We start from the raw sequence: 144,179 nt of genomic DNA on the forward strand, positions 1-144,179 counted from the left end.
GTGATCTGGCGAAACGCGAAATTAAGCGACCCGGAAACGCGTCCTTCACAATTATTCCTCGTTCTTCGGTAAGTGTATCGCTCCATGGCTTATTCACTTGTATTCTGTGTCTGTCTAGTCCACAAATGTCAAAACAGATTTGTCATTGGCGGCCATTTGCAAAAATGAGAGCATCTTCCAATTGGATGATTTCTTTTGCGCCACCTTGTCATGAATTCTTACTAGAAAATTATTTATTTATATGGCAAAACAACGTTTGCCGGGTTTTCTAGTTAAACAAAAAAAAAAAAAAAACAATTGTGATTTTTCATTTGCATAACAAATTCAATTAAATCTCATTTTATTTCAGTTTTTGTTTGTTTCTTTTTTGGTTTTTTTGTTTTGTTTTTTTTTTTTTTGTATTTTTTTTTTACAATTTATTAAGCTAAAGTGTGAAAAAATTTCGCTTTTAATTTATATATATATATATGTATATATATATATACATATATACGTATATATGCATATTGTATATATGTACATATATTTATATATGTATATATATATATATATATTTGTTTTTTTTTTTTGTTGTTGTTTTGTTTTTTGTATTACATTACATAATAATTTTTGGTTGCCCGTTTTCTCTGTTTTCTTTTTTCAAATTTCGTATTTTTTTTGTCTTTTATTTTTTGGGTTTACTCTCATTTTATTTTGTTATAAATTATACATTAATTATGCAACTTGCTGAGAACTAAAAAAGCATTAATTATTTATATATAATGAAAATAAAAATGATTCTGTTTTCGTTTTTGTTTCATTTTTTTTTTTGTTTATATCTTTCTGTTTTCTGGGCTTTATGTAGTTTTTTTTTTGTTTTTTGTTTCTTTTTGGGGGTTTAATATTAAATTTGTATGTTTAGTTCTTTTGTTTTTGTTTTTTGCTATGCTTTTTCTGTTGTTAATATTAGTTAATATTTTTTACATTTAGATGTTATTGTGCAGTTTTTTGTTTGTTTATTTCTTTGTATGCTTCATCTTCGTCTTCATTCAAATAAACTAATATTATAATTTGATTACTTTAATTTTGTTTTATTCTTTTTTTGTTGTGTTTTTGTTTTGCGTAATAAACTAATTCAGGCATTTTTGTATTTGTGTGTGTGTGTGTGTATGTTTGTGTGTTTTGTTTTACATAATATATCTAATACATATCTTTATAAAAACAATTGTTGTTTGTGTTGTTTTGTGTATATCGTTTTGTTTTTATTTTTGGTTTTCGTTTTTTTGTTTTTTGTTTATTTATTTTTTTTTTTTTTTGGTAATAAAAATGAATACATACAAAATTGGGTTTGTTTTTGTTTTTATTTTTTGTATTTTGTTTTTTCATATATATATATATATATATATATATATTTTAAATATATAATTTTTTTCCTTCTTTCTTGCTTTTTATTATATATATATATATTTATATATATGTATATATATATATATAAATGGCGCTCAAACTTATTGGTAAAAAAAAAATTAAATTGTTTAACAATTACAAAAAACATTTAGATGAATTGAAGTTTTTTCTTCGTTTGTTGGTTTTTATTTGTTTGTTTGTTTGTTTGTTTTAATGAATATTGCTAATTGTAAGGAATAAAAATTTATGATAAATAAAATGCAAGTGTGTGTGTGTGTGTCTCTCTTTTTTAACTAGGTGTCCTAAAAAAATAACCAAAATGCGCAACTGTACATGGGCGCAGCTAAGCACTTGAAGTAAGGGCCTGAGGGGAGGGGAATCCATTTTGGTCGACTCTTTAGTTAGTCTTATTTGGGAGTTAACAAACTCACAAGCTAAAATTTATATACGGATGGATCCCCTTGATTTATGTATTTACCCTAAAAGTATGCTCTACTTATTTTCACTTGCAGCGCCCATGCCAATTTAATTTTCAAAAGTAGAAAACAAGCGGGTGTCATATACTTGAGGGTTTTTTCTTATTCTTCAAGTTGTTGTTGTTGTTGTTAGAAACTTTAATTTTTATCACAGTTTTTTGAACCTTTAATCATTTGTAGCCGGGGAAGTTGCTATCAAATTGAGTTGCTCATAAACTGTCCGATTGATGGATGGATGGTTGGGCATGGCATGATATACATACATAAGTATTAAAGAAAACTGAAGCATTGCAATTATAGAACGGTCAATAATAGTTTAAAGCTAACTGAACTTTTGAAGAATGTTAACACTACTAACACTGTAGTCAAACAAAAACGCCAAGTGGCTTACTTTAATCTTTCTAGGTAAGGGAAATGTCCTTCAAAGCATACTTTTGTAAGATTAAATGGAAAATTATTGAATTATTTAAAAGTGAAATTTATTTGAAAGTCTAGCAAGAGTTTTTGACCGTTTTCTTTTCACTTACAAATTTGGTTAAAGAAAATAGTTGGCAGAAAGACAGAAAATATTATGTATATATATATTTATGTGTGTGTGAGTGTAGACAAGACAGAGACATCTGTGTGTGTGTGTGTGTGTGTGTGTAGAGTCAGTTTTAGACAGCTAGGCAGATGTAGGCATATGGCAGGCATATATAAAGTCTTTACAAAGACATCAGTTTTTTTATTCATTTATATTTTTATGTTTCTTTTTAATTTATGTATTTATTTTTTTGTTTTTGTTTTTTTTTTTTTTTTGGTTTTTGTTTCGCTTATCTTTGTTGTGGCTTAAATCGTATTTCTGTTTACTCGTTTCGTTTTTGGTTTTTTGGTTGTTGTTGCTTTTTTTCGGTTTTTTGCTTTTGCTTTAGTTTTGTATAAAAAAATATGCTAACGGTGCCAGTGTCTCATTTTGAATTTGTTAAATATTTCATCTTAAGGTTCTTTTTTTCTTGTATATAATTACATACATACACACATATATATATATATATATATATATATATTTATATTTGTAGATGTCCTTTTTGGTTTTAGTTTTTAAATTTCCTTTGCTTGCTTGGTATTTGCTTTTCTTTCGGTATTTTGTTTTTGCTTTTGTAATTTCTCGTGCATTAATATATGTATGTACATATATATGTACATACATACACATACTCACCACAAGTTGTGTTATACATACATACACACATACATACGTATTTCGGATTTGGTGTGGAGTGCGTCTCATTCCATGCCATTTGCCGTTATATCCTTATGGCCTTGCACTCATGCCAGTTCACTGTGTTGAGTGTTTCTTTCCCATATGTTTCAAAGCGGGATATGCAATTATCCCTCTCTTTCTCTCTCTTTCTCGCTTGTTAGTTCTTTTCATATATGTATATATGTATATGTATGTAAGCATTTGTCTGTATGTATATAAATTTGCATTCAGTCTGTTTTATATTTTAAATTTTTATATTTGTTTTTTTTTTTTGTTTTTCGTTTGGAATGAAATGTGATTTCTCTTTTTTTTTTGTCTTTTTTGTTATTATTATTATCAATTAATCAATTGATTGTTTTTCTTCTGGCAAAACAATTTGCGTATGCGCTGGATGGCAACTTTTCATAATTTTTTTCAGTGTGGTGTCCTGTGTGTGTGTGTGTGTGTGTGTAGACATCTCTGCTGCTTGTGTGTGTGTGTGTGTGTGTTTGAGCAACAAATACATATGTATGTATGTATGTGTAAACCTCAATTTCACTATATTAACTAAAATGTTCAACACAAACAAAAATACAAAATAAAATGTTGTCAATATGCAATTATACACACACATACATATGTATATACATACATACATATAGATTTTGTTCCTTTTTTTAGCTAGATTTCTTTTGAAATGACATGAAATTTGAAATTAAATTGCCTAATTTTTGTTTAATTTTTGTGAAAATGGACTTTGAAAAGGAATCAAATGATTAGCCAAGTCCAAGCAACTTTCGAAACATTATTATTTTACATACATTAGAGATTTACTGAAGTTCTTTTCAGAAAAAAAGGCATAATTCAAGTTTTCAACTAACATACATATAAACATATGTATGTACATATTTGTATTTGGGAGAGTGACCATTTCAATTAGGTACAATGCGATTATTAACGTCGGTGTCTTTCCAAAAACTGCAGAACGTCTAACGAACACGATTTACAGGGCTCAAACTGTCATTCAACTGTCACAACTGGGCCCTCTCCCATACTAATCATCAGAATTCATTCATATTCATATGTACATCATACATACACGAGTCTCTAGTACAGGGCCCGGCACAAAAAGAGCGCTAAAAAAGTTTAGTTGTATGTGTGCACTTGCTTGTATGCGTATGAAATGCAAAGTGAAACTTTATCAAATTCTGCCTCAAACCAAGAAAACGAGAGCAGCAAATAATCTTATGCAAGAAAAAGATAGAGAAACCAAAGCAGCGATCAATTTTGTCATGTGTGTTCTCTCAATAGAGCGACAAATGTAGATCTGCTTGCATCGAAAATGCTGAGGGAAACTAAATCCACCCTCATATTCTTGTTTTTTTTTTTTGGGAGAGGACTTCGGCAGCCGTTCGGCTTACACGTGGATAAGAGGTGCCGAACGTGTTCGTCCCCCCGGGGGATATGAGTGCCGGGCTCTGCTCTAGTAATAAGTCTGAAGTTAATTTTTCTATTGAACTCATTCATGTTGTCGTTGGACAGGATCTTCTTAACATTCCTGAATCTTATGGGATTTTTTATTAATGAACAAATATTTGAAATATTTTCTATGTCGTATATATATACAATATGTATTATTTATGCATTTAGCCAAAGGGGGGGAATCCTTTTAATTTGTCTATGTATATATGTATGTATGCATGTGTGTTTGCGTATGTGTGTGTGTGTGTGTATATGTTTCTTTATGTTTGTTAATTTGAAATGTTTAGTATATGCACCCTATGCGTTTTTACTAGAGATTTTAGAATTGGTTTTGTAATGTAAGAATATCTAATTGCAATATTTGTTTTTTTTTTTGTTTTTTTTTTTATAGCATTAACTGGCTGTTTTACATTTAAATGTATTTTTTTTACAGTTCGTTTTGTTTTTTTTTATTTTTACTATTTTTTTTTTTCTGTTTTATTCTTCGAATTAATTTGCTATGCTTCGTTTGATTTTCATAATTGTATTTGCTTTTTTTTGTATTTTTTGTATTGTTTTTTTTTTGTTTTTTTTTTATTAATTTTTTGTTTGTGTGTTTAAACTATGTTTTTTTTTTTTTGGTTTTTATTATTTGTTCTTTTGGTTTTTATAATATGTTTTCTATTTTGTTGTTTCATATTTTATTTAATGTAATTAACTAGACTTATGTAAATATATTACAAATGTACGAGTATAAAGCTAAAGTTGTTGTCCATTTCATTTATGGTTTTTTTTGTTGTTTTTTTTTTTTCTTTGGTGATTTAACAAAAAAGCATTTATTATTAACTAATTTAAGTTTCACGCTTTGATTTAAGTGTACCTAAAAAAAAGTGTTTTGTTTTGTTTCTTGTTTTTTTTTGTTTTTTTTTTTTTTTTAATTTCTTTAGTTTGCATTTAAGTTTTTATACGTTCAATTTCTATAAATTGTCTGCTGGCAAACTTTTTACAGCCACTGTGGTGTGGTGTGACTGCAGCACAGTGGCGGCAAATTGTTTAGCCCACTTGTGATTTGATTTGGTGTTTTCGGTTTTTAAGTTTTTGGTTTGTCCAAAAATTGTCAGAAATTAATTTATCATGTTTTGTTTGTTTGTTTGTATGTGTGAATGGGTTTATCTTGTGTTTTGTTGTCTTGGTTTTCGGTTTTTGGTTTTTCTCTTGTTGCGTTGTGACTTTCTTCAGCAGCACAATTTGTATCTCATTTGTTTGTATCTCATATATATATATATATTTTTCATATATGTACATATATATATATATATTCTTGTAAATATGTATATAATTTTATTCTCGCTAATGGCAATGATGCGTGTTTTTTTTTGTTTTGTTTTGTTGCTGCTCGGCATTAAAAAAAATAAACATTTTACATATAGGCTAAGGAATGTGAAATAAAATGTTACATATATATATGTAAAATGCATATATACACATATTTATATATATATATATATATATACATATATGAAAAATATATATATATATATACATATATGCATATACATATCTTCGATTTTATGGGGATTTTTTTCCGGTTTAATTGCCTTTTAGCTAAAATATTGTGTGTTTGCTTGTGTTTGTGTGTGTGTGTGTGTGTGTGTGTGTGTGTGTATGTATGCGTGTGTGTGTGTGTATGTGTTTATGCATGTTTGTCAATATTTTAGTTTTTCTATTTTTTGTTTTTTCTTTTTTTGTATTTGTTATTATAGTAAATTTACAAATTTATTATAAACATTATTCTCGTTCTCGTTCATTGACGTCTTTTGTTTTTGTTTTTTCTTTTATATCCTTTTGATAGTTTTTGCATAAGCTTCATTTGTGTTGGTGATGATAACTTAGCGTTTTTATATTATTTATTAATTTTTTGTTGTTGTTGTTGTTGGGATATTGTACTAGTGGTTCTTCTTGTACTAGATACAATATCTCTTTATAGAGTATTAGCTTTAGATGTTGTTGTTTTTGTTTTGTTGTTGTTTTTGTTGTTGTTGTTTTGTTTAATCTCGCCCCGCCCCTCATTTTTTTTTTGTTAACAGTGCACTCAGTATAAGTAGATACAATTTTGTATCTTATGTATTTTTGGTTGTTTAAGTCATTTTTGTTAGTTTTTAGTTTTGTATCTTTTTTTGTTTTTTCTTTTTCGTTTGTTTGTTTTATGCGGAATTTGAGATTGAATTATCTGTCATTTTTTGTTTTTTTTTGATATTATATTTATGTCGATTTATATTATTGTTTAATATTGTTATTTCCGTTCTTTGTGTGTGTGTGTGTGTGTATGTGTTTTGTTTTTTTGTTCTTTTTTTTTTATCGTTTTGTCAAACAGCCAACAAAATGTCGAATAATGAAGCCACATCCAAGTCGTTATTAATACGAATATATATACATATACACACACACATATACATATATACATATATGTATGTATGATGTATATATACATATATATATTGAGAATGAGAAGCAAGCACAAACAAACTTAAAATCGGTGGATAGGTTGGATACGAAGAGAAAAAGAAAGCATTAAATCAAATCAGGGCGCATATTGAGGAGAATAAGTATTTACGTTTACATACACATACATACATTCGAATACTCACACACACACACACACATATGTATGTATGTATATGTATTTGAACTTTATAGATTCGATCTATATCAATTATACATATTAGATATAAGCATATGTATGTATGTATGTATGTATGTATGCAATTTGTTGTTGTTTTCAGTAATTGAAAAAGCTCGGTTAAAGCGTGCGCATAAAGGAGGAGGGGGGGAAAAAAAAAAGAAGAAGAAGAAAACTGAAAATATATATTATAGGTATATAATTCTCTGGACTTTAAGGCAACGCTCAAACTGGTCCCCATATGTAAATGTAATTACACATTTTATACAGATTTCTTTTTTTATTATTACATTTGATTCGTTTGTTGTAGTTGTTCTTGTTGTTTTCTTGTTTGTCATCATTTTTGGATTTGTATTTGGTTTTTGGGATTAATTGTTAAAAAGGTTTTCTTTTGTTTGCGATTTTTGAATATTTTCGTTGTTCTTTGTTTTTGGTTTTGTATAAGCCAGTGGGAATATGAATGTGTGTGTGTGCGTGGGTGTCAGTGTGTTTGGGGGTGTCAGTGTGTGTGTGTGTGTGTGTGTGTGTTAAGCATGAAGGAATGCCGATGTCATTTTTCGTTTACAACTTTTCTTTAAACTACAAAAAATTTCAATTACAAAGGACTTTAAGAAGGTTTCCAAAGAAACTGTTCGTAATCAAAATTTCAGCATTCCGACATAAAGCTTCTGTATATATGTATATATAATAGTTTATGGGAAAAACTGAAGAGATGCAAATTAGAGTTTTTAGCAGTAAAACAGACTGTTGAAACTCAATACTTCATGTGTGTGTGTGTGTGTGTTTGTTTGTGTTATAATGATTGCAATTTCGAATTTTTACAGTTTCATACGTTTAATTTTTATTTATTTTAACTTGTTTTAGGATTTTGATGTGTGTGCGTAGAGCAAGTTCTGCATTTGTTTTTGAATTCGAAATGAATTGCATGAAAAGCCATGATTTTGTTAAGTGTATGTATGTATTGTGGGATCCTGTATATATATGAATGTATGTATGTGTGTGTGTGAGTTAGTGATCATTAATTTGAGAGTAAGCCATATATGTATGTATGTATGTGTTAGTGTACGTGTTAATTGTTTAAACTAAAAAACTTTTGATATATGTATAAGAAATTGCGTATTGATTTTTGTCTAACCTGATTTTCCTCATTTAGCAAATTGAAAGCAAAAGCAAAGCATTTCTAGTAATATATGTTTGTATGTATGTGTATGTGTGTGTGTATGTGTGTGTGTGTGTGTGTCTGTGTGTGCGCAATGGAACCGTTTCATATAGTTTCAAGATTTCTTGTTTCATTTATCCAACTTTCGTGTTTCTTTTTCAATATTTATTTTGTATTTGTTCTTCGTTTTTGTTTGGTTTTGCTTTGTCGGCAAGAAGAAGAAATTATAATGAAAGTCTAATTTGCTTTACGTAAAAAAGGAACCAAACAAAAAAGAAGCTTTCTTACTTTACTTTTTTGGGGTTTTCCCAAGCAGCAAAAAAAAATAAAGAACAAAAACAAAAAGAAAACAGAAAACAGAAACGTAAACGAATAGGCAAAGCGAATGCCGCTGAAAAGTATGCTACTTTTTTGTTTGTTTGTTTGTCGTTGTTCTAAGGCGTAAAACTTTGTTCCTTTGTATTTATTTTGGTTTCATTTTTTTATTATTGCATTTAGAAATTTGTCACAACATTTGTTTAGTTTCTTTCGTTAATGCTGCATGTATATATATGTAATTGCATATTTTTTTTTTATATATTAATGGTTTTTTTTTTTTATTTTGTTATTTTCTATTAAATTTTTTTATTCGCTTTACTTTGTTTGTTTGTTTTTTTTTTGTTTTTGATTTTGGGGGGTTTTTAAAAAGTTAGAGATTAAGAGATTCAAGAGAAAAGAACGTAAAAAAGGAAATGTGTAATATATATACATATATATATATTACCAGTGGTTTTTCAACACTTTAATGCACAATTGTTAGTTTTGTCTTTTGTTATTTATACTTTTCTGTGTTTTACTCATCTTTGATTTGTTTTTCTCTTTATGTGATGATTGAATAGTTTTTCACATACTTCTCGTTAGTCTCGTTACATTCATGGATTTCCCTCTTCACTTGCAGCACTTTGTTAATTTTGGGGGTACATTTAAGAGTATACGTTTTTAATTTGTTTTTAATAATTGCTTTTAGCATTCTTTTCATCGTTTTTTTTTTTTCACTCATTTTCGTTCTCGCATTGGGTACACACTTTATTGTTCATAATCTTTAGTTCATTGTTGATATATTTTTGTCTTTTGAAATTATTTTTTGTTGTTCATTTTCGTTTGTTGTGTTTTTGTTTCTTTTTATTTGTCGGTCCATTTCCCTTTGCGCCCCAAACTCCAAGTTTTTAAGTTTGACTTTCTTTTTTGTTTTTGTTAAGTTTGTTCTTGTGTTTCTTTGTTTTGCTCCATTTTTCGTTTATGTTTTTCTTTGACCGAACCAAAACCTCAATTATTATATCTCATATATATATAGGTCTTTCTGTCTGTGTGTGTGTGTGTGTGTGTATATGTATGTATTGGTGTGTGTGTGTTTATGCTTTAAACTTTCTTGCTAATTGAATTGTTAATTTTTTGAACTCTATTTTTTTGTTTTGGTAATCAAAATTATGTAGCAAATTCACTTTCTCTGTTAGGTTAATCAAATCCTCTGAAAATATGTGTGTCTATGTGTGTGTGTGAGTGTGTGTATATGTTTTACTCTCTTTTTTGTGTAGGATGTTGTTGTTGTTGTTAAGTTAATTATTTTATGTTGCTTTTTATGGCAGTTCAGGCGGTTGTTGTGAAATTATAAATTTTGTTTTTTTATTATCATTTTTCTTTATAATTATTTTACTTTATTATATACTTTTTTTTTGGTTTGCTTTTCATGTAATTGTTATGCAATTAGTGACATTTTTTTTTTTTTTGTTATTTTGTTCAATTTCAATAAATGGTTAAGAATTTCGGTTTTACTTTTGGGTTTTTAAACATTTGTTATTTGTTTTTTTATAGTCGATTTGGGTTTTTTTTGTTGTTTTGTTTGTTTTGGTTGTTGTTTATTTTGTATTATTTTTGGGTAATTAATTAAGTAATTAAGTAAGTAAGTAAATCAAGCGTGTGTGGAATTTTAATAGTTGTATATACTAGAATTGATTTTTTTGGTTTTGCTTTTGTTTTTCATTATCATTTGTTATTGTTTGTTGGTTTTTTGGTTTTGTACTAACTTGCAAATACAATTTTTAGAGCTTTTGGTTTTCCCATTTTTTTGTTTTATGGTTTGGTTATGTGTGTGTATGAATGAGTGTGTGTGTGTGTGTGTGTGTGTGTGTGTGTGTATGAACTGTATTACGCTTATAAATTATTTAGACATTTCGGGCTTAGCTTAAATATGATTGATTGTTTGTTTGTTGCTTGAAACTGAAGTAACTTAGGTTTTATGTATTTCCTTTTTCTCTGTATATATATTTGTGTGTGTGTGTGTGTGTGTATGTGTGTTTTGTTGTTGTACTTCATTTTGTTGGTTTTTGTTGTTTAGCAGAATCTTATTGTTATTTGTTGTAGTTGTTTGTTGGTTGTTGTTGGTTGTTGTTTGTTGTTTGTTGTTGTTGTTTCTTCCTGTGTGCAACAGGCAGCCCACATACATTTATGAATCAGCATTTTAAGCATTCAATGAACAGTTTTTTTTTTATGAAATGATGTTCCAAATATTTCAAACTGATCACTGATCGCTTTTAGTTTCAGGTTTCTCTTCTTTCCAGTTTCCTTTTGGCTGATCCATTTGTTGTTGTTGTTGTTGTTCGTTTGATGTTGTTGTTGTTGTTGTTGTTGTGGTTGTCTTCATGTTGACTTTTGGCTGCCTCAATACTCGCCTGCTTCTTGGAGGGGGGGGCGAGGCCTGGCTCAGACATCTGCCGTGCGCGATGTTATGCTCGGCGAGCGCGAATGTATTACAACCTTATGGCCGTTTTTTGTCACAAAACCATCGCTCTCGACGAGAACGGCCGTTTGTCGGCCAGCACTGCCGGCGCTGCCAACACTCTGGCCACCGGGACTTCCAGCTGCCGCCGTTCCATCCGTGGGACTATTTACACAATGGCCATTATCGGCCGTCGGCTCTAAGCTGGCATCGCCCAGTGCCGTTGCATTATCCAAACTCTCATGTACAGGCTCCATTTGTTCCTGTTCCATTTCATTCCCCATTTTGTTTCCACCTGTTTCACCCGTTTCACCATCATTACCGCCGCCGCCGCCGCTGCCATTATCATTATGATCTCCATTACCCGATGTTGGCTCACCATCACCGCCTCCACTAGCACCATCGCCAGCACCATCATCATCGCCGCCGCCGCCATTTTGAGCACGCGTCTTATGCTTACGCCAGGCATGCTGAATGAGACGCGCACAATATTCCTCACGCTGGCGCCATAAGGTCGAGGATACTGGCTCATATCCCTCGGTATCGGGACGGGCAGCAATTTCACCAATTTCGCCCGTCTCTTCGATGGGATTGCCTTTGCGGGCGAAAAAGTCTTTGGTCAGTGCATCCAATATGTCCACACAGTACATGAGATCGCCACGACATATGGGTATGTCCATCGATATGATTTTATATTTGTTTGGCTTATGGATTTGGAGCGGCGGCTCGAGGACATCTAGAAATTCGGATAGCTGATCGTATCGTATATATTGTGTGCCCTCTGGATCGAATTGCTGCCAAATCTCATAATACATATCGTAATCGTCGTCGGTGAGGCCCTCCTGCACATCCTCGGTGGCCTGACTATAGTTCTCGAGAATGACAGCAATGTACATATTAATAACTATCAAAAAGCTTATAACTAGATATGAGAGGAGAAACGTTATGCCCACGGTAGCTGAACCACAATTGCCCGGATAGCCTTTGTCGTTGTCGGGTGGATCGCATGCTTCCTCATTGATAATGGCGTCGAGTACACCATCCCAACCGGCTGAGGTAGACATCTGCGTGGGCCGATATCGAATCGATATAGCAGAGCAGAGCAGAGCATAGGTTGGATTGGATTGGATTGGATTGGATTTATTAGTTGGTTTCGTTTGTTGATTCATTGGAGTTTTGTGGTCATGGTTAATGTTCAGAGTTTAAAGTTCGTTTCAAGTTCGTTTCAAGTCGTGTGTGGTTGTGTTTGTGTGTGTGTGGGCAGTGAAAGAGAAGTTTAAGACAGAAGATACAATAACATAAAGAGTTATTAGTCAAACGGTTAGGAATCATCACACTATATATTGGTATTTTTTTTTGTTGGTTAGTTTAAAAATTTCATGGTTTGGTTTTTATTTTTGTTTCGTTTTTGGTTTTGTTTTTTTTTTTTTTTGATATTGTTAATGGATTAAAGCAAACTGTATTAAGGCATATATGTAGTTTAGAGACGGACAGAGTTTTAGAAATATATATATAGACAGAGAGACAGAGAGACAGAGAGAGAGAGAGAGAGAGAAGGAGAGATGGAGAGATAGAGTGACAGAGAGATAGAAATATATTGAGGACAAATAGATTGAAAAAGGCGGGGGGAGGACACAAAAGTTGAAATATTGACGAAATGATTGATTGAAATTGACAGATCTACATATATACAATATATGCCATTAATTTAACACGCCTTGTTTACCGTTAACAGGGATTTCTGGGCGTGCCCCAGGTAAATAGGGAACATACATAATATCAAGGTGACAACAAACAACACACAAGATACACACACACACACACACACACACACCGCAAAAAATGAAGTAGAACCATTTCAATATTTCATTCAATATTAACTATGTAAGCATTTTCGAAAACTTTTACTGTTTGATAAATTTAATCAGCAGATAATTATTTCGATTCGAGAGATATTTAATTGAGGTATTTCTTTTTCTGCCTTATAGGCAATCTAATTTTTGATTTCAATTTTTCAATCCTTCATTTGCAATTCAATTGAATTCAATATAATATATTCAAGTCTAAAACTAATTCAGTTCTAAAGACAGTCGTTGAATTTAATATTTCAAATATCTCTCAAATAAAAGATTAACTTTGAAGTTGTTTTGTTTCTTTCTAAGGAATTGTAATTCCCAACTAGTTTTAGCGTTTTAGCATCATTCTCGTATGACTAATGATGATTTAAAGATTCTTTCTTTTGGAGGGAATATTGAAATTTGATCAGTTTCATAGCTAAAATCACTTTGTTGGGGAGGAAATTTTCCTCATTTCACCTTTTGAGTTCTATTCAGAAACTCTCGTGGACTCACGATCGAATTTAGATTCGTTTCTCTATATAAAATATTCTTTACTTTTAATATATTTTTGAATGAAATTTTCTAGTTTTTAATATAGAAAAAGAAACTTTGAATTGAAATTTTCTTTTTTTTTAAATGGAAACTTCAGATATTTATAAAGGTGTGTGTGTGTGTGTGAGTGAGTCTGTATATGGTTGTATGTCTGGGTCTGGGTGTACGTTTTCATGTGTATGTGTGTGTGGGTGTGTGAGTGTGCGATTTGGAAAGATAGAAAAACACTACACATAGTTTAGTGAATAGCGAGAGAGAGAGAGAGAGAGAGAGAGAGATATAGATTGAGAGATAGAGACAGAAGTGTAAGGAGCGTTAGGATTTGCGTTAGTTGTGTTCGCTGTTGCTTTTTGACGTTTTTGAAAAAACGTTTGAAAGTTGTTCAAAATGAATTTTCTTTTGCATATTTGATTGTTGTTCATTTTGGTTTTCAATTTCAAGGGTAACTTTTTTCTATTGTTTTTCTTTATTTATTTATTATTTTTTTGTTTGGTGTCATGAGGAAACTTTTACATTTCATTTGGTGTTTGTTGAAAGAGCTGAATTAGGTTTATCTTTTTGTTTTTGTTTCAGTTTTAAAAATAATAATAATAACAATAATGAGCTTGAGAGATGATGATACTATTATTTTGTTGGGTGATGGAAATAAAATGAAAATTCAATGAAAAATGAAACAAAATTGTACTAATTTAGCTTTTACCAACAACTACCGTAGCTTGAATCAACATTGTGATGTTGCCACTGAGAACGCCATGGAAATGAATAATGAGGAGGAAGTAGAGTGAAGTGGATGAGATTGAGATTGAGATGACCACAGATTGATTGATTGATTGAACGGTTTTCTGTGGGCTTGTGTGATGATAGACTGATGGCGGCTGTGGCGTGGCAACATCACCCAACGACAACAACAATAGACAACATAAACCGTTAACGGAATTGTGGCTGATTGACTTACCTGAAAGAGCAATATCATGCTCTGGCCGAATGTCTTGAAATTGTAGACATCGTTAATGCCGCTCTTCTCCTTCACATGCATGAAGAACGACATGCCGAATATGGCAAAGATGAACATGACCAGAAAGAGCAGCAGACAAATGTTGAAGAGCGCCGGCAAGGACATGGCCAGCGCGAACAGGAGTGTACGAATACCCTTGGCTCCCTTCACCAAACGCAGAACACGGCCAACTTTGGCCACACGCACCACTCTCAGCAGTGTGGGCGATACAAAGTATTTCTCGATAATATCGCTAAGTACAAGACCTGAAGATCGTCGTCAATTGGTGAACAGCAGCAGCAGCAGCAGCAGTTGGCAGAGGCGGCATCGAAAGAAAGTTTTATCAGGTCAGAAATGTGGTTGATCAAGAGAAACAATTTAAGGGAATTGTTTGGGGGGAATAAGGATCATTGGGATGGTGTTTTTGGGAAAAGGATTCGAGGATTATCGAGATTAAGACGTCGTAATCAAGGCTCTTTATATACACACACTCATGTCTAGCTGAAATATGGAAAGCATTACAAAAACGGAACAGGGAGCAACAAAATTATGAAAGAGAGAGAGCACAGTACATCCTCTTCTTTATCTCCTTTTTTTTTTTTTGTGTTTTTAGCTTAGGTCAGCTCAGCTCGATCATTACATTAAGACTTACAGCACATAGATAAATATATATATATATATATTTTATACACAACAAAATAAAATGTAGAAATTAAATCACACCAAATACGTTTACAATTTTACATACATACAATACATATGTAAATGTGTATGGTACAGTTGGTTACAAAACAAAAACGAAATTAAAAAAGAAACGAAATTGATTGAAAAATGATGTAGGACATCAAGTCAAATGTAAAATTTACTTTCACGATATATCGCAAAACATATAAGAAACTTGATCCGACAAAAAAGTGCCAAGTGCTAAGATTGATTTATTACCATCAACCACATTGACAATGTTATCGACAATCGAAATGAAGGATCGATAAGTTTGCGTTTATCGGAATCGGAATAGAGGATCATTTACTTTAACAATATCGCAAACGTATTTAAAATTGAAACACTATGATTGAAACATTACAACATTTAAACTGTTATCGACAATCGAAATTTAGGATCGATTATGTTGCGTTAAGATCGATACGAATATTAATCGGAATCGGAATTGAGGATCATTTGCATTGATATTGAAATTTAAAACACAAAGATTGAAATATTACCATCAACAACATTGACATTGTTATCGACAATCAAGTTTGCGTTTATCGGAATCGGAATAGAGGATCATTTACTTTGACAACATCGCAAAACTTATTGAAAATTTAAACACTAAAATTGAAATATTACAACATTAAAACTGTTATCGACAATCGAAATGAAGGATCGATAAGTTTGCGTTTATCGGAATCGGAATAGAGGATCATTTACTTTGACAATATCGTAAACAAAACTAAGATTGATTTATTACCATCAACAACAACATTAAAACTGTTATCGACAATCGAAACTAAAGGATCGATTAGGATGTAAAATATGCCTGGAGATCGATTAATCAATACAAATATGACCAAATGTTAGCCATAATCAGATCAAGAAGAAGAGCATATATTCACAACCCCCCGAATGCCCTTACCAAAGGGGATTATTAACTTTTCTTTCAGCAATTTATATGAAATATTTGTGAAATATTTCACAGTGTTTAGTTAATAGGTTTAATTGATCGCTCAAACTGTTCTTATATAGTGTTTTTTTGCGAAATACGTTAGTAAATCATTTGTTAATGCCAAAAAATGAGAAACACAAACGACATTATAAACATTAAATACATAAAACACATGGGGCAATCGGCTTACAGGATATAAATATATAGTACAGGATAGAAAAATACAATTGGTTATTACACAGCAGCTGGCACATTTAGAAATCAAAAAGAAAACATAAAATCTTTTTTTTTTTTTTATTAGTTGAAATAAGAAAATTGAAAAGAAAACTTTTAAAAAGAAATTTAAGAACCTCAAGTGAGATAGAAAAAAAGAATTTGAGATCGAAACAGAGTATTTTTTTTTTGTTTTTTTCAAGCAGCAGCGGCAGCAAAATATTTAGAATAAAAATATCCTTGTGGGATCTTTTGGGGCATTTTCGTTGGTTATTTTTCCATTGGTTTTTCTTTTTGTTTCTTTTTGTTTAAGCGTCACAGCATTTCGACAGCAGCAGCAATAATTAAATTATTGAAAAATTTGTCGATATTTTTTCTTTGAACCTTAAAAATGTTTGGTTTATTTCTGGTTGTTTGGTTCTTTAGCGATAATCCGCAGCATATTTTAAAAGTGCCAAATATGTATATATAGTAGTTTGATCCTGCAAAGTTCGTTCGTTAATGCAAAAGAAAAACTTAAATGAGGACTAGCATGTTCAATGATTAAAAGGCTGGAGGGGGCGGGGGTTGTGGTCGGGGTCGGTGGGAAGGTTAGGCAGGAGGAACGAACTATTGCAGGATCTTTTTAAAAGATTCACATTGAGAATTTTTAAAAAGAGGGAGAGAGATAGTGTGTGTGTGTATGTGTGTGTGTGTGTGTGAGAGAGAGAGAGAGGGGCAGCGATTCTAAAGGGCGTTATTTATTATACATACATAGCCATAGCTGCTAAGCATCAGGTAACTCTAGTTGGACCGGATATATCGGGGAACCGGGACCATATACATACATATATATATATGCGTTTTACTACGTTCATAGTAAAGTACATAATCTCCATTGTAGATTGGACCAAAACCATTAAGTAGATTCATACTACTGCCACGGTATTTTAGTTTTATATTGTGTCTCACATTCATTCATATTCATATTCTATGAGGGAGGGGAGTCGAGTCGTCTATATAGGTCTATATAGGATATGTCATCTTTCTAACATAGGATTGAATGGAGGCGGGGGGCCAGGACCAAATCAAAGCATCGACCCTGCGACAATGCAGGACTAAGGCATTGCGCACGACCAAAGCATTGAGGGGCTCCCCTTTTTGGAAAATTTTATAGACTCCGGATCAAAGATCAACCGTTTGACCGATCCATTTATCATTCATACTACACACCGGGCAGTAGCTAACAGAGTTATCCAAGAGACAATCTCACAGATACGACAGTCGATTCGTATCTTTGTGTGGAATGCCCATTGACAACTAACTCTGATTGAATCTATTTTTTATTGTGTTTTTTTTATTTTGTTATTTTTCGTTTTTTTTTTTATGCGTTTTGTGCAAGCCATTTGCAATTGTTTTTTTTTTTTGTTATTCAACTGTGTCTCTGTGTGTGTGTGTGTGTGTGTGTGTGTGTGTATGTGTGTAGTTTAGTATTTTTTATATATATATTATCTTTATCATTTATGATTGGTTTATATAGATTTTTAAAAGTATTTAATTTCTTTTGTTCTCTTTCCTTTTTTCTGGGGTTTCATTGCATTTATACAGAAGCGTAGTTTTTTTCATTTTCACTGTTAAAGTTTTCATTTTTTCGATTTTGTTACTTTTTTTATTTTGTTTTTTTTTGGTTTTTTATATATATATATTTATGAAAAAGCGTGTATTAATATATTCGTCTATAAGGATATCACTTGGGCGCAACATTTGAAGCCAAATAGTTAAGCGGCGCTTATGGTATAGTAAAAGCAATTGGATTGGTTTTTTTTTTTAATTTGTTTTTAAATTTAATTGTTTTTTTTTTTTTTTGTTTTTATGTGCTTGGCAAACATTTGTCGCGTGTCACATGGAAATATTTGGAAATATTTAGAGATAAATATGAAATTGAAGCAAAAGCAGAAACAGAAACAAAAGTTTCGAAAGAGTTTTACTTGAGGTAAGGTTGTTGTTGTTGTTGTTGTATATACCCTGTTTACCCAAAATTGTAAGGGAAGTAGTAGCAGGAGGGGGGGTAGTAGGTGGGGTAAGTCATGTAGCCTTCTCTGTCTTGGAGATTGTAAGACTAATTAGAGTCACCAGTTTGAATTGAATTTAATTGCTTATTCAATATGTGGAGAAAATTATGACATCATTACGGAAGACAAAAATGTTTTTTAGTAAGCGAGTAATAAATTTGAATTTGAAGTTATTCCAAATTTAGGTACAAGGTATATTAAAGTCGGCAGTTCGACTTTTTATGTATAGATATTTGGTTCTGGTATAGAAATAAATAACTAAAGAGGGTTTTGGAAAGAAAAAAACAATCAACTTTCTGTTGATAAGATTTTTTTTTTTGGGACTATTCGTAATGGTTTTCTTTCTTTTTGTTTGGGGGGGGGGGTTTTGTTTGTTTCTTTGTTTGTTTGTTTTTTCGGTCAGTTCGCTAGACAAAATATTTTTTTGGGCGCAATTTTTGAATTCGTTTTGAATGCAGCAGCAGCAATAATAAAAAATTTTAAGCATCCTTTTTATACTTAGGAAATTCATTCGCATACATACAAAAAAAAGGGTCCTAAGGTTGTTTTGGTGAACGGGGGAGGGGGGCGGGGAGTAGAGAGAGAGAGAGAGCGAGACAAATTGATGTATGGATAGATTGTTATTTGATAAAAAGGAAGCTCGCTGTTGCATAATGTTAATGTAGTAAAGCATATTTTAAGCCATCTTTTGTATAGTTTTTTCTTTTCGATCGATCAGGTTAGCCAAAACTGAATAGAAATTTCTTCCATTTGAAAAATGTTCTCAATTTGGAGTTTTCAAATTGTTTGTTTGTTGTTGCTTGGTTTTTCGTTTTTGTTTCTTCTCAGTGTGTGTTCACGTATGCGCAGTTTTTTTTCTTTTCTTTTTCTGTTTACCTTTTTTTTTTTTGCGAAATTTATATATATAGAATATCAAAATTAATTTATAATAAGTAATATTTTGTTGTATTCAAAAAAACATAATAATAATTAATTGATTGTTAAATGAAATTGTATTCAAAACGCCAGTAACAAACAACATTAAGTAGTTAATTATAATTAGTTAAATGGCAAAAATACTTTGGTTAGTTGTAGGCATTTTTTGTTTTTAAGAAGTGAAAGGGAGTTTGGTTAGTTAATTAACACCAATCAACATTAAACATTAAATTGTCAAAAAAAAAAAAAAAAAAACAATAAGAAAATAATAACTAGAATGTATAATTAGTTAACTAATTTTTACAACAATTTTTGACTAACATTAAGTTAAAAATTAATCAATTACATTTAGTAAAGCAAATGGAAACCCAAAAAATTCAATTAAAGAAAATACAAGAAAATTGCAATTGAGTTGATTTTAGCTGGATCAATGGAACTGTTTGGTTTATATTATAACAGAATAGATTGGCGGCAGGTATTATGGTACCTAGTATAACAGTTTCCGAGGGTGTTGAACAGTCTGAAGTAAGGCATACAAGTTGCGAGAGTATTGTTTATTGTAGTTGTATAACACTTGTATTATAACATTTAATGTATAACAGTTTGGTGGTATAGCTGCTGCAGTGCGGCAGTATAACAGTTTCTAAAAATAGAATCTCTTGTAAAACAGTCTTAAAACTTGCTGTATAACTACTGATGGAATTAAATATACTTCTAAAAAGTATGACATTTGCGAGTATAACAGTTGTTGGTTTAGCATGTGATGTATAACAGTTTGGTACTACAGTGGCAATACAACAACATCCAGCAGGATTAGCATTCGGAAAATTCTTCGAAAATCTTTAACTTGCCGAATCTTTAGCTATGTAAAATTTTAACCGATTTTCAAAATCAATACCTAATTGATGAATATATACATATATTTTACTATTTTGTCCTAAGTGCCTTCTTATGAGAATATTAAAAAACAGTGAAGTCTAACAGTTGTGAATAGAAATGACTAACTGGACAGTATTAACTGATCTGATTGATAATTATATTTCTTGTAGTATATCACAAGATACTAAGTTACATATATATGATCGAATGTATGTATATATGTATTTTACCAGCACATTTGAAACAGTTTTCAAATCAACTCAAAAAGCTTAAATCAAAAAACACTTGGAATACGTTAAGCACAACAATACGAGTATACGAGTATTATATGTAGAGTAGAGTTGCCTATATAATGTTATCTTGAGGTGCACTCGAATATTTTCAGTTTTCGATTTGTATTTTAGGCCAATTTTATTCAAATGCATTACAAAAACATTAGATAAGCCCTCAAAACTCAGTGAACAACAAGAGGTTTATTACAACGAATTGGTTACGATTAGATTTTTGTTTTGTTTAGTTGGAGGATTTGGTTTCAGATTTTTCAACATTTTAACAATTTACAATAGAATCACGCATTACGTATACATAAATACGACAGCAAATTAGTAACAATTATTATAATTATTAAGGAGATATAGAGAGAGGCAGACAAAGAGAGATAGATAGAGGAGAAAGAGTAAGAGTAAGAGAGAGAGAGAGAGAGTGAGAGTGAGTGAATCACAGACAGAAAGTAAGACTTTTTACTTTACAGAGTATATATATTTATATAGAAAGTTGCATATGTGGATATTTATATATATATATATATATATATATAGGAGATACTCGCATATAGCAAAAGAGCGTACGGTAAATTGAAGAAGAGGAATTTTTGAAAGTCTTTGTTACGAGAACCTTTAAGTTTTTTTTTTTTGGTTTTTGGGAGGATTTGAGTTTTGTTTTTTTTTTTTGGCTTTTGGTTTTGGTAAAGTTTTAGTTGTTGTTGTTTTTACTTACCTAAGATGGATAAAATGACAACTACTACATCAAATAAATTCCATGGCTCAATAAAATAGTGATATCGTAAAGCGAATATTTTTAATAGACATTCGGAACTGAAAATAACTACGAATATCGCATTGAGATAGTCAAGGACCGCGTTATACGTGTCTGACGCATCGTAACGATCGAGTGTCATGGTGAACATATTCAAACCAATGAATAACATAATTATTATATCGAATTTTTTATCGGTAACTATTTCAAAGACTATTGCTTGTGGACGCCACTGTAATGGGAGAAGAGAACAAATTGTAAACGATACCGTTGTAACGAATAACGGTAACGGTTACCCAAAATCAAAAATGATCAATCAATTTTTTAACGATTTTAAAACGAAAACGGATAAACACAAAAATTGACAAAAATATTGTCCAGAAATCATAAATTAAGTGAGAGAAGAGATATAAAAAAAAAAAGAAAATAGAAGAACAGAGTTTGGTATAAGTACATTTGTTAAACCTTCATCATCATCATCATCATCATCATCATCGTCATCATTATAATCATCGTTATAATCATAATCATTATTATTATAGTCAATTCTTTTAGTTATAGTATAAATAGTAATTCATTATCTTAAGTAAAGTTACTTTTTCTTTTATTTTATGGTGGTGAAAATATTTTATAATTTCATTTGTTTATATAATGTTATTTATTTGTTTATTATTATTTCGTATGTTTTGTTTGTTTGTTTTTTCTTGTTGTTTTTGTTTTTTTTTTGTTAATTATGTTGTTAGAGTATATACGTAGTCGAGTTGGATCTGTGCCAATTGCTTTGGTTAGGAGAGCCGGCGTACCTACATAAGTGACAGTTTGGTAGTATAACAGTATAACAGTATAACAGATTAAAGTGTTGCAAGTTAGATAACAGTGAGTCTTTGTGCTATTGGTGGTTAATGCTTATATACATACCTACACATACACATACACATTCACATACACATACATATATGACTATATGATTTGATTTATGTATGTATGTATAGTACAGTAGCGGATCTACGGGGGGTGGAATAGGGTAAATTACCCACCCCCCAAAACTCCGAGTCGTATAGACAATCAGAGGTTGGTTAAGAAATTTTACTTGTTCAAACACATTTTTGACTTCGATTTCCCCCTTCCAAAATCGAGCGCACTATCCGCTATTGGTATAGTATGTGTACATATAGAGTAGTACATATATATAGATTGTTTTGAATAGTTGAGTTTTAGTATTAAAATTGAGGAATATACATATATCTATTAAGAGAGAGAAAAGTTGTGACATCATCATCATTATCAATCATCAATCATTTAAACTATTAAACGAGCAAGTTATAAGAAACGTGCAAATTTTGCATTTGGCAAGTTTTTTCAGTCAGCCCTTTTTCTTCAGTTAGTCAGTGTTAGTTTATTTCTCCATCATGCTAGAGGCAAGTCACAAGTCACTGTCTCTAACCTCTAAGTTAGATGATCAACTAAGACATGCCCAAGGAATTTTATTTGCATTTTTGTGTGTTTAGAGATTAAAAAGTTGTAGAAAAGAAATCAGAGCTAAAACATGCATTTTCAAGGTGTATTTTTTTTTTTTTTGTATTATACATTCCATAGAATTGAATTGAAGGTTAAAGAAATTGAGTTTTGAAAATTTGTATTGCAATTTTGTAAATTCGAATTAAATATATATATTTTGGTAGACATAAAAATGTTTAAGAACAGACGAACCAAACGGACGAGAATATTTAAATATTTTGTTTTTTTTTTTTTTTTGTTTTGTTTATTAGAAAAATAGATTAGAAACATATACAGGGTATGCGGCATATGCGTTCAGGAGTCGTTCAATGGCAATAGTAGGGAGGAACGGGGGTTTCGATCATACATACACATATATCGTATATATAGTACAGATCGTATATAGTCCGCACTGTGGCTATTCCAACGACTCAACTTGAGCTACGACGTTTTTTTTTTCTTTCTTTCTTTATTTTTTTTTTCAGATCCATTTATACAACTTGTCAAAATATTGCTAGAGAGCGGGGCCTTCAATTGGGTCAATAGGGTAAAGGGTATATATATATTTTACAGTCCGTGTCTCAAATTCGAATTATCGATGTCGTCTTGTCATTCAGTAGAAAGAGAATTTGATACAAACAAAAAAAAAAGTTTTGGTTTTTAGACGATTGGCACAGATTACGCGTTTTGCAATTGTTTATTGATTAATTGATATATGATTTATTTAAATAGGGCAAATCGTTAGTGAGTAAATGGAAAATTTTCGTATTGAAAAATTCCGAAGCACTCGTTTAGATATTTGGTCTCAATTTGTTTCGAGTTTTGATATTATTATTTCATTGTCAGTTCAATTTAATAATTATTTTTTCTTTTTCTTCATTTGTTACGTTTGTTTTTTGTTTTTTTTTTTTTCTTTTTTGCTTTAATTTTTTTTGTTTTATAGGGTTTTTATTATTTGATACGATTTTCTTTTTGAATTTTTTCTTAGTTAGTATTTTTGTTTTTGTTTTTTTGTTGTTGTTGTTGTCTTACCCTTGGTCTTGGAATGGCTTTTAATGGTTTTTTAGAGCCCATCTTTTTCATAGCATTATAGTACTTTTTCTGATCTTCTGTCATGAACATTTCTAATGATCCACCTGCTTTTTTCTTTTGCTCATTAAAATTATCAATGATAACACCAATGAACAGATTGAGTGTGAAAAATGATCCAAATATGATGAAGAATACGAAATATAAATACATATAGATGTTCGTTTCACGAATCGGCTGCTTGTCCACCTGTTTTTTTTTTTTTTTGATTTTGTATTTTCGATTTTCGATTTTTGATTTTTGAAATTTGTAGCATCATCGTCATCATCATCATCATCATCATCATCATCATCATCATGAATGGTTGAGATGCAGATTTAGATTGATTTGATTTTAGATATATATATTTTTTTTTTGGAATGGATCATTTTTAGTGTTGCTCGAAGTGTTGTTGTGGTTGTTGTTGTTGTGGTTGTTGTAGTTGTTGTGGTTGTTTGTGGTGTTTATTGTGTCATTGTGGTGTTGTTGTAGTTCATATAGTTTTATTTATGTTGTTGTTGTTGTTGTTTGGTAAGTATATAAAAAGAGAAAAGTAAATATAGATAAAAATTATTGGATTAATATTAAAAATTTGTAGATGTTAGAGCTGTTTATTTTAGCGCATAACCATAAAATAAATATATGAATAAACTATATATGTATACATATATATAGATTTGTATATGTAGATGATGTAGGTTGTAGTTGTGGTTGTGTATACATATATGTATATAGTTTAATGGATTTGTGTATTAGAATGAACAGATTACCTCTCGTGAATCGATTGCATCGTTCATTATTTGTATCCAGCCTTTGAAGGTGGCCACTTGGAAAAGGCACAGATACGCGTTACCTACATGATCGAAATTCATTGCTGAATTCACCCACGTGTAGTTCTCGCTCTCGCACGCATTGCGATTGGGTATGATCTCGTGGCTGAGCTTCGTGCCGTTAGTGTCTTCGCACTGTCATCGTTATCGTTATCGGTTTGGAGATTCGATTGGATCGAATTGATGGATCGATGGTTTTTTTAGTTAATTGAAGAAATGTATGTTTATTTCAAAATTAAATAGACTATACTCAATTATAATAATAATAATAATAAGTAGATAGTAGTAGGGACTAAAAACTATGTATTTATAAGATGCTGTACTAGTTTAAAGACTAAAGACTAACCACACACATGCGTAATTTTTGTATGTGGTTAGATTGTGTATATAAGATTAAGTTAGTTAGTTAGTGTATTAGTGTGGCAGCTAATTAGCATGATTTAGCATTTTCGAAATTGTTTTTCGTTCCATTCAATTCATTTTTAGTTTACTGATATACATATAGGTATATATGGATATATAAGTTTAGATATAGTTTAGTATTCGGAATTCAGTGCAAAAGGCCATTTTACTAGAAAATACTAAAGAGTATATATACTATATAATTAATATTAACTGTTTAAGCATTTGATTTTTTGATTTTGCATATTTGTCGCGTGTTTTTTTTTTTTTTTTGCATATTTTATTTAGATTTTATTTGATTTTAATGAGATTATATATTCAAACGATTTTTGATTTTTGTATGTACAAGATAATGGCATTATAAATATTCGATTTTCTCTCATTCAACTTAATTTTGACTTTTGAATGGACACTTTTGTTTTTGGTTTTTGATTTGAAATCAACTATTTACGAAAAATAGATGCAAAGATACGCATTTGATTCATATTTTCCCTTCTTGTTTTCATATTTCGATATATATTCGATTGAATTTGCTAATTTGATAAATGCTGCAATAATTATTAAGAAAAACTAATGCCAAATACTGTTCATACCTATATATATATATAAATATATAACTCTGCAATAAAAACAAAAAAGGTTACAAAAAAAAAAAAATATTAGCAAAATTCAAAATCATTTCAAAAAAAGATCAAACGAAAATTAGTTAAAAATTTTGGATTTTGCAAAGTTATATAGAAAGTACACGGAAAGAAGCCGTATATCTAAGAATCAAAAACTATACATAGTTTTGTATTTGATTAGCATTAGTTTTTCTTTCATTTCTTTTCTGTATTTCTGTTTTCTGTTGTTTTCTTTTTTGGTTTTGTTTTGGTTTTGGTTTTTGAAAAATCATTGGCAACGTACCTTAAAATATTTTCCAGCAAAAAGCTGTACACCCATTATGGCAAAAATTAGCCAAAATATTAGACACACCAATAGCACATTGAAGATGGACGGTATAGCTTGTACCAGCGCATTAACGACGACCTGATATTTTGAAGTGTTTTTTTCAGATATTGATTTTCGGTTTTATTTTCAATTCGGTTCAATTCGGTTGGTGGTGGGATAGAATTTGGCAGATTTAATATTGAATTGGTCGTCGTTTTTTGGTTTTTTGGTTTTGGTGAAAGAAGTCGATGATTTTGTTTTTTGGTTCAATGAGTTCAATGATGATGTTGTTGTTGTTGTTGTTGTTTTAGTTTTTGTTTAAGGGATAGAATATAATACAATAAATGCAGAGAGAGAGAGATAGAGAGAGACATTTGATTGATTAGACATGTTGGCAATTGAATGTTATAAGATTTGGTGATGATTTGAATTGAATATGATTTTTGGCCCACAGTTTGTTTAGAGAGAGAGAGAGAGATAGAGATAGAGAGAGAGGCAGAGTGTGTCATTAAGATCAATGAATATGTAATGTGACTGTGACTAGTTAGTGACTAGTGCAATTGTGTCTGTGTGTGTGAGTGAAGTTATGGGAATTTGCTAGATGTGCTTAATGTGTGTTTGTAGATCATAATAAAAAGCATGCAAAAGTATTTCATTTAATAGTATTTAAAGCATTCCAAGTTAACATTAACAAATACGCAGCAGTTTAACTTTAATTATTATTTTTTTTTGACAAGACAAGAATTACAATTACAAATCGACTGACAACATTGAAAAACAAGTTAATTAAAGACTAATCAAGTAATTTAATATATGTATATAGGTATATATAAGTTATAATCTAATTGTAAACGATTTTCAAATATTTTGTAAACTTTTTTTCTTAGTGCTTTGATTATACATATACTAAGTTAGTTAGGCAGGCAAAAAAGGCATGCGAAACGGGTAAGGGAACGGGTGAAAGAGAGAGACAGAGAGAGAGGAGAAAGAGCTAGATAGCAAATGCAAAGAGAAGAATATGTGAGTGGGCATAAAAAGTATCTTAAAAATTTTCTAATTTTTTGTTTTTTTTTTTTTCATTGTATTCTTTTTTTTTATGTATGTATCTAGAAGTTTGTTATTTAGTGGACATGATTATAAATAACTAAGTGATTAAAATAAGCATGAATAATTCTAAAATTCATTGTACGATTTTCATGGAAAAATATATTTTATATTGTTTTCAGAATCTAATCGGGGGATGCAGTAAAACTTTAACAAAATCAAATTAACTGCTGCATTTTTATATATATTGTTTTTTAATAATAAATATATGTTTGATAAACTTGAATTAATATGTAAGTATTTTTTTTTTATTGTTTTGTGTTTGAATTTGACTAAAATACATAATAATAAGTTTTTTTTTAAAGGAATAAGGCTTGATGAATTGATGGTTTATGTATTTTGGAGAGAAAGTGAGAGAGAGACAGAGAGAGAGAGAGAGAGACAGAGAGATAGATAATGAGCGAAAGAGATAGTGTTTGCTCTGGTTGTTTTTGACAAAATTTTTGATTGTTGGGAATTTGTTTTTAGGCCGTTTTTGGTGAATTCGATTGATATAGTACGATAACGATTAATTGATACTGATAATTGATTACTGATTGATGTTTTGTTTGTTGTTTTGTTGTTGTTGTTGTATATATTAAATAGGGTAGGCGGGTGGGTGGGTGGTGGGTCGGAAAGGGGGGCGGTTGGAAATTTGTTTTATTTGTTTTGTTTTTGTTGGTTGTTGATTGTTGATTGTTGGTTGGTTGATTGATTTTCGATATCGATTGTTTGTTTTGGTTGTATGTATGAAAGTACGTACCCTCATGCCCTGCATACGGGACATGGCACGTAGTGGTCTCAGTGCTCTTAACGTTCGCATAGTCTTGAAGGCTTGAATACCACCAGCTCCAACAAGTGAAGCAACGAAGTTGATAAGCGATACCTAGTTTCGATATAGTTTCGAATAGTGTCAAGTTTTAGAACAACAATTTCATAGATTTTAAAAGAATATATATATATATGTATATATAGTTAGGAATATATATTATGTAGAATGGTTTTTGTTTTTTGCATATATATATTAAGTAAAATTGTTTATTTTGATAAATTTTTTTGTTTGCTTGTCTTGTGGTTCAGTCAGTTGTCCAGTCGTTTGGGTCAGTTTTTCTTTTTTTTTTTGGTTTTTTTGTGGTCAAAATGATCGAAATTAGAAAAGGAATTCATTAACGCGTTTTTGTATTTTGTTTATGTACTATATATTTTGTTGTTGTTGCTGTTGTTTTATTTGATTGTTATTATTAGTTGTATATACTGTGTGTTTTGGTTTTAGACAACAGGGCAATTACTCAAGGCCAAGGGGGCTTACGGGGGGGTGGGTGGTTTTAATTACGGGTCGGACAGATCCTAACAATATATAAAGAAACTTACATATATAATTAAATATGCAGATATCATTTGAATTCTTATGATTATAGCAAGGGTTTGTTCTTTAACACACACACACACACACACACACATACGCACACACAGACACATCAAACAGGCGCACATATATAGAAACAACAAGTTAGACGAATAAAATTTCTTATAAATTTAATCCTATATATAGAAATATATTGTTATATATAATGTATATAATATTTTAAACTCTTAATCAACATTAATAAGTTATGCCTATTTCTTCTGACCAAAAATACATACACATACATAAATAGATAGATAGATGGATATTAATATAGGAGAGGAGCTATTAGTAATAGAGATAGATAAATAAGTAGGTAGTAGTCGGGTTGGAACACACACATACACACGTAACAGAAACAGTAACAATACAAAGGAATTAGTTTAGTAGACGAGACGAGCATATTGGTAGTTGGAACATTAAACACTATCAATTACTGAGTAACATGGAGATTGAAGTAACAAGATTGGATTGGGGACCTGCCAAGCCAAGTTCGGAGAGACAGAGAGAAACAGAGAGTTTGGGTTTTGGTTAATGCTGCAAATGGGACCCTCTTCGATTCCCCCAAAGGTAGGGAACGGGAATCTGCTTCTGTATTGATGTCAAAGAGTTCCAAGTGGTCTATTGGTCATTGTTAGAGTTGTCCCAGTTACTGGCGTTAGTCATTAAATTAACTGTGTGGACTTTTGGTGAAATTTCGATTTGAAATGAGATTTGAGAGGTACACTCTGTTATACAAACACGTCCTTTATTTTTTGGGCCCTATAACTATATATGGTTATAAATGGCCGCACAGAAACTCCACAATGGACGAATCTGGCATGCATACACCAGAGATGGAATGGCGAAATGGCGAAAAATGCTTGAGAGAGAGAGAGAGAGAGAGAGAGAGAGAGGGGATCAACTAGTTTACGTTGTTTACTAGATTAATATAGTTAGTTATATATATTTTTTTTTTGGTTATTATTTACACATTTGTAATTCGTTTTCGTTTTTAGCTTTTCTTTCTTTCATTTTTGTGGTGTATGCAATACCTTTTGGTCTATTGTGTAGACGTGCGACCTTATCACTAGGTTGGTTTTCTTTTTTTTTTTGTTAGATCTTTTTGATTTGTGGATTTTGGACTTGTCTTTATATTGACACATTTTTGCTCAAACTTTGCTGCCGGACTCGATTTGAATTGGTTGGTAGATTGTTTCATGGGCGTGAGATGATATCACGCGAATATAATTCATACATTTGTTTTGTATTTCTTTGTTTTTGTTTTTGTTTTGTTTTCATTGCATTGAATCCTAACTCAGACCAAGCTATTTGCATGCGGCTTGATTTAAAGTAAAACACTGCCACCACTGCGTATGAGCAATTTGTCAAATGTTGTTTTGACAACTCCATTTTGTATGCATTAATTTGTTGTTGTTGTTGTTGTTATTGTTGTTTTTTTGGTAGATAAATAGATATAGTACACTACATCGAAGGATACAATAGTGGTGCAGAGTTCCTTTACAAAATACACATATGTATATATATATATAGAACGGTTATATGCATGTATATACATATAGTATATAGTATATAGATAGAATTTGGTGCCGCTAAGAATTAAGGGTCATGGGTTATTGCAGCAGGTCTCAACCGAAGAGGATTCGATTAATAGTTGTTGTGAATTCATATGGATTTTTGGGAGTTTGGAATTGATAAGGCTCGGTGGTTAATCTATCTATATAAGCTAAATTGATAACTAAACGGGAGGGAAAAGGGGCCACTAACGATTCGGAGTGGTGACGGGGTTAGGGAAGAAGTAAGGAGAGCACCTAGCAGCTCGCTTTTACTTTTGAAAACCAAACTACATACATTTTATTCTAATTTCAAATATGTAAATCAACTAAATATCTATAAATATGTATGTATATGTATGTATGTACGTATTCATGTTGTTATTTACTCTATACATATACTTAAACTATATAATTAACACTAAAAGTATGTAGATATATGTAGGAGTAGTAGTAGTACAACTATTAGATCTAACTTGATTCGATCACAACATGTTTTATATATCAGTTTTGAAGCGTATATGTATGTATGTATATACAATGTATATGTATATATTTATATAGATGTACATATATACTATAAAATATATATATATCTGCTGTATTACGATTAATATAAAATATACAAAGCTCAAGCGCCAGATTATAATATATATAAAAAACTTGAACCAACTTTCACTTTTAACTTTCTCTGCTTACAATATCTAAGCATTTGATATTCAACATACGTAGCACAGTTTTTGATGATTTCAATAATTAAATACATTGGAATGAAACAAAAATTGAACAAATATGTTTTGAAAACTTATCGGCATAAAATGGTTTTAGCATTTCTACAGAGTTGACCCCCCGCCCCGCTGAAATTAGCTCCATTTTGAAGCACTGCCTTATCGATGCAGATGCGGTTTTTGCTGCGAAATATTCAACATAGATACAAAATATCGATTAACACACATACACATACATACAGAGTATTGAGCGGAAATTTATTGATATATGCAATACACACATACAACAAACAATAGTGGTAGTAAAAGTAGTAGTAGTAGTAGTGGTAGTAGCAGCGGTAGAAATCGTTCCTGCCGAAGAATATTATATATCCTTGCGTTTTTTTTCATTTTTTTGATTCTCTTTCCTTAGTTGCAGTCATTGAAAAATCAGTTAAGTAGTCAAAAATGGCGAATAGATTATAAAAAAAAACCAAAACTGTTGTTCCTGGGGAAAGTAATATGATTAGATCAAGCTCAATTCGAGATATACAATGGCTGTCTTGATCTAAACAGACAGAGAGGCAATTAGACAGAATATATGTATATATCCTTTATATGGTGGGAAATCCTGTGATTTATGCGTTTATACATATACTCATTTTTGCAAGGGTATAAGTAGTAAGCAATAGCGGAAGTGGTATAGGTAGTAGTAGCAGTAGAAGTAGTAGAAGTAGTAAAACTTGTAGAAGTAGTAGAAGTCGTAAAAGTTTAAGAAGTAGTAGAAGTTTTAGAAGTAGTAGAAGTAGTAGAAGTAGTAGAAGTAGTAGAAGTAGTAGAAGTAGTAGAAGTAGTAGAAGTAGTAGAAGTAGTAGAAGTAGTAGAAGTAGTAGAAGTAGTAGAAGTAGTAGAAGTTTTAGAAGTAGTAGAAGTTGTAGAAGTTGTAGAAGTAGTTGAAGTTGTAGAAGTTTTATAAGTTGTAGAAGTCGTAGAAGTAGTAGAAGTTGTAGAAGTAGTAAAACTTGTAGAAGTAGTAGAAGTCGTAAAAGTTTAAGAAGTAGTAGAAGTTGTAGAAGTAGTTGAAGTTGTAGAAGTTGTAGAAGTAGTAATAGTAGTAGAAGTGGTAGAAGTAGTAGAAGTAGTAGAAGTTGTAGAAGTTTTATAAGTTGTAGAAGTCGTAGAAGTAGTAGAAGTTGTAGAAGTAGTTGAAGTTGTAGAAGTCGTAGACGTTGTAAAAGTAGTAGAATTAGTAATAGTAGTAGAAGTTGTAAAAGTAGTAGAAGTTTTAGAAGTATTATTAGTACTATTAGCAGTATCAGTAGTAGTAGTTGTTGTAAGTAATTAACGTAATAGTAGTATAAGAACTATTCTCCGCTGTAATCCTTGTATAACAGTTAATTTTGCAATCACTTCTAATCAGTCAATTTGAGTGAGAAGAAAGAAGAGAAAGAAAGAGAGGAAATAGAAGATCGACTCACACATACATACATACATACATATGTACATATATATGTAACCATTAGGAATAAGTTTTGCACGAATAACAGAGACTCACACACACACTCACACACATGTTTGTATGTACATTTGCATGACATGTATGTATGTATGTATGTGGGTACATATGTATGTATATAGAGTTCGTTTAGAGTTTTAGTCTATTAGTTTAACAAGAATTTATGTTACAGAGAGCTCCACATTGTTTGCTAATTGTTTTCGTAGTTTAGTTAGTATAACAAGCCACATCGAATCGCACTTGTTCCATAGATAGTTACAACATTTAACGATAATTGAAGTATGCATGTGTGCTCTCTACTGAACCACACACCCACACACACACACACACACACACACATACGTATACGCACATAGAAATTGATATGTTATAGGCACACATACAGCATATAGAAAACAACAGAGATTTATATATATATAGAGAGAGAGAGAGGAAGATATAATAGTAAACACATTCACACACACACACACACAAAGAAACAGAGAGAGAGAGAGAGAGAGATATATAGAGTGACAGAGATCGAGAAAGAAAGAGCGCACTACTTACTTTCATCCCCTCCCAACGCGAAACGGCACGCAATGGCCTCAACGCTCGCAGCGTACGCATCGAGCGGAAGGCGGGCACATCATCGGCACCGGACCAAACGGCGGCCAAATTAATTAGCGACAGCTAAACGACCAATCAGAATTCAGAATTCAGAATTTGCAACTTGATAAGGACTCACAGAACTCACAAAAAAAAAAAATAAACAAAAAACTCAAAAACAACAAAAAACAAGGCTTAATTTTCAATGGTTTTTATGGATATACATATATGTATAGGTATATGCGATTTGCAGAGTAAATAACTAGGCTTATTTATAATGCTAAACTATATATAAGATATATGTATGTATATAGGGTATATATGATATGTATATATGGGGATATAAAACTATCAATAACTATGCTATAATTGTTTATTAGCTAATGGTTTTCTATCTGCAAAATATATATGGACAATGGAGACGGACCGGATTAAATCGAATCGGAAAGGTACGGAACGTTATTGGAATCGAAGACGGATCTCTAGTGGTTGAAAAAAGATGATAAAGTTATAAACTTGTTGAAAACAATAAACACTTTTTTAGCCTGTGGCATACTTTAAGGGGCAAACTTCTCCTATTTTACAGACCAAGATCCAGCACAGCATTCAAAAAGTGTCAATTGCCAACTAAAGAGAATAAAATTTCATCAATTTTTGTACATTCTTAGATCCGTCATTGATTGAAAACTGAGATTAACCGTATTACAATGATTATGTAGCTATACAGGGGAGGTATTAGCGGATTATTTGTTGTTGTTTTTGTTTTTGTATATATATATATGTAAGTATGTATCTCAGATTACAGATATAGTACAACAGATACATTATAATACATTTGGAAACGATACAACAAATTGAAACTGAAAAAATCTCAATATAAAATTTGGTCCTTTGGTCCTTTGGCATCTTTGGTTCAAAAAGTTTGCAGTTTATAGTCAGTTAGTTAGTTAGTTAGTTAGTTAGTCAGTGTTAGTTGGTGTAATTAGTCGGTTTGGTTTCGTTAACATAAAAGTCGAATTCTATTCAAAATTCTCTACATATATTTTGTAGTATGTTAATTATATATGTATTATTTATATAAATAGTATATATATATTTTGTTTTGTGGATTTTATATGTACACATGGCTAACGGTTTAACTTACCATGACAATAACGAAATCGAGCCAGCACCATGCATTCGTGAAATACACTTTAAAGCCGAGCGCCAACCACTTGATTAACATTTCCAAGAAGAATATAACCGTGAATATTCTGTCCATATAGTATAAAATATCCTGCAGTATGGGTCTTTGTGGCAGATGTACATCTTCTAATGCCTATTATTTTTTGTTTATTTCATTTGTTTATTAAATTTTACGATGCGCCAGACAGAGAGAGAGAGAGAGAGGGCGAGCATCATCATCATCATCATCATCATAATCGTCGAGTGGAGTTGGAATGAAGTTTTGGTTATAGAAAGGTTTATAATAGAAATCGAAATACATTTTATATACATATATAATCCGTATACATATATATATATATATATATATATATATGTATAAAGATATTGTTAATAACATTATAATAATTTGTTTTTTTTTTTTGTTGTTTTGGCAAGGTGTATACGATTATTTGTAGTGTAGTGTAATATATATATATATATTAAGATATCTAGAAGCAATATAAGAAGCTAAATTTAATTATGTTGTTAGGTTTGTTTGTTTTTTTGGTTTTGTTTCCTTTTGTTTTTGTTTTTTGTTGAGCTACCGCTTTAATGGTAGTTTTCACAGTTTTTGTTGTTTCACTTAACATTAAATTATTTATTATTTTTTTGGTTATTTTTTTTTTTTTTGTTTGGTTTTGCAAGAATATAGGCAATATTTTGTGTTCATAGTTTACACTTCTCTTTTGTCACGGACAAATCAAAGTCAAACGCAATTAAAGAAAAATTTTCAAAGAAATTGAAGACAAAATTCTTGAAATGATATTACGCAACTAAATGCGTCTAACGCTAATTAGTAACAGATATAGACACACACATAATACAATACTAAAAAATGGATATACCCTAAACTAAACTGGGCCAACATACATTAGGCCCTAGACACAAATCGTTTGACTGAAATGTGCCTAGGCCTAAATGTGGCCAACAATAATCTAGCAAATGGCTAAAAATATAAACGAAACTTAAAATCAACTTTTGATATTTCAAGGAATTCTAATTCCAATGATGGCAAATTTTTGCAAAGCCAAAGCTAGTTTTGTTTTTTTTATAAGCATTAAGCAGATTTGCCATCAGTGGCTAAAATAAACAATAAAAATATGAAATAAAGAGGATATTTTTTAATCGAAACCTAGCTAAGCTAATCTAAGCTGAACTAGCCAAGTATATATATACATATATGTATGTATAAGTAAAAGAAGAAATCATAATAACTAAGGAGAAACTTAAAATCAAATTATTTATATATTAAGACCTAGAAAAATGAAGCAATCAACTTTGGTAAAGTTTAAGCAAGGCTACGTTTAATTCATAAAATTAGTTTGGTGAAATATTCAACGGTTTTTTTTTTCTTTTGTCAAATTTTAACAAAGCTTTTTGCAAGTTGCCCTTTTTGAAAAAAAATGATTTTGATTTTGATTCTGATTTGGATTTTAGCTCTCTCGACAAAAAAGGCAAATTGCAAATTACGGATTGTGTTTTTCGTTTCAATATTGTTCAAATGGTTTTTGGGTTTTTTATTTTTTTTTTTAATTTTTGAATGTTGGACTTACCAAAGCTAAGCTACTCATTAAAATCATAGTGATAACAGCTGTTTCAAAATATTTATTTTCAATTAATTGAAAAGTTTTCAGTCGTAAATTGCCCCATCCTTGCCAGAACGGCGAATCTTCGTCACCGGCTAAGATTGGAAATTTCTTATAGTATGAATCGGGGCAGCAATCAGCTGGATACTCGTCCAATATATCCTCGTCGTGTGCATGTATTATAATATCACCATCGAGGGGGCCCTCCTCGCATTCGCCCTCCTCGTCTAATTCCTCATCGAGACCTAAATCCTCTTTACTGGCATCGCGCTTCTCCTCGCCCTCCATCGTTTCGGCGCTGCCCTTGTGGCTCTCGTCCTTGAATGGTCGATTCTTATGGCTACCATATGAGTTAATGCTGGCAGTGTCGTCGTCCTGTAAGGACAAACCTCTATGGTTTAGCTCGTGTTCCAGTCTATTGTCTTGGTGGTTAATTGAGTTGCCAATCATCTGTATGGTCATTCATATATATATAGTTGATAGATACATATATATATTTTATATTTTTTTTTCGATTTTTTTTGTTTTTTTTTTTTGGAACACGATTTCAGTTCAAGAGTTTTCGGGTTCAGTTGGTTTGGTTTGGTTTGGTTGGTTGGTTAGTTGGATTGGTTAGTTGAATTTTTTTTTTTTTTGGTTTTTTTTTTGTTTTTGTTGATTGGGTGGAATACACACACACACACACACATAACAGTACATATTATAGACAGTTATATGTAATCAGAAAGAAAACAAATCAAGGAATGAAATAAAAGAAACGAATGAAACGAATGTAAATCAATTTGTTGTTGTTTGTAGAGTTGTAGTTAAGAAATTAGTTAGCAATTACAATATAAGTAGAGTAAGTAATGAGGTATATTATTCAATATTAAAAGGGGAGGGGGGTTGGTTGGATGGGTGGGGGTGGGAAAATCGAAAATCCAAACAAAAATCAAATGGGGGGGTGGGGAGGAAAACAAACCATCAAATCAAAAGTTATATCAATGTGATCATGTTTATTTTGTATGTAGTAAAGTAGTCAAAACCAATAACAGAAACAGAAACAAGTAAACGAAAACAAAAAGTTTAAACAATAAACAAAAAGGTTAATATCGAAGAAAGATATTGTGTATTGAAAATTACCGTTGCGTTTTTTAAATATTTGGATTTCTTCGGCTTATTGTTCTTCATATCGCCATGTATCGTGAACTCCATGCCATCGCCAATGGCCACCTCCAGTTGGGTTTGCTCCTTGATCCCGATGCCCTTTTTAATTAGGCCATCGGCGAGTATTTCGTCGTGGGCCAATTCCAGTTCGTTATCGCCGTGTTCTGCAGATATACAACGACAAACGCCTTTGCCTTTCGTATCCGATATTCGATATATATATATATTTTTTCATATATGTATATATAAATATATATATATATATATATATATAGATGTGTGTGTGTTGATATATTACATGAATATATATATAGATATATATATATATATATATATACATATATGCAAATGACGAATTTGATATTGGAATTTGTTTTGATATTTTTTTTGGTTGAAATTATAAAACGAAACGAGTTCATACAAAGCAGTTGCCGTTCGCATTAAAGTTGTTGTTGTTGTTATATTTGTTGTTGGTTGTTGGTTGGTTCATATTTGATATATACATATATACATATATATATAATATACAAAATTAAGGAATATATTTATATATATGTATATATATATAGTTTGGATTTTGTATGAGAATCGATAGATTCAATCGTTGGTTCGTTACGTTGGCCAATCGAATGCGATTTTGGATTTCGATTTGTTTTTTTTTTTTTTTTTCGATTTTTTTGTTTTTGTTTTTGGTTCGGATGTTTTCGATTTGTTTTGAGATTTTCAATGGAAAAAGAATACAAGATAAATAAAATATATGTATTAAAATCAATATACATATTCAGTTTCGAATTGGTTTTCGGGTTTCGATAACGACACATATACACACACACATACACACACACACACACATACACACACACACACACATAATATTTTGGGAGACACAACACAACAGCTAACAACGCATATCGCCAAATGCAATGCGAATTATTCAATATACATACTAAGTATATATATATATATATGTATATAAATATATGAATATGATTGTATGCTTGAACTAAAAAACACATCAAATAGTAACAAATCACTTCATGCAAAGACAACAAGGATGACGTCCATTAGTGATTATATTTAATACTTGTCTATCCTACACTAATTCCTATATTTGTCTACCAGAGCAAAGGATCAAATCAATAATAAAATTGATAAGTGCCTTATTACAGATTATGGGGATACAAGGCTAATAAACACTTTCTGTGTCCTTTTATTAGCATCGTAGTTGGCTCTTTCATAGTTTTTCTTTTTAGTGAGATTTATGCAATGCGAAGAACCAAAAACTAACTTTAACCATACTTATAAGAAATATATATGTACATTGGCTCTCTTTTGTCTTAAGACGCCCTAAGACTTGACTAAGACTTTAAGACTTTAAAGTTAGTTAAAATTTTCAAATGGTTTTTGTTTATACTTTTAATTCTGACCATCATGACAAAATATGTAACATCTGCTCATTTAGTTATTCACACTGGTGAATGATTTAAAGATTACGTGCAAGATTTAATGATCTATATTTGTTCGATTCTATGTCGACGGCAATTAATACAAAATCACAAAGAAATATTTGGAATTCGACCATTAAGAAGTTTTCTTTAGCCTTTATAGAAGTCTGGGAAGGTAATTTAGATCAGCCAAACCCAAAATATAAGTTTTTGGGGTCATGATGCAAATTAGAAGGTCACTTCCAATGTAAAAATTTGGTATATTTAATTCTCAAATTTTGTATTCTAGATCCATCCCTGAATACACACTCGTTAATATCAATGACAAATTTAGTCCAGATCGAGATTATGCGATATACATATAAGTTAGCACACGCGTTTCTCCACGATACGCCGACTCCTACAGAACAAGTAGAACCATGCCCTGCACACCGACCCCAACTATGATGCAACAAGACGAGACGCAATACCAGAAACTGCTGAATGAGTTCCGGGTAGTATCCCATAACTCTAGGAAGTAGTACACTATCAACTATCTTGTTCCATTAATGACTTCCTATACCTAGAGTAAGCACTTTTCTATTCACCTTTGTAACCAACCCATTTCTGTGACACATTCTCAACATCGGCCACAGTACGATCAATAGACGTTGATCAGCCCTCTTGAGGTATATTCAAGTCCCCGATCTCTGGGGTAGTTTTAGTCTTAGTACATTCTTAGTGGTCAAAGAAAGAGTCTTATGTCTCATCTCTTATGTGTATCCGAAGGATCATGGCAATGCCACACCCCGACAGGGAGACACGTATGATAGACTCATAGCTGGCTTCCGAGTAGGGACCAGACTCGCATCCATGAACCAGGCCCGTACTTAAGAGTCGTAGCTTATATGTACATACATTCCAACAATATGCCTGCTAAGGGTACAAATTTCCTTTTTTAGGTCACTGGAATCGATTTGGTGTCTTTGCATGATAAAAACAGAAAACTAAATACTGAAATTGTGAACAATGAATGAAAAAAGAAAAAGAATGCACTACAAATGTAAATTACATACATAGTTATTATTATAGTTATACAAACAGTAAATGAAAAACACAATAAACAACAGGATCAAAAGTATAAAGTCTACAATTCTATGAAGGATCTAATCCACTGTTTTACTTTCAATTTATATAAGATTTTTGATTTGTCGATTTGTCGATTATCGATTTTGTCTTTTTATAATTCGTATTTTTGGTTTTGTTAATGACAGAGCTAGACTATTATATATATATATATGTATGTATATGTATATACTTATGTATTTATATACTAAAGTTAAGGTACATATGGAAATGGAATTCGTACATCTTTTTGTTCTGAGGGTATAAATGCAATTTTTTTAAATGTAAAATGTACAAAGGGATGCTAAGTTTTTGTTTCAAAACGAAGTGGGGAAGGGGGGAGAGAGAGAGTGAAAGAGAGACAGATATAGAGAGAGAGAGACAGAGAGTTGATATGGCAAATGGAATATTGAAAGTAAATTGAATTTAAACAACGATTGGGAAAGAGATTGAGATGTGAATATAACTAGATTGTTTTTTGATTTTGATATTGTTATTAAAAAACTATAGTTTACACAACGGTAAGAGAATGTTACATACTAACTAGCTAATGCTATGTATGTATGATATGTAAGTAATATTAATGATTAAATTTGTTTTCTAATTGGAACAGGGATTGGTTGGTTTTTATTGTTATTTATTGGCACACAGTTCATAGAACAACAACAATTATGTTGAAATCGAACGGAAACCGAAAATCAGAAGAAATAGCTACAAAATCAAATTGATTGAAATTGATTGAAAAGTTTTTTTTTGGTTTCGAATAATTAATATTAATGTATTATTCAGTTTCTAAACTAACTAAGTTATATATACGAAAATATTTGTTTGCCAAATTTGTAGCTAAGAAAACGTTTTTGTTTTTTTTTTTAATCATTTCGTTTTGTTTTACATAATACGAATACGAATAGAAAATAGATTATATATATAGTATACGAACTCGGGTTTGAATTTGATTTGTTTCAAGGGAAATTTGCAAAATTGCCAATTCGTTTGAGGCCAATTCGTTAATTTTTGGTTTTGTTTTGGTATCTTTTGGGATATAATTGAAGTTAACTTTAACGTATTTATCATTATACGAGTATACGAATATATATTGAGAGTTAAATGTAATTATTTTAATATATGTATATATAATTCGAGATAAAAACAAGTGGATAAAAACCTTCGCTCCAAATCCAACTGATCTGGTTGGTCCTCTCACCTGATGGTTGATCACTTATTTGATTTGTCAATTTGTTACGTATTAACTTGAAACACCCAGCAACATTACGTTTAACCCAACTCTTAAAACGGCCAATACGATTAAAGGCCTCGGCAATTTTGTTGGTATCATTATCGGCAGTCGGTGCTGATAGACTAGATGAGCCAAAATTGGACAAAAGCAAGGCTAAGAAGAGGTTAAGTACCTGTTATATATGAAAACGACATATCAATTAGACGCATGGGGGGATCAATGAAATTGCCAATTTCAGTTAATTACTTACCACAAGATTGCCGATAACAACGGTGGCCAAAAAGAATGGAATGCATGAGACATCACCCACATACATGCAATCCCACATGGATTCAATCCATTCACCACATAGCACTCGGAACACGATCATAAAGCTGTGCATGAAATCGGTGAAATTCCATCGTGGCAGATCGCCATCCGGAAAGCGATCTTTGTGATCTAATTATATGGAATAGAGAAGTAAAATATATAGAACAATACATATACATATACATATACATTGTATTAATACAATTCAAAATAAAATATCTACAATATAGGTCGGTCTGTGTATCTGTTTGGGTTAAAGTTCGTTTAAATTAATTTCATATTCGGTGTTTTTTTTTTCTTAGTTTCTGTATCTAAAGCCACTTTTTAAAAGCAAGTGCAAAAAGTTTGTTCAGCGCAATTTTTGCATTGGCATTGGCACGATTCACAAAACAGTGTTGTAAAATGGTATATAAAACAAATTATAATCAAAAATCGAACAGTTTGCTCTCTCTTAAGCCACAAAAATGTGTAGCTAATTGTTATTGTGTTTCATAAAACAAAACAAAAAATCTAAGTTTATTAAAAAAGAGAGAGATTGAGAATAAAAATTGTTAAAATTGTTACGTAGAGTTGTGAAAGAGACACTTGCAATTATAGAGTATTATAAGTAATAATGGTAGATAATTCTGCAATCAATGACTGCAAGTACTTACAGAAACAGAAAGGACGAGAGCAATACCGAGACCGGAATCAAGTCAAATTAAGTTTTGTTTATCTTCCCTTTTTTTTGGATTTATTAAAACGGATTTAAGGGCTGTCTTAGCCATTTAATAGAATTTGAAATATATTTAGTTTCTTAATAACTTTAACAGACGCGATTTATTGATCATGTCGATGGGGGGTAGGAGGTCTGCAAAATGCTTACTAAATGGACAGGATCGCTCAAATCTCAACGGACTTTTATAGAAACCAATTTTTAAGAACTGTGACAAAATTAAACTATGACGTTTGGTGATTGAAAAACAGTGAAACATGTAATAATAAACGAAACATATAAAATTACATAGATATTAAATAGTTAGGTTCGAGATCAGAGATGATTTAGCTAACTTAACTGTAGAATTGTAAGGCCATATTACTTCTTTAAAGCCTAAACTAGTTGGGAATTGCAACTAGCTAAAGCTAGAAAAGTGAAGTGTACAGCTTACAACCCCAAAGTGCACCTTATGTTTGCACGGTCCAACAGTGATCGTAAATGTGTTCCAATTCGAGTACATACTAGAGATGCCACATCTCTAGTTTGTATATCGATAAACATTTTTATTGTTTTGGTTATCGTTAAGCACTATCAAATCTCTCGTAATGTGGGTATGTGGGTGTTTAACACAACGAACTTTTAAACAAAACATACAAATTACATTGAATATATGTAAATATCGAGAAGAAATAAATGAAAGTTAACACACATCGATTAAAGTTAATCACAATATGATAATGATTCAAAATTCACACCAAATACAAATACATATATCGAAGTATATGCGGAGTGTGCTGTCAAGAATATTGTGTTGTGAGTGAGTGAGTGAGTGTTCGAGTATATTCATTTCACTTTCTTCTTTTTGTTGTTGTTGTTGTTGCTGTTGCTGTTTGAGTTTTGAGTTTTGTTGTCGATCTCGTATTATTGAACTTACCGTGATAATTCTTTCCAAACAGTTGCATTCCCATCACGGCAAAGATGAAGATGATAATGCAAAGTACAAATGTCAGATTACCCAAAGCGCCCATTGTGCGTCCCATAATCGAAATGAGTAAATTGAGTGTTGGCCATGACTTTGCCAATTTGAATACACGCAGCTGCATTCAATTCAATTGTTTTGCAAGTTTTTGTAAATTTTTTTGTTTTTTTTTTTTGGATTTTTATAGGGTTTTTTTTTTATATTCAAAAATATCATTCAGAGGAATATTGCGTCGTTTCGAATCGTTTTGGTTTTTGGATTTGGATTTTTGTTAAGCCGGGCAAAGCGTAGGAAATATATTAAAATGACAAAAAAAAAAACGTAGATACAAATTGAAAAAGTTATGTTTTTTAAAATCAAGCAGCATTTGTTAATGGTAAAGTTAATTGGATTCTCTTGTGCCTAAGACTTAAATGATAGACTAGTTTAATGCCTAGTTATAGTTATATATATATATGTAGGTACTAAAGGTTCATATATGCAAGTCTATATTTCATTTATTGTTTAGCGATTTCTTTCAAATTTAGCCAGATAGTGTTTTCTTTTGTTGTTTTTGTTTTCTCTTTTTTTGTAGTGGTAGTAGTAGTAGAAGAAGTAGAAGAAGTTTAAGCAGCACATTCGTAATGTATATATGTATATTTATATTTGTATAAACAAAAAATCTTATGTAAAAATAACCGTGCCCAAAAGCATTTGCCATTTCTTTTAGATTTCAGTCCAAATTGGATTCTAGGCTGTAAAAGGCTAAGTATTTGAAACAGGAATATTAACAAAATATTGCATGCATACATACATATATATCAGATATCTAAATATATATATATATGTAGGTATGCACAGCTCTATTAGATTATATCATTAAAATAAAACAAAAAGTAAATCATTTCGTTAGTAGTGAAAAAAATTGTAAGGGTTGGCAAATTTTTGGAGTGGTTAAAAGTGATTAGAGATTTTTGGTTCTTGTAAGTAGTTCTGGTTATTGTTGTTGTTGTTGTTGTTCATTTTGTTGTTGTTATTGTTGTTGTTGTTATTGTTGGTCAGAGCCCGTATACCTGTATAGTTTTTGCCAAAGAGCTGCATGCCCATTACAGCAAATATGAAGATAATAATGCATAAGACGAAAGTTAGATTGCCCAGAGCGCCGACCGTTCGACCCATAATCGATATGAGTAAATTTAAAGTTGGCCATGATTTGGCTAATTTGAAAACACGCAGCTGCAAGAGGGGGGAATGCGGAGTTGATGGACAGATGGAAGTGTATTATGGAAGAAGATTGAAGGAGACATTTACATATTTCGTTATGTATACATATGTGTGGTGATTTTGATTGTTAAATTATTGAACGCGTTAGTTAGATTTGTATTAGATTAGAGGAGATATAACTTAAGGCTAGACTATAAACTTAACTAAAATCTATTAATGATGAATCTCAATGTCAATATGAGAGATGGGATACAATGTGCAGATATGACGCTCTTACCAAACGAAATGAACGCAAAACGGATAGACCTTGGACACCCTCGAGACCCAGCTCAAGCAATGAGAGGGCCACAATGATGAAATCGAATATATTCCAGCCTTCTTGGAAATAATATTTGGGACTCATTGCGCATAGTTTCATGGTGGCCTCAATGGCAAAAGTGGCCGTAAAGAACTATTGAAATGTTTTTGGAAACAATTAATCTAAGATTAATTTGTTAGACATATGAATTGTACTCACGTAGTTGCCACTCTTGAGAACACGTTCCATCTCTTTGTTCATATCATGATGATCCATGGCCATGAACATTGTATTCACCACAATGCACAATGTGATAAAGAGCTCAACGAATGGATCAAAGACGATCAGGGAGACCCATTCCTGAAATTTCAACCAAACCCAGCAACAGTCCCACACACAAAACACATCGATGCCCTTTAGTATCGCTTCGAGTGCCTTATCCTTAAATGTTGGCCCATCTTCGTCATCGTCCTCTGTTGGAAAATAGTAAACGGAGACTGAACCATACAAAAATTTGTTATTAGTTGTGATTTGACCAACTTTGACTCAGCCAGATTTTTGGTTTTACTATATTCTTTTTGCTTTTCTTTCCATTCTTTTTCTGTTTTTTCTCTTTTCTCATTATATTTATTTAATTTTCTTTTTTTTTTTTTTTTTAATTTGTCTTTACTTTTGAAACGAAGCTTGCTTTGCATTGGATATCATTCGTTAAGGTTCTTTGCTTACTGCTGATTTTTTGGTTTATTTGTTTTTTTTTGTGGCTTTTGTGTGTTTTTGGTTTTTAATTTGGAATTTTTTTCAATTTAATTGAAACAAATGTTTTCTAACTATTACTAAGTGGTGCTAACAAGATAAAAAAAAAAAAAAGAATTACAAAACAGAGAGAAGGATATATAGAGATAGAGGCTTGATTTGCATTTAATAATTAAGGTGAAAAATACAAATTGATTTATTATTTGTCTGCAATTAATCTACTGGCTCCCCTTTAATGTCTTTGACTGGTTTAATAGTTTGCATTTATTTATGTGAGTATCTACTGGCAATGAGTTGAATGAATTTCTATATAAAAATTGTCCAACATGTTTGTTTTCTCAAAAAACTTCCTTGGCAAACGTTAAAAATTTGACTTCCTAGCATAAAAGAAGGTATTAATATTGTATAACCATTATCGATATATAGTAAGAATGGACCACAACTAGAACTTGTCTGATCGAGATTAAATCGGATATGGTAATATGAATGTATGTATGTATGTATACTAATCTATTGGACTAACCAAAACTAAAGTATTGTATTCACAGGTGACCTTCTTGTTCATCGATTGTATGGTGTTTTATCAAAGGTTCGAATGTAGTTAGTTATATAGATTCGATAGAATTTTAGTATTCTTTGGTTTTGATCGAAAAAAATGGGGAGATTGACATATTAAAAGGAGATTTTTCACGTTTTAGATGGAATCATAGCAAAGGCGTAGCCAAGTTTAAAATATATGTAGCTGCCCATTCCCCGACTATAACTCATACAATTCTTAAACAAAATCATGGAAATTGCGACATAATGGCTGAATTGTGATAAATAGAATAAAGTCATTGATCTCTTGAGAGTTTTCGTTCTATGCAGCTTGCTTAATAATTTGTGTGGATCGCATTTTATTATGTCCTCGTAGAGGGTATTATAAGATTGTTCAGATATTTGCAACACAGAGAAGGTAATATTTTCGAGTCCATAAAGTCGATGCAAAGTCGATAGCTTCATGTGAATTTTGTCGAATTTCAAAAACTAGATTGTATTTGAATAACCATATTGGACTCAAAAGTCCACCTGTAGTTACAATGCTTTAGTTAACTAACTACTTGAATGTATGTAGAGATACAATATACTGCTATAAATGGATTTGGCTAACTAACTAACTGTAGTCACATTTAATTAAAGTTAATTGAAGTAAATTGGCCAAGCTATAGACTTGGTAGACGGGGGAGAAAGTACAAAAGCTTTCCAAATCGAAATGTCATCCAATACAAATGTTAAGCGTTCATTTTGAATAAATGCAAGTAGTAAATAGATTTTCATTTTAGTTATTTAAGTTATTTTGTATACTACATATGTACATACATAAAGATATATACACATATGTACATAAGTATATATGTACATACATACATACATACATATGTGTACATACATATACATATCTAGGTATATGCCATATGTCTATGTATGTATGTACTATTTCACGTGGCGATTGTTTAAATTCTAGTTAATTATAGATGAATAATAATTTAACCATATCATTGTACGTTTTTCTTTGTGTTGTCGGTGGTGGTGGTTGTAGTGGTAGTGGTAGTGGTGGTGGTGGTGGTGGTGATATGTGTGTAGTATGTATATTTTTGTGTTGTTAGACTATAGAAAAAACTTCTACAAACAATAAAGAAAACAAAGAAAAAGAAATAAAATTAAGAGTTATAGAGAGCAAATAGAATTTAAGCATGCTATTTAATTGATTTATTTATTATGAACTATATGTAGGTATAGATTAATTACAAAATTTTCTACTAATAGTAACAGAAGAGCTGAAATGCATATTTCAAAATATTTCAAACTACGACAATATTGATTAAGATTCTTAACAAAGTAATTAATTATTAATTTCTACGCAACAGACATGCTCTAAATGGGGGAGGAAAATGAAAATTCACAAGCAAATGAAAAATCCTAACAAAAAAAAAAGAATAAAAAGTATACGAAAGGCAAGAAAACTAGAGGCGATAAGTCAAAAAGTATAAGAGACTGCAAATATTTGTATTCAATTGAGCCCATTTCTGTCATCAGCTTTAACTACTATCCTTGTGTGTGTGGGTGTGTGTGTGGCTTGTGTACTGTTATTAGGCACGGCAGCAAAGTGCTGTGAGCAGCAGCAATAAATGTCTCGCTGTGTGTAATTGTGTGTGTGTGTGTTTGGGTGTAAAGCAGATCTATAGAAAAAGAAACCCGTAAGTTATACTTTTTGTTGCCTACTATTTGGGGCAAGAGAAATTGTTCGTATCTGTGAGTATGTGTGTGTGTGTGTGTGTGTGTGTTGCGTAGGCTTTTGTGTATGTGTATCTGTGAGTGAGTTAAGTGATAAACTTTCGCTTGCTGTTTTGCGTTTTGTTTTTCTTTTTTTGGAAAAAAATTATTTTTGTTTTTTTTTTTTTAAATTGTTTTTTTTGTTTCTTTTTCTTTTTTTTTTGTTTTTGGCTTTCTTCTGTTAGCATCAAATGGCAATTAAATAAAATGGACGAGTCAAAGAAGTCATTCATTTGAGTATATATAGGTATATTTATATATATATATATAAATGTTTTAAATGTATGTTTATATCAATGAAAGGACAATAAAAAACACAAACAAAAATGATATGCAAAAGTGACTAGACAACAATTGAAACAAAAATTTATTAAAGGGAAACAACTTTTTCAAGTTGCAAATTTTGTTTTGTTTATTAATTTGATGCACAGGCTCTAAATGCTCCACATGCAGCAAAACAAAATAGAAACTCAAAACCGAAATGTTAATTTATTATCAATGTTATTTATCATCATCATCATAATCATCATCACACATGGCATAATATTTACATTAAAAAATGTTCAATAGAGACGACAAAACAATAGAATTATGAAAATATGAAAATGACGGAAACGCATAAGAAATTCGAATTGACAATAAAAAAAATAATATATTTGATATATAGATATTTATGTATTTAAAAAGAGAGAGAGTTAGAGTTTGGAGTTCAGAGCAGGGGACAGACAGTTGTCTGTCATTGGCTCTATGCAAAATGTACAAAAATGAAACAGTATGCATAAACATACTTAAGTATGCAATTTTCATATGTTTATGTACTATGTATGTATATGTATAGATGCAAAATATATATCAATCAATGGTTTTTTTGTTTTTTTTTTTTCGGTTTGAACAAAATGATAGTTAGCTTTGAGTTAAGATCAAGTGACTTACCACCTCGATCGCTAGCTCGACTATGCCGACCTGCGGCTTGTTCAATTATATCATTCAGAACCATAACATCTGAAAAGTAGAAATATATCTCTAGTGAAATTCTGTAATCTGTATCACTCTACAAATGAAAGAAACTTCTGGAAGTCGATTGACTGAAAGCCGTTTGAAATCCATAACAAGTTCATCGATGAATCGTTTGTAACCTATGTATATGAATTTACCTTTCATGTCGACCACCGTTTGTGTCTGGACGGGCTCGATAAAAGGATTGTCATGATGTTTAATCTTGCCAGCTTCGTCCGTGCACTCCAGACCAATTTCCTATTTAAGATTTAATGAGTATCAATCCACACTAATTGTAAGAAGAGTATTTGGTTTCAATTTCAACTTACATAGTCTCGATGCTCGAGTTTATGATTGGTATCCATGCAGGTGGTGGCACCATTTGTGCCCCCCACTGATTGATTGCGTGAATTGCGATTACGCAATTTACTCTCTTTGGTCATTGTGCTGACGCCCATGACGGCCATGCCGCCCAAAAGATCGCCATGTGAGGTATACGATATTCTGGACTGATGCGAGGTATACGATGAGTGTCTAGAGCCTATGAGAGAGAGAGAGAGAGTGAGATGGGAATTCAACAACGATTGATTAATCAAAGCCAATCAAAGAGCTTACCTAGATTGCCATAATAGACGGGCACAATAATGGCCCCATTTTCTTCTGACATGGGCGTCACCGCATTCGAGTCATCGGCATAGGGCAAGTGTTGCTGTGCATCCTGATATGTTGATAGTACCAACGGCTTACGATCGCTCCCCGGTATACCGAAACGGCCACGTCCATTCCGTATCGTGTACTGCGATTGGGCGGGGCAGTTAATTTAAATTTGTACATTACAAAATTAACTTTTATATGTATATATATAAAATAGTTATGGACGCACACACTGCTAAAGTTAGTTAGGACTAATAAAAATTTGATTAACTTAGATGGGCTCCATTTATGATGAAATTATAAGCCCTTTGTCGATGTGATATGATCAGAAACGAAAGCGTAAAAACATTAATTTAAAGTAAACATTTAGATGACACAACAGAAATTACAAAAACAAATATAATTAAACAAATATAATCAATAATTTTCATAGATCTTTTTGTTTACATTTCGTGCACATGAAGAAGAGTGCACAGTCGTAACAGACATTTCAGACGGACATGGGACACAGTACAGTACAGTAGAGTACAAAACATTTAGCCAGAGGTTGCATAAATTTCATCGTTATTTATCTGTCTAAATGAGTGCAAGGGCACTTTGTTAAAAAACCAACAAGACGAGAGATCAGTATGAAAAGAAAAGTAAATTTAAATAAAAAGTCAAAAGAACAAAAATGACAATAGAATATGTACACATATACATATATATATATATTTTATATAGTAGTTATATATATATATGTATGTTTATTATTTATGTATGCATGTATGTATGGGTTACACAATATAATCACACGAAGCGACATGATTACATACATTTATTATCCTGGAGACAACTTAAAACTGATAAGACAAATTCAAAAATCAAATACGAAAACTACTATAAATACAAAACTTAATAAAACAAAAGCCAAATACATTGACAACATGACGGTGACAAGTGACAAGTGACAGACGCAGTTTATTATAATCAATCAGTGTGTGAGTGTGTGTCGGTGTGTGTGAGAATTATCCCATTTTTACATCATAATTATTAAATGGATAAGATGAACCATTTCAAAAATTCTCTTTGGTTCATGAAAAGCTGACTTTGAAATACTCTTTCTTTCTTTTAAAAACCAATTTAGATATCTCCTCCCTGCCTTAGAATTTGCTTACGATTTCATTCAGAAAATATAGATTTTTATGGCTTTAAACTCTTTTAATAAGAGTGAAGATCTAAGATAGATTTGAGTTCTAAAAGAAATGCTACAAGATGAAACATACATCGAAATCTCCTTTTGTGAGGATCAGTATTTTTGGTGTTTATTGTGAGTAAATGGATAGATCAGCAAGTTATATACAATATAATAGACAATTAGGTTAACAGATTATATGGTATTATAGACGATTATGATTATATGAATAGCATGAAAAATCAAAATCAAATAAAACAAGGAAAACTGTAAAAACATAGAGAAATCAATAGTTTAGTAAGACCAACATGATTATTTAGTATGAAAGATGATTATAACTAACTATGTATGTACCTACTCATTTGAGTTAAACTATAGTTAGGATATTATTGCTATTGCTTTTGTTGTTCGTAATATTGTAATGTATATATATTTGTGTGTTTATGTGTGTACAATTTCTGTCAAAGTCAAGTAGCTTACTTTAGATTACTGCCTACTAATGATCATTTGATAAAATCTAGAGACTGTGAGATCTATGTCTAGATATGTATCTAATGAGAAGGATTTAAAAAGTACATGAAAGTACAGTGTCTGTGTGTGAGTGTGAGTGTGAGTGTGTGTGTGTGTGTGTGTGTGTGTGTTGGGCGCTTACCTTGTGAGAACTACGTGATCCCCTGCGTATGTTAAACGGTGAACCAGGTAAGGATAAGGATGTCTAAGTTTTGTTGAATACATAGTTGTTTTTTTTTTTTTTACAAATAAAAGTTTTAAATAGAAGAAGAAAAAGAAAAATTGAATCAAATAACATATATATATATATATTTGTATATATATATATTCCTCATTTCAAATGTAGATTATATGTATATAAATACTTTGATTTTATGTTCTACTATTTGAAAGCAAAATATGTTGAAATATGGAGGTTTATTTACTTAAATATATGTGTGTATCTCTGTGTGTGTGTGTGTGTGTGTGTTTGTCTGTGTGTGTTTTTTAAATATTTAATTCGTGTGTGTACTTTTGTATATTTGTGTATTGTATACTACAGCTTAGCATTTCATTGATAAATAAAGGGAGGAAAAAATGTTAATTTAATTTAAATTCTTCGCTTAGATTTGTTACTAAAATGGTGGAGAGCAGGGAGATGTTATATACATATATGTATATACAGTTTACCAACCAACTATATACAAAAAAAAAAATAAGAAAATTTTAAATAAAAACCAAAAACAAAAACACAACTTAAATGAGACAAACAAATCCATCAATCAAAAGCTCCCATCAACCAGAAGAAAAAAAGGATTATTGATTTTTACTTGTTATTTTCAATTGAATTGTAATTTTCTACCGACTAAATTTCTTTTTGAACAATATATTTCAAAAATATCTAATATATATACACATATAAATTTCCATATATTTATATAGGTATATATATATGAATACGGATGCAAAGAATCTAACTTATGCTACGCTTTTCACATTAACAAAAATAAATAAAAATAACAAAAAAAAATAAACAAAAAATCACAAATAAAAAGTAGTTTACTATCTATCTATCTATCTATCTATTCCCCTTCTCAGCATTTGGCACTGTTTTTCTTATGTGTATTCTTGTTGTTTTCAGTGTATTTTTTTGAAAGGGTTATAGTTAGATTTACAGAGAGAGAGAGAGAGAGAGAGAGAGATAATGAAAGTAAAACCTACCTGAGTTTGAATTGAAATTCTGTAAATTTACTTTTGATTTGGTTTTTTTTTTGCCGAGCAAAGTATGAACAAATATAAGAACTAGCTACATAGCCAGCGAGTAGCTAGTAGCGAATAGAAAATTAGCGAGTCAGCGAGCGAGCGAGCAAGAGCCACACAGCGAGAATAATTATTGGATAAATAATATGCTATAAAGTTGAAAACTTTTTTCGTTTGTTTGTTCCTTTATAAATTAATCTTTAATTTTGAAATTAGCCTAAGCTTTGTTTTCTGGAATCTAAATCGATCTTGCAGTGATTTGACATGCACTTTCTATATATGTATATATGTATGTATAATACTCGTGCATTTGGATTCTCGTACAAGTTGTTCTTGCAGTTTTCAAAGTGTCTCTATGAAACAAACAAGTTTAAGGCCTTTGGGCGCTTAATATGTTTGATTTGTTGTTTGTATGTTTGTATACAATATTTGATCAATATTTTAAGTTTTATCCGCCAGCAAGAGAGAGAGAGCGAACAAATACAAAAACAAAACAAAAAACCCAAGAAAAAACAGGGAACACAATAATAAAAGAGTACTATATATTATATATATATATATATATATATATGTATATATTATTATGTAGATGGCGGTGAGCAATGCATTGCATTGGAAAAACGACTTGGAAAATTAGAGTGTGAGAGCAATAGCAATAATTGATTGGGTGTAGAAATACTATATATGTAAAGTTGGCACTTTTGCTAGCTACAATTATTGAATCAATCGTTTCTATGATTTCCCAGATGCCTTTGCCCAGTTGCCTTTAAGTTGGTCTCGATTTCCTCATCATTTCAATCAGAGTTTTTGCACGGCAACTTTCACGGTTCCCACACAAATTATTATTCATTTTTATTGTTTGGTTGAAAGAAGTATTCAAAATGTAAATGCGCTAAATGCTACACTTATTATTAAATACACATGCAAATAATGTTAATGCAATCAATAATATATACTAGATTAACTAAAGGTAGCACAAGCAATAGTTATAAATATATTTATTTAGAGAGCGAGCGATAGTTAGAAATAACTTGTTAATAATTAAACAAAAGATGGGGAGAGACGAAAAAAAACCAAAACAAAAAATATTATGGATTATACAAATCAAATACTGAAAGTACTTAAAGAAAGCTGTCAACTTGTTGTTGTTGTTGTTATTGTTGTTGCTATTAATAATGAAATTTTTGTTTTCTTCTCGGTTATTGTTGTTGTTGTTGTTGTTGTTGTTGTTAAGCAAAAGGCAAAAATTACTAGCCATAAAAGGCGAAGAAATCCTTAATTTGATTTTACTTTTGCTGGTGTATAATTTGCAATTTGGCAAATCATAATAGAAATGTTTTTTTATGTATGCATGTTATACATGTAGGTACATATGTATATATACATATTTATACATAAATGCGTGTATATATATGTATATAGAAGTATATACTGTAAGCATGTTTAACTAATTTGTATATATGTATGTATGTATATATAGAGAAAAAATATAAATTTAGTCACCTAAAGCATTCCGAGCAAAATGGTAATTGGAAATTGACCCGAATTCAAATCGAAACAATCGAAATGGAAATCATTAAGAAATTATTTAGAAAGCATCAAAGAAAAATGAAACTTAAGTTGTTAACTATTTTTAACCACGCACATTCATACACACACACATACATAGAAAAATACATGCACTAATCAATCATTAATAGTCATGGGCCAATCAAAATGTTTGACTCTCTCATTAAAGTTTCTACTAAAGAGAGATACAATAATCTATCATCGATCGAAAATCAATATCCAAAGAAATGATTACAAGTTAAGTTCTATATATATATATATGTGTGTGTGTATATGTATATATAAAGCCATCAAACTGAAAGAAAGTGGAACTCTTAAATGAATATACCACACACACACACCCACACACACACGCACACACAAGCACACACACAATTACACATTGAAAAACGAAAACTCAATTAGAAAAGAGGAAAAAAACAAAAAGTCTGAAGAATTCGAACCCGGAGAGTATTGCATTAGATTTAAGGCTAATTGATAACTTTGATACAAAGTCAAATGGAACGGAACAAGACCCCACACAATATTAGTATAAATACTAGTTTTGGTAGTACTATGATTGATGCAAAGCAAACTAAATGAAAATAGAAACTTATAAAACTAAAAACTCAAAATATAACACAAAACTTTTTATAAATTGAAAACGCAAATGGCTTAATTTTTGGTGGGTTTTCTCTCTCTGAATGATGCCTGGATTAATACACATGCATACACATACATACAAACATACATTTGTATATACATATATGTATGTATATATAGATATGCATGTATGTGTGTAAGTACCTACATGTAATTATGTATGTATGCGAATATAGATTATCTTTTCTTCTAAACGCTCAAATCAAACAAAAGAAATCCAAATCAAAAAGAAAACACAGAAATTGCAATTAAAAGAGAGAATTATAAGGGAAAAAACTGCAAAAACAAACTCAGAGATCAGACGGAACAAAAAATAAGGAAGGAAAACAAAACATATGCTGCGCTCGGAATACTTACCGTGCTCACTTTACGAACTTTGGTAGCTTGGTGTGCTGTAGTAGGTGCTGGTTGTCTTTGTATAACGCTCACCGACTCCGACTCCACTTCGACGCTGCGTATGGACATTTTCTCCTTGTTGTTGTCATCGTTGCCCTTCTCGCCACCCACAAACAGCTCATAGCTAATGCACGAATAGGTTGGACTCTTGGCCATTTCCGGATGAAGAGCTGCCTCCTCGGCGGCAGCAGCATCGGCAGCGGCCTGTGCCTGGGCATTGGCTCTTTCCTCTAATTTTGCTGCCTTGGCAGCTGCCGCTTCTTCTGCTTCCTATAATAATGAAATTTTGCGATTTTCGAGAGAGACACACAGAGAAAGAAAGAGAAAGAGAGAGAGAGAGAAAGAGAAAGAAAGAAAGAGAAGCAGAGAGAGAGAGAGACGGAGAGAGAAAGGGAAAGAGAAAGAAAGGGGGATATGGAGGGCGATCACATCAAATATTACATTACACCAAATATGCATGTTTAAGTAAGTATATATATATATATATATATAGGTATATATGTATGTGGATATGTAGAAAATGTATATATTTATATGGGACTTAGGATGTAGGAGTAACAATGTCAATGGTTAGTGGAAAAAGGACGAAAAGGATTTCACCAAAACACATATATTCCTTGCTATAGAACTTTCCATATGTTTCTAGAAATATCTTGTGATACCCTTCGATAAAAGATATGTTCCGAAGGCATCATCTCCGACTATATAAATAATACACATTCACAAATCGATCTATATTAGCCAACTTGAAAATCTTCTTATATGTATTACAGTCTTTATATATATCGAGTTCAGTACTAATTGTAAGTACATGGTTATAATGGTTGTGAAAATGCCAAATTTAATCAAGATTGTTTATTGCTATGTCACATAGTTTCAAGAAGTTTTACTTTGAGAAGTTCATAATAAATTTGAATTGTATTTGAAAATACTTTTTCAAAGTTCTATAAATGTGTTTCTTAGCAAAGTGCGTTAATATACTTGAGTTGTACTTGAAATATCTTTTTCATAAGCTTAAATTTGAGTTTGTAGTTTGACTCTATTTGATTCTATTTTCTACACTTGAGTCAATAAGAAAGGCTTTCTGAAAGGCTGATTATACTTTGCTTAGATTTTGATGGCAAGGCGGCAAGGATAAGGATGTTGGATAGGAGATGAATGATTAATCTACATATATATTTTTTTTTTTTTATATATGTATTTGTATTACAGATAGATATATATTATACAGTGCTGTGCAATAGAATAACTTGAGTATTTATTTGCAGATAGATTAGTGAATATAAATATTGGGTTAAAATGTTTCCCTCAATACTCAATTCTATAGATATTTTATTAAACCAACCCATTAAACCCATTAGCCAATTTTAGTCAAAACTAACTTTATGCAGAGTGAAATTTAATTTGGATATATCCTTAATACTTGCTTTAAGTAGACCTCGGACATATAGTGACTGATTTACCCAAAGGCCATGGGTAAGACAAAGAGAAGGCCAAAATATCTTAAATCGTCTTCTTCAAACTCTCAAGATTACAAAAACATAGTCTTAGAAATATTACGAGTGTATTAGAAGAGTTTATGAATCTTGAGTTATCAAAATGTTCGGAGACTGTTTTTTTTACGGAAAATTTGAGTTTAATTTACCATTTAAGGTAGAAAGCTCAATTAACTCTAAAGTGAATATTTATTTGAATCCAATAAACAATAAATTTCAAACATTTTAGCTGGCATACTGTGCGTATACGTTATTATTAGATGGCATACTGTGCGTATACGTTATAATTGGCTAAACGACAAGAGGCCAATGTGTACATAAATTCTGAGATAGACGACAATTTGCTATGAATATATATGTATATACATACATTTGTAGTCAATTCGATGGGTCATTTCTTTGTATACTCATCTACTTTCACTTTAGACTGTTGGTTTACGTTTTTGTTACGTTTTCTGTATATGAATATAAAACGATTGTTTTTTGTTTTTTTGTTTTTGGTGTAATAAAGAATTCAGATGTGCAATAAAGCCATAAAATGAGAGGGTCACTAAGCATATTTTGAGTCTTTCCCGATAATTTTTGAAAATCAACTTCTAGACACGCCTCAATCCATTAACTGCTGATAAAAAGAAATTTGTAGATAGAAAGTCATGAAATGATAACATTTCTTTTCGATGGAAAGAATTGCTTTCGTTCAGTGATTTAAGGGGAAGAAAAAAGACTCAAAATTTGAACTTTAAAGTGGCCCTCGTAAGCAGAATAAAACGACCAAATTGACATTTATAGGATAAATTCGAACTATGATTATTATTATCGACGGTGTCATATAGTATTTATATTGTATATATAACTGTATATTTTATGCATATTATTGATGTATGTATGTATATAAGTATCTATATATACGAATGCAAGGATATACGATGCCTGTGGTTAGATATAGTATAAGTGATTGGCATAGCAACTACACGATTTGATATTGCTTGAGGATAAGTACATATATATGTGAATGGGTATTGTACACATATATGTATGTATGTATATATATTTGAGTATGGGGAACAGGGGGGAAAAGCATATAGAGAACGATAGCAACAGAGACATAGAGATACATAGAGAGAGAGAGAGAGAGAAGGAAAGTGAAATATATAGTGATAGATAGTGACAGAGAGACATCTAAGTGTGTAATACATATATACATACGAATACAGATACAGATACAGATACAGACACAGATACAGATACGGATACAGATACGGATCTAGTTTAGTAGTTTGAATTAATATTGTTGTTTTGATATTGAAGAAAAGGAACTCTGTTATTGGCTGCTGACAAGTAAATATTTTCAATACTCAATTGGCCCACAATTGAAATTGAAATTATCTACTCAGTTTTATGGCGGATGGCGGGATGGGGGGATTTCTTTTTTTTCTTTTTTATTATTTATCTGTTTTTTTTTTTCGTTCCAGGCCCGCCTTTTTGGTTTTCTACTTACACGTATTGCCTCCTCTTCGGCAGCCTCTTCTTCTTCGGCCTTCTTTTGCAATTCGTCATATGACATGGCAACAATGGCCAAAATCAAATTCACAAGATAGAATGAACCTAGGAAGATGATGACTATAAAGAACAGCATATGCCAGGGTCCAGCGGCACGCAAAACCAGCTGATACAGATCCTCCCAAAAGTCCTGGGTCATCAAACGGAAGGCAGACAGAAACGCCCAGCCGAACGAATCGAAACTGGTATAGCCATAATTTGGATTCGGACCGAATCCTTGCAGACACACATAATCGTCATCACATTGGCTAAAGAAGATAAATATATACATACATATATGGGGGAATGCAATTTGAATACTTTTGAATAATTCTTAAACAAAACAAAACAAAACCCTTTATTACTCAATCTCAATCAATATCAATCAACAAATATGTTATTAGTTTCATTATATCGAAACTTACCCAGCTCCTGATATATTGCCGCATAGGGGAAACGATATACCCTCATCTTCTGAATACCAATTCGAACTGTTCCGATTATGATAGTCCCAATTCTCGTCCGTTAAATTACCCCATGAGCCATCCAATGGAAATTTCTTGATGCATTTCTGCGTTAGAACGCCCATATAAATTTGTAGGCCCATTAGGGCGAACACCGATAAGGAGAACATTGTCAAAATTATCACATCGCGTAGATTTTTCACAGATTCAATGACAGCGCCGACAATGGTTTTCAAGCCTAAACACAGTGGAGTATATCAACAACGATACAAATGGAGGAGTGAATGATAGATAGATAAATGATTTTTAATAACTCGTTCATACAGTTAATAACTGTGTATGTATATATGTATGTATGCATATGCATGTGGTTGATCTAGTCTCAACATATCATATCATACCTGGCACAATAGCTACGGTTTTCAGAGCACGCAGCACTCGAAACGTTCTTAAGGCTGCTAGATTACCTAAATCTATACCCATCGTCACATAACTGATCCACAAACGAATAAACGAGCGAGCAGATTTTATCGAGATCATCGAATAGAGTTGTTTGTTATCGTTATCGTTATCGTTGATGATGTCAGCGAAAAGGTATTTATGGTATGTACATATTGGGAAATTGTCATCAAGTATTAGTAATTACATATCGAAAACATAAACAAATAAACTACATCGTATATACACAGATATCTATACAAATATATTGTATATATATCTATATATATATTTATATATAAATTGTATAGATTAAATTGCATTTATGTATATAATGCATTCATAATGCATATGTGTTTATTAATTACAAATGTTTGTGTACGTGTGTGTGTGTAAACAGCTGTATGTCTGTGTGTGTGTGTGTGTGTGTGTGTGTGTGTGTGTGTGAAGGCATAAACCATAACAAAATCAATAAAGTATCAAAAAGAATTAACCCAAGCCATTAAAGAGTTTATATCATAAATATTCTCGAGGGTTCTCGACTGTCAAAGATTTCTAGAGATAGAGATTCCAAATTGTTAATTTTCCCCTTTTTTTTTGAGGGCCTTTGGTCATTTGGAACAGCGGGAGCATAAAAATAATCTAAATATTCGGGCAAGCAAAATATACTTATCGACTACTGTCCAAGCCCAGAAACAAGACCAAGACCCAGACCCAGATATGTACATATGTATGTATGTATGTATGTATGTATGTATGTATGTATGTATGTATGTATGTATGTATGGAGCTGGGTTACCAAATTGTAACAAAAATTGTCCAGTTTGTATTCATACGTCATCCTTTGGGAATTTAACATTTTTTTCTTGTTCTTTCCTTTTGTTTGGTTCGCCCATTTATTTTTCATGAATATTTATCGATTTGCCTATTGGCCTATTCCCACACCAATCCCTCCGGCACCCACCAACGGCCATTGCGTGCAATGAGAATGCTGTCATTTATATGTACTTCCATGGCATGGCCTTAAATTGCCCTGCATTCTAATTTACCCCGCCTCTTTGAGGGCGCCAATCCCCCCACTTGGTTCCAAACACCCGGCCGCCAGCACTCCGGCATGCGCCTTCGTTTCGTACCGCCCCACAACAGCAACAACAAACAAAAGAAAAGGGAATTCAAGTTAGGCGCCTAAAAGTGAGCTTTAAAAAACAAAACCCCAAGGCTGGTCGACTTAATGGCGCCGCCTGCCGCCAACTGCCTGCACGAAAAGCCAACAAGAAACAAGAAAGGGAGAAACGAAATACAACAAAAACAAGAAAAACAAGAAAAAAAAGGGCAAATAGACAGCCCACCCAATAAATGGTTAAAACGAAGCACACAAAAAGCAATGAAATGAAATTGTCACGAAACAAAGAATAAAATACCAAAAAATTTGTTTATGGTTTTGCTGTCTGTGTGTGAGTGTGTGTGTGTGTGTGTGTGTGTGTATAAGAGTTGGTAGTGGATATTTGTTTTTGGTATTTCAAATAATCATAGAAAATCCTCTACTTTGTGTCTGTATATATGTATTTGTGTGTGTGTGTGTGTGTGTGCCAGTAAGTGTGTGTGAGTGTGTTGGGCGCGTCATTAGCAAGAAGAAAAACCACACACACACACATACATAGACAAATATATACACAAGAAAAATAAATCAATAAAAATGCTCAACTAGCGCGACTTTTTGTGCCAGCTCTTTGGCTTACATACATGGCGTATGTGTAATTTTAGCTGCCGTGACATTTCATCATGTTTGCATGTATATGTTGCCCTATGGCCCTGTATGTGTGTATGCGGACATTATTAAATACATATTTATATATGTAAGTTTCCATGTCGAAATCAAAGTAAAATATACTGTAACTCCGACAATTTCTAGAATTTCAACCATTTTTTTTCGAAATGCATTAATTAAAAGTGAGAAAAAAAATATACATAATTTTCAACAGTATACAAGGATACAAGTGGCATAATTTCACACGACATGACGTTTGCATAATTTAAAGTTAATTGGCTACTGCCAATTAACTAAATACTTATCGAATGGTAGTCACATTTAAATTTATAAGCAAAAATAGAACTGGCTGCATCTATCTTAACCCCAGGAGAGAATCCAAAAGGGAAATTTTGGGTTTTGTTTTTGTAGATATATGTATGTACATATATTAAGTATTCTTTCCAAAGTGGAAATCAATTTTCCTGCCTTTTGTTCTAAGAACTTTTTTGGCAATGAAGAAACTTTCCTCTGCTTGCTTAATTTATTTATTACTTACTAATTATGCGCCTCTACTCACACATCAACACACACAGAATTACAAATTTGCGAGTAATTTATAGGTGTAATTAAAAAATTAAATGTATTTTTTGAATGTATTTAGGTATGTATTATGTATGTGGCAAGTAAAAGTGATTTTAATATCCCGTAATTTGTTAAATATTGCTTGTGTGTTTTTTTTATTAAAAATTAATCAAATTATTAGTCAGCTAATTTGGTAATTGAAAGAAACAAAATGTTTATAGTAAAATGCAGGATTATTAATAAGTGAGTAAATAGTGAAAGGAATGTGGATATAGTATTAATGTTAAAATAGCTACAACAACTCGCTTGATTTGGCCCAATTTAGTGAATTGAGTTTGGGGGGTGGGTGGGATGGGCCAAAGCAAATTGGGTGAGTAAGTAAATAAATATTCAAATCAAATAAATAATTAATTGAAATAGATAGATCATTATTTAGTTAATTCATATTAACTCACGCTAAAGCTATTACTACGAAGTCCAGCCAATTCCATGCATCTCTAAGATACGTAAACGGGCATAAAATGAAACCTCGTGCCATCACTTTAACAGCTGATTCAAATGTGTAGATTCCGGTGAATATCACCCTAAAAACGAATTAAAGCGAAATCGCATCGAATTGGAATTGCCTTCAATTATCATGATAATATTGATATTCATATTCATATTCATATTCATATTCATATTCATATTCATATTCATATTCATATTCATATTCATATTCATATTCATATTCATATTCATATTCATATTCATATTCATATTCATATTCATATTCATATTCATATTCATATTCATATTCATATTCATATTCATATTCATATTCATATTCATATTCATATTCATATTCATATTCATATTCATATTCATATTCATATTCATATTCATATTCATATTCATATTCATATTCATATTCATATTCATATTCATATTCATATTCATATTCATATTCATATTCATATTCATATTCATATTCATATTCATATTCATGTTATAAGGCCAATTTGTTGTATTTAGAAGAATAAAAGATAATTTCAAAATTTGTCTGATTTTATAATTTCACAATGTTTTTACCATTAAAACAAACAACAAAAAAAAATTGTACACACATACATACATGGCAGTATGAGTGTGTATGCAGCAGGATGAATGTACCTTGTACATACATATGTAGATATATAGTATTTTATATAAGTACATAACGTGGAGTATTAAAGAGTCGTTGAAGAATGAAAGATCTGCTTAGATACATACATGTGTATATGTTATGGCTAATCAAATTGATTTGGTGATTTTATTTGATTTTAAATTAGTTTTCTTTTCTTATCTAACTTAAAACTTAACTTACTTAGGACATATGTACATACATACAGTATGTATGTAAGCATGTGGCTTGGTGAATAAACTAATCTCACTTAAGATTTTTTTAAAACATTAACATTGTTATTCTTGTATTCCTACATTTTTGCATAAGAAACCATCTGTCTCTCTATGTCTCTAGACTCAAAGATGAAACCAAGACATATTCACACACTACATGTGGAAAGAGTATTCACGATATTCGTTTTTACAAGTTACGTGATGATGAGTTAACATATCGGATTGAGCGTTATTATGCAATAATCTTCGGCAATAGTTCCGGTTCAGCACATGGCATTTAGAATGAGTTGTTAATTAGGTAGTACATATACTAGGTAAATAAGTACATATCTTAGGGATTAGCCATTTATGTGCTGTTTGCTGCCCTAAGATGAATAGCGGTTACATCAAAGAGCACTTGGCCAAGATGAAGATAGACAGAGGAGCGGACAGCCGGACGGGCACCTGAACAAGCAGGCTGACAGTCAGTCAGTCAGTCTTGGGCAATCGAACATGGCGCCGCTTAGACAATTGTCAATGTCAATAATGGTTAATACTTAACCTGCCTGATGCCTCATGCTGATGTCGATGCTGCTAGTGGGTGTCAGATCAATAAAAAGACCTTCATTCACTTCTCTATGTGTGTGTGTGTGTGTGTGTGTGTGTGTGTGTGTAGTTAGCCATTTGACTGATTTAAGCCAGGCTAGGGCTGCCCTATGGACAGACGAATCGACAGCCCGATTGACGAATAAAAAGTAGAACAAAATAGTTCTATACTTTTAATCTGAAAGTCCGATTCAGAAAGCAATCATTTTTATGTCAGGATGTCATTAAGGAAATTATGAATTTATTTCAAATTCAATTGAAATTAAATAAAGAAAAAGAAGGGGATTTTGATGTCGACGCCGTCCACAGGTTTAAGGATATTAATTTTTTTTTCTTTTTGTGTCTGTGGGTTTCCTTCTTCTTCTTCCAAGTGCAACTAGTTCAAAGTCATCGCCGCTAGCTGAACGGCCAAGGGGGGGCATTAGGAGAAGGAGCGGTGGCATTGTGACAAAGATGTGGGTGAGCTATGGCGTTTGACCTAGGCCTCAATGCCTGTGAAGGACTCTTGAGATGTGTTTTAATTGCAGGTATTATGTGCTCCTTCTCCTCCTTCTGCCCGGCGTCACACCAATGGCGACACATACAAACATACAGCATAGATAAGATTCCACTCAATCGCATGAAAGAGAGCAATTGGACGCTCTTGCTTTCTATCTCTCTCTCCAGGCAAAGGCGTGAAGAGAGTGTAAGTTAATAGAACTTTTACTCTCGCTCTCGATATCACTTCGGCAATGGCTCGGCTCGTAACTGTGTAGTAGCCGAAGCTGATATAATGACCAGTTCTTCACTCACCATAGTCCGCTCCTGCCTAAAATAGGCTTTAGCCTTAGATTTCTCTGAGTAGACATAAATGTTTAGATGTGTATGTGTGTGTGTGTGTGTGTGTGTGTGTGTGTGACACTGTCTTGGTATGCAGATCCTTATGTCTTTGGCTCGTGTTGTTTTCTATTACAATTCTTCCTCTTTTCTCTCTTTCTGTCTCTCGCTCTCTTTTTAAAACATCTTACCTAACGCTGTCTCTCTCTTTCTCTATTGAGGGTTTTCATTCTGATACCAAATCTGCGACAATATTTTTGATATCAGCTAAAAAAATGACGTTACTCTTTTCACTTTCTTTATTGTAATGGTGTTTTCGCAATTTGCTCGCTTTCAACTAGATTTACCGTTATACATTTTACCATTAGCTAAATAAATCTATAATATATGTATACATATGTATATGAATGTACCTATATGCACCTATTCAATATGTATCTATCTACCCCTGTGATATACTGAAAACTAATTATATACGGTTTTTGTTTTACTGTTTTAATACAAAAAGAAAACTAAACTAGAACTAGTCGTCAGAGTTCTATAACAATTGGAATGTTATATGGTTGTTCTATCTATACATTCTATATTTTTGCTACTATGGATAATATTCATATATGTGTATGTATGCTTAAGAGATATTCTCTATGAAGATGAAACACTGCTGTATGAATTATTATTTATTTATTATACAAATTTCAAAAAAAAAAAAAAACGATCTATGTAAATTTTCAATACAGCATTGCTAGATTCATGGATAAAGAACAAACGATATCTTTATACATACATACAAATGTGAATATAGTCGAATACCCAGATTGTATTTGTTTTACTTTTACTTCAAATTGAATAATGAGAGACAGATTTGTAATGGAATCTAAGCCCGATAAAGGGAAAATGTATTTAGGAACGGGGGACAAAACTAAATGATTCAAAGTACTAGAAACACAAAAAACAGGACCCAGTTATACGACCTACTATTGTTTATATATATATATATATATGTAACTATAAATTACATTGGTATTCTTATTTTTCTTTTGGCAGGGGTTTTTGGCTTATTTTTAGCATTTTAATTTACAATAAATACTACTTATATATTACCAATTATAAGTATATACACTAAACATACTCGGAAACGAAGTACGAGAAATATTTCTTAACATTTTTATGAAAATCTCAGAATAGTTAGTCCTATTAAGAAATCAAACGATCATACAAAACAAAATAATCAATTAGGGATTCAATTCAATCGCATTTCGTTTTCGAGTATCGTTTCGAGGTAAGAGATCTATTGAAGATAATGTTATCAATCGATAACGCGAATGAAAACTAAAAGAAATTCTATATATTATAATATTATGTATAATGTTCTAATTATAAATACATTAAGCTACAATAATTTATGACAATTTGTATATAAAGATTATATAGATACTTAAATCTACTTACTACAATGTTTTAAGTATATGTTGATAAATTCTAAAGATATATGGATTCTAAAATTTTACTATTTACTATGTATTTCTTTTGTCAAATTTTTCTATTTACGTCTTTTTTTTTTTGATTTTCATCTTTTAATTTGTGAACAAACCAAAATCAAACTGGTCACGAAATTGGGAAAAGTTTTTATTATTCGATTCAATTTGATTGGAATACTTGGAAAAGCATGTGAATATATTTGTATGAGAAAAGTTTTTTGTAAATTCGATTTTAGATTTTTTGAAATTTTTGTGAGTTGATTGAATATTTTTGAATTTATAGTTAATGCGCGCTGTATTGAATTCAACGCTAGATCAAATGAATATTTTTACAACTACTTTTGTAATTTAATTGAATGGAATTACAATTTTCTGTACAAAATACACAAATCCTTGGAGTCGAAAGTATTATATAGAAGCATTTATCGATTTGGCCCTTAAGTTTGTTGTTGGTTGTTTGTTTGTTTGTTTGTTTTGGTTTTCTTTGTTGTTGTTGTTGTTCTTGATTTGGAAATATATAAGTATATCATATAATATATTGGAAATATAAAAAAGAGTATATTTTTGTGGTAGTAAGTTTTGACCTAAATACACATCTGCATTAATATCGTAAAAAAAAAACAAAAAAAAACGGTATTACATTTAAATGTAGGTAATAATTGTAGATAATAGTATATAAGTAAGTAAGTAATAGTTAAATCGGATACATATATGTAAGTATATATAGGTATATATCTTTGAATATATTTGGCTGCTTTCAAAAGAAAAGGATTGAATCAAAAATAACATAAAGTCCAAAAGTGTTAACTAAAGAATTTCATTTGGTTGTCTTTGCTCGATTTTTTTGGCCACATTTCGGATTATAAGTATATAATTAAATATTGAAACTTATAGCTAAAGATATAATATGAAGGTACATATACGTAGGTATATATCTTTCACATTCATACAATATCATTCAGCTGATAAGCATCGTTTTAGATACTATTGGACAAACAGTTATCTTTGGATACTTACTCAGTGGACTCAACCGTCGGCGTTGTCGGCATTATCATCAATATGCAGTTCACGAGAATAGTGGTTATGATAAATAACGAAAATAATGGATGCACTAAAATATAAATGGCCACACGACGTATCGGATTGAATGGATCGAGCAGCCACATTGCTTTTGATGCAGAAAAGCGAAAAATATCTTTTCCTTTGCTTACAACTACGAATGTCTGTGGATAGATAGATCAAGACATCGATATCATCGATGTAGTTACATTCGTACATCCACTTATCGCTGATGACAATTGATGGTGATGAATCGCCGTCACTTACCAATACATTGCTGTAGTATGGATCGATATCCTCGAGAGGAGTGGAGGCCAATTCCGGCGGGAAGCTGCCCTGCAATCGAACAGGTATTGGCACACCCTGTTCAAGTGTAGGATCCGGTTGTGGACCTTCATCCTCGTCCTCGTCATCATATCGGATCTGTTGTTCAGTTCAGTGTCAAAGTGGTCAAAGTGGTCACAGTGGTCACAGTTGTCAAGTCGAATTTAGATATCGTAAGTAATTGTATTTTGGGAATAGAAATTGAAGCAACAATTCATAGATTAGCCTTACATCCAAATAGATTTCAATCTCTATTTGGTATTTAGGTATATATATGTATATAGGATAGGGTATTAGAATTTTACAGTCAGTTTGCTAGAATTTTCTATGTAGAGATCTACGGTAGCATAAATTCAAAAAAAAAAATCAAAAACAAGAAATCAAGAATAAAATAAAAATCTCACAACGAAAATAAAGACAACATATAAATTTTTGACAATTTTTTGTTTGTATAGGAATTATAGTTTTGCATATCATATATATAAAGAGATATATGTATATATAGTATATAGTGTAATGTACAGATTCGGAGCGGGGTAACATTGGAGGGCAAAGGCCAACATTAGCATGTTGTATTTAGTAGTGAGAAGACGGGGGTGGGGAAAGGGGAGAGTGGGTTTAATTTTGCAGTGTTTCAAGTTTTCTTTTATACTCTTGCATTATGATAATGAGGTAATTGAGTCATAGGGAGATAGTGAAAGCGGAATCTCATTGGGAAATTCAAATCGGATCTGGTCAAAACAGAATCTATTATTTGCTAAAGAAATTAAGAAACAACACATGAATATCACATTTACGATAAGTAAGATAAATTTAATAGAATTATATTCATTTAAAAACGGACCAAGAACAACCATTCTAAAGCTTGGCAAGTGTATACAAAAAATTCGGTGTACCGAAATTAAATAGAAAACCAATCATCTCATTTATTGTTTTCTTTCGCAAGAATGTGGTATGCAAAATTGAAGTTCAAAAACTCTTATTGTAGTTCTTCTTCGTTTTCTTTTTGGGGGGTTTTCTGATTCATCATCATTATTATTTGGAAAGAAAGAAAAAGTTTGCTGGAAAAGTTGGAATAAGATAATAGAAATAAAGCGCAAATATCGAAATCATTAATAGAAAATGAATAAGAGAAATCGGACATGCCAAAAAATAGTTATTATTTTCAAAACAGTGTGGGAAAACGGTAAGTAAGTGTTAGTAAGTCTAAGTGAATGTTATAGTGTTGAAAAGCATTTAAAAGTAACAGACAGTGTAATTGAATGTTCAATTTTACAGCCATGCAGAGACATTCATTCTTTGGTTGCCCCATCAATTTTAGTTAATACACACACACACACAGCACACACACACACACTCACGCACACATATCGAAAGTAGTTTTTACTTTCAGCATGCAATGCTTAAAAGTAAAGGCAAAAAGCCAAACAAAAGAAGAGAAAAGAAAAGCAAAAATGTCTAACGTCATTTTATGTTCAACTTTGTAGGTCTTATGTGTATGTGTGTGTGCGTCTGTGTTTGTAAAAAATAACAAAAATTCCATAATAGTTGGCTGGCCTGTCCTGGCCTGGCCTGGCTTGGCTTAGCTTGGCTTGGCTTGGCGTGACAATTAGATTGTAAATATATATATGTATGAGATTGTGTGTGTGTGTGTGTGAGTGAGTGTTGACTTTGACGCAATTGCGAGCCCTGAAAAAGGAACCCTGGAGTTGGTTCCAGTGTCCTGGCTCTGATGGTGGCGCTTTGGTCTATATTTAAACTAATAAAAGGCGAACCACACACTCAAACACACACTCCCCCACACACACATACACACACATACACACACATGCACACTAACACACACAGCTGGTTTTTAGCCGGACAACAAAAAGATGCTTCTAGTTTGGCCTTCGCCTCTTGATTACAAAATTTTTGACGCATTTCAAACGAATGACAAAGGCATGCAGAATCCCTAAACCATAAGTACCCACCCACTTACACACACACACACACACACACGCGCGTACAGATTAGCACATTTGCACACACACATTCGCACTAATTTGACATAGTAACATATGCATATATAGTTAACACTAAAAAAAACACTACAAAATATTTCAATTGATTAACAAACTAATAAAAAAAAATGTTCACTACCATCTGGAAATGCAATTATTATCGCAACTAATCAATTGATCAATTAATTTAAATGGCAGGTTTTAGTTTCGATCTTTATAATTTCTTATCGTAATTTTTAACGAGAACTTTCAAGAGAATTTCCCACTCGCTTGCCATTTCAGGGATAATCGAATAGATTTTGATACTCCATCCAATTGTAAGAAGTCATCTTGATCAGTCTCTTTAGAAAGAATTGATTATTCATCTCCATGATTGAAAGAAGACTCTGATATACACGGTTAGGTATTAAAGATATGACTTTACAATGAGTCGCAACTGATTAAAAGAATTTTTCGCAATCTAAGGGTGACAAGGGGATAAAAAATATCGATTTATTTTCATATCAAAGTTGGCTTTGATTTCCACACAAATTTGGACTTTTCAATCTAGTTGGCCTGGTTGATTCGATTTTGGTCAAGTACCTGGAACGCAAACCCATGTTTCATCAGTTCAGTTCAAATCGTCAGCCGATTCAGAAATAAAATTATTTTATTTTAGTTTCAAAAATATATAAATTTAAATTATTCCTCTTTCTCGAATACTAGTCCAAAATTCGAAGTTTTTTATAAAATTTTATAAGTTCATTTATTATTGTGTGGTCGAAAAAAAAAAATCTCCGAAATGTTGAAGAAAAGCCTCACGTGCATGAATAAAAAGACGACCTTTATAATGCGTCAATTGATGGGATTAAGGACAAGTAAGTAATATGGGGAACATCCTCAAGGATGTGGACTAGTAAGTAATATATATAAGACCCAAGGGTTTCCAAAACAATATGGGGGCGAGAAATGCAGTTTTCTTATTTTGACATTCTCTAAATTTCTGATTTTGCAGATACGTGCACAGCATTCAAGTTTCTTCCGGTATATCCATACCCAGGTCCAAACAATCTGAAGTTCCAGTACATAACGAAGCCCCAATTCGCGATTTTGAAACAAATTTCACAACGTCAGCTGCCGCAGTTGACGCAGAGGGCTTCCATTTCAAACTATTCCGAAAGATTCGGACAGTGCAAGTCGACGTCAGACACGTATACCGTGCCCTTCCTACGATATATAGGTGAAGATGGTCAGGTGTATACTATTGGTCCTCTTGGCGTTGATGAGACCAACATGGCAAACCGGGAGAAGAAAATCAAAGCGAACCGTCGGTGGGAAGCTGAACAAAAGAAGCAAGAACGGCAGCAGCTTCAAGGAGCGCAGCATGGCTATCGAAGGCATCGGCAATACCAGCCGCAGGAGGAGCAGGCCAAGCAGCAGCCCCATCGGGAGAAGTCTGAGGTGGCTAAGGTGCCATTATCTCCCGATATAGGAGACGTTTTTGATCTGAAAACAAGCCTTTTTATGTCTATTTTAAAGAGGGTTCGAACAAGATTTGTATATGCTAAGAAATTTGAGAAATATCCAATTAAATATATTATATTAATCTCTCTAATACAAATCGATTGTAATGTCAAATATGAGATCGATAATCTACAACCTTTGCGATATTAATTGCATTTTCTGATCTTATTATATGTTTATATAGACTACAACCTAATTTTATTATTGAATCAAAGATGCCAAAACGTTCTCTTCTATAAATTAGAAGCCAAAAAAGAAAGAAAATCAAAGTTCCAAAAAAAATTATTCAAACGATAAAAACCCGCAATTAACAAACTTTCTCGTAGTAGTTGCTGTTGTTTTTCTAGTTTTTGATTAAAAATTTCAAAATTTTGTTGTCCATTTTAATGCTGTTTTTGTCCACTTACTCTTTGGCTTTTTGGTTTTTTTTTTTTTCTTGTACCATTTAAAAACACTTACAATATAAAGTTGGATTTTAATTTACCTTTCGAAGCAGTTATAGGTTATTATTTCTTTTGTTTGTGTTTGTATTTTATTTTTTGTTTTTTTTTTTTTTCATTTATAGATGAAAGCAATAGTTAAATTTGCTAGAGCAAATTTTTGACAAATTGCTAACTTTATGTTATATTTGTAGTTGTTTTTTTTTCCATTTTTAGTTATTCTTTTTGTTTTTGTTTTTGCAAATCATCAGACAACTGCATAGTATGGTCAAAAGAAATAAGTGACCCTCAAAACTAACCTTACATAGATCTATATCAAAAATGTTCCTACATTCTGCATAAGTTAGTTTTTAAAATTAAAAAAAAAAAAACAATATATACATATATAGATAGGTATATATAAGTTTCAATATGTTGAAAACAACTAAAAACACACTCACACATACAGAGACACACACATAGAAATTGGTTACACGAAAACATAATAGTTAGTATTAGTTAGCAAAATGGGTAATACAACATAATACACACACACACACACACGCACACAACAAAAAGGGGCTTAGAATTGGAATCACATATTACATACAGGATATAGAGAGCAGTATTAGAGATAAGAAAGGAGTGAAATTTACTAAGTAATTACAATACTTATATGTAGTTAGACATAGATAGTTAGAAGCATAGGTTAGAATAGTTTAGGCGAGGGGCTTAGCTAAAATAAGTAAAGCCAAAAGGTGTAAATACATATATCAAATAAGCTGGCAGTTTCCTATCATCCCCTTTTGGGAAGCAGTATAAAAAATGTCCTTGACACTGGATTAACAACAAAAGTAAACGAAAGTTATCAAAATCACATATGAGAACTGACTGAAGGAAGAAAAAGGCTTCGAACAAGGACGAAACCTGCAGCAAATTGTATCGTTAAAACAAAAATTATTTGTTTCCAAGTATTAAATGCTTAATTCATTTACTATTTTTTTTGATGTAGGGCTTTGCTTCTTGTATAAAACTACTTTAGCAAGAAGATAAATGTGGTTTTTGACTAAGTTAGTTGGTAGTTGGGGTGGTTATTAAGTATAATTGGTAATAAGTATTTAAGGCATTTACAAATTAAACTAAAAAGTGGACAAAAAGAACAACATGAAACAAAAACTCAAAATGAAATGATAACAAAGAAAACAAAAAAGTAAATATATATTTTATATATGTATAGAGAATATATACATATATAATATATAGATATTGATTGATAAAGAAAAGAAAAAATAAACTAAAGTTTCATTACAATTAATTAATTGTAATCCTTTTTTTTTTCATTATTTTTGTTTGCTATTATTTGGTTTTTTGTTTTGTTTTTTAAGGTTTTTGGAGTTTAAGTCAAGTTTCTTTTGTTGTTGTGGATTGGAATTTGTTTTTTGTTTTATCTGTTCTGAGCAAAAATCTTACTTCTTTTTGTTTTTTCTTGCGACCATATTGCGGCTGAAAGAAGATTTTGGTAATAGATTTGGGTTTGTTTGGTTTTGGTTTTGGTTTTTGAAGTATCGTAAAGAAAAAAAAAAGTAGTAGAAGAAGTAGAAGAAAATGTTTTTTTTTTGGTTTTGTTTTTTTTTTTTTTATATATATATTAATATTGTAGTTATGTTGTTGATGTTGCAAGCGCCAAATTCGCATTCATAATGGATTATTCATTGGTTCATTATACGATTTATAGTTATTAAAATATATTTTGATTTTTTCGTTTGTTATTGATTATTTTTTGTTTCCAGTCAGCAGCGCGCGCAAAAGTATCATTTGAGAGCGTTCAAAAAGGTAGAGAAAAAGTTGTAAATAAAACGGGAAAAAATTACACGAATGAAAAGTGGAAAGAAAACAAACAAAATATGAAACAATATACATATATGTATATATATAATATTTGTTACACATACACATATGTATGTATGTGTATGTATGTATTTGATATATTTTAATATATATGTATGTATATATTTATAGATTGCAAGTTATTGTTATTGTATATATGAAATTGATAATTATGATTTTAATTGATTCTCAAGAACCGACGACACTCTCATAGTCAATTAATACTATTAATTTATACTAACAAAAAAAAATGTTCTATATTTTTTTTTTTGTATTATTTAAGCGCTATATAGAGATGATTTTTAAAGGACAGTTTCTTACAAATTTAGGACATAGACAAATGATAGCAAGAGCAAGAGACAGAGACAGAAACAGAGATAGATATATAGTGAGAGACAGACAGAGAGAGAGAGAGAGAACAAGAGCGAAATAGATATATGTAGGTAAAGACGTGGGAAACAGTGAACTAAGATTTGTTGGTGCACGCATGATATGATCCCACTATATATACATATATATATGTATATAAATATATACATATACCTTTGCAGATTCAGATAACAATATAATGAATAAATATTGTATATTTCATATTTAAAGTCCTTGAGAGATATTAGAGAGAATTGGAATTAACTATGTACGAAAACTTGGAACTTTCGTTTTCATATTCAAAGTGGAAGACACTGCAGCTAGAACTTAGATTCTTTGGTTAATGTTCAGCTGGTGGACATCTTTTTAGAGGTCTCTCATAGACCGATTATAATAACTAGTAGGATACCCAGTGTGTTTTTATACCATACACCCACAGGGTGAGATGGTATATTAAAATTGCCAAAATGTATGTAACAGGCAGAAGGAGGCTTCTCCGACCCCATAAAGTATATATATTCTTGATCAGGATCAACAGCCGAGTCGATCAAGCCTTGTCCGTCCGTCCGTCCGTCCGTCTGTCCGTATGAACACCTAGATCTCGGAGACTGTGAGAGCTAGAGCCACCAAATTTAGTATGTCGAGTCGTGTAGTACGTAAAGTGATCAAGTTTATTTCAAATTTTTGCCACGCCCTTTCCGCCCTCGCAATTTAAAAAAAGCGTTTATCTTAATATACTATACCAGCCAGAGACACCATATTTGGTACATATATTTGCTTAGTAAATGCGCTCATTTTGTTTGTGTAAAGATTTTGCCACGCCCCTTTCCGCCCCCGTAATTTGAAAAAAATTCGATTATCTCCCGTAATTTTCTACTTTCTGCAATGAAATTGGCACACTTAAATTTGATACTTATATTCAGAAAAATACCAAATTTTATCTAAATCGGACAAAAAAAAGTCGAGTTATGCATATAAACATTTTTCCATAAGGCCGGAGTTGGCCGTTGGCTGGTGGGGGCGCCAGGGTGCTCGTATGCTTGAGTGAGCGAGATACTAAGATATGCTTGTAAAAAGCATGTGAAAATGCATTTGTTTATTAAATTTAAAATATTTACTGGCTTTACTGGTGTATGGTATACCTAAGTCGGGGAGACGACTTACTTACTTCATTATATCTGTTAGGATATAGAATTAGGATATAGAAATTGGTAGCTTGTTCGTTCAAGCTAGGCTAAACATTCGCATAGAAGATGTCATTTATTTTATATTTTGTGCAACTGAAAGCAGTTTAAAGGGCTAAATGTAGGGCACTATCCGGCTAATATGCCTATGAGCAGCCAAAGGTTTAGACCTACTTAGGCTAGGTCATTTGCCCTTATGAAAACTGCGTGTTGTAGTACTAATACTTCTCTTCTAATCTATCCTATCAAATCAATAGAGAGATAACTGCAAGTGTATATATGTATATATATATATATGTATATATATATGTATGTATATGTTCTTTGGTGTGCTTAATTTATTTTTCGTAATGAATTTGAGTGATTCATTTCATTTTGGTTCACTGGTCAAATGAGTCGCAATAATATACAAAATGAATTTTTGCCAACAGTAATTTATTTTTCAAGGGAAGGAGGAAATTTCTGATTTTCATTTCAATGTTGATTTTTTGATTGTTCTAGATCGGTAGAATGCATTTGTTTTGTTTCTCTTTGCATGGTGTATTTCGTTTCATTTGTTTGGCGATCTATTTACACGGAATTTCGTGGTTTCTTGTTTTTGTGGTATGTGGTTTGCGATGTGTGCACTGAGAGGTGTGCCCTTTGACCCACACAGACAGATGTCAAATGTCGAATGTCGAATTCAGGTCGACAGCCCAAACAGAAAAGAAAGTGATGAAACCAAAAATTTAAACAAAACACAAATGATCGAAATAAAGAGAGAGAGACAGAAACAAAATAGCAAATAGTAAACCAATGTAAAATATTATCATTTTCTTGATTTTGCCTTGTTTTTGTTATGTTTTTTTTTTTTTTTTTTGTAAACGGTAAAGGTATAAAATTAATTACAGATATTACAGAAAATACAATTAGAACACGATTACGAAGCCAATAGAATACACATTTTTGTTACTTTTTATCAATTGAAACAAACAAACAAACATACAACAATTATGTCAGGAAAATGTTGGATAGTAAATACAATTACGGCGAGGGAATTTGGGGGAATACAATGCAGAATAGAAGAGAAAACGAAAAATCTAACCGAAAAATATATAAATTTTTGGAACGAAAAAAAAACCGTTTTAAATTTTGTTGTTATGGTGGAATTTTGTTTTGGAATTTTGAAAAATTAAAACGCATATTTAAAAATCAAAACTGAACAAAATTATTGAGACACAAAAATATGTATACATATAGAGAGAGACAGAGAGAGAGAGAGAGAGAGAGAGAGAGAGACAGAAGAGTGGTGAGTGGTGGAAGGGGGTGGGGGCCAATATTGTGCTAGTGCTGAATATATGGGAGAATGTTCTGCCATGATTATAAAGGGACAAGCTCACAGTAGATGATTGATTCTGATTTAGATTCTGTTTCTGATTAATATATATTATATTATATCGATTATACAACATGGTTAACCAGTGTGAATATAGTGGCTAATTGGGGGGATCGATAGATTCATAGATACATATGGATGGAAATATTTGTTCGAAATCTTTGAGATATGAGATACTTCTTTCATGAATAGATATATATGTATGTATATATATATTGAGTGTATGGGAAACTATGGATAATACATATATAGAACAGAAATAAATTGATGAGGTAATACAGAAGATAAGTCCTTATTAATTATATAGCTTAGATTTTTTTTGGATGGATGGGGTTTGATTATATATATATACATAGACGCATAATATAGACATAGATATAAATATAGCTAGGTAGGATAGGTAGGTAGGATAAGATAGATTTATACGAGACATCGTAGTTGGTTAATGACTTTTGGTTGGGATTATGTAGGCGTATGTAAGTATATATATTGTATATTTTTGTATTTTTGTATCTGATATGTATGTATATATGTACAGCATATAAGTATGCAAAATGTTAGGGTATTATTATTGTTAATATAATTAGACATTTGTTTTTTTGTTTTCAGAAAGTTTTGCTTGAAGCACAAACAGAAGCTTATATAGTTTATAGTAGCATTAATCGATTAACCTATACTATGTATTTATGTATGTATATGTATGTACGCATGTTAGTATGTATGTAAGCATATACATAGATGTACATACATACATATATACATACATAGGCACATACATATACCAACTGTCAGGTAATTTGGGGGGGGGGGGAGGGGGAAAGTTGAAGATACACATAATTGTTTACATACATTGAGCGCATAATAATAATAATAATACATATAATATTATATCTAAAGGATAAACAAAAAAAAATATAATAATAATATAAGATAGAGAGAGAGAGATATCGATATATGTATTGTATATATATTTCACAATAAATTAAAGATAAATTTTATACATATATAAATCGAAGAAAACATGAGAGTCAAAAATAAGGATGGACATATATAGAATGTATGTATATAGAAACGTAAAAAGCATTCAGTTATAAATAATTACCACCTCTCCCTCGGCTCTCTTTCTTTCCAGCTCCTTTTGCTTTTCATGTTCAGCGGCAATGCGTTGTTCGATTTGCACCAATGATTCGCGGGTAAAGGGACGGAACAAACTGCGTTCTTCCTCAGATATCGAGTCGGAATCTTCTGTCATTGTCTATGCGGCCAACGATGAGAGCCTTAGATTTCCAAGGCCTGTAAAAGAATGTGTCATAGAAAGATCCAAAACAAAAAAAAAAAAGAAAACAAAAAAAAGAAACCGAAAAGAAACAAAAAACAAAAAGGTTCATATTCATTTCATACACAGTCCCAATTTATCGAAAATGACCCATTCGCGACATTTTATAGCCACATATTAGATACATTTATATGTAATTACTGATACGGAAAAAGAGGGAAATTAATTTGATATTACTTACATGAGGCACATGGATGTCGCCTGCTACATTAAAGCTACAACTATATCCGAGGCGCCATGTTCGAGTAGCGCCCACCGCTTAGCACAATTCTAAAAATATATCAAAAAAATAACAAGTTAATATTACAATCCATTATATGTACATATATGAATATCACCCAACCCATTGATGATTATCTGTTTCAATTAAATGAAAGCCTTGACGTAGTTACATATTTTATATTTATCAATCAGAGACAACGAAAAATATATTCAACTTAGTTTAATTGGCTTGTTGTTTTTTTTTTTGTTTTTTAGTTAATTAGATGGTAAATTTAATAGAGAAGTTTAGAAGTTGAGCAATCAGTTTAAACATCTGGAGACTTTGCTAAAGAAGCATTATAGCTGGGAATTCCAGCTCAATGGTCTCTTTGAGAAGTGTGAAAGCAATCCAGACGTTTAAGTCTAACCACATACGAGCTATGACACAATTGTCATGGCTCTGTTTAACTTAAGCAACCACTTGAACCAAATACATATGTATGTAGATGCTTCTGGAAATATTTGTTAATTGGAATTGTTGTCAAGGAGCCAAGACAAAATTGCCAAAAGAAGGGTCGTGTTTAAGGTCTGGGATAAGTTTTTTTTATTTATTTAAGCGCTGAATCCATACATACAAAAATAGTATAACAACACACAATTAGATGCTATACAAAAAGGACCAAAAGGACTATAAATTCTGGGAGAAGTATTTTAAAGTTATTCAATATTTTCAAATGGCTTTATTCTTCGTTTTACTTTAAATACCTAATTGAGAGCATTTAGTAGTTTTTTGTTGCCTACTTTTAGGCAAAACAAATATGGAAAGCGGACATTATGCTCTTACATTCATAGTTAACTGTCACAAACGAGTAATTAAATTAGCGGCATATAATTTGACTGATTCCCGGCAACCGATAAAATCAATAAAAATAAAAAAAGAATCGAAAGAAAGTAAATTAAAACGCTAAATCAAAGATAGGTAATTAAAACAAGACAACAACAGCAATAAAACAGAGAAGAAGCAAAATCAGTTAGTGGAACCAGTTCTCAATATACTTATTCTCTCTACCCCCTCACTTGCCCTAACTCAGTTTCTATCTCTCTCTCTCCCTCGCTCACTGGTTTTCGCTCTATCCCCCTCTCTCTCTCTCTCGCTCTTTCTCTCTCTCACTCTTATATAAGCAGCCTCCGCTAAGGTCAAAGCACTCTTTCAGTTGCTTTTTGGCATCGCCTGTGCGTGTGTGAGTGTGTGTGTAAGTAGGTCAGTTCGATATTTCGCCTCTACATAACCAAATATATGTATTTTATACATAACATACATATATATCAATTTGTATGTGTGTGTGCTCGTATTTGTTGTTTCATTCAACATTATGTGGATATTAATGTACAAATTACAAATCATATTTCATCGTTGTTCGCATTTGGTTGTTGTGTTCCTTTTGCCAAAATGATGACTCATATTTACAACAAACTCGCACACGCCGAGAAACTAAAAAGCCACTAGAGGCGGCAAAAGGCAACACGAAGCTTGAAGAATGAGAGCTTAATGAGAGGCGGCCAATAAAACAAAATGCCGAAATATTGAAAAATTTTAAAAATTTGTTTTAAAAATTCCAAACGTAACGAAATTGAATGAATTTCTCCTTGTTGGTCAATGAATTTCACATTTTACAAGAGAAATCGTCCTGCCTGTCTTGCGTTTCCTCGCTCTCTTGCTCTCTCAACCACTATCTCTCTCTCTCTCTCTGTCTCTCTCTCTCTCTGCCCTGTCTGTCCAACATTTCTCTTTCTGTTTCGGTTACTTTTTCTGCCTGCGCTGTGAGAGAGAATCAAAGCTCGCTCTCTTTGTCTTTGAATCCCGCTAGCCCTGTCTATGTCTGTGTAACGACAATGTAATATTGTGTGTGTGTGTGAAATGTTTCCTTCTTTTAACGAAACTATGGTCTTTGTGTAACTGTGTGTATATGTATGTATATATGTGTGTGTGTGTGTGTTAAGGAATTTAAGTTGTTGAGTAGCTGTTAGAACTGTGAAAGTTTGCCCTCCAAAATATCATCAGAAAAGTCAAAAAAAAAAGGTAGAAAAAAGAAATAAAAACGTTCAAAAGAGAGAACGCAACATAAAAAGCATATCGAAATGTGATGGAAACTATTAAAAAAATTCATTTTTATTGCTTTTCATCTGAGTTTGTAGCAAGTATATATAGAATATTTACTATAAATGTCGTCCAAAAGTTCTCGATTTGTTCTATGTACTGCTTAATATATTGAAATTGAAGAATTTGAAAAGTTATTATCTTCAAAAGATATGAACATTATCAAATTTTCTACATTGACTTGCAGTTTTATATAAATTTTGTCTGAAATTTAATATGATTTCAAAGAAAAAATCACTTTGAAATGGTGAAACAGAGAGCCAAATAAGTTCAGAACATTTTATGACATTGAATATTGATTTCAAATACACTACAAAAAACGAAATGTGATCCCTGCTTCACCTCCTCTGACCACATTTGGTTTATTATTATTAATAATATTCTACACTAAGATTTAAGCCTTGTTTGTTAGCTAGTTTCTCGTTAAAGTAATAACAAAAATTGGTTTTTAATGAAATCAATTTACTAAATTACATGTTAAATATACATTTTTGCCTGTATTTTTCTTGGAAGCTTTTTTAAATATTTAGCTTTCCATAGATCAAATTTATGGCAAATAAAGTCACTAAGACTGAAATGCAAACTAATACAATGAATTCGAATACTTGATTTAATCATAGGTTATATAGGAGAGCCTCTTATCTAGTCTCTTATAAGAAATAAGTTTTGAGAAAAAGTTACAAAATTAATGAATTTTCCCCCTGAAGAACTATTTATGGTTTATAGACAATTTTTATTGTTTTGTTCAAAACTAATATGAAATACTTATATAATTATAGTTTCAAATTTACTTTTGACTAAAGAAACTTACCGTTAATCGATGTCAATCGATGTTGCGTCTTGCTGCTTGCCTCTTTAACAATTATTTTGTTTAATTTTGTTTTAATTGCTGATGTTGCTATTGATGTTGTTGTTGTTGTTGTTGTTGTTGCTGTTGTTGTTGTTGTTGTTGCTCACACATTTACATGCACCAACACACACGCGAGACACACACACACATACGGAGACGGAATGAAGTAAAATCGAAGCAGAAAATGTTGATATAGTTGGTGTTGTTGTTGTTGTTGTTGCTGTAGCTGTTGGCTTTTGTTGTTGCAGTTGCTGTAGTTGGGGCTATTGATGTTGTTGCTATTGTTTGCTATTATTATACTTATTATTTTGTTTTAATTATGTTTGCTTTAAATCTGAAGACGTTGCGACGCGTTGCAATTAGTTTAGTTGCTGTTGCTGTTTATGGATTGTTTGGGTTTTTGTTGTTGTTTTTGTTTTTTAGTTAAAGGTTTTTATTATTGATTTTGAATTTTTATTATTATAAATACTAATTATTCATTATTATTATTGAGTTTTATATTCATTAAATTCTACGTTTCTTGATTTTGCTTTTATTTTTATACTTAATGGTTCTTTTGTTTTTTTTTTTTTTTTTGACTTATTTTAATTTAGCAAACGTCGCCTGCAATTACACGAATAATTTGCTTAACTAAAGGCCATAAAACTGCTTCTTTATTTAATGAACAAAGAAAAATGAACAAGTGTGATTGAATCAAGTAAATTTCTTCCCAGGCCCAGCACATGGGCCAAAAGTAGAAAGGATCTTTGGATTCAGGTGTAAAAGATAAGTAAAATTATATAATTTTGTGCATAAATATTTATGTATTTGTATTGTTATTTAAATTGTTACTAAGCTTTGAAATAATTTCATAAGTTCATGTCCTTTTGTTTTGGCTTTGCGGCGAAAAAGGAACACTTAACTTTCGCGAAAGTTCAAGAATTGAGTAAATCAGACAAACTATATGTTTCTGAGTGAAATCGAAAAAACATTAGTAATAAAGGAAAATTGTTTTATTGGTGTTAGTTGTTATTAGTTTTTGTTGCTCTAGGGCCGGCTAATCAATGCCTTCTCGAATATTTCATAGTTATTTGCTATTCATAATCTTTAATGCTGCGTTTGTTTAATGATTAATAATTATCTTTGTTCATCACATTAAAGTTTTTTCAACTCACTTTTGTATTTTTTTTGATTGATTTTTAGCACAAGAAAAAAAAAGGAAATGTGAATTTTTTTTTTGTTGGTGTAAAAATCGTAGAATAATTTCGCGCGCACGTGAAATTTCACACAACCACAGGCAAAGGAGAAAGATAGAGAGAGAGAGAAAGAGGGAGAAAGCAAGAGAAAGGCAAAACGAGATTGTGGCAGATTGGAGGCCAGTGTACGCGCGAGAGACAGAGAGCGAGAGAGAGAGAGCGAGGGAACGAGGGAGAACAAACGGAAACCAAAATCAACCGACGGGAAAAAAAAAAAAACTAAAAAAGGCTGCACCAATTTGCTGAATTCGCCGCAAAACCAACAAGCAAATGCTACGCTGTCCTCCACCCTTTATTCCTATCCTTCCATTAACCAAGCAAACCCCTCGCGCACCCTCTGTGCTGTTCCACCCTGCCCTCCACTCTATTACTCGTTGTCAACACAACTTTTGTTGTGCCACTTTTGCCTTTGCTTTGGCTTTGGCTTCGGCTATTTTTAGGTCATCATTTGAAAAACGAGAAATAAAAAAGCTAAACTTACAAAACATTAACAAAACAGCAATAAAAAACCACACAAAAACGAACAAAAAGAAAAATCAAATTCTAATAGAACTGCATACAATTTGTTGCCTACTTTTGCGGGCAGTTTTGCCTTAGCTCAATTGTACTTGCTGTTCCTTGTTGTTGTTGGGGTCACTTTAATATTTGTGGAATACCGTTATACACATGAATGCATATAGAATTATGCTAATCATTGTGACAATTCGTATTGACCTACTTTATTTGTCTGGCTCATAGTTTAAAATTGAACAATTTGGTTCAATCTCTATTAAATTTTACACTTCCTTTCACAAATACTTTCGACATTCTTCTTTACGTGTTGTGTTGGTGGCGGTGTAAATGTGTATTTCTGATACTTTTCGTATGCGTAATTTAATAAGTTATTTATAAAGCAATTTGGGTTATGTAAATTTCTCTATTGAGACAACAATCAAATGTACAAACAAATGGCCAGAAATAAATGGAGTATTGCGTGGTAATGTCGCCCCAAACGGGGTGGGCTGAAGTGGGGTGGTAAAGGACATTAGGCAGGAGCTGGAGTCTAAGTCTAAGAGAAAGTGCGACGATCAACTTTAAAATTTGCTTCAACAGAATGAACATTGCACAATATTCTTTGGTATTTGTTTTAGTTCAGTTGTTCCTACATATATATGTATATATAAGATATAAATTATATTTTTTTCCTTCGTTTTTTTTTGTTCTTGTTGTAAGCGCCAAGGCAATTTGCTTGTTGTCCCTTTTTGAGTCTCGTTTGGTGGCCTCGTCCGCATGCCCCATTCCCGCAGTCCCCTTTCCATCCAATTTGCTTCCTTTGGCCCCTAATACTCATGCCATTCGTTTCGTTTGTCGTTGTAGTTGTCGTTCGGTTACATTCGCGCACCAAACACGAATCGAAACGAAAGGAAACGAAACACGCGCGACGCTTAGCCAGTTAGCAAGGCGCCAGCTCTGACTAGGACAGTGCACCTATCCCCGTAACCCGTAACCCGTAACCCGTAGCCCCTAACCCCGAAACACGAACCTCCTCGACGTAGTCATGCCACCTTCTTCCTTCTGCCGCCAAGCTACTGCTCCCGCTGCTGCTGCTTAACAAATGTTTGTTGTTGTTGTTGTTGTTGTTCGAGTTGAGTTAAGTTGAATTGTGTTGAGTTGAATTTTCGTGCCAGCGCAGACGCTCCTTTAGCAACAGAAAAAAGAAGAAAAAAAAAAAAAAAGGCAGCCAGCAAGAAAAGGGAAAAGGACATGCCAGATACACATAACCTAAACAGCAGGCGAATGCCGCAGCAACAGCAACAACAACAACAACAAAAACAATAAAGGACAAACCAAGTCACGAAAAATCGAAAGTCCACAAGACACACACACACACGCACAAACGCTTAATACATATATTTGTATGGAGTATATGTATATATATATATATATATATACAACTCCACTTCGTTTAGCCATTCCATGTGTGGACTTACTCCCTACCCCAATCCTTGACTCCCTCCTCTCTCTCCACCCCCCTCTCTCTCTGTTTCTCTCTGTGTGTCTCTCTCCCCTTTTCTTAAGCGCAATCTTTTTCCTTGCGTTTATTTTGTTGGAGGAAAAAAATCGTTGCCTACTTTTGCGGGCTGTTAATATTTTTCCTGCTCTTCCTAGGTAATTTCTTTTTTTCGTTTTGTTCCTCAATTTGTTCAATTCTGATAAACACATGGTGTGTGACGCACACTCAGCTACACACACACACACACACACACATACATTTATACATATATATAGATATATATATATATATATATATATATGTATATACATATGAACTAGGCGTATACGCAACATCCACATAAAGTATACGCCATTCTTTCTATTAACAAACAAAAAAAAAAAAAAAACCATGAGGAAAAACCAAAAACACACATATATACATATACGTATAAAAGATATTCATATATATATATACATATTTATATATGTGAATATATCTCAACTTTCTTGGCGCTTTTTAACACTTTTCATTTGTTTCGTTGGTTGGTTAGGTTCACTATTAAGCAGCAAAAAAAAAAATTAATTTGTTTGACAAACATTAAAAAAAATGCAATGAAAAAAAAAAAATCACCAAATTTTTGTGAGAGAAACTTATATAAAACTTTCTGCTTTGCGTTTCTCTCATTTTTGTTAGTTGGATTCGGGTTTTTTGCACTGCCAAACATATATATGCTTATATGTGTGTAGCTCTCTGTATGGAATATCTGCATCTAAATATATTGTAGATTTATTCTGCTGTTGTTTTATATTCGTATTCTTTTGATTTGATTTTGATTTCTTCTTTTCTTATCTTTTTTGTTGTTTGTTATATTTTTCATGCGGATTGCTCAACTAAACTGAAGTTTTTTTTTTTTTTTTTTTTGTTTGCTATTTTTCTTTTTTCATTTCTTTTCTTTTCTCTGTTCTGTTGTCTGATGTTGATGTTGGCTGCTAGCTACTGCTTTTCGTTACCCGTAATCCGTTCGTCTCCGTGGTTTACTGAAACTGTCAGCTGCCGCAGCGCGTGTGTCTACGCAGAGCGTGACTTTCGTTCAGTTGGACTTCGGCTTTTTGGAGGGAGCTTCGTTGCGGGTATTCGTGTGCTAGTGTGCCAGTTTTTTGTTCACTTGGCTCCTGCCACAGACCTCGTACATACACACGCACACACACACACACACGGAGAGAAAAAGCGACAGAGAGATAGAGAGAGAGTGAGACAATAAGAGCCGAATATGACAGAGACTCGGTCATTGGGACAGGCCCAACAAACAGCAGCAGTAACAGCAACAGCAACAAGGCTAAGGCTGCAAAAAGGACACGAACAAACGTTTTGAGTTCTCGAATCCTGCAAAAGAGAGAGAACCCAAGCCAGGGCAAGTCAGGCCAGGACAAGACGAAGCGATGAAAAACGAAAAAAAAAAAAAAAAACCAAGCGAAAAAAAAGGAGAGCAAGAAAAGCATGGCATACGTCAAGGCGAAAAAAAGCACACACAAGCCAAAGACAAACTCTGAAAGTAGTAAAGCCAAAAACCCAAAAGCAAAAGCATTTCATTTGCAAAGTCATTAGCAACAATATAAGTGCACCAGCACCTAAGCAATCCAGCTCTTTGCCCTCGGCCAGGGCTTGGCTTATGACTATTCAGGCGTAATTAGCTATCAAATTGATTCCAAACGTCAAATAATCAAATTAAAAAACTCCAAAATAAAAGGAATATAATCAACAAATTGAATACATTATTCGTGGTTACAACCTTAAGGCTAGCTTAGGCTTTTACTTTCATTCAATTCGTTGTATTTTTTCACTCTTAACAATATCATCAAATTATACCATAAACTAACCGCGATTGCTTCTCTACTAGGATATTAATACACAAGACTATCGTGTAGTTAATATTAAAGTAGCTGTTGCTTTAAATGTATAAAAAAATTTACTTACAATTATCTTGACTAATGAGTAATATCTACAGAACTTGCAAATCCATTCCAATACTTAATTTTGAATGATTTCAAACAAATCTGGCCATATAAGTTTTTGGCGGATTTAGGACTGTAAAATGTGCAACTTTGCCCCATAAAGTATGCAATAGGCTCAAAAAGTGTTCAAATTTAGAACTTTTCGTTTTCGACTTGTAACTGTTGTTTACTTCAGTGATCATTTTCTTCACAAGGCATCCTAAATTATCTCAAATTCTCCATACATTAGGGAAGTTTTACTCAGTCTTAAATCCACCATGCTATATTGAATTAAAACATTTTTGACTTTTTTATTTAATTTTTGATTTAACCTTGAATTTCATTTCATTAATGATCATAATACGAACAATGAAAATAATTAATTGTAATAATCGTAAATATAGTGGGTGGGCAATGGGTTAATGACTTTGTGTTGCCCATAAGTATGCTACGAATTACAAAATTCATGTTTTTTGCAACAATTTTGCAATCAAATATAAACAAGTATTGCTAATTAAATTAAACAAGCTAAATAAAGCTTGAGTATTAAAGCATTAACAATATTTTTGATAATCTATTATTATGAAATATAAAAAAATAACCCAAAGAATTTGTGAATTGCAACGAATTTATGTATGTATGTACATACATGAAATGTTGTATGAGTTTGTGTGTTGTCCTCACAAATTTAGTGTAGCGAAATTTGATAAATTAGATTTCATTAAGTAGAAGATTTTCCCTTGTATTAAATCGAAGGTGATTAAAATTCAGATGAGAGTTGTCTTATGTACATCGGCATTGGCAGAAGGATTTGAAACTTTTTGCTTGGGTTCAATTGATATTGGATTTTCAAGCATTTTAAATGTCTTAACAATAACAACAACACCAACGCCCACGTTATTAGGTACCATGTGTTTGTATGGTTGTGTACATACATACATACATATATATACATACAGATGTATATGTACATATATGCATAGCTGTGGATGATGTCAGAGATTCTCTGTGTGTGTGTGTGTGTGTGTGTGTGTCATATGCTGCAGCAGCAACAGAAACGCACGTACGTACTTCACTATGTCCTCCTGTGACACACACACACACACACACACACACACATACATACATATTTCAGTTAGCACTCCTTTTTGCCACTCTGCATTTCCTTTTTTTTCCCTTTCCATTATCCTCTCTGTCTCTCACTCCGCTCACTTACTCACTCTCGCACTCTCCCTCTCATTCTCTCTCTTTCTCTTTCGCTCTGTCCGTCTTCAGGGTTCTGTTTCTAGTGCTAGTTTTCTGTTTTCTTTCGCTTATTCTTCTCCTTTTTCCAATTTATATTCCCCTTCTCCCTACCACACTCCCTATCTCCCCCTCGCCTCCCTCCCTGCCATTTCATTTTGCGGCCATTGCGGTCTTTGTTGCTGTTGGGTAAAAAATAAGCAAAAGAAATATATAAGTGAAAAAAAACACAGAAAAAAAAACGGCAAAAAGAAAAACAACAAAAAAAAAAAGGTGAACATTTCATGAATGAACAATGACGACATTTTGACAACGGCACCGTTTACCCTACTAGCTGGAGCAAGGAAGGGAGTGCGGTGAGGGGAGGCGCGAAGAGGGGGCGGGCCGGTATGCGGGTGGGCCGGCAGCAGGGTAATGCAACGGTATTTGTTGTCCATCACCTTGTCAAAAGCGACTAAAATTCCACACACACACACATCCAGAGAAGGGGAGAGAAAGGGGGAGGAAGGTGGGTGGGGAAGGGAGTGAAGGGGAGAATAGAGTCTGATCATAATCTTATAGTAACCTTATTCAAACCAAATATCACATAAGTTAATCAGTTAATTGTAAGTTATGTTATCATAATTACCAATTAAAAATAAACTCGCCACTAGATGGCGCCAATGGGCTCAGGTGCTAATGCCATTGAGTGTAAAAATTCAAGAAGTTGCGACGAATTTCTCTCAAGTGAAAGTCTTAACTTTAGCTTATTGAAAAGATTATAAATCACTTGTGAGTTTCACTTTCTTTAATATGTTTGTATGTATTTATACAGAAATGTTTGTTTGTTTGTTTGTGCCTCAGTGTGTGTGTGTGTGTGTGTGTGTGTGTGTGTATATTACTTCTTCAGCTGCCTCCTACTTCATGACACGTAACATAACCTTACATTATTCAGCAGTGCGTTTCCTTTATACTGGTTAAAATAGAAAGAGAGAGAGAGAGAGAGAAAGAGAGAGAGAGGCAAAATGAAGGTGGAAGAAGCAGATGAAGCACATGGATGATAATGGTGAAGAAGGTATGTAAGAAGGTATGTAGAAACTGGAGGGCAAACAGAATTTGCATAAATTTGGTTTATGAGACGAGCGCGTGTTGCGCTCCGTCTGCTGCGGCTGTTCTTTACGTGCTGACAGTTAAAGGACTATTCGACATTGCCATAATATACTACCAAGGCATACACACACACACACACACCAACTTATGCAACAACAAAAAAAAACAAGAAACAACAACGCTAATTATGCCGCCATCATAATTGCGCATAATATTGAAGTACCTACAAAATTACATGCCCAAGTGTTTGTATGTGTGTCTGTGTGTGTGTGCATATGTGTGTAAATTTATTTTCATATCCAAGGCAAAAATTGTCGCTGGACAGTTGGCAAGGAGGAGTAAAATGTAACCCAATTGCAACTTTTGCTCTATTACCGTTACAGTTACAGTTACACTTACCTCTTACACACACACACACACACACACACACACACACACAAACACACACACTCTCTCTCTCTCTCTCTCTCTCTCTCGCTCTCTCTCTCTATTTCTCTTGTGTGGTTTTGTTTCGTTTCTTCTTTTTTTCTTTTAGCCATTTCAATTTTGTTGCTGTGGCAACCGACAAAGACGACGACAAGCGACTTTACCATTAAAATGTGAGCCAAGCACGCGATTAAACTTAGTGGCTAGTCGCCTATGGATTGCGGCAGTAGTGGAGCGGTGGAAGAGAGAGCGGAGAGCAGAGAGGGGAGAGGGCAGATGGGAGACCGGCCAGGAAATAGGCAGAAATCATCCAAATGCCACGCAAATGCCACAAAACGAAAACCAAAAAAATGCTTTACCTTTGTCGAAAGAAAGAGAGAGAGAAAGAGAGAGATGGGGAGAGGGACTGCAAAGTATTTGATATGTGTCCATTTAGATGTTTGCGAAATGTAAGCAATTGTTATACACTGCGCCAAATTGTTTTATATGATCAAATGCCCAATAAACTAGTAAAAACGAAATTAAACATTGTTTTTCTTGTTTTTGTTTTCATATGTAGCAACTCCTGTAGAGTGACAATGCATTTGTTTTTTCCCCATCAAAATCCTGTGAGCAACTGATTTCATTTTATTACGCTCGTTTGGGCCTCCGTCTCAGTGATCACTTCGGCAAAACGTTCGGGACATTTTCGGCATTTCCTTGTTAGAGTGCACTTGCACTGCAAATTGAGAACTAAACTACATAAAACTAGGAGGCGTGGTGGGAGGCGTGAGGATGGGTTGAGTGGGGATGGTTATTTGGCAAAGAGGCTAAATGGAGCACACAAATTGTAGGCTAGTGGAGCCATTTGCTTCACTGTTTTATTCCTTATATTTTTCGGGGTTAACTGCATTGCGCAGACGATTAGCAGAAGGAGAAGAAGATGGTGTGGTGCCTCGTGTGGTGGCGGCAAAGGATTCAAAAGACTCTGTAGATATGTAGATATATTTAAGAATGTGCACATTTTGAAAAATGTTTTCTTTACGACTTTAACTGCAACCTAATTCAATCCACAATTCATCGATCGACTACTTTGGGACGCGCAGTAAATGCAAATTATAATAAACAGAATCAGTCTTCTTTGCTCTAACAAGGATACGCGCACATTAGCGCACCTAGCGGCATTCGAATTCAGCTGGTAAGAAACGTTTCTATGTGGAGCTTGATGGGCTAATACAATATATGTATGATTATAGTATAATTATATATACATAATATTAAGATATTGTAAAGTTTATCAATTAGCAAAGCGAATGTGGGGAATAGTTAAAAGTCTACACGGAAAATTGAATAGCTCCAAATTGAATCCCAAACAGACCGACAGACAACGAGACATAATTAGATAGACACGATTTTAAACTAGTGTGAGTTGGTTTCTTTTGGAACTTATGGACTTACCCTCGTATTGAGTTATATCCGTCCATCACTCACTCAAATTTGTTAGTGGCACAAAACTTTTAAATAAATTTGTTTTCAATTACTCAGTTTTTGCTTTTCTTCTACATATATTTGTATAATTCATGCATGTATATTTTTATGCATCATTTACACACACACACACACACCAACATACATACATACATACATATGTACATATGTATGTATATATACATTTCAGCTAAGGCCATAAAAATCCTTGAATGCATACATACATACTACTTAAAAATGCATTTTGCAATTGCCATAAGCCCATGACTTAATGTATAAGTGGCCGGAATGATGAATCTGTACAAAATAACACTTAAGAATGATGGAGAACCACCCGTCTATACTAGCCTACATAGTATACCATTCTATACACTATGTAGACCACATGCTACACAAAACGTTCACTTGAAGTATTCCCAGCTAGGAGGGGGTCGGTCTTGAATTGTGGTGCACCACAGAGTTTCATCATTTCCATCAATGAGAGGACCAGCTGGTGGGCGGTATTTGGTATGACATGGGTCGCTGCTATTGCCAATGTCTATGGCAGTGGCAATGGATATAGCTACGGGTACGGGCACGGGTATGGGGTATGGGTAGGGGTATGGGCTTGCGTTTCGGTACATGTGTATGGGCGTGGATAAAGTCAAAACTAGCAAACAACAAATTCAATCAATGACAAAACAGCTTGGGGGCATTGAATCGAAACGTTTCTAAGGTGAAGTAGAAACAAAATGTTCAAGACAAAAAGTGTATACGACGACGCACATACATTTTGTCGATATATGTATTGTAAGTATAACATTTAAGCAAGTTTAACTAAACATTTTAAAGACAATACTGATAAAACTTAAAGACATAACACTCTTGTCTAATTACATCTATTTATACTTAAAATAAACTCCAAAATTGCCTCAAATTGGACAAATTGGAGATACATTAAGAAATAAAAAAGCTTGTTGCATACTTCAGGGATGCATCAATTTGCTGTATTGCCCAAGCCTCCATGGCGTATCAAGGGATGTAGAATGGGAAAATTTTGGCACTCTCTACATTATGCAGTACACAATCCTCTAGCTAAAGAAATTGTTTATAGGCAGAACACACTGTTTGCATATTCCAAAGGTGATTTCTAGTTTTTTTTGACTGTAACTTGCATATTTTAAATGGAATGCTTTTTCGTTTTTGAAGATTTCTCTACTTTTTGTTTATTGTTAGGAGTCAACTAAGTTGGTAACAGATTTTTACAATTTGTTATCTTGGTTTGCATGGTTTTTTTCCATGGATTTCGAGGCGGAAATGCCATCAACTTAAGTAAAAAATAAACAATGGAAAAAAATTGGTAAAAACTGAATTTTGTGAGTATTTAAGTAAATAACTTTAGGTTCATAACTCACACGGAAAAACAGATATTTTTTGTTTTTTTCTTTCTTGTTTTGTATGTATAAACTCTATGCATTATTTAATATGTGGGCTAATTGTCCTTTATATATGTATGTATGTACCTACATGTATGTACATATGTATGTGTGTATATGTTTATTGGCCTCATAACGGTTAGCTGTTAACGGTAAATGGTAACAGATGACGAAAACAAAACACAAAGAACTAACAATTACCCAACAACAACAAGCGCAAACAACACGAAAAATAAACAAGAAAACGCTAAAGAAAGAAAGAGAGAGAGAGAGAGAGAGCGAAAGAGAAACGTCAGACAGAAAAAGAAAAGGCAAAAACCAAACCAACGACAACAACAACAACAACAGGAACAAGTCCTGGAAAAATGTATTTATAACCAAATGGCAAGAATAATGCGTCCGTTAGTTGACCAGAAGCGGCAGCGCCACACACATATACACACACACACACACACACACACACACACACACCTACACATACACGCGCTCATTTCTTTTTATATCTCCTTTTGTAGATGTGTGTGTGTGTGTGTGTGTGGCGTAATTGGCAGCCTGCATCGTATACTGATGACATCATGCACCAACGTTCCCTGTGTGCGTGCCTCTGTATGCCTTTACTTGTGTGTGGGTTTGCTCCAATTGGCCCTGTTACTCGGCCAAACATACGCACACACACACTGGTGAATACTTACATATACGTATGTAGTGACCAGCAACAAAGCAGCAAAAGCATTTACATACATATATATATATATATATGTACATATTTATTCTCTCTCGTTTACGGCTTTTCAACAATCAAGCGCTTCTAAGTAAAGGGAAGAGAGAGGGAATAACGGGAGAAGGTCTAGTTTTTGAAAAATAAAAAAAAACACACACACACACACGCACATACATACTTGTACATCCATTGAACTAAACTTCCATTAGGCTAGCTTTGTTTTTCTCCGATTTCACATTAGGAATAGAATCAATTAACTTACTTAACAACCTTTCGAATGCCACTATGAAAATCTAGGAATTCACCACGAATTATTTAGAAAAATTCTAAAAAAAACACATAATTCTGTTAAAATCTGTGTCTTGATTTGAAAAATTTATTTAAACTGTTTGTGTACTTTTATTATTTTCAATACTTTTTTACTTTTCTACATTTGTCTGAGTCTTATGTACCTACCTTTATTTAGACCATTATTTAGATAAGTATCTAATATTTGAAGGTTTGATTCAAAAGCACTTGACATTTTAACAACTTGCTTATCCAAAGGTTATCATATGCACTGTAATCGATAATTTACCAATTTTTCCCACATTACTGGAATACCAAATTACTACTCAATGCCCAGTGAGCGATTTCGAGCATTTTGAAATCATAATGTGCAAGCGACTTGCTCCACAAAGTATGCAACAATTTTGTGTATTAAGTTTGCCTCACAAGAACGTTAAGTAACCTTTAAAGCAATTCATTTATTCGCCGAACCCTGTACCAAAATCTTAGCCACATTGAACATCATTGGTTCTCAATTGTCTTTGATTTGTCTTTAAATGTAATATAAAAAAAAAACAATTCTGAACATTTTCATTGGAAACAGAACAATATCTATATAGAATGAACATATATATAAGAATATGACTTGTCCTATAACGCGTTCATAGTATTAATTATAATCCAAACACAAATTAATACTTAGATTTCTTAGATTTCTCGTCAAAAAAAGAAAATTGGAAACAAAACACACAAATTTATTACATAATTTACGCCAAAATCAGAAAATCGTAGAATGTGCAATGGAATAGAAATTCTAATTCATTAGAATGTTTTTAATATATATCTAATCGTTTCGATTGAATCTCTGCACCATCATTCGAAATACGTAACGCCATAGCCTTGCCTGGAAACAATACCAATATCCATAAACACTCTGCCTTACATGGCGTATGCGTAATATTGTAATGACAGCCTTAGAATAAACTTTCAATAAGTATCACATTACGATTCCTATAGCAATCCATACTTGTTCAGACTGTATTTTCTCCAACTTCTAAACAATTTCAAAAAGTTATGTATATTTTAAAATGGCATTAAATCATTGGATTCTTGAAAAAAATAATTTCGATGTGAATTTTGAAAAAATCACTATATATATTATCACAATTTTTTGTGAAAAATAGCAAAAAAAATGTCTTCCTAAGATATTAATGCAGATTGAAAGATATTATTCTAGCATGAAAATAAACACATGCATTTTTTAAATACTCCAAACATTTTCTAAATATGAGCTTCAAGAAATTAAGTTTTATTGAAAGACTTTTCTATTCGTTGACATTTTTGTCGTTTCGCTTGAAAAGCTAATTTTATAATTGGCGTGATTTTTATTCCAATCGCAAATGAGATACAATTTGTCGAAAATCGGCTAAAACTTGGCAAAGTTACAAAGTCAGAGCTGTATTTTGGTAAATGAATGAACATTGAAACAACTTTTTTAGTAATCAAAAATCTGTGTGCAAATCTTTGAATGGCTGCCGATATGATTATTAATTTACAAGGCTTCGTTTTAGCCGGTTTCTTATGAGCTTATCGCTGAAAGGCGTCCGCGAGTAATTTTGGTTTTTTTTTTTTTACTTACTTATCTTTTCATTTACCAACTTACTGATTTTAAGGTATTGTAGGTATTTTTATATATTTCTTATCTAAATACATATATGCTAATTCCTAAGTAGTTATATGCAAAGGGGTTGGGTATACGCTAGCGGAAGTGATTGATTCAAGGCCTCTGATAGACCGTTTCATCGTGCTCGGCCAGCAGACGCTTGTGATCGAAGCCATCGTCATCTTGTCTGACGTTCCAGCCGAAACAACGTCGCACCACATAGAGCACAACGACCAGGAGGAGAGACAGCAATGATGAGGCAATGGGGACGACTAGCACCAGATCCATTTGAGGCTGTTCCAAACGGCTGGATTGAAGTAAAACAATCGGCATTGTCATATTAAGAACACTCGTCTCAATGGCCAATGTCAGCGCATCGGTGGGCGAGCGACAAAGAAGCTTGGACAACAGATAAGTGGCCATATAGCCGGCTATAGGCAGACATAGGGCGGCAACCAATACCTGCAAAATAAATTGTTACAATTGTTCAGCAGAGTAGTAGGTAGTAGGACTGACTCACCTGCCAGCTGAATTCAGCGAATACGAACCAATTGAGGCCCACTGTCAAACCCACTAGACACAAACTGAGAACCACGGATAGAGGCTTGAGGAAACGGAAAATGAAACGCGTAGTCTTGGGTACACACAGACGCAGGATCATGCCCAGGGCTAGGCACACAACCAGAGCAACAGTTCCACCAGATAGCTGGCCGAATGGCACCATCAACTGATCATCATCATAGACATATCGCGCCATTACCATAATCCACAATGGCAGAAAGGCCAGGGCCAACAAACTATTGATGGTGGTTGTAGCCACCGAAAGATTCACATTGCCCTTTAGGAAAACGGCACAGACATTGGCCAACCCGCCACTGGGTGCCAGAGCCGTGTAGAACAATGCCAATTGCAGGGACTGCTCATTTGCGGAGGACGATGACCACAAGGCTCGTCCCAGGCCAAAGGCCAGGGCTGGCATCATTACAAAACGACTGGCAATGCCCACCATGGGACCAATGGGACGACATATGATGCCCTGCAAACGCTGCAGATCAAGCACTGTACCCAAATTGAGGAACATCAGCAAGGCCAAAGCGGCTGACACATAAGTTGTGATCCTCTCATCTACCACACGGTCACGCAACACGGCAATGGGCAGCTCTTGGCTGGATGTCTCTATATTCGTTGGCGCCAGTTGACTGTGCAGTTCCACTATAAGCTGAGAATATCCGAAACGTTTACCCTGCACAGTTACCGCACCCTGCCAGCTTCCATTAGCAGCAAACTCTTGGAATTGAATGATATGATTCGCTTCGGCCCTGACCGTGTCTATCGTACGGATTACAAAATACAAATCACTGCCGTCTCCATTGCGGGGTTGGACACCATCAATTCGCACTAATGGCTCTAATGCTTCATTGCTCAGCAAACGCAATTCCGCTTGGCCATAATCAACTAGCCAATTGCCAGCCAAATCGCCATACTCCGAGCGTACGGATTGGAATACCAAGCCAAATCCCAAAAAATTTACCAAGAGGAACGTTAATAAGTTAGCCATTCTGCCCTCAACAACTCGTTAAACTGACTGAACTGACCATGGCACACAATGGCTTGACATTTCTGAGTGGAATTTGAGGTGCTACTTATCGGGCAACCCATTGATGAGATACAGGTGCTAGACGAGATACGAGATACGAGATAGGTAGAGCTGGCTAGTCATAACCAATGCCAGAGTCTCTTATCTAGGCTAGAGAAGGGCCCAGTAGGGGCGTTCCCAGTCATATAAATTTTGATTTATATATATATGTACATAAATCATTGTAATAAAGTTTTCCAATTCAGTCTGCGAGTTAAGCTCAACTTGGTTTTGAGCCTATCCCATTCTCTTTATCAACCAAACTTAATTTGGTAACCTCTTTAGATCTACTTTTGAATACTTGTTTCCAGCGATTCCTTTGTTTGGCCTACATATTATATAAAATATGGCACTTTATTTTTAAACGCATAAACAAAAAAGAAAACAAAACGAAAAAACCAATTTCAAATTCTCCTACTGATTACAGCCGTCAACAAATTGAGTTTTTAGAGAGTCAACAAAAAAAAAAAAATACTTGGCACAAACCACATGCAATAGCCAATTGTATTGGTTTATATGCATTTGCTATTATTATTATTATTACTCTTGATGGTTTTATTATTATACCATCGAACGATTAAGAAAGGAAGCACTCGAACTGATGATCAGAAAATGCAAAATGCTCCGATGCACTTTTTAAATTTGGATACGGATTTTAAATTATTTGGCAAAGTGTATTCATTTTTTTCAATCTGGTTTGTATATTGACACTAACAAATTGTAATAATACAAAAAAAAAAAACACACACACACACACACGCACACAAAATGGGAAGACAATATATATACTGTTTGCATTATGTTACTATAATTTCCTTTACGAATTGATTTAATTGAAATGCTTGAGTTTTATCATACATTTGGGATCAGCTCTCTTTCTCTCTGTTTAGTTTTTGTTTTTTTTTATTTTTTTAATTAGTTTGTTTTGTGGAGCAGCATTAAAGTTAGTAGATAGAACCAAAAGAAGTTTCAGATATCGATTTCTGTTGGATTAATTTGGGAGTTACTCGAGATAACTTGAACGTATCTGTCTTATACTTAGATGAAGAACTTGGAATCTTGGCAGTGGTATTCCCTTCTCGCTCTAATTAGTGAAAGTTTCTACTTCAAGGACGATTTAAAATCGATTTATGTGATTTTACTCTGCATTTGGGTGTTTTTTTGTAAAAATTCTAATTATTAATAATAGTTAGATAATAGTATTTAGTTTACATAATTTATAAAGGCATTTTACACTTTAAGCGTACACGAAAGGAAAAAAAAATAATAATAATAATAATAATAAAGATAAAAAGGAAAAAATACAAAAGCAAAAGAAAATATCGGGGAAAATTATAAATTTGGTAGTTACGGGGGAAAAAACTAAATGGTAACTGGACCCAAATATATTAATTAATTCATCAGCAACATACACACACACGTACGCATACAAAAATAATCTTAAAGGCTAGGCAAATGATGCTATTGTTCATCTTTAACACCAGAAAAATGCTACTTCTGCTGCTCCCGCTGCGCTGCTTCTTCACCTAATTCACAGACTCTCGTCGTAGTTTTCCCTTTTTTTTTTGTTTTTTGTTTGCTGTTTTACTGGCTGATCTTTTGCACTTTTTGTAACACTTTTAGACCCTGCTCTTGATATTCCTGCTTCGACATCCAGAACGCATCGCGATCCTTTGTGACCTCGGCCAAGACAGCACCACCAATGAATACCATATCCTTTCGTCGTGGCGGATCCTCAATGCGTATTTTGAATTTCTGCAAATAAATTGAGAGAAAACAAATGTTGAATTCAGTCTCTTACTCACTCTCTAGTCTCTGGTACACTTACCGCCAGTTTTTCCGTATCGTTTTTAAGCACTCGCTCCAAATATAATTGCTTAAGCTCACGTTCCAGCCGACTGGGCAGACCCGGATACATGGTCGAACCGCCAGATAACACTATATGCTTATATAATTCCGGACGTATATCAATATCGGCCGCCTGTATGGTATTAAAGGCCAATTCCGCTATGCCTGCTCCCTCAACGTTAATTAAATGCGGCTGGAATAGAGCTTCAGGCGCCTCAAATCTTTCGCCGCCCACTTTAATGACACGCCCATCGGGTAATGTATAGGATTCCACAAGCACTGTCGTCTCCAATGCCAAACGCTGCTCCATCTCAATATCATAGCCAATATAACAGAGTTTCTCTTTCATAATGCGTACCGTTTCAAAGTCGGCGGAATGATTGAAAGCATAACCACGTAGTAAAAGTAACTAAAAATTTGAAATAAATTTACATAACAAACAATCAAAATAGGCAATTCAATTTTGTATGGCATATTTACCTTAATCAAATAACGCGTTATATCCCGACCAGCAATATCCAAGCGGCGCGTTAAATGGGGCAAAGCAAACTCCTCGTATACGGGACAAATGTGTGTCACACCATCTCCCGAATCGATGACCACGCCAGAAATGAGACCCTGAGCAAACAGCGTGAGTACAGCCTGTATGGCAATGTATGTTGAATCGAAACCATATTTCTCAAACATCACCTGCAAAAGGATGAGAAGGAACATTGAGTGATTTAAAAACAGGATATACGTAGACGTACGTACTTCAATCATCTTTTCCCGATTCTTTGTGGGATTCATGGGCGGCTCTGTTAATAAGATTTTTGTATTTGTCGGATCGATATCCATTTTCTTGGGCCCAAATGTATAATCCCATACATGACACATGTCTTCCCAATTTCGGACAACGCCATTCTCCATGGGATACGAGACTTCCAAAAGTGATCTGAGCTGTGAAGCCTCATCGCCGACCATTAGATCCTGTAAGAGTTTTCAGAATTTTGATTTAAATTTTGATTGGCATTGTTGGTTTCTTTTTCTTTTTTTTTTTTGATTCTTTTAGGTTAGCTGATTTGATAGTACACAAAATAAGAACGGGGAGAAAAACAACTCGAAAACGATCACTCGAACACATACACACGTACGCACACACACACGCACACGCACACACACAAAATAACAAAATTATCAACGAGTAATTGTAACGAGCAACAAATGGAACTGCAACGATTTGGATTAGAAGCAAAAGTAAAAGCGTGCAACAAAATAGAACAGAAAAACATGCAAAAATTCAAATAAAACATATATACATAAGAGAGAAAGAAAAAAAAACATAACAAACAATACATACAATTATTAAGAACAACAACATTAAACATTAACAGAAACATATTTTCAATAATTTTAAACATTAAAAATTTTGAAAACGAAAAAAAGTTGAATAACAAAAATGAGAATATCGAAAAATTCGGTTTTTTGTTTTCAAATTATTATTTACTACTCTATATATCGTTATATTCATAGATTGCAACGCGAGAAAAAAAAAAGAATTAAATAAATTGGCCAGGTCAAAATAGACCAATAAAAATGGATCAATATTTGCGTTTATAACAAAAATTTGGCAGTGCTTTAAATTTATAAATGTAGTGTTTACAGAGAATAAGTTAAAGTTATACATTGATCGCTCGAAAATACAGAAAACATGATCCTTGCTGCTACCAATTAGAACAAATTGCATAAATATATGACTTGATATTGAAATGAATAATTGTTGAGATATTCTCTCTGTATCTTAGGATAACGTTTCTGTTTTTTACTTTCTGAGTATTGAATGTATGAACTTATTTTGTTGAATTTAGCGAGTGTAGCCTTTTTTTTTTTGTTTTTATTATTTAACTTTTTAGGTTTCCAAAATATTTATATTTATAGTTACAAAGAGAAAATTTTAAAATTTTTTTGCTTTTAAAATCGTTTAATGCAATAAAAACTATAAAAATAACTTGACTTACATCGACATGTAAATCCTGTAAAATATATATATATAAATGTAAAAAAAGAACAGAAAAATTTATAAGAATATTTATTGAAAAAAACAGAAAGATTTTTGGTTTTTTTTTTTTGTTTTTGTGTTTGGCACTTATGAGTTTCGTTTGTTGTTGTTTTGTTTTTTGCTGCTATAGACTAAATGTAATAACTAGTTTAATTTGGAATATGTACATACATATATATCTATAAATATATATATATACACACAATTTAGATCAATTATGAAACTACATATGTATATCAATAAAAAAAAAAAACAAACCGAGACTGAATGATCTAAGATGTTTGATGTTAATATCATATCATCATATATGTATGTATATTTCTTACAAAACACAATACGGCACACGTCGGGGTCACCACCTAAACCATTATAACCAAGTAAATTAATGTAAAATGTATGTTGTGATATGAATATGTAAGAGTTTTACTGAATGTTATTATATTATGAGATGCCAAAAACCAAAAACCCTCGAAAAGTGAATCCAGCACATAAATCAATGGGTAAAATGCAATGAATATAAGGTAAATAAAAACTAAGTGATAACGATTGGCGAGTGGCGACTAACGAGTGACGAGTAGCGAATAGAGTGAGTGTGTGTTCCTCTATAGTTTGTAGTTGTGTGTTTAACAAATAAATATATTTTAAATGAATGGTTTTTCTTTGTATTATGCGCTCTCTATATATGTACATATATGCATATGTTTTGACGAATGCTACATAGAGTACTCTATATATGCGAATATATATATATATATATATATATGTATGTATGTATATATATGTTTATGTATGTATAAGATCATAAGTTATCTTTTGTATAATGTAATAAGTATGGAATATGGAATGTATGTATATATCTTGTATTTTTGTTTTCGCATCCAATTGGCTATAACGAGATCATCATACCTTCACTTCAATGTCACCAATTTTATTCACGGCTCGTATAATAGGACGTCCAACCATTGATGGGAAAATGTGAGCGGGGAAATTACTACCAGCATAGCCACATTTAACAAACTGTAAAATAAAAATTCACATAATTAGTAGAGAAATATCTAATATCGTATTATGGCTTATTTATTTAGTCATTGAATCCTCAAATCAAGCTTCCCCGAGATGAGTTTGTGGTGGTTCTGTAATCTTAAACGGGCGGAAACACTTGCAACAACATGACATCACATATAATATGATAAAATTGCAATACTCTCTTAGTTTAGGGTATTCAAATCTCTGTGTATGAGAGAGAGAGAGAGCGGCTCTAGTTGGCTATCGGAAACATTATCGCCGATAACTCAAGGCGTCGTAATCACAAACAAAAACAAAACTACGAAAATAAAAAAAATGAAACCAAATTTCTCGAGCTCTATACGATAAGAAAAAAAATTATGATTGAAAATACACTTTTGTTGTTGTTGTTAGTTAGTTACCGCTCTTTTTGGCGAATTGGGCGTGTTGTTTGTGTGTGTGTTTGTGTGAGTGTATGTATGTGGGTATGCGTAACATTTTTTTTGTTTTTGGATGAGTAATATCAAGCGATCGCTTGTAACAATGACTAAAAAAACGTTGATTATGAAGAAGAAGAATCATCATCAGCAGCAGCGGAGTTGATGGAGGAGGAAGAAGAAGCAGCAGCAGCAGCAGACCCCCCGAAGAGCTGCAACAGCAAAAAACGTCTAGAAAGAGGGGGAAAAAGAAAAATGTTGCTGGTGCTGCTGCTGCTGCTGCTGCTCCGCTGACAATACAAAGTGTGTCATTTCTTTGCAGCTTATCTATGTATGTATGTATAGATATGTATGTATGTACATATGTATGTGTGTGTATCTCTAGGTGTGTACTTACCCCTGTACCGTTATCACAAACAATGACATTTCGTCCCTTGCTATCCATTTCGGCAGTGTGTGTGTGTTATTGGTCTTCTTCGGCTTTTTCTAGTTGGGATTTAAGTGGGTGCTCCAATTCCAATTATTTTAACTGCTACTGCTACTGCTGCTGCTACCGTCTGTGGGTGTTGGTTGACTTCTTAACGGCTTATACACGTTGCTTGTTTCTTACACTTTTTCCAGTTGGATTTTTAGCAGGAATAATTGTTATATCTGCATAAGTGTATGTGTATGTGTTTGTGTATGGCGGGCGTCCTGCTGGCACAGCCGTTGCTTTAATACTACTCTACCGTTGAATGATTGTATGTTTCTTGCGGCAACGGAACGGAGCGTTGGACGCACTTAATCACAATCAACAGCAAAACACACTCACACACACACAATCAATCGGTACTTCATTCAGCACTTCTTAGCAATATCGCTCGCTTTCTCTCCCACTCTCTTATATCTAGCAATCACTCTTTGTATTCGTGTAGTATTTGCCACAATTTTTTATCTTTTAGGAATAATTATTAAATTTTTTGTTGATTTTCCAAATCTTTCTTTTTGGTTAATTCAGTTTTTTTTCGGCGGCATACAAAAACACTCTCTCCCACACACACACACACACACATGCATTCGAATACGGTTTGCATTAGCGAGAGAGAGAGCATTAATGTGTGACCAGATTTTTTAATCAAGGTTTTGAACTGCGGCCACACTGGCGTCAGTCAATCGGTTATCAAAGAAAAGTGCACCTGTGCTCAGTGGCGCCACAGTGAGCCGGAAGTGCTAAGGCGAGTAAAAAGTCCTAAGGGTAAGAAAAATCGACATTATCGGAGCACACCTGACTGGGCGGGCACATTTAAAAAAAAAGAAGTTTACTCTGGATAAATAAACTTCCATAATGAATGAAATATTGGTTTGTTGTCCCAGGGAGTCCAACCGGAGTAAAATCTAAAACATTGGGACTATTTACTATTTTATGCGAACTATTTAAAAAAAAAACCAAAGGACATCTACGTGCCAACAACTGATATCAAGTGGGAACCAAATATCAGATACTTGGGTATTACACTGGACAAAAGACTTACATTCAAGGACCATATAACCAATACAAACAAAAAAATCAAACATATACATAGTCCTTACGCTATATCCGTTCATATAGATAATAAAATGGTTTTGTTTAGGTCAATTTTCCAAGCAGTACCACCAGTATGGTCAGATATAGCCAAATGTCACATAAGCCAGTTGCCCAGTTGTGGTTTTTGTTGCTATACCGCCCATTAAAAAGATGACCCGCAAGTCGAAAAAGAACAGCCACGAGGATACAACAAAAACCTGAATTTTTGTTTGGTTTTTTATTGTTTCATATAATATGTATATTGTAAATATAATAATAAACATTACTCATTTGTTATCTTTATAATTGCTTTAAGAGGCGAAATGTCTTAAGTTGTAAGTACCCATGCCTGTTACTGTGTCTGTGTCTGTCTGTCCTGTCCTGTCCTGTCGTCAGTCATCTGTCGTTGTCTGTCGTATTTTGGTAACATTGTTCTTTCTTTGCCTTTTTGTTTGTTTGTTTGTTTGTTTTATTTTTTGGTATCTTGTAACTATTTTCAAATTTTCTCTCACGCTGTTTTGTTGTTTCTTTTCTTTTGATTCTGAGTATTTAATGAGTAGAGTTAGTATATAGAGGCATATGTATGCAAGTATGTTTGTATGTGTATGTATGTTAGTACATATGTACCATATATGGTCTTGTTCGATCGATACACTTATCAAAATCTAGGCATAATGAAATTGTTTAGTTCTTTTTTGTTTTCTTTTCTTTTTTTTTTTGGTTTGTTTAGAGTTAAAGCGGTGGAGAAAATCATATATATGTATTATATATATATATATATATGCGTATATATATATATATACATATGTATTATGTATGTCAAGTATAAAAATTTGATAGGATCCGAAGCAAAATGCCAAAACTGTTATACGAACAAAACAAATTTGTTTCATTTTGTTGTTGTTTATTTACCTTTTTGTCACAATTTATCTCCGTTTTTAATTTTGTCCTTTTTTTTTGGTAGCTATAATACTTTTTGTGTTTTCTTTCTTTTTATATATTTAACTATTGGGAGTTTGCTTTTGTTTTTTTTTTTTTTTGTTTTTGTTAATTTGTTGTTTCAATACTAACTAAATTTTTATTATTATTTTTGGTTTTGCTTTATAATTATTTTATTTTATTTTATTTTATTTATTTATTATTATATATATATTTTTTTTTGTATAACAGTTTCAACAATTGTCTATTTATAGATATGGAACAACAAAAAGAAAACGTAAGAATTTTAGCAAATATTTCTTCGTCTTAATTTTTCCTTTTGTTATGGTTTTTGTTTTTCTTTCTTTTTTGGTTTTTGTTGTTTTTGTTATAAAAGCTAAGATTCCTTTTTTGGTTTTTGTTTTTAAATATAATTTTAATAATTTATTTTGTATTATTATTTATACGATCGATACGTTTATGTGCATAGTCCGCTAAGTTTATAATTAAAAAACTAACTTTTGAATTGGTTTCAACTTTATAATAGTTTAATAATTGTTAATATTTTGTTTAGTTTTTGTTGTTTTTTGGTTTTTTTTTTGTTTTGTTTAAAGCAAATTACAAATTACAGCAGTTTAGGGCATGTAAAACTAAGGGGAAAACGATTAGTTTAACAATGATGAAGAAGGCATTTTGTTTTTGTAATAATTTTGCAATTTTCTGTGTGCGGGAAAAAAATCATAGATTTGTGTATGTGTGTGTATGTAAGTGCTGTCGGTCAAGGGATCGAAGGGGAATGAACTTTGATTGCCATCTCTCAATTTTGGAAACTGAACAACGTTCCGTGTTCCATTCCATATTCCATAATACATATCGAGTAAATTGTTTATCCTTTTATTTTTATTCTTTTAATACTTACTTAAATACATATCTCATTTTGTTTTCTTGTGTTTGTTGTCTTTAACAATAGGTAACAAATAATAAAAACAGAGAACGAAACATGAAGAAGAAATAACAATTTGTATTTTGCATAGTGTCTCTCTTTAATGCATAATCAACAACAAAAAACCAAAGAGAAGAGAGCGGTAAACATAACCTACAAAACATGAATAGAATGGAAAGATGAACCTTAACTTGGCCCAAAGTTACAAAAGAAATCCCTTGCAAATATTTTAAGGATCTGTTTACTGTCACAAGATCTTATATTCATCTATATACAGTCAATTAGCGGATTAAGTTTATACATCTGTCCTGAAATATCCTTTGAATCTAATTTGTATTCACCGGAGGATTACTCGGAGTAGACAATAGACGATCTACATAGTTCAATGAATTTTCGATTAATTGTTTAAATGATTAAGTACAAAAATATCCTAAGCACATAAATTAGGTTAAGATACATTTTTGACTGCATTATCTTAAATCAATTGCCAAGATAATATTTGTTAAATCATTTACAAATGATACAAAAACTTGTCTTTTTTTATTAAATGTGTGCAAGGATCGAAATTCGTTTTCCCTAAACTGGCTTTTGACTTCGAGGAGGTGAAAACTATTTGCAAGAGTCTTAAAAAGGGATGAAAATTAATATATATAGAAAAGTTTAACAGTTGTAAATTGTGTGGAAATAGTTAATGTTTTACATATTCTCATCGACTGTATATATATACGTAGATATATAATTTCATTAGTTTTAGTATTTGTTTGTTTTTTTTTTTTTGTTTTTTGGTTTTGTTTTAAATACATATTTGATTTGCTATTTAAATTGTTGTTTGAGAAGGAGGTTCTTATGATATTTGGTTGATTTTTGTCCAAATTGATTATTTAAAATGCAATAACTTATTAACTAGTGTTTGTTTTTTATCTAAGCAAACAATAAAACGCGCGCATACACACACACACAGACGTGCACACTCATTCACACACACACACACACACACACACACACATTCACACTCATGTAGATATACATATATATTTTAAGTCCATATAAAGTTAAGCAACAATTATTCAGTTAAAGAATAATAAAAAAAAAAAAAAACAAACAATAAAATTTCAAGTATTAAAGTCGCATGTTAACCGACTTCAAAATACTCGTTACTCGCTTATTACCCATGCAAAATAACTTGATAAAAAAATATTATAAATTCATTCTAATTTTTGTTTTGTTTTTTTTTCGAAATTAGCCAAAAATTGTTACTAGAATTTTGCTATAAATGCATCATTACACTATTTATATATATATATATATATCTAATCTAGGATTTCGGAAAGACTTTACCATTTTTTGTTCAGAAATTTGTTTCTTTTTTAGTCTTTTGTGAGTAACGAGTATGTATTAATGTATGTACCATATAATTATGTTAATACATATATATATATATATATATTTATAGATTTGTTTTTTGTTCTTTTCATATCTGTTTGTTTTTGCGTTTGGAAAGTTTTCTTTTTTGTTTTTTTTTTGGTTTTTCAACATGGAACAAGATATTTTTCTTTTTTCCGCCAGCAAAAGCGACAAAAGTTACCTAAACAAGGTAAAAGGTACAAAATCGTAAACGGCAATGAATAAAATATATTTCGAAAGCAATCTAAATTAAATTTAGGAACTTTTCAATTATTCCTCAGCCGATATACAACCAGAAAGACCAAGAAAATTCAAAAATCTCACATTCTTCTCTATAAACAATTCCAAAGGACAAACGTAAACGAAAATGTTTAGAAACTCAGTGTAGAAATCGTTTAAAAATGAATTCAAACCAAAATAAAATGTTTTGAAAACATCCAGGAATAAATTTTTCAATGTTATGGCTTGTTCTACTCGATCATCGATCAGTTTGCCAACAGAATTTGCAATAATGTTGGGCTAAATAAATACTACATACAAATTTGAATTCAAAAAATATTGCAATTCGTTCAATTTACTTGGAATTTTAGAAAACTAAACTAAGTACTCAGGGTTTACCAATTAAACAAACAACAACGTAAAAAAAAAACAAAAAATGCATAATAATGAAACATGTTTAAAAGGAAGGAATTATATTGGTTACGTATTCATCAAGTTTTACTTAATAAACCTTTTACCTTATTTTGGTAAATGTTTTGTTTTTAGTGTGGTTTGGTTTTTGCCTCTCTTTTGCGTTTTCTTTTGTTAATGTAGATTTATGTAGATGCGCAGGCTTTCTGCTTCTCATTAAACAATTTGTTAATTAATTATATTATTTTTTTTTGTTTTGTTTTTTTTTTTTTGTTTTTATGTATATGTGTATATGCATGTATAAGGAACATTTATGGACTATTGCGGCACATACTGCAAAATATGTTTTGTATTTTCTCCAAGATATTGAAATGTTTAATTTGAATATATATATATATATATATATAGATAATATTAATTAATATGTAGTAATAAAAAGATTGCACAATTTGTTTGTTCTGCAAGTGTTTTGTGTTTTTTTTTGTTTTTTTGCTTTTGGCGCTGCTAAAAATGTTTACAACATATTAGTGCTTTTTTCTTTTACTTAATTTTCAAATTGTTTTCCATTTCTTTTCAATTTTCAACTTAAAATTTAACATTTGAGGCTGTATTGAAACTTCGATTCCGTACAATTCAATTCAATTCAATAGAATATTTCAATAATTTCTATATGCATGGGAAGGTAGGGGGAAGAGATATGCTCTCAAATTGCGATTCAAAATTCCATTAAAGATTTCAAAATCGATTAGTTTTGTTTTTGTTTTTAATGAGTTTGTAAGCGTTTCGTTTCTCAGGCCATACATATATATGTATATATGGATATATACATACATATGTATATATAAATTTGATTTTGGTTTGGAAATGACAAAGTGTTGTTGTTTCTTGCGAATCGAAATTCAGAACAATTATTAAAGATAGATACATATACAACTGACGGAATCGGAATTTAAAACAGTGTTGGTTGGGGAGAGGCCCTTAAAAGTATGCCACATAATATTCCACGAGCCTGGAATTGTTTTTTTCATCTTTTGTTTTTGTTTTGTTTTGGAATTTTCCATTCAATAATATATTCAAATACATTTCAATTTCATGCTGCTTATAGAATTATTATAGAACATGTTGGTAGTTATTGTATATAATTTTTCTGTTTTTTTTTTTTCCATTTGTTTGTTTTTTATATAAGTTTTTAAGTTGTTAATCTGCCACATTTAAGCTTAAAGGTTAAAGGTTGCTGCTACTGGCTGCAACTGCTGCTGCTGCTGCTGGGATTGTTGATGGTTTACCCATGCGCCGACCCATTGTTGCCTTGATTTGAATGATCGCTGGTCGTTGACGTCGTCGTCGTCGGCTGCTGCTGTTGATCCCGCCGCGGCGGCATCCTTTCATTAACCGCATCTAGGCCCTTGGCCTCCGCAAATGAGGTAATCTTGTGATTGGGCGAAAAGCCCTGCATGGCATTCTTAAGAGACTGCTTGCCACCGGATAGAGCACCCAGGGGCAAGGCTCCTGTGGGCGTCAGACCTTTGAGTTGCAGCACTGACTCCGATTCCTCGCGCAGAACCGAGAAGACGCGTGCCATTTTACCAATGGCTCGAATCTTATTCCTTATGACCTCCTTACGCAGGGCGGCCTCATCATCAGACAATGGCTCCTCGCTCTCTTCGGTCATTAGCTCGTCGTCGGAGCATATGTTCAAGACATTAACCAGCATCTCGGTGACCTTTTCGCCCACAAATGGCAGCGACCAGGTAAACACATCCATGAAATTGGGCAACCAATAGGGATGTGGAGAGCAATTGAATTGCCGTATGTTCATCACATTATTCTCATACTTAAGGACGGCGGCCTTATTATTATAGACATCCAAATAGTTGGGGGCCGAGAATATTGTGATTAATGATGGGAAGCCGGTGGTTTGGCTCTTTCGATACATACGATAGCCGGCATCTTGAGCCTCATGGGCACGGATGATGGACAACAGATTGTTGTTCTGAAGGAAGTCACAGCAGGCGGCGTAGCTATAGAAATACGAACAGCCGCGCACTGAATTGTGCGTATAGAAATCGGAGTTTTTCTCATTACCAAAATCTTCGAGCGGATCGGACCATAGTAGATCGCACATGGGCCCAAACGCTGGCGGCTCTTTAAATCTATCTAAACGACGTATATCCTCCAATTCGTGTATCTCCGGTGAGAGTCCGCCATGGACACAGAGAAATTGCTGATTCATTAGAGCGGCCAATGGTAGACAATCGAAGGCATCCATGCAGGCATCATAGACCCGTTCCGAGTACTTAATTTTGCATTCCTGTTTAAATGTGAAATATTCAGTTAGATGGCGGCACTCGTGATTCCCGCGCAGCAGGAATAGAGTTTGCGGATAGGTGATCTTTAATGACCACAAGTACAGGACACACTCGATGCTGAAATAGCCTCGATCCACATAATCGCCCAGGAAGAGATATTTGGTGGTGGCCGGTGAGCCGCCCACTTCGAATAGCTTCATGAGATCATAAAATTGGCCATGAATGTCACCGCACACTGTCACCGGAGCCTCAATATCAATCATTGTCTTCTCCTGGCGCAGCAAGGCGGCTCCCTCTTGTATTATCTTAAGGGCTGGTGCCTCCTCGATTCGTCCCTCCAATATGAAATGCTGCTTGAGGAGATCATGATTGGGTTTGCCTGTGCGCGGATCAAATACCTCGGCCAAAGTTAATTTGTGGCTGGGCGGGAATGGGACACTGTCCACCACACGCTCTTTGGTGTTGACTGCCGTATGACCGCCATGCGGTTTGCCCTGTGAAGGGGGGGGACTGGGATTTGAGTTGGCGTTAGAGTTGGAGTTGGTGGAGGCGGCAGCAGCATCTGTGGTGGCATTGCTTTTGCCACTTGGGGGAGAGGTGGCGTTTGGGGCACTTGTTGCCCCACTGGTTTGATTATTCGAAGACATAATTATTAATATTTTTAATTTTTTTCGGTTCCTTTTTTTTTATTTGGAGAGAAGTTGGAGTTGCTCCTGGGAGCTGGAGCTCTCTCTCTCTCTCACACACACACACACACACACAACTCTCTCACACTCGCTTGCTTGCTTTCACTAAGTCTTTGCTGTCTCTTTCACCCACACACTTGCACGTTGTTGCTTTATCGTTTTTTTTTTCTTTTTCGTTTTCTTTTTTTTTTTGTTCTTTTTTTGCCTTTGCTGTTTAATATTTTCCTTTGCTTTTCGCTTTGTTCTTTAGTTTTTTCGCTATGTATTTCTCTTTGATTTGTCTCTCTCACTACTCTTCGTTCGTTTGCTTTCTATACTTTTCCTTTCTTTTTTTTTTCTGCGCAGAGGGAATCAACGAAAATTTCAAATTGATTTTCTTTTTTCCATTCACAAGCTTTTAATTTTGGCAATAGGCACCAGTCTGCGACTAGCCATTTAGTTGTACTCCACTACCTCCTCAGTTGTTGTCCTTAGTGTCAATCGTTGCAAATATTTTTCAAACGAATCAAATTAGCTTTTTTAATTATAATTTGCACAAGCAATTTTCTAAGAGTGTGTGACGGCAACATGTATTGTTTTTGATATTTTTTCGTTTTTCCTTTTCTCGACTATCGATACAACCCATCCCTAATTGTACAAAACACACAGGGTTGCCATACGGGTAAGCTTGGCAATTATCTACATGTGTAGATAACAATAGGAACAATTCGAGTCGAATTGGACTTTTAAAAAAGTTTATTTTTAAAAATTCTAAATCTTAAGAAATCCAATAGGAATTGCATTATTTTTTTACATTACAAAAGGCTATGTATACTCTTTTTAAGCGTAACTTTGAATTCCAGTTAAATATTCCTTGAGTATCTTATATTGAATAATTAAGAAATCTTTCGCGAATCCTTTTTTATTCGCATACAAAGAGTTGTTTTATATATATTATCATTACTACAAAGGAAGTCCTTGTCGTAAAATTTATTCAATATTAAAAATGATTTTCATAAATTACAAAGTATGAGGTGTCTTGGAATATGTAAATGTTGTCTATGATTGCGGCTCTGGGCTATCTACGGTATTCCGAAGTATCTGATATATATAACCATTACAATCAATATTTTACTGCACCTTAGGAGGAAGGGAGAGGAGATAGGTGTTGGTTATGGATGTGGTCAAATCACGGACATTAGAGGAGACAGGTGTTGGTTATGGATGTGGTCAAATCATGGACATTAGAGGAACGAAATCTATCAACAGTAAACTTTCGGATGACTTAAGTCTTTTATCAACTGGGCTGTATGGGTCAACTATTGGCGTGTAGTCGACCACAATTGTCTTCTGAGGGGCTATAAATTAAAGTCTCTATACCATGCTGCTAAAGGGATGATGATATGGTACACTCTAATACTCTTCGCCGTCGAATTTGGTGCCAAACAACGTGTTGCAAACATTTACGGCCACATTGCGGCGAGCAATTTTCTTGGATCGTCCAGTGGCCGTAAACTCCTGATTGTCCACAGTAACGCTCAGACTTTGCAGAACATTTGGCTTTTCGCCGCAGCATCCATTGTCCACATATGTAATGCCCGGACGCATCTGTATTGAAATGAGCAGAAATAGACATGTTAATTTGGCAGTCATTATTGTGCTTATTGATTTGCCTGTCACTTACAATGCACAGCAAGGTAGCCGGATGCATGGATTCCCAATTTGGCGGCAATTCATTGCGCATTGGTGGCTTCTTGGGCTCTTTGGGAGCCGTTGGTGGACTGTTGGACATGGCTGTGGCAGCGGCATTTGGATCCATTTGTTGGATCATTGCATTGGCCGCATTTGGATGCATTTCGGGCACCACATAACCCTGACGCTCCCATTCGGCGAATAATTTATAAATGGCAAACGAAGCCAAATTCAGCATGGGTAACTCATCTTCAGGTGCCTCAATTCCTGGTTCATTATCGCCCTCTTCGTCTTCATCGGCATTCTCATTTTCATTGGTGTCCATGGGTTCAACTATTATGGGCGGAGGTGGTTGCACCGGCTCTGATGGCTGTGGCGGCTGCTTTCGCTTCAATTTTTTTGGCTTGGGTGTCATCTTGGCTATGATATAATCACGCAAAGCCTTCTCGCAGGCCAAATTCTTAGCAGCCATTTTGGATTGTCCCTTACCCTCGTATTGATTGGAATTAACTGTGACAATGGCAGTGAAGCCTCCATCCGCGTTGCTATTGATGGTAAAATCACTAATATTAATGCCCTTGACCTCATTGAGGGCCATTAAAGCGTTTTTCGGTAAAATCGATTTGCGTAATTGGCGATTCTGTCGCTGTTTTTTGTCTCGAGTGCGTTCTAGAAGACGGAGGGGGAGGAAATATTTACAAAATGTTGTGAACTTAATTCATGACAAAATTAATTAACCAAAACTATATTAAGACTAATCCTCTCTCTATAGAGTAGCATTAAGATTCTTCCCAGGGCTTACCCGATGACTTCTTGCGCTTCTGGAAGATTTTTTTGAATGGAATTTTGCCGCCATCCATCTCACTAATGAAATCAGATACAGATACACTATCAACATTGGTCAACGGCATGACCTCATCCCTGATTGGCTCTTCCTTGACCACGATAAATGGCTTGGGCATTGGGGCATCATCGTGCTGCTGCTGTTGGGTCTTCTTGGCTGTTGCTGTTGGGACCGCAACTGGTGATGGTATTTCCTGATGGACAACACCCTGGCCGATTGGCTGTTGTATTAACGGCTTTTGCGTAGCATTGGGATTCTAAATTGTTGATGTTTCATTTTGGTGTTTTTATAGGATTGGAAGAATTGACATTTAGCATAATGAACAACATACAAATAATAAATAGATAGAAGATAGATATAGAGAGGAGAGACAGAGAGAGAGAGAAAAATATAAGGATATATATATAATTATAGAGCAGATTCTCAATTATTCTAATTGAGAATGAGGTTTCCGAGAGAAGAGTTATCGTGTTTCATCTGGTCTTATCCCTCTATGTGTAAGAGTCTCGGCCGGCATACACGGGATCCTACTAAAAACTATAGTTCAGGAATTAGCTATGACCATTCCTACAACCAAAGTGCCCCAAACGAATCAACGAGCATTCAAAAATAGAAAACGCAAAAAGAAGACAAAAAAAAAAGAAAAAAAAGGGTGGGGGGACATAAAAAATACCATTCAAATTAAAGTATATATAGAGATTTCTAAATCAAAGATCCTGTTTGAGTGCCCGTGTGTCATATGTGTTTCTATACCCTTGCAATAAGTTTAATTGATCTTTTGAAACAGGTGATCATGATCAGAGCATGTTCTGTTTTGGTACTTATTTTGGTACTCCTTTCCAATTTCATCATGATTTCTGTTGACTTCACTTCCTTCATGAAATTGTTCAAATAATTCATTTAGTTAAGGGTATAAAAACACAATATTTGGGCCTAGGGGGAAAAACGGGGGGGCAGGTTTCAGTGTATGGTGAAATAGATTGGATTTGGATTGGTACTTTGGTGCTTGGTGTTGTGTCTCGTTTCGGGGTTGCACTTTAAGTGAAGTAAATGAGCATTGCTATCTAACGCAAAACTAATAATTTTTGGTTACAATTTTGTGTGAATAAATTTTCAGTAGCCATAAAAGTTAGCGATAATCGTAAATCATAATTCCCATTTGGCTATAGCCAAAAACAAGGCAAACAGAATTGATTAAGATTGGTATGCAAAACAGAGAGAGAGAGAGAGAAAGAAAGAGATATTGAGAAAAAGGATATACTACTACTTGGATAATATATAAATTGATTGAATATTCTTTTGCGCTTTTGGCAAACTTTTATCGGGCTGTTGCACTTGCGATTAACCCATTTTTTATTGGCTATTGCAAATAAATTCACAATTGGGGGGACAGATCAGGGGGTTGGTCGCTTTCTTTTACACACATTTTATTCATTCATATATTTTTGTGCGCTGTAAATTATATAAATGAAACAAAAAAAAAGAGTTTGTATTACCGTTAATTGCAGACAAAAAATTGTTATTGGTTTATCTCTTAATGCATATGTGTTTGTTTCTATGTGTGTGTGTGTGTGTGTGGGCGTGCGTGTGTTAAGTGTGTGTGTGTGTGCATGAACACATGTATGTATGCATATATGAAATAAAATTGTGAGACACAAAAAAAAAAAAACAGACGCCAATTGCGAATTAAAATGTATCTTTCTCTTCTTTTTTTATATTAAACACAACACGAAATTTAAAATCACTCACATATATCCCACCGGAAATAAACGATTTGCTATTGTTGGCTGCTGCATTCGAGCGTCGTGCACGATTCATGTTGGATTCCTTTTTAATTTTTTTCTTTTTTAATTTTAGTCAATTTTAAGTTTTTTGCTCTCCCGGTGACAGCACCAGTGCTGCCAATTTAGCTATTTGCCCACTAGATCTAGTGGGTTGCAACAAGGAAATGCGGGATAAATTGTGAAATAGCGGCTAGCGGAAATTATAGCTGTTTTTAAAGAAAAACTAGCTTTACTTTATATTTTAAAACATTTAGTAACTTCGTGTATTTTTATGCTCTATGATGCCACATTTTCATACGAATAGTATTTTTTCATTTGAATGGCAAAAAAACATCGATAAGCGAAACTAAATGTTAATTTACTAAATGTTTCACAATTTTTAATCCGCGAGCAAAAGTTGAAAGTGCGAAAAATTTACAATCAAAAACCGCGTGGTAAAGACCCTGTATTTAAAGATTGGCTGACTTTAAATGCAGCTGATGCGGGCAAATGTTATTGCAAATACTGACATTAGTCAAATGAATATTGTCAAATCGAAACAAAGAAATAGGTACGGCTAATACAACTTTGAACATCATTTTACATACATATAAGGAAAAGCTTTTGTAAAGCTAATATTTTACAAAATTGGTAATTACAAAAAAATATGCTGCCACGATTACAAATTACCAGCATCATGTTAGAGAAAGATAGGGACCAATGAAACCTACATAAACCAAGATGAAGATAAAGTCATTGATGAAATCATCCAAAATATTGTAATAAACCAAAAATAAACAAATATTTTCTTTTTTTTTTGGCTACGAAGAAATATTTCTAGCTATTTCTAGCTTTTTTCAAAGGATGATTTAGCGTTTTGATGCAACGAAATTAACACGATTAAATTTTAGGTTGAATGAATTATAGAGACTCCGGCGAAGGCAACCGTTTGCTTATTGTTTTTCATTTTCATTTCTTTTTATTATTTTTCAGCTATTTGGCTTTTTTAGTGATGGGAACAACATGCCTTGCAACAAAACAGTGAATTCGCTCAAAATGAATATTCGCCCGACCAAGCTGAATATTTTCGCTCAGCCAAAATGAATGTTTTCGCTCAGTTCCCAATTCGCCAGCCATGTCACCGACTGTAAATTGAGAAAATACTAAACGATTGTTCGTTGTAAAAAAATACCAAATATATCGTTACAACAAGTCGAAAGTGCTAAGGTCTGAGCCGGAAGTGCTAAGGTCTGAACGAATTTGCCAAGTAGGAAATTTTATTTAAAATATTATGGTGGTATGGATGTAAAGGGATGTCCTTTGAGCGTCGTTATAACCGGATTCTACTGTAGTTTTATTTTTATTTGCATTTTTAAGTACTTAATTTAAAGTACAGTATCTTAGTTGGCAGGACTACAATAATTAGTAGTTTATATTGCTCAAATCTTACTTACTTAATTGAATAAACTGTTATCCAACGAAAATTGATTACAACACAATAATTATTTTTTTTTTTAAATAAATTTTTGTTTTTTTTTTAATTTTTTATTGTTTTTTTTTTTTTATATAAACTTATATGTACATATATGTAAAATTTTATGTTTTTATTGTTGTGTATTGTATATATGTATATGTAGATAGAAATAGATATAAATTATATAAAATACATGGATAGGTATTATTAATAATATACTTTGAGTTCTTCGTTTCGCGAATTGCTAGGTATACAATAGAAATGAAAGTGATCATCAGTATAGTTTTTTTTTGGAAGCAAACAAAATAATTGATATCTTTTTAAATATTTACATAGAATAAGTTGACTTGATATTAGCGGCATACATTTCTTCAATATAAACTATTAAAACTATTATAATTGGCATAACGTATGCTCTTCTGCGCTCATTTCCTTCGCATCATTTCCTTTAATATATATAGAGATACATATGTACATTTCGCTCTGTTCTCGACTTACATATATGAATGAATGAATTGCGCCGGGTGGGGGCGTGGTAGCGGGGCGCACTTGCAAATACATCAATACATAGTTATATATGTATGTATAACTATTATATAGAAGTTAACACGATTTTGTAACTATTAAACCTACGTCTATGATAATTCTCTAGCATTTCTAGGGGACCAGTCGAAGATGTTACTGTTATACAATCAAACAAACAAAAAAAAAAAAAGGAATAGAAAAATATTAACACACACACACACACACACACACAACATTCATAATACATATAGTAGCGTTATAGTAATTAATTTCAAGTTTCACCTATATATATGTATATATATATGTATATAGGTGATGGTGGTCTCAATCATTCGTGCATTCGGTGCGTTTCGTATCAGCAGGATCCTGAAATCCTTTTGCAATCTCCAATCTCTATGACTCGTTCTTGTTTCGTTCAATAGGGTCGTCCATTGGTCGTGTTACCATAATATGATGGACGATCGGGCAGTTTGGGTGGAGCATTCATACCCGGTCGGCTATAATAAAATATCGTACATTCAATTAATATTTCATTCAGGGCAAATCTTTTTAGTAAAGAGACTCAATAAAAACTAAAGTGCCAAAATAAATAAAAAATATCTATATGTGTGAGTGAGAGAGAGAGCGATTAACATAAGCGAGAATATTATATTTTTAATTATTATTATTTATATGGGGAAAATATATTGAAGTATATTCAACTCACCAGCGCAAAGACAGCCAACTTGTAATCAGTAATTAGTTCTTTGAGTAATTAAGTACATATGTATGTTACATTTTGAAAGAGACAACAACAGTGGGGGCAGGTGGGGGGCGTGGCGCAAAAGCGAGACAAACACAAAGGGAGGCAAGAGAAAGATAGAGCGAGGGCAAACACCAAACACCAACGTTGCGATGATCGTATGAATATGTGGTAATTCGAGTTGAGTTGAGTTGAGGTTAAAAACGAAGAGCAATCCGTGCAATTTCTGACCAAAGACTTTCTCGCAAAGATCCATCAAAGTTCCCTAATCTAAATTTTTCCCCACAGTAGGCGAACCCGGAGGATAAGTACAGTGAAGGGTATAAAATAACAAGAGTCAAGCACTTTATTTTCTTTCTTTAATATATATATATATATATTGGTTGTTTTTTGTTTTGTTTTTTTTTTTTTTTTTTTGTTTTATTTATAACGCACTTTCGTGTCTTGTCTTTTATTTTTGCTTTCTTTCTCATACTAGTTGGTTTGACATGCGTTTTTTGTTTTCTTTTAATACCTTTTTGTTTTGTTTTGTTTTGCAGCGCTTTCATCAATTATCATGTTTTGTATATATAGCATTTTAATACTCTCTCTTTTTCCACTTCTAACGATTTCCTTATTCTTTCTCATCTTTTGTTTTTTTTTCGTTCAATAAACATAGTTTTTGGTGCTACATGTTGTGTGGTTTTAAGAAGGACGAGGAGGGGGTAGATTTTTAAAGTTTCGTATATGCATAAATATATATATATATATTTATGTATATATGTGTATAATATATATTTGATTTCTTCATAACACGACAAAGACAAGACAAATGTGCTTGAAAAAATTTCCATTTTCGTTTCGTTTTCTTTTTAGGTTTTACTTTCATTTTTTTGGGATAGTTTTTTTGTGTTTTGATAGATTAAATAATTAGTTAGTTACTCCTTTTTTGTTTTTTGTTGTTCCTTTTTGTTTATTTGGGTTCTTAGCATAACGCATATGTTACTTTTTTGTTTGGTATTTACTTTGAATATGAAATATATTTGCATAATTAGGATATTAATGCTTTAACATATATGTATATGTATATATATCAACACGAGGATTCAATTAGGAAATAGGGGGGGGGGGGGGGGGGGGGGGGCGAGGAGTTGGGGATCGAGGGGTTGGGATGTCAATTTTAAAATCAGATATTCCTTGTTTCCGCTATTGCTATTTGTTTCATTCATTTCCTTTGCTTATACACGGGCATTCCGCATACGAAGTACATATATAAATTTCAATTTAAATGCAAAAAAAAATAACAAAAAAGGAAAAAAAAACATACATCCGCCGTACATGCATAAACATCGCAACCTGTACATACATACATACATATATATATATATATATTCGACACGGAAAGAAAACTGCAAAATTCAAATTTAAATTTCCATTAACGAGTAGTTAACAGTATTTCTCAATGCAACCCTGAATGTGGGCGGTTATTACATTTGAGAAGTTTGAATGAAAATAATGCAGTTGCAATTGTCGATCCAAATATGTACATATATATATGTATATGAATGTGTGTACATCGGTATGTAAGCGATCGATCTATAGTCATTAAGTTCTTGTTTTAGTTGCATCCACAAAAATTGCTCTAATATTTCTAATCATTTCATGCTCATTTGCATTAAGCTGCGTATCCACACTCAAATTTGTATGACAAACGCGTTTTTCAAACACAAATCAATTTTGTCAAACACGTCGAAGATAGAACCATTTCAATTTTCGTCAAACGCGCACTTCAAACACGAAAATTACTGCAAACAACATTATCCACGTTCAAATTTGCTTCAAACGCAACACGTTTGTCATACAAATTTGACCTTTATTGTTATTCATGGGTTACACACACTTTGTGCTGATTTCAAATACACCCATACCTCGCTTTGCGTCGGGGATACGTTCCAAAAAAATGCGACGCAAGTCGAAACAACGCAAAGTGAATTATGATTTTCTATAGCAAGCCATGTAAAAATCGAAGATAGGTTCCAGGGTTACGAAAATACATACATTTTAAAACTAAAATTTAACAAATTAACATTTAAAAAACAAACAAAATCTCATATCATTTTATTTCATATTATGCATATAAAAAACAAGAAGAAATTAATTCAATTAAAACAAAATAAATAATTCAATTATTCAATAATTTAAATAAAATTACAATTAATCACTATCTGATAAGTCTTCAGTGTCTGTTGTCGTACGTCGGCTTTCTTTAAAAAAAAATTGGTCCAGTGTTGTCTGACCAGCTTTTTTTTTTGCATAAAATACAATTCCTTATAGCAATTAATATTCGCAGCTACCGCCTGGGACACTTTAAGGCTCCTTTCGCTGTCAGGATCATTTTTTAAGAAAATCTCCATGCCTTCGTCAATCAAAGATATCGCTTTGGAAATTTGTTTGGAAGTTAAGTTCTGTTGCTTGGATATCTCTAAATGGTCACGGTCATAGTCATCTTCTTCATTAGCAATTTCCAATTCCAATTGCAAAAGTTCTTCATTAGAAAACTCTTGGTTGTGCGATGTTAGCAATTCATTTATATCAGCCTCCTCCATACCTTCAAAATTAGACTGTTTGGCAAAATTTGAAAGTTCATGACAAACAGCTGTTGTATCATCAACTTCGGTAGTGCATTTTTGGTGAACACATTCAGGCCATATTTTGCGCCAAACACCATTCATGCAAGATGGTTTAATCTCCTGCCACGAATCAGATATAATTTCTATGGCTTTCATAATGTTGAAATTTTTCCAAAATTGTAGCATGGTAGGTTTACCTTCTCCATCAGTCTCACTTATAAGAAGCTTAAAGGTCCGTCGAAGGTAATAGCTTTTAAAAGTCGATATAACTCCCTGATCCATCGGCTGAATAACTGACGTAGTATTAGCTGGTAGAAATACAAATTTCACGTTTTCTGACAACTCATCTACGTAAATTGTGTGGCCAGGAGCATTATCTACTAGAATCAAAGCCTTGAAGTTTAAATTTTCCTTCTCACAATAAGCTTTAATTTCTGGAATAGCACACATTGAAACCCAGTTTTTAAATAAAAATGCTGTCATCCATGCTTTTGTGTTTGATCGCCAGTGGACAGGAAGGAGATCTTTTGAATAACCTTTCATAGCTCTTGGATTTTCTGATTGGTAAATAAGAAATGGTTTAAATTTGAAATCACCATTTGCATTTCCACCAAGAAGAAGAGTCAGTCTATCCTTGCTAGCTTTAAATCCGGGCGCAGATTTTTCTGTTTTAGATATGTAGGTTCTCTGAGGTAGACGTTTCCAAAATAATCCTGTCTCGTCAACATTAAAAACTTGTTTCGGTTCATAGCCGCCCTCACGGATTAAAGCTTTTAGCTCTGCTGGGTAGAGTTCTGCAGCAGTTACATCAGCGCTAGCTGCTTCGCCTTTAAAAGCAATGTTGTGCAGATTTGCTCGAACCTTGAATCTTTCAAACCAGCCTTGACTTGCTTCAAAAGTTTCATTATCGTGGGCGGTACTATCACTAGCATCATCGTTGGATACGGTTTGACTTTTAATATCATCAAATAAGCTTTTTGCTTTCGTCTGAATTACCATTTTACTTAATGGTATTCTTTGCGCAACTTGATTCTCAATCCAAATTGAAAGCAAGGATTCCATTTTAATCATCAAAGAACTCCTTGTACGGATCATCGTTTTAGCATCTAATGATGTTACAGATTTTGGAGCCTCTCTTATTTTATCTCCATCTCGATCTTTAATAGTTCTGACTGTTGTTGCAGCCAGGCCAAGAGCCTTTGCTATCTCCACAGCCTTCTCGCCCTTATTAAATCGCCGCAGAATATCTAGTTTTGTCTCCAAACTGATAGCTTTCTTTTTATTTTTGGTAATTCCACCAGCATTATCCTTTCCACTCATTTAACTAAAAAATAATTTTGTGTAACAAAATAATATAACTCTGCCAATAAATAAATTGAAAAATTATTTACCTTTTTTTATATGTGATCAGAAATAACACGAAAAAACTTATTGATCTATTTTAAAGAGCACAACTCACTAATTGAAACGCGATATTCTACATAAAAGGTGGGCAAGCAAATGGCAAAGTGAGTCGAAGCAAATCAAAGGGGAATTCCCCTGTTTTGATACACAGCGCGCGCAGTTAGCAACAAAAGTGTTGCCACCTTTTGTAAAAAAAAGGTATTAAAAAAGAAACGAACGTTTCCTGAGCAACGCAACATCGAAAATCTAACGACGCACAATGAAAATTAGTGCTAATTGATCAGCGACGCAACTTCGAAAAAACGCAAACCGAAACGACGCAAAGCGAGGTATGGGTGTACTTGCATATGTATATGTACACATATGTATGTATATGTATGCTGCATGTACATTTTATGTATGTATGCGTATGTTAAGAAACGGTATGTAATTCTTTTTGGTTTGTTTGTTTTCTTGTTCTTGTTCTTGATCTCGTTTTAATTTGTTCATAACTCTTGCACTAAAATCTAGACTCATAATTATCATCATGTTAATTTCATCTGCTTAAACTTTCGTCTTTGTATTGTTTTGTTTTGGTTTTTTTTTTTTTTTTTTTGCTTGTTTTGGTTTTCGTTTAGCGCATAAAACAATTATTAATGCTTTTAATAAAAACTACACAAAAATACATTTTGCAACAATTACATTAATTATATAAGTGGGATATATTTTTTCAGTAAACTTGCATATTTTTTTAATAGATACCGAAATAAATCCCCTAATAAATACATACATAATAATAATTAATACCCTACATGTTCGATTTTGCATCATAGAATGTATAATTAACAACTTTTCTTTGTTTTCTTTCATAATATTATTTATAATAATAATATATATATATATATTTATAGGTTTGTATGTCATGTGTTTTTTTGTTTGTGTTTTTCATTTTTGGTTTGATAGAGAAATTTACTTTGGTTTTTGTTGTTATTGTTGCTTGTTGTGTGTTGTGTTTGTTTGTTATTCAATATAATTAATGAGCTGAGTTGTACAGAACTTACTAGGTAAGTATGATAAATGTATGACAAATGATTTAAAAAGGAATGAAATATGTATTATAGGTATGTATATATATGAGAATATGTGTAAGTACATTATTTTTTAGAATTTTCAGAAAATCTCAATAGATCGGATCGTTAAGGAAAATCTTATATAGAATCGTTGGTTATACAAGTTGAACAAATGACTTTCTACTACTTCTCTATAAGATTCTGCTATATTGTTTTGTAATGCACATACACACACATATAGGATAAATATCTGTTAAATATCATATATATACATATATAAATATTTATATGGAATTACAAGTTAAAGGAAACATTGAAATAAATAAATAAATGTCAAAACAAACAGAAATAAGGCAACACACATAAAATGTAAGCAAAACAGAAAAAAAAAAAAATGTATTAATTTATACATTTTATTTTAATTATTATTTATATTTTTGTTTTTTTAACATTTTTGTACACTCATCACAACATAACAAAATGCCAGAACAAAGACAAAAAAAATTAATAGTAGCTTGCTTTAAATGAGATAGACAGAGACAGTGAGAAAGAAAGAGAGAGAGAGAGCGAGTGCTAATTAGTAAATGGGGTTTTTCTCTCCCTCCCTCTCTCTTTTGCCCTATCTCTTTCTATCTTCTCTGTTGTTATTGTGGTATGTAGAGTTGCTTGTTAGTTGCCATTGCACATTTCTCCGCAAAATTCTTCTTTAATTTCTGCATCAGCATGATCATGATCATGATCATCATTAGATATATGTATATAAGAATAAGTCTCTCTCTGTTTGTGTGTGTGTGTGTGTGTGTGTTGGTGTGTGTGTTTTTGTATTGTTTGTTTACTTGAATCGTGTGGCAAAGACATTCGATAGCTCATTGATGGCCGCCTGGCCGACAGCTTGATTCACTTGTCCCCGCATGCTCTCCGGTATATAACGATTGGCGCCAGCTTGCTGGGTAATTGCCCCGCCGACGGCTCCAGTGACACGACTTGAAAATTTAGCAAAATATTTGATATTCGTGGTTGATATTGATGTTGAAATGTTCTCATTTTCATTCACATTCTCAATTGATCATTGTTTTGATTGTTGAATTGGATTGGATTAAACTAAACGACCAAACAGTTATCGATACGCTTGAAACCCCTTTTCATTTGCTTGTTTTTGCTATTTGTTGTTGTTATTGTTATTGTCCTTCTTGTTTCACTGTTGATTCTGAAGGTTGTTTGTTTTTGTTTTTAGTTCTTCTTTAGTTTTATAGCACACAAAACACACACAAAAATAATGACAACAACAACAACATTTATAAATTATGCAATAAATAAACAAACAAACAAACAAACGAACACAAATACAAAACAAAATCAAAAGCAATAGGTAAAAACATTAATTTGGGGGGAGGGGAATTATGAATTAATTATGCATATGTAAATTTTGTAGTATAATATTTGCGCAGCAAAGTATGCTATGTTATTTTTTTTTCTTTGTTGTTGTGTACCCTTCTTACCCAACCAATACATGTACACACACGCCCACATGCTTATTCAGTATTATGTGTGCGTGTGAATGTGAGTTTCCTACATTTCCTGCGTAATTGGATTAATGAAATACTTCTACCTCACATACTACAGAAGTCCTTAAAAAGCACACACACACACACACACACACACACACACACACACACATACACACACAACACTCAACACTCACTTGGCAACAACAACATGCACCCATAGAAAGTGAATGAGGAAAAAAAGTCAAAATGGGCCAACATTCGGTGTGACTTTTGCTATTTACTCTTATTCGATTTCAGTTTTTGAACACAGAATATTTTCTAAACACTTAATCTTCTTCCTATTTCTAAGAAAAAATAACGCTCTAAATCTCTTTTAGCCAAAAAAGTAGAAACTGTGAAAATTTGCCCCCAAAAGTATACAAAATTTGCCAAATTGTTAAGTGAGAACTTTTCAAAACTAATTCTATAATTAAAAAATGTTACTCATGACGAGCATTCTATTTGGTAGACAAGTTTTAAGCTTTCCTAATGCTCAAAGACATTTTTTAAAGATCTTATTGCATACTTTGAGGGGCAACAAATGCCTTTCAACTCTCTCAAACTTAAAAATGAACTGTCAGTAAATTATCTTTATTTTTTTTTGTGTTTTTTTTCTTTATTATGTTATTTTGTGTGTATTTTACTGGTGGTTTTTGGTGATTGATTCAGTCTGACTGTCAAATTTGTTGACTTGATATTCAGGATAATTATATTGAATTTGTTTAAATTTATATGTATATGTGTGTAGGTATTTATGAGTTTGTGTATGTGTGTGTGTGCGAGTGTATGCATGTATATATATTTGCTTCTTAGCTTTCTTCTTCTACATTTCATGAAAGTTTTAGTTATAGTTTTAGGTTTCTTTTTTTTTTTTTGTAAGTTTTTCTATTTATTTTTAACGACAACAACAACAGCACATAAAAGGTACTCTTAGTTAACTTAAGCATATATTTTTCATTATATTCATATCGATTTGCTTGCGATCATCATCATCATCAGCATCATTATCATCAATAATTCAATAAACTCATTGAGCATGTCTCTAGCCAAAAAAACAAAAAAAAAAACTATGAATAAACAATAAACGCAACTTTTATGCATTTTTGGTTAATTTCAATTGGAATTTAAGAAGATATATATGTATATATATACATATATATGCTTGTATGTGTGTTTTTGTGTGTGTGTGTGTAGTATATACTCTTCTATATATAGTAATTTGTATTGTATGTATATGGAATGCATTTTTTTACTGCCTTTATTATTTTTCTCTCTCGCTCGCTCACAAACAAACATTTACAATTAACTAACTGTAACCCGAAGAAAAAAAAAAATGAAACAAAAACCTAAATAGATATATGTATATATATAGCTTGTATATACGATTTAAGAGCCGCTGCAGTTTTGTTTATATGTATGTGTATGTAGGTATATATTATATATTTTGTCTTCATATTTTAGTTAATGATATTTACTTTGTAAATTACAATAATCATAATTATAATAATAATAATGAAACGCATAATGATTATAATACATACATTTTAGTTAATATATTGTTGTTTATAGATTTTTCTATTTTTCCTTTCTTTCTTTTTGTCGTTGTCGAGAGAGCTGAGTAATGTGTGGGTATATTTGTGTGTGTGTGTGTGTTTGACAGTTTTGAATTTCTATCAAGTTCTGTTTTGTATGTTCTTCCTTGTTTTTCTTTTTGGATAAAGCAAGAGCAATGTTTTAGTTAATACAGTTAATTTAGTTAGTTAGTTAAGAGTAAATGCCTCGGCTGTGGGGCTGTTGGCTAGGGCATGAGGCGGCTGACTCTGACACAATTTAGCGACGTCTGTGAGATTACAATGCAGATTATATATATATATATATATATATATATATATATATATATATATAGATTGAGATAAATAATGTTATATTTGTTTTTCGTGAAAATCGAGGAGTAGAAGAAGAAGGAGAAAAAGAGAAGAAACAAAAATATTTAATTGTTAGATTGAACTAATTGATTTTCAGTTGTTGTTGTTGTTGTTGTAGTGGAGCGAGCAATGTTTTAAAATGCTAGGGAAAAGGGTGAACTCATATTTAAAAAAAAAAAACAATAACAACGAAAAAAATAAGAAGAAAAGGTTTCTACTTCAGTCAATCTGTTTTAGTTCTCAAATTGTTTAAACAAAAATAATAAAAACGACTCTCTTGGATCGAGAAACACGTAGTAGGTCTTGGTCATTTGAAAAAAAAACTGTCAACTTGTTTAAAAAATAAAGGAAACTTATTTTCAAAATTGTTGTGCTACGAATTGTTAATGTCTCAGGGGCAAAGTAGGGTACTAGGTATGTGAAAGTTAAGAAATTTGCCCCTTAAAGTATGCAATAAGCTAGTTTGAAAAATTTACAACTTTTAGCAAGTTTTGCTATTAAAAATAAATGTGCTTTGCATCTTGAAATAATTTTTAACCACAAACCGCCTCTTTTATAAGGGTTCTTTATTTGTTTTGCATACTTTAAGGCGTAAAATCTTTATTTCAGCCAATTAAGGTTATTATTTATGGCAAAGTCAATGAAATCTTATTAAAAGCAGTATTTCACGTTAAATTGAAACAATTGAAATACACAAACAACAAAACGAAACATAAAATTAAATAAAAAATAAATGAAATAAACACAACACAATCAAAAAGCGATTAAAACAAGAAAATTAAACACCAAGACAAAGGATAAGCTAAATATATTGTTGTTGTTGTAAATGTTTTTGGTTTTTTTTTTTTTTGGGCATTGCCGCTGTATACAGATATATATATAGGTATATAATATATGTATTTATATGTAGGCATAGTAAAAAAGAGGTCCCAACCCATCGATAAAAGCAATAACAATATAACAAGAAATTATACAATAATCAATTATCTATATAACTGAACAATATGATTATGCGTATAGAAAAATTACATTTAAATAAATATGCATAGCTTTTTTAGGGGCGTTCGTGTACAAAGAAAGGCGAAAGAAATGGGAAAACATTGTCCCTCAAAGTATGCAATAGACTTTATTGTTCTCAATAAATTTATAACTTTGAAACCGGAAAAGCAATTTTTTTTTTTGGTATTTTATTCGCACAACATTTCAAAGAGTCTTTAAATGTTTCAAAAAGTGAATTTTTCTAATGCTTATTGCATACTTTCGAGGGCAAATTTTAAATCCAATTCGTATATGGGGAAAGGAATCTTTGATTTCTGTTGCCGTTTCTTACTGTTAGCTTTCCTTTTAATTCTCTGAACAACTCAAAGAAAACTCAAGCGAGACGTTAACTGTTTCCTTCACATGTATATCATTTGATGGCATATAGAATTCTGATTCTATTCATTTAAGCATATGCACAACCAGACGGATAGAACTCTGAATGGATACCCAAGACTATCGAGAGTCTAAGTCACTTGAATCAACTCTTACGTATATTTTTTGAGTAAAATTATTAAAAACTCTTGGGTTTAGAGGGTTAAAAACGTAATGTTTTGGTAACTAGGAATCTAAAGCTTTGCACTGTGGCCAAACAGGACCAGGACACATTTATATTTTCTTTTCGAAGAGCGAAGGAACAACAAACGCCTCAAACTACTATGCATATTTATCACACGTATATATTGTTTGGTTTCCACACAAAACAAAAAAGAGTATTAAATGTAGCTAAGGACTCGCTATACATATATGTGTATATAGGCGCTTAATGATGGCTCTGAGAATGGCTTTAGTTAGGATGAATTTAAATATGTTTGCACTTACGAGGGCAGCAGTGGGGGCGGCAGAGCACCACCTGGCCGACCGCCAGGTAGTGGAGGTGCTCCGCCTCCAGGACGACTTGGAATTGCTGGTGCTGGGCGACCAGTTGCCGGTGGCAATGGTGGATTTCGTCCACCCAAAGAGCCCTGAAAACACACACACAAAAAAAGCATTTATAAGGAACAACGTTCATCTCCAAAGATTCTAACAAGAAACAAGACTTACCTGTGCGGTGGGTGCTGGTTTACGTGGTCCACCGGGACTTGGTGGCGATAGACGTGGATTATCCAAGCCACTTGGTAGCCAATCGTTCTTAACCGGTGGTGGCAATGGTGACGAAACAGTTGCCATGGAAACGTCACCTATAGACAGAGGATTATCCATGTTTCAATTGATATAATGATATCCGTTTTATTGTATATACTATATATATATATATATATACATTTATATCTCATGTATAATAATGGGGGTCTTGGGCCTTATATATTAACGATAACCAAAGGTAAATGGATGTATATAATCTTAACAAAAAGGATAGGACATAATATTTGAAATTTGTGAATAATTTTGCTACACAATCTCATTAATCAAAAAAAATTGGAATAATTAGAAACCGAATGAGAAGAGAGGGTTAGTTAAAAGGTCTTACCAATAATTTGCAAAGCATCTTTGCAGGCACGATACATGCGCAACATTTCCTCACGTCGCGTTGCTGATTCGGCGGATTCTTCCATCATTTGTGCCTAACAAACGAAGAAAGATGAGAGAAAATGTCATTAAAAATTGAATCTACTATATTGGATATACTATGTATGTATATATTGTACTTGCCTGATCACCAGAGGCATATAGATGGGCCAATAGCTCGCCATTGATGAAATCTTTGGCATTGTTAATGATCAGCATCATAATGGCCTTCGGCACCATATCCCGTGTGGTCTTTGTGACTATTTTCATATAGGAGTCAACCAGATTGCGTATTGTCTCCACTTGTCGCTCCAATTGGGGATCCGATGAGCTTTCCTCACTGGCCGTCTATATGTATATTGATATTTGTGATATATGTGTGTTTTGGTTGAGGATTTCATTTTGATTTTTGGTTTGGTTTTTTAATGGTTTAAAGGATTTTCATTGTCATTTCTTTTTTCTCAATTAGAGTTTGTTAAATGTTATTATTGTTGTCTTCTGTTGTTGTTGTTGTTGTTGCTCAGAGTAAAGTTCAGAAGGCTATTCTGAACTTCAGTCAATGGTGAATTTTCTATATATCCTTGCAAAATCAAATAATTTTTTTCAACAAATCAAAAGTCTTTCCACCTTTTCACTCGAATCAGACGAATTCTAACAATAAGTGAAAAAAGAGCTTAGGAAAGTGCTTTTTTAGTCCTTTCTCTTTTGCAAGGTTATATAGACAAGAAAGCAAGAAAATCATAACTGGCAAAGATATGTCACAACAACAACAGAGCAACAATTTTATTGTTTTTTTTTTTTTTTAGTTTAGTTTTTTATGTTAGTAAACAAATCTTTGTACACAAACCGAAGAGAAAAACGTAGAAAAAAAGCAAACATAAACCCAAAACAATAAACAGCAACAAACAATAAAATAATTAAGCTTACATTTAGCATCATTTAGCAAACAAACTATAAAAAAAACAAACTATAATAAATTCCAAATTAAACATAAAAAGCATATATATACATACATAAAATGGCCATTTCTTTTGTAATAATAATAATATAATAATTAGAATGAAACTGTTAATATATATATATATAAATGACATACGCAAATGGTAAAACGATAAAGAAAAGTTATGAGTACACAAAACAAGGTCAAACATAATAATAGAAGCTTAATAGGTTCTTGTTTTAATTTCACATTTCAAAAAGGCCAGCAATATAGATTTTCTATAACTAAAAATGGAAGACGTGTAGCGAAGATTTGAAGATATGATGTGAATGAACTTCTCTTAAGATCGAACATAGAATTAAGATTCTGGTTCTGGTGATGGTTTCCTTTCCCACACACCAGCGAGGGAAACTATCTTCAGAACCATCTTAAGAATCATCTTTAGAATCATTCTCAGAATTATCTGATGAACCATCTTAATTCCATTTTCAATATTGTGTTAATGAAATTAATAAAATAAAACATTTCGGATATCGAAATCTGTTTTTTTTTTTCAAGGTTTGGTCGAGACTCTAGAATATAATGAATTTTTGTATAGGAAATACAATTGCTGGCATTATAAATGTGAAACATATACCTTTAATATATACATACATGAACAATCAGCCACTACCTATATGGTGTCTATGATCAATCATATATGTAAATATATATACATATATTTAATTAAAGTGTAAAGTGAAGACAAAATGGGTCTGAATAACAATTTGGCTTGAAAGTTTTTTACAGCTTACAACTGTTTTTTTGTTTTTGTTTTTTATTTTTTGTTAGTTTGAGAAAAAGAGCATCAATAACCAACAAACAAAAGTAAAAAAAAAGACTAAAAAAAATTAAGTAATAATGTTAAGAAATCTATTAATAGAAAATTAAACTAAATTTTAAATGCAAAATTTATTTTTTTTTTGTAATTTTTTTTTTAACATACTTTTTGCTGTATAGACGATTGATGAGTTTTCGATTTATCATTGATTTTTCCATATACAGAAATATATTTGAGGTTTTTTTTTTTTATTATTGGTTACGTTTTTTTCGATTTGAATTCGAGATCATTTTTATTTATTTTATTTTTTTTTTTTTTTTGGTTTGGTACGTGTTTTGAACGGGAAAAAATAGAAGAAAAATAATTGATAAAAAATTATTGTTTAAATAAAAATACAATATGTATTTTAATACATAAGCAGCAGCAGTAAAAAACGTTTATGAATTTTTATCTTTTGCTTTTTTTCAGGAAATATAATTATGAAACTTTGAAACACAACGAAATTAAAAACAAGCCCAAATAAAATAAATTATAAGAATAAAAAATAAGAAATCATAAATCAGTTTATATATTCATGATGTCTTTACCAATTTTTTGATTCAGCCCCACATTGACATAAAATTTTGCAAAACGAAAAACGCAAATGCCAAACAAATTTGATGATGTAAAAATATTTATAATGATGTTCAAAATGATGTATGATGAATAAACGATTCTATTATAACTACTACATAGAAGTAAATAAAAAAGGTGAAAACAAAATCCATAAACAAAAATTAAAACAAAACAAAAAAAAAAAAAAGAAATACAAAACCAAAGCCAATCAGAAAAACAACATTTGGATATGCAACACAAACCTCTTGTCCTTCCTGCATGATGAGATATTTAGATTACACAATTCCATTAAGAATTATGCATAACGATCGATTGAGGCGATAAATACAATGTGATATATAATATATATATATATAGATCACACATTAGTCGACGGGCAACAAATAAAAAAAAAAAGAATTCAAAGAGACATACAAAGAGAGATATTTCACATTATCAAAGAACAAATACATATATAAATATATATATAGTTCACATAAGCTAACTTCGGTGAGACCAAAGTTGATAATTCAATTTTACATAATTATAATATACATATATATATCCCCCACGATTGACAGACAGACGCCTGAAATCTTTATCAAAGTTTGTTAAGATTTTAAATAGACACGACGAAATGTTAATGACAGTTTGTAATACAATCCTAATCACAATTAATTATTTGCGGCAATTGTTTATACTAAATGTAAATTTAAATGGCTTCTCTTTAGGCCATTTGTTATTTAAAACATTCAAAAATCAACACTGATTTGTTTGTAATCCAAAAATACTTCTTGAGAATATTCCTAAAATATTCATTTATTCTTAGAAAGAAAATGGTTATGGGAAAGTTTTAAAAAAAGACATAAAAAATTTGTCGAAAAGTTGGCTTAATTCTATTATTTTGAAACTAAATTGAATACCACGCTTTATATTATTGGTTTAGGAGACACTAAAAGAACTTACAAATAGAGTATGTATTATTAAAAAAGTTTTGGTATCAACAATAGAGTTTAGGGATACATTTTAAACTTGAGACTTGCCAAAAGTTCCTTAAAGTTTTCAAAAACTTAATTTCTCAATTGTAGTAGCATACTTTTGGTAGTGAAAATTGCCTACACATACATTGCACATGTACATTATAATACTCATTAGATAGATTATATATATATAGATCTTTTGGGATATGCATAAAGCAAAACAATTAGCCGAATTACAACAGGTGGCAGCAATGCACACAGATGATTGATTAAATGATGACATACAATAATGATCTCAGACCGGCGGCACACACACATATATATACCTAAATATATATATATATATATAGAGACACACATAGACCGATGGATGGATGATCATGCAACTATTTATATCAAATTTGATAAGTAGATGAAAGATGCTTTGCACGACGACAATGAGAGAGTAGTTGTTAATTAGTCCTAATGATCCTAGCTTAGAACTAAACTAACTAAATAATACATTAGCATTTGCATATGGTAAACCATATATGTATATAGATAGCAAGGGAAAGGGGGACATTAAGTTGGTTTCTGGTTAATTAAGTAGAGTTTTATTTTGTATTGAAAGTTGGGGCGGTGGATTGGATTATATGAAAGAATACGCACCTCGTCACCATTTTCCTGAGCCTCCTGCTTTTCAGGATAGACACCAGCGCGTAGGAATGAGGCCTTCCATGATTCGACATCTTCGACCGTCTCGCAGGATAATTCCAGTTGTTTGTAATCCTACACATTGATCATCATATGGTATATATATATATATGGAGAGAGAGGAGGAGAGAGAGAGTAGAGAAGAGAAGCGTCCAAGCGCATAGAGAGAACAAATGGATAGGTATTTTTCGTCAAGCATATGGTAATAGGGAACAACAGCGCATATAACGATTACGATTACTTTGGGCAGGTTTTAGCTTTCTATTAAATAGCAAAAATATATATATATATGTACATATACATATAGATATTTAATCATATTTATATGGATATTTATATATATATATATATGGATCTTGAGGTGTTCGTGGTGATGGTAGTAGTTGTAGTTGTAGTTGTAGTTAAGTATTGGGCAGCTGACGTGTCTTGGACCAAAAGGTTAGTTAGTAGTTCTTGGTAGTGTATTTTTTGGCATGCGCTTATCACATGTCACAAATCAAAATTGAATAAAGGAGTTTACTTTTCGATCATATTCAGATAGTCGTTTCGGGAAACTCCTTTACATTTGATTTGACTTTAAATGTTGATAAAAACATAGTAATTTTTATCTTATACAAAAAAATTAATTATACAATTTGCCCAACTATTTGGAACTTAAGAATCAAATTGGAGGAATGTAGTTTATATATATCTTTTCTTTCTTTTTTTTTTCTTTTTTCTTTCAATGCAAGTATATATCTTTATGTATATATGTACACATACTTATATATATATATATATATATATATGTAGTGATGTATATAAATATATATTATATATGTATATATATACATAAATTGGTTTAAACAGAATGTAAATTTCTTTGTTTCCTTTAAAATTCAATTGAATAAATTTTTATGTAAATGGAATTTTGGAATTTCTTTTTCTCAAATTTGTCTTTTGTTGTTGTTTCTTTTTTTTCTTTTCTGTTTTTGCTTCTGTTTTCAAGTTTTTTTTTTTTGTTTTTTTTCTTTCATTTTTTTGTATGCTAACAAAAATTACTAACCTTATAAACATTACGTCCATCGGGACTGAATAAAGCAAATGTAACACGTCTAGACATTGACATAAAGCCCTGCTCAATATCTCGTAATTTCAAACCATCCAACGGCAACATGAATTTCTTTTCCTTCTCATCCTCGTCCTTGTACCAGGAGATGCTCTCCGATGTAAGCACAAACCAATAAGGTCGCGATCCGCCTGTTGATTAGTAATAACCAAAAAAATGGAAACGCACAAGGAACCAGAAAAAAGACAAGAAAAAAAAGAAAAGAAAAGAAAACGAAAGGAAAAAAGAGAGAAGAAGAATAATAATGATAGAGAGCAAGTATTTAGCATACAAATTGTAAATAAAGCACACATATATATACATACATATACATATATATATATATATATATATATATATATATATACGATTAGAATAAAGTGCTATACATTGTATATGATCAACAATCAATCGAACAATCGATCAATAATCAATCACAGATTGAAGTTAATAGTGGCTGAGTGACAAACAAACAAACAAACAAACATACAAACAAACAAAACAGCTTTTTCGATGGGACAACTCATATTTTGAATTGAGAAAGATGAATGCACATTATGATGCTTAGAAGAAACTTTGTAAATTTTATAAATACAAACCAAGAAGGCGTGGCAAAAATCTCAGCAAAGCTTTTTTCAACAAAACCAAAAGAAACCAAAAAAAAAACAAAAAAAATGTAAACAAAAACAAAATACAATACTAAACAAAGTTTAAAAAAGAAGAAAAACTCAAAAAAAATGTATCAATTATTGTGCAATATAACATTTTAAGTTGAAAATGTGAGATCAAGTGATTAAATTTCTAAAAAGGCCAAGCATAAATATTAAAAGTAAAGCTCGATTCGATTTCAAATAGAAACTGAAAAATAACTTTCTCTCAACTTCTCCTCTTGAGAAGGAGCCAACTAAAAAATAGCAAGAAGAGTTTTAGAGTTTATCCAATGAGTATAAATGAATGACTTTCAAAAGGTTTAGTCACACATTCAAAGGCTAAACACAAGTCAGACAATGCATCTAATTACACATTTAAACAACCTCTACATACATTAAACACTTTCTTGGTGGTTGTTGTTGTTGTTGTATTTCGCTTTGCCCGATATTACATACCTTTCATAATGCCCAAATTCTGTATGACCATGTGACCTTTGCGTATGACTTGATTACCAAGCTGTCGTGTGCCTGTCTTGTTTGCATTCTCAGATTTATTCTGAGCACTATCGACGAAGAGAAGAAAGAAAGCGAGAAGATTAGGGGGGTGGGATATAGGGGGATGATATTCATTTGGTAAAACATACTTGGCAAAACCAATGAAATCCTCATGATTGGTATTCATATAGGCCAATTCAAAATCAATAAGCAACAGAATTTGTTCCTTGCAGCTCTGTTCACGCTGACGCACATGGGTGGCAATGATGCGTTCAGTTTCCTCACGCAAACGTGGATAGCGGCTCATCTGGAGAGAGAGATACATTGATGTTGATTATATTGAATTTAATGAATTGACCAATGTTAGGACAACTAACCTTATCGGTGCACATGCGCACCACAACAGACAATTCCTGTACGACTAGATCGACACACTTGATAACCGGCTCCTTGAGCAGAGCAATCTGCCGTTTAACAATCGCCTCAAAGGCCATGTCCGGAGTGAAGAGACCAACACGAATACCATGAATGTTACGAATGGCAAATGAGATCTCTCGTCGCAATTCCTTCTCATCGCAAGCCATTTTGACAATCTCAAAGCGCAAACTAAATACCCAACAGACGGAGAGACAATGTTTAATCACTCATTCGTTTTTGGGCGGAAGAACTTACCGCTCGTGGAATATGCGATTTATCTTAGCGCCACCGGATAGCTCATTTGTATTGACCAAAGCAGAACCACTGCCTTCAATGGTTCGTTCAAAGTCCGATTGCAGTTGCTGGATCATTCTAGGCACAAGATAATTAGAGATGATTAGAGATCATTTTAGAGTCAACTTACTGTAGCATGGCCTTTGTTTTAATGCTGGCATCGCCTGGCTGAAAGTGCTTAAACTCCTCGACTTCTTTCTCCAGGGTCAACATTTGTTTTTGCAATTTATCCCGCAGGCCGGGCAATGTATCGCGTATGTGATTGGTCAACTGTTGATTGAGTACACGCTGCAAATAGGGTGTGCCCAAACGATCGGCCATATGGCGATAGGATGGGTGGCTAAGGAAGAATTTGCGCTCAGCGGAAAGTGCCATATGGATATCCTTGCGGCCCTCGATATCCTTTTGCGAACGATTGACAACACCAATATAGCCACGACGCAGCGGTAGCAATTTGTTCTCAAGAATATCTCGAGCATCGGTGCCCTCGTCCATGAGATCGAGCTTGGTTATCACACCAATTGTGCGCACACCCTGCGGATCGACCTCTTTGGCCAACTTGAGGGCATCCGAATTGGCCAAATCGGTATTGGCCGGTGTCACAGCCAATATCAGGCATGTCTCCTTGCGTATAAATTGGAATATCATTTGCTTAATCTGCTGCTCAATGTCCGCTGGCTGATCACCAATGGCCACCTTGGTTAGACCAGGCAAATCGATTAGTGTCAAATTGAGCACATGTGGCGAATAGACGCGCAAATTAATCGGAATGTTTGAAATGCCCTTATTACTACCGGTCACACGATCTGTCTCATCTTCGATTTCCTTTCGTATCTCATCGAAGCTTGTGAACTTTTTACCCTTGCAATGTAAAAACTCGCCATATTCTGCAAAGACACACACACACACACACACACACAATTAATATACATATAGGAGAGATATATAGTCTATATGCACGATTTCTTACCGGTGATGCCATTGATCAATTGTAAGATCAAAGGTCGACGAGTAACAATACCAGAACCACGAGGAAGGAAATCTCTGTAAATGAATAAACATTATCAGAATTAATTCAATTGATTCATCACACACGAAAATTCATAAAAAAAAAGATAACAAAAAAACCATTAAAACCAAAAAAAAAAACAGAATGAAACAGAATGAACAATTAATGTCAAAAGGCTAGATTAAAAAGAGTTTTATTACCTAACTATTAATATCTAGCCAAGAAATTCTTCAATCTATTTCTTAAAGCACTCAAAACATAAACTTAGTATAAAGTTAAATCCTAATAACCTCCTAAGTACAAAAATTAAATGCCTCGCCTTGGGGGAAAACACTAATCGAAGACTAAAACAATAAGAAAAAACATAAGTGTCTCAGAAAGTTGATGACGTCTCCCCACCCCATTAAGATATTTAATATCAACAATAAACAATTTCTAAAATAAACAATTAGTTTATTAAGGGCAAAGCTCTAACATTAAAAATGTGGTTATTCCAATATTGTAGACACCTTGCCAAACTTTTTTCGCTTCATTCAGTCATAATTCCCAACTAGTTTTAGCGTTAAAGATATGGAATTCTTTTCCAAAGTCTGCAGATGATAGAACTTGGCAACCTGTTAACTCTCTTTTGAGGTTCCTAAGTCGGCTAAAACCGAGTTTGTTTACTTAATTAAGAATAAACTTTATGCAAAATTAAAGTTTCAAATCAAATATCAAATATTTTGAAAATGAGGTTAATACAGACATAAAACAAGTCTATCTACTCGTTGCATACAAAATCTTGGGAAATAAAGTTAATCAAGAAACAAAAATCCCCATTTACAATCTGTTTTTTTTTTTTTTTTTTTAATGGGAATAAAAGCTCCACATTTATCAATGTTAGATATAAGTAAGGAGATATCTATATATACATATATGTATGTATATCTTGTTATTAGAGAGAAGAAGAAGAAGAAGAAAAAAAACAGTGTTGGCCAATTTGCACTAATTTCTTGTGTGTTTCTTTGTTTAATGTCAAGCCGCAAGAGTTTTAATTAAAATTTATTGGCATGGCAAGATACAGAAAGAGTGAGAGTGACTGCAAGTGAGAGAGAGATAAAGAGTGGAAAGGGTAGAGGAAAAGTTCAGAGTTCAACTACAGATAACAAGAAATTAAAACATTAGTCATTTTCCTTCTTCTTTTTATTTTGTTTTTTATTTTGTTGATAAGGAGAAGAACCAAAAATGCCATGATATGATAAAATTCCAATAGTTCCAATGACTCACATTCTAACACGAAATCAATTTAACTATTGTTTATATTACCCAATTTTCCCTTTCACTCTCATCCCCCCACCTCCACGGCAAAAACCACGTTAATTATGTCAGTTAGCGAGATCTATTGACCTGTTCAATGGTAAACACCTGGCTGACTTGACTTATCGATATCACTGAACAATAATCTCAGATATGGTCTCATGATGAATCATTTCAATGGAGGGGAAGTCGAGAGAGGTGTACGTACGAAGAGGGGGGAACAACTTTTACTCATTACACAAAACTCATTTGTGTATGTAAAAAGACCTAAGAAATAAGAATGTATTAGGAAAATGGAGTATGTGGGTGGTTTCTAGTTCGCTTTTAGTCGTCTACTGATTATTTGGCTTGGCAGAATGCCCTTATCTTATCAAGGGCTATATATATATATACATACATACACTACACATAATAATTATTACCAAACATAATTATTTATGTACATAAATGTATCTGTGTGTGTGTGTGTTTGTGTCTCAATATTTGTTTGATTGTTTGTCTGTCAACACTCTGTAGAAAGTGATAATATATGAAATCTTTATATATATATATATATATGTATATATACTATATATGTATATCCACAAGTCGGGATAAAAAATAAAGTCAAACAATATGCAATTTTATCAACAAGCAAGTTGTTCTCTCTCTCTCTGTCTTTCTCTCCACAGTTCAGTGGTTTTGTTGTTTATCGAAATTAATAGTAACTATTCTATTGTATTTTGTATTTATATTTTATTTAAGCAAAGGTCAAAAAACTATTCAAGTGACACTTTCACGGAATGATGAATCATGAATCATCAATAAGCCAATTAACTAAACGATTTGTAAAAAAAATTGTTAATCAAAAGCAGAAATATTTCCTATATTAAGTCGTACTTAATATTTGAGTACGAGTGTTAATTAATTAAACAGTATTTATGTAACTTTAATTAGAGTAAACCCTGGTTAACTCATTCATTCATCAAAGACTCCAGATCATATAGTCTATATATACATATGTATACCTATTAGTGTTGGATTGTTAATGAGTGAGAGTTTAACATTATCTTTTCCAATTGTTCTATAAGAAGTTCTGAACATTCTATTGAACAATTGAGCAGTAAAACGAACAAGTGAAGAAAATGAGTGAGTAAAAAAAGGAGAAATGAAACTTATATAAACTGTTCAACAAATGTGCATTAAAATTTGAAGCAAAAAGAATTTAAATTGATGGTAAAAACATTTGTTGGGTAATGCACAAGGTATACCAAAGTCGACACTTTTCATAGAGAGAGTAAACTTCCATGAACAATGTTAGACCATTGTTGGCATTTTTTTTATTGATTCTGTGATCAAGACAACCCAATATTTGTATATATATATGTATGTATATAATGGCAAACGGTTCAATTCAAGTTGGAGGTCATAGAAATGTTTTGTTGTTGTTGTTGTTGTTTTGGTTTCAATCATTTAATAATATGTGTGTCATTTGTTAATTTTGATTATTTAATGGGTTTATGTTTTTTTTTTTTTTTTTTGGTTTTGAGAGTTTATCAGCAACAGATGAGAGAATATATTCTCACTGCTAAAGAGAGATCTTATCTAATGAGAACACAAATGCTCTCTTTGCTACACAATGTGATTTTTAGGGTATTCAAAAAGTCGATGACCCACAAATGAGTATACGAAATGTTTATATTTTGTTTCTGCCCAATTTCTATATAAACGCTTTAATAATTGACTTTGATATATTTAATTTAGAGACGGGATATATGTATATATAAATGTGTTAGGTGTTAGTTAATGTATAAAATGCAATTTACAAATAAAGCACAGACAAACAATAGTTTAGATGGAAGAGAGCATATATACATACATACATATGTACATATGTATAAATGTAAATATGTATATATGTACATAGATGCATGTATGTATCTATGTATGTATGCGCCTGCTCGAAGCAAATGTGCCATGAACTTTTGACATTTTACAGAGTGACAAAGGCAAAAGCAACCTGTGCTTAGACGAGACCTGAGAACTGAGCTGAGCTGAGCTGAGCTGAGAGATGTATATTTTAGGAGACAAGGTTAAGAGAGTGTGTGTCTGTGTGTGTGTGTGAGTTAGGGGTCGTGCCTGAGTTTTATGTCAGACTTTCTTTGTAAACAAACAATTAACATTTCACGTAAAGCTAAACCCCTAGAGATATGGCAAGTTTAGGATCTCAAGAAAATAAACATTTTTTTATGATTTCCCCCTCAAAAATTAACGCATTTATTTCAGTTTTTCTCTTATGCATTTATAACTAATCTCATCATATGAATGAACTAGCGCTAATTTGGCATTTTGACGTACTTAAAACGTAGTGAAACCAAATTGATTTAATGTTAAATATTTAAGTAATCTTCCTGTTGCTGGAATTAGTGTTGTAATTACTTTTTTCGGCCAAAACATAAAGCTAGATCAATAAAATCTGAATAAGGCCAACACATTTCTTCAATTTCAAGACAAGTTTTAGACAACCCTCTTGAGCAAGTTACAACATATTGCAATTATAAATATTTAAGTATCTTTATATTGATAGATTACTTAAATAATTCTCAGATATAAGTCAATTGAAAAAAGAAAACGAACGGAATCCAATAAGCTTCTAGTAAATTTCTTATATGAACGTAACATTCTTATTGGGATTTGTCATTCTGGCTTTTGTTTTCGTTTTCAAAACGTTTTAGAAAAGTAAAATTATTTCATTTCTGAATGAAACTGAAATATTTACTGAAATGGTAAAATTAATTTCAATAACGAAATAAATTTATCCTAACGACTAACTAATACTTAAAATGAGAATTTGTTACAATTTACCATGTTAAAAAACTATTCTGCACTAAAAGAGAAAAAAGATGTTCTCTAACCACAAATTTAACTCGTATATGTATTTTAGTGCAGCATTTTTCTTTCTCCCCTTCCCTTTCCCCTTCCGTTTTTTCTTTTAATTAGCGGCAATCTGACATTGATAACAGAGTGGTTGGTTGGTTGCTGCTGCTGAATTGACAGCAAAATTGGCAAAAAAGAAAAACTAGGTCATTAACACACACACACACACACACACACACACACACAACTAAAACGGATCCATCATCCACTTGTATGTATAGAAATATGCTTGTATGTATGTGTGAAAGCCAGCGCATGCGAAATATCCAACAATTGACTTGAGAAGACAATTTTATATAAGCCAACAACAAAAGAAAATGCATTTATTGTTACCATTAAACTGACCTAAAACTAAGTAATAAAATTTACAGAATTTCATTTTCAATGATTTTGCAATAATGTCCTTTTAGACAAAAACTGCACACACAAAAAGATCTTTTCATGTGGGTTGGCATGGGCTTTTTCTATTATCCTGCAAAAAGGATTTGGCAACGTTATATAATGTTTTAGCATTTTTACATGCAACATTCATTAATACAACAGCAGAATGAAGGAAAAAACACGAATGTAGGCTAACATTGCATAAATGTTAGAGTGTGTGTGTGGGCGAAAATGAGAGAGAGAAGAGAGAGGAAGTGAGAGATGGAAAAAGCACAACATGTGCATTGATTTTTTCCCTATCGCAAGTGTTTTTTGTTGTTTTTTTTTCTTCTTTTTTTTTTTGGGGCGTAAGCATTTGTGGGTTATTGTTGTAGTAGCATTCGTAGTGGCAATGTTGTGCCTGGAGGGGGGGGTGGGGGGTTGGTTGGTAGGGAGTCGGTGACGAGCAAGAGAAACAGGCAAAGAGCACCGCGCACCGACCGATAGATAAAATTGAGAGAATCCACGGACGATGGCAGGCACCAACCAACTAAGAGAGAAAGAGAGGGATAGAGAGCAACATAACAGTAGCTGCCAAAAGAAAAAGTCATTTGAACTATTATTCCATCGAAAAAAACATTAGTTAGTTGACTTAACTTAAATGCAATTAAATATATTGACCAAACTCATATTTGGAGGGGGACAGGCAGCAAGGGGTCCTGATAAAAACGAAGTGTCTAAAAATAGATACATCATCTCATCAACAACAAAACAAAGACAAGAAAAAAAAACAATTTGTTTAATAAAATTCATTTGGAAAAAAACGTTTCCCACTGCACTGTAAATTCATTCCAGGTCAGGGAAAAAAGGATTTTGAACAATCCAAGAGAGGAGCACGTAATATATAGGGACGGCAGTGTGAAATTGTAAAGTGGTTGTTACATATGTATGTAGCTTTTACTCCCACTCTCTCTCTCTCTGTGTTAGGGGCTGTGCGATGTGGTGTTATGAAGAAGAAGAAGAAAAAAGTGGAGAAGTGGGCGTTCAGAAGCGGCAATTATTGATGGTCGGTTATTTTGGGCTGCTCCTTGCCACTGACCAACACTGAAACGCAACAACAAGAACAAGAACAACAACAGTAACAGAAAGCCAGTTCATTGATTATTCACCAAAAACGAACCACACACACACACAACAAGAGAAAGAAAGAACAAGAGAGTAAGAGAGATAGATGGTGGGAGGGGGCAAACTCTCACTCTCAGCAGAATAAAGAAAAGAACACAAATGGAAAAAAAATATATATAAGTAAAAGGAAAGAAGGAAATTATGGATTTTCCTGTTGTGTATTTTCAATATTACTTACTTGCCAACAAAATTCTCGAGCACCGAACTTTTTCCTGCAGATTGGCCACCAACTACCGCAATTTGTGGCAAATCCAATTGCATGTGCACGCCCAATGATGTGAAGGCATCTTGCAGCTTATTAACAATAGGTATCAAGTTATCCATGATGAATAATGCGATAAGACTAGCTGCTGCTGCTGCTGATGCTGCTGCTGCTGCTGCTCCTGCTGATAATAGTAGTAGTACTTGGCTTTTCTTTTTGTGGTGTAGAGAGAAGGAGAAGTTGTAGGTGGTAGTAGTGCGGGGGCGGGTGGTGAGGAGACGACAGAGATTAACAGTCAATTGTGCTCCTGCGGCGCTAAGCTACGCCTACACGCCAGCTCTCTGTCGCTGCCTTTGCTTTAATTATTTGTTGTGTATTTTTTTTGTATTTTATTTCTTTTTTATGTTGTTTAAATATTCTTTTTTTTCCGAAATTCTTTCCGTTTTGTTTTTTCAGCGCACTTGCCTTTTCGCCTGCGGCTTTTGTTACGTTTTTGGCTTATCAAAATTGATATTGTGTGTGAATGAGAATCAGAGTTACCGTACGAATATCTCTCACTCTCTCGCGCGGTCGCAGTCGCAGTGGGGCAAAGAGAGCAGCACTCTTCTACTCTCTTTTAAATAGTTGTTGCTATTTTGTATTAAGAGGGGAGGAAAAAAATTACATATATATTGTATATATATATATATATATGAGTGTGTGTAGAGAAATTAACTAAGTAAGCGGCGCGTTAACAACAAACTTCTGAACAAAAAACAAAAAAAAAGAATTGTGTTTTCTTATGAGAATCATTCACATACACAATCACACACACACACACACACACACATTGTACATGTAGAAAAAAACGAACGCCACACGCACACTCACTCACTCATACACACACACATACACGGGCTTTTGCTGCGTTCCCGATGATGATGATGATGACGAAGACGACGAAGAAGAGACAAAACGGAGTGTCACTTAATTGTTTTTTTTTTTTTTTATTTTTTTCCTTTTTTTGTTTTAACACTTGAAATTTTATCTATCTTCCTTTGGCCAAATAAACATCAATTTAGAAGCAAAAAAAAAAATGTATGAAATTTTTGTACAACAAGTTCCAACTGAAAAAAAGGTAATAGTTTTCAAATTCAAGGTTGAAAACAGAAAACAACCAGCACGCACACGCACAGGCACAGACACACACGCTTACAAGAGGATAGAATATTAATTTCCCGAATTTTATTTATTTCCAGTTAAACAAAAATTACTAACTACTAATTCTATTGTCGCTCTCTCTCAATTTGCAACAACGAATTAGAGGTTCTCGATATGTGTATCGATACGGTATGGATTATCGATATGTATTTTCGATACATTGATTGACTCCGTTATTAACGGAGTCATTGACAACTCTGGCAATGGATTCAGTATCGAGTTGGCTGGTCACACTGACACTTATCGATTAGCATCGTAGCGCCATTTACGAATTATCGAAGAAGTTTTGGAAACATACTAATCATGATTTCACGAAATTTTAATATAAACCTTCGAGAGGATATATCTTTTGTCGTATGTAATAGTTCTTTTCTCTTGCGGTTGTTTTTCTTATCGAAAATCTAGCGGATTTTTTAGCGGGCTGCAGAAAAAAAGCAATCTGGTAACGCTGGTAATGGCTGTCACATTTTTTGACAAGCGGAAGTGACCTGCTAGCTGCCGAATGACAGCAGAGTTCTTTTCGTTTGAAGATTTCTAAGCGAAAGTCGTGTTTTCTGTGCATCTCGCGTTTCGTGTCAAAAACCTAAGACTTAAAGTGAGTTCAAATAAAAATAACTGTGATAAACAATGCTATAATGTTAAACAAATTAATTAAATATCAAATATTATGAGAAAATTTAATGATTATTGAGATTTATTAAGATTTAAAAGCATTGTTTGTCACTGGCAATTTTTTTCCTGTTTTCTTTTTTTTTTTATTGTGTGCATTAACTGACAAATGGTTTCTTCGTTTATAATTGCAGCATGCGTTACGTGGCTGCATACTTGTTGGCTGTTCTCGGCGGTAAGGAAACCCCTGCCAATGGAGATTTGGAGAAAATCTTGAGCTCTGTGGGTATTGAGGTCGATTCCGAGCGTCTGACCAAGGTTATTAAGGAGCTCAGTGGCAAGAGCATCGATGACCTGATCAAGGAGGGTCGCGAGAAACTGTCCTCCATGCCTGTGGGTGGTGGCGGCGCCGCTGCTGCTGCTGCTCCAGCTGGTGGTGCTCCAGCTGCCGCTGCCGGTGGTGACAAGAAGGAGGCCAAGAAGGAGGAGAAGAAGGAAGAGTCCGAGTCTGAGGACGATGACATGGGCTTCGCTCTCTTCGAATAAGCCGACCACAAAACTTCTAACTACAAAAAGTGCTTAAACACACGCAGCGCAGTTTATAACTTTGTTCAAAGGTATGTTTTGATTCCTTGCCAACAATTGCTTGGAGAATCTAATTGGCCAATTTGTTTGTTTCATGATGAGCTAAAACTTTCACCATCTTTCGACTGATAAATATTGATGCTATATAAGTTTTTACCCTGATTACATCAATTGGCCATTAGAAGATTCATCCCCCTACCCCCTTAGTGGTACAAGATTTTTTTTTCCCTAGTAATTAACACGTTTTTTCTTCTCCTTTCTATTGCAGAGAACCAGTCATTTGTATGCTATAACTTAACATCTGCACAGTGGCACGGAAATCCTTTGAAATGTCGTTTCAAAATTTATTTTTACACCCAACGACAAAAATATAAGAAAAAACAAAAAAAAAACCAACAAAAAGTTCAAACATTTATTTCTATGAAATAAAAATCTGCAGTGTTTACACTTTGTATTCCACCAAAGTTTACATATTATGGGTAGAATTTACATATATAATACGTATAGATATCTTTTTTTTTCGAAGATGAACACCTCAAGTTGTATATATTTTTTTTTTCATTTAGTTTATTAATAAATCAACTGTGATTCTTAACCTTAATCCTACAACAACAAAACCATCCAAGTACATGATGGGGAAAACCAATCCGCAGGCTCTGCTGGCATAAAAGGAACACGTGGTTTTCATAAAAAGTTTTAGGCAATTTTTTTCCGATTCATTCTAGGCTATAGGAGAGAGGGGAGAGAAACATGAAATTAACTAAGGGAAATGTCTGCTCTCCTTTGGGGAGACAGTTTGGATAAAATTTTCAGGTTTTTTTCCTTTCACTTTCTTCAAATGGGTTGGAAAATGAAATGGAATATCTATGGTTATAGTTTACCCTATTGGGTATGTATTTTGATATAATTCCTGGAGAATTAAAAACTTTAACAACAAACTCTTAGACTTAAATCAATAGCCATAAAGGAAGTTTCTTTAGGGCTTCTCTGGCCCCTCCTCTACGATATAATCCTCTTGAGTATAGCGTAGTCGCTGTTCGTGTGATAGGATTTTAAGATTATCAAAGTCGCTGGAATATGAACTGTTGTTCGGTTGCCAATCATCCTGCTGTCGTCTATATTTCTTGCGTTCCGGCGTCGATTTTAGCTGGCGACGTTTAGCCAGGAACACTTCAAATTCACCGACATTTTGCGGGGGCTTTGAACTGGAATTGGTGCTGCTGGGGCAATTATCGGATGCAGGCGTGGTAGTGGCTTGTAGTGGTTGCTCCTGATGATGATGCTGCTCCCAGGCCTGTTTGGATTTACGCATTTTAGTTAGAATTTTGTCCATAATCAGACGATGATCGAGT

The 144,179-nt window shown here is 32.7% G+C and overlaps 8 protein-coding genes, 2 long non-coding RNA genes and 1 other non-coding gene across 42 annotated transcripts in view; 3 read left to right on the forward strand and 8 right to left on the reverse strand.

Annotated features, from left to right (window-relative positions):
• Positions 1-10,785: 10,785 nt before the first annotated feature.
• LOC6649183 (sodium channel protein para) lies at positions 10,786-76,249 on the reverse strand. Of its 22 annotated transcripts, none has more exons than XM_023179309.2 (29): positions 76,065-76,249; positions 71,618-71,650; positions 66,166-66,321; positions 65,857-66,062; positions 61,039-61,167; positions 58,215-58,306; positions 57,775-58,051; positions 57,309-57,618; positions 54,276-54,584; positions 50,611-50,673; positions 48,746-48,926; positions 48,460-48,671; positions 48,289-48,388; positions 48,068-48,136; positions 44,288-44,541; positions 44,048-44,221; positions 42,523-42,685; positions 40,833-41,020; positions 40,550-40,754; positions 36,773-36,960; positions 35,618-36,025; positions 34,003-34,176; positions 27,856-27,978; positions 25,986-26,108; positions 24,618-24,812; positions 23,812-24,057; positions 21,244-21,514; positions 14,485-14,789; positions 10,786-12,203 (listed from the first exon to the last, which is right to left on the reverse strand). In XM_023179309.2, the coding sequence occupies exons 1-29, from the start codon at positions 76,212-76,214 to the stop codon at positions 11,124-11,126; spliced, it is 6,384 nt and encodes a 2,127-aa protein (XP_023035077.1). In that variant the 5' UTR covers positions 76,215-76,249; the 3' UTR covers positions 10,786-11,123. The 22 variants fall into 22 exon arrangements, with proteins under 22 accessions (XP_023035077.1, XP_023035072.1, XP_023035075.1 ...); XM_023179304.2 differs by having other exon boundaries at positions 40,511-40,754; XM_023179307.2 differs by lacking the exon at positions 42,523-42,685 and adding an exon at positions 43,620-43,782.
• On the forward strand, positions 44,847-45,633 carry LOC124460502. Of its 2 annotated transcripts, XR_006954412.1 has the most exons (5): positions 44,847-44,998; positions 45,079-45,093; positions 45,203-45,309; positions 45,370-45,410; positions 45,520-45,633. It is a non-coding gene; the product is annotated as an uncharacterized LOC124460502 (long non-coding RNA). The 2 variants fall into 2 exon arrangements; XR_006954411.1 differs by having other exon boundaries at positions 44,847-45,093.
• A 16,479-nt stretch (positions 76,250-92,728) lies between the features above and the next one.
• On the reverse strand, positions 92,729-94,742 carry LOC6649184 (sodium/bile acid cotransporter 4). The gene is made up of 2 exons (XM_002071186.4): positions 93,519-94,742; positions 92,729-93,460 (listed from the first exon to the last, which is right to left on the reverse strand). Exons 1-2 carry the CDS (start codon positions 94,554-94,556, stop codon positions 93,113-93,115), a joined length of 1,386 nt encoding a protein of 461 aa, XP_002071222.1. The 5' UTR covers positions 94,557-94,742; the 3' UTR covers positions 92,729-93,112.
• Positions 94,743-95,973: 1,231 nt separating this feature from the next.
• LOC6649237 (actin-related protein 2) lies at positions 95,974-101,036 on the reverse strand. Of its 2 annotated transcripts, XM_023179571.2 has the most exons (7): positions 100,360-101,017; positions 99,427-99,537; positions 98,480-98,494; positions 97,236-97,451; positions 96,963-97,172; positions 96,463-96,891; positions 95,974-96,389 (listed from the first exon to the last, which is right to left on the reverse strand). In XM_023179571.2, exons 1-7 carry the CDS (start codon positions 100,405-100,407, stop codon positions 96,219-96,221), a joined length of 1,200 nt encoding a protein of 399 aa, XP_023035339.1. In that variant the 5' UTR covers positions 100,408-101,017; the 3' UTR covers positions 95,974-96,218. The 2 variants fall into 2 exon arrangements, with proteins under 2 accessions (XP_023035339.1, XP_002071223.1); XM_002071187.3 differs by lacking the exon at positions 98,480-98,494 and having other exon boundaries at positions 100,360-101,036.
• Positions 101,037-105,441: 4,405 nt separating this feature from the next.
• Positions 105,442-108,584, reverse strand: LOC6649238 (serine/threonine-protein phosphatase 2B catalytic subunit 2). The gene has a single exon (XM_002071188.4). It carries the CDS (start codon positions 108,354-108,356, stop codon positions 106,683-106,685), a length of 1,674 nt encoding a protein of 557 aa, XP_002071224.1. The 5' UTR covers positions 108,357-108,584; the 3' UTR covers positions 105,442-106,682.
• Positions 108,585-109,326: 742 nt separating this feature from the next.
• On the reverse strand, positions 109,327-112,831 carry LOC6649239 (double-stranded RNA-specific editase 1). Its single transcript, XM_002071189.4, has 4 exons — positions 112,660-112,831; positions 110,869-111,166; positions 110,059-110,735; positions 109,327-109,982 (listed from the first exon to the last, which is right to left on the reverse strand). Exons 1-4 carry the CDS (start codon positions 112,726-112,728, stop codon positions 109,788-109,790), a joined length of 1,239 nt encoding a protein of 412 aa, XP_002071225.1. The 5' UTR covers positions 112,729-112,831; the 3' UTR covers positions 109,327-109,787.
• Positions 112,832-114,977: 2,146 nt separating this feature from the next.
• On the reverse strand, positions 114,978-140,833 carry LOC6649240 (dynamin). Of its 9 annotated transcripts, XM_023179462.2 has the most exons (17): positions 140,410-140,832; positions 134,436-134,509; positions 133,596-134,352; positions 133,427-133,543; positions 133,132-133,360; positions 132,904-133,061; positions 132,716-132,822; positions 131,568-131,761; positions 130,478-130,597; positions 129,113-129,124; positions 128,421-128,426; positions 126,640-126,843; positions 126,458-126,551; positions 126,031-126,167; positions 125,809-125,951; positions 121,313-121,459; positions 114,978-115,169 (listed from the first exon to the last, which is right to left on the reverse strand). In XM_023179462.2, exons 1-17 carry the CDS (start codon positions 140,553-140,555, stop codon positions 115,088-115,090), a joined length of 2,727 nt encoding a protein of 908 aa, XP_023035230.1. In that variant the 5' UTR covers positions 140,556-140,832; the 3' UTR covers positions 114,978-115,087. The 9 variants fall into 9 exon arrangements, with proteins under 9 accessions (XP_023035230.1, XP_023035231.1, XP_002071226.2 ...); XM_023179463.2 differs by lacking the exon at positions 128,421-128,426; XM_002071190.4 differs by lacking the exons at positions 128,421-128,426; positions 129,113-129,124.
• An 8-nt stretch (positions 140,834-140,841) lies between these two features.
• On the reverse strand, positions 140,842-141,746 carry LOC124460427. The gene is made up of 3 exons (XR_006954331.1): positions 141,629-141,746; positions 141,326-141,539; positions 140,842-141,063 (listed from the first exon to the last, which is right to left on the reverse strand). It is a non-coding gene; the product is annotated as an uncharacterized LOC124460427 (long non-coding RNA).
• Positions 141,747-142,136: 390 nt separating this feature from the next.
• LOC6649241 (60S acidic ribosomal protein P2) lies at positions 142,137-143,281 on the forward strand. The gene is made up of 3 exons (XM_002071191.4): positions 142,137-142,228; positions 142,437-142,859; positions 143,096-143,281. The coding sequence occupies exon 2, from the start codon at positions 142,438-142,440 to the stop codon at positions 142,786-142,788; it is 351 nt and encodes a 116-aa protein (XP_002071227.1). The 5' UTR covers positions 142,137-142,228; position 142,437; the 3' UTR covers positions 142,789-142,859; positions 143,096-143,281.
• Positions 142,917-142,996, forward strand: LOC111519336. The gene has a single exon (XR_002724327.1). It is a non-coding gene; the product is annotated as a small nucleolar RNA Me28S-Am982 (small nucleolar RNA).
• A 411-nt stretch (positions 143,282-143,692) lies between the features above and the next one.
• The window catches only part of LOC6649242 (putative ribosome-binding factor A, mitochondrial), a 1,317-nt gene continuing 830 nt past the window's right edge, over positions 143,693-144,179 (reverse strand). The window contains exon 1 of the mRNA XM_002071192.4: positions 143,693-144,179. This exon is cut by the window's right edge and continues 830 nt beyond it. Within this exon, the coding sequence (XP_002071228.1) occupies positions 143,804-144,179 (376 nt within the window). The 3' untranslated portion in view covers positions 143,693-143,803.

Source organism: Drosophila willistoni (assembly GCF_018902025.1).
Source record: "Drosophila willistoni isolate 14030-0811.24 chromosome XL unlocalized genomic scaffold, UCI_dwil_1.1 Seg141, whole genome shotgun sequence".
Classification (NCBI taxonomy): Eukaryota; Metazoa; Arthropoda; class Insecta; order Diptera; family Drosophilidae; genus Drosophila; species Drosophila willistoni.

What these genes read in the sequence shown, in the direction of transcription:
- LOC6649183 (XM_023179298.2), bottom strand. Translation starts at nt 76,214, where the DNA reads ATGACAGAAGATTCCGACTCGATATCTGAGGAAGAACGCAGTTTGTTC. An exon ending in CATACTACAGCAATGTATTG is followed by an intron (nt 66,063 to 66,165) that starts GTAAGTGACGGC and finishes ATCTATCCACAG; the next exon opens with ACATTCGTAGTTGTAAGCAA. An exon ending in CGTCTATTATGGCAATCTAG is followed by an intron (nt 48,672 to 48,745) that starts GTAAGCTCTTTG and finishes TCTCTCTCATAG; the next exon opens with GCTCTAGACACTCATCGTAT.
- LOC6649184 (XM_002071186.4), bottom strand. Translation starts at nt 94,556, where the DNA reads ATGGCTAACTTATTAACGTTCCTCTTGGTAAATTTTTTGGGATTTGGC. An exon ending in TCGCTGAATTCAGCTGGCAG is followed by an intron (nt 93,461 to 93,518) that starts GTGAGTCAGTCC and finishes TTTATTTTGCAG; the next exon opens with GTATTGGTTGCCGCCCTATG.
- LOC6649237 (XM_023179571.2), bottom strand. Translation starts at nt 100,407, where the DNA reads ATGGATAGCAAGGGACGAAATGTCATTGTTTGTGATAACGGTACAGGG. An exon ending in TTTGTGATAACGGTACAGGG is followed by an intron (nt 99,538 to 100,359) that starts GTAAGTACACAC and finishes TTTATTTTACAG; the next exon opens with TTTGTTAAATGTGGCTATGC. An exon ending in TAACGCGTTATTTGATTAAG is followed by an intron (nt 96,892 to 96,962) that starts GTAAATATGCCA and finishes TCAAATTTTTAG; the next exon opens with TTACTTTTACTACGTGGTTA.
- LOC6649238 (XM_002071188.4), bottom strand. Translation starts at nt 108,356, where the DNA reads ATGTCTTCGAATAATCAAACCAGTGGGGCAACAAGTGCCCCAAACGCC.
- LOC6649239 (XM_002071189.4), bottom strand. Translation starts at nt 112,728, where the DNA reads ATGAATCGTGCACGACGCTCGAATGCAGCAGCCAACAATAGCAAATCG. An exon ending in TTATTTCCGGTGGGATATAT is followed by an intron (nt 111,167 to 112,659) that starts GTGAGTGATTTT and finishes TCAACAATTTAG; the next exon opens with AATCCCAATGCTACGCAAAA. An exon ending in GAAGCGCAAGAAGTCATCGG is followed by an intron (nt 110,736 to 110,868) that starts GTAAGCCCTGGG and finishes TCCGTCTTCTAG; the next exon opens with AACGCACTCGAGACAAAAAA.
- LOC6649240 (XM_047011153.1), bottom strand. Translation starts at nt 140,555, where the DNA reads ATGGATAACTTGATACCTATTGTTAATAAGCTGCAAGATGCCTTCACA. An exon ending in TGCGCATGTGCACCGATAAG is followed by an intron (nt 133,062 to 133,131) that starts GTTAGTTGTCCT and finishes CTCTCTCTCCAG; the next exon opens with ATGAGCCGCTATCCACGTTT. An exon ending in CTCAGGAAAATGGTGACGAG is followed by an intron (nt 126,844 to 130,477) that starts GTGCGTATTCTT and finishes ATATACATATAG; the next exon opens with ACGGCCAGTGAGGAAAGCTC.
- LOC6649241 (XM_002071191.4), top strand. Translation starts at nt 142,438, where the DNA reads ATGCGTTACGTGGCTGCATACTTGTTGGCTGTTCTCGGCGGTAAGGAA.